The 121,896-nt window shown below is 42.2% G+C and overlaps 1 protein-coding gene across 4 annotated transcripts; it reads left to right on the forward strand.

Moving 5' to 3' along the window:
- Window positions 1-35,433: 35,433 nt before the first annotated feature.
- On the forward strand, window positions 35,434-119,952 carry LOC140914956 (uncharacterized). Of its 4 annotated transcripts, XM_073354086.1 has the most exons (6): window positions 35,434-35,625; window positions 82,491-82,678; window positions 116,148-116,206; window positions 118,151-118,249; window positions 118,346-118,751; window positions 119,321-119,952. In XM_073354086.1, exons 4-6 carry the CDS (start codon window positions 118,172-118,174, stop codon window positions 119,833-119,835), a joined length of 999 nt encoding a protein of 332 aa, XP_073210187.1. In that variant the 5' UTR covers window positions 35,434-35,625; window positions 82,491-82,678; window positions 116,148-116,206; window positions 118,151-118,171; the 3' UTR covers window positions 119,836-119,952. The 4 variants fall into 4 exon arrangements, 3 of the variants coding, with proteins under 3 accessions (XP_073210187.1, XP_073210186.1, XP_073210188.1); XM_073354085.1 differs by lacking the exon at window positions 82,491-82,678; XM_073354087.1 differs by lacking the exons at window positions 82,491-82,678; window positions 116,148-116,206.
- The last annotated feature ends 1,944 nt before the right edge of the window (window positions 119,953-121,896 follow it).

Consider the following 121,896-nt stretch of genomic DNA (forward strand, 5'->3'; position numbering starts at 1 on the left):
TTTGGCCCTGAGGAGGGAAAACAAGAGATTAAGTCCCTCACACAGAATTATTTCTGGTTTGGCGGTTCCTGTTCTGATGTTGGTTGCCAGGAATTAGTCATAGTTCTTTAGTGCCAGAGTATGCTTGCTTCCCAACATGCTGAGTTTACCAAGTCACTGGATTAATTAACAGAGACCAACTCCTCTATGGCTGCCTGCACCAGCACTGAAATATGAAGTTGCTTTTAGCATAGCTAGCATCAGCTGTCATACTAAATATCTACCTTAGCACAGATCTACAGTGGCTGCAATGGAATAGACCATAGGTCCATTCTGTTCATATCTTGCTTCTGGCAGAGGCTAATATCTGATGCTTCAGAGTAAGGGAAAACAAAACCCAAACAAACTATAATGTTCAGACTATTCAGCAGCTCTGTGCATGGCTGTGGGGAAAAATTCTTTTCTGAGACCTATAGGCAATCCTCTTACAGTCCAGAACATGAGATCTGATGCTTATTATTTGCTTGAATAACCACAAGTGTTATAAATGGTCAAAATTCCTCAAACCCCATTATTTGGGTCTCTGACCTGTGATGGGAGGGCCGTATGAAGGGGCAGCCTGCCTGTCTGGGAAACAAGATGCCAAGATATTATGCTATAAGAGGCATAGCACGGCCTGAGTTTATGGTCTCGTATTTAGGGATCCACTTCAGCAGGGTGTGCTACCTTAACTTTCTGTTCAGTGTATGTTGTGGTCCTGCTCTGTGTCTGATCCACTCCGGATATGAATTTGTTACAGAGCCTGGCTCTTTTACTCGAGCTGCAGAAACTGATGCTTCTGGCTCTGGAGGTCCCTGGTTCAATCCCTGCTGTTGGCCAAGATGGTGGAAAAACACACTATAACTTAAGGGAGTCACTTTATTCTCCAGTTTGCAGAAGTGACAACTGCAATTAATTGACAGCCTACTTAACTCATATGATGAACTAAAAAAAATTAATCATGATTAATTGTGGTTTTAATTGCACTGTTAAACAATAGAATACCAACTGAAATTGAATATTTTGAATGTTTTTCTACATTTTCATATATTGTATTCTGTGTGTTAATTGAAATCAAAGTGTATATTTTGGTAAATATTTGTGCTGTAAAAATGATAAAAGAAATAGTATTTTTCAATTCACCTCATACAAGTATTATAGTGCAATCTTTGTTATGAAAGGGGAACTTACAAATGTAGATTTTATTTTTTTGTTACATAACTGCACTCAAACAAAACTGTTTTTAAAAAAAAAAAAAACTTCAGAGCCTACAAGTCCACTCAGTCCTATTTCTTGTTCAGCCAATTGCTAAGACAAACAAGTTTGTTAACATTTACAGGAAATAATGCTGCCCTCTTCTTATTTATAATATCACCAGAAAGTGAGAACAGGCATTTGTATGACACTTTTGTAGATGGCATAGCAAGGTGCCAGATATGCTAAACATGTGTATGCCCCTTCATGCTTCGGCCACTATTCCAATGGACATGCTTTCATGTTGATGACGCTCATTAAAAAGTGTTAATTTAATTTGGGACTGAACTCCTTGGGGGAGAATTATATGTCCCCTGCTCTGTTTTACCTGCATTCTGCCATATATTTCATGTTATAGCAGTCTCAGATGATGACCCAGCACATGTTCTTCATTTTAAGAACACTTTCACTGCAGATCTGACATAACACAAAGAAGGTACCAATGTGAGATTTCTAAAGATAGCTACCGCACTCAAACTAAGATTTAAGAATCTGAAGTGCCTTCCAAAATCTGAGAGGGATGAGGTGTGGAGCATGCTTTCAGAAGTCTTAAAAGAGCAACACTCCGATGTGGAAACTACAGAACCCAAACCACCGAAAAAGAAAATCCACCTTCTGCTGGTGGCATCTGATGCAGATGATGAAAATGAACATGCGTCGGTCCATACTGCTTGCATTATCGAGCAGAACCTGTCATCAGCATGGACACATGCCCCCTGGAATGTTGGTTGAAGCATGAAGAGACACATGAATTTTAGCGCATCTGGCACATAAATATCTTCTGATGTTGGCTACAACAGTGCCATGAGAATCCTGTTCTCTCTTTCAGGTGACATTGTATACAAGAAGCAGGCAGCATTATCTCCTGCAAATGTAAGCAAACTTGTTTGTCTGAGCGATTGGCTGACCAAGAAGTAGGACTGAGTGGACTTGCAGGCTCTAAAATTTTACATAGTTTTGTTTTTGAGTGCAGTTTTTTGTACACCATTCTAAATTTGTAAATTCAACTTTCATGAGAAAGAGATTGCCCTACAGTACTTGAACTAAGTGAATTGAAAAATACTATTTTGGATTTTTACAATGCAAATAGTTGTAATAAAAATATAAAATGAGCACTGTACACTTTGTATACTGTATTGTAACTGAAATCAATATATTTGAAAATGTAGAAAATGCCCCAAAACTATTTAAATGGTATTCTATTGTTTACCAGAGCAACTTCTCGCAACTTTTTTTTTTTAATCGCTTGAAAGCCCTAGTGCTAAGTAGAACTAAATACTAGGCTTCATTTTAGAGATGTCAGGAACCCTGCCTTTACATGCCCTTGGTTATTTATAGCGGTTGCATTTTTTTTAAGTTAACATAACTCACTTGGATGATGCTATTCCTACTAGTATAACTTGACAGGTCTGTTTCCATTTGCACTGGCCCTCTAGAGGAAGCTTCACCAATACCACAGAGGGACAACACAAAATTCTCAGTACCACTTATGCCTCTGTAAATGTGTGGCCTCCTCCTGGTCACCACCACCCACCCTTGTGGCTTCAGGGAAACCCTCTAAGTGACCCCCTTCACTTCAGTTTCCCTCAATTCTTCAAAGTATAGAAATAAACTTACCCCAGAAAAAGGGCTATTACCCAAAGTCCTACTACCATAAACCAGAGTCCAGTCCAGTCCAAACCATACATTTGTCCCATCCCGTGCCTCTCCCCACACCTGACTCCACCCCATCTTCCTTAGCTAGGGTTGTTTCTCTGCCCTGTCGGCTCACCAGGTATGGCTCCAGCTTTTGTCTGGCGATATCAGTGAGCTTACCTTTCCATTGTTCTTCAGCCCTTTCCAGACATAGCTGTCTGACCTGGTGAAATTTGCAGTTATCCCCTGACTACCTATTTTCATCAGTCTGATCTGGCTCCGCTGCTCAGCTAGGGAACTCTCACTGCTCCCTCCTTCAGGGGTATTCCCTTTATGAAGCTCCCAGCCCAGCTCTTCCTTGCAGTGCTTCATCACTTTCAGGACTCTAGAATGTCTCCTGTTCTAAACTCTCACTCTAAGGGTTCTGAACTCTCTCTTCTTAAGAGATGCTGTCACTTGTAACTCCCTGGGGCAGCCACCCACTTCTCATTACACCAGACTAGGATGCAGATGGACTGGAAAAAGAGCACTGACCCCAATTTTATTTAAGGGGCCAGCTACCCTGTTACAGCCCCATAGCAATCACCCAAAACAAAGTTGTGATTTTCCCCTCCTCCCCCAAATAGCTAGAATGTTCATTAAATAGTTGCTTTTCTCTTACAACTTCATACAACCCAAGTTGTAATGTGCCTGAAAAGAGACTCCAGAAACCTACATAGCCATTGTTATGAAAAAATATTTTGAACTGTTGCTAAAGGAGGTGAGAAATGAAACAGTGAATCCTGGCCTAACCAAACAATGGCCAATCTGTGAGAGAGACTTCAAAAGCAATTTGTTTCCACTTCAAAAATGACAATAGCATAGCAGTTGGTAAGGTTGAACTGGGTCTATATCACTGATAGATGATGAGTCATACTAGGAAGTATGTAATTTGGAAAAAACTGGCTCTCAGCTTTGTGAGGAAGCAAAGTTCAAGGCCCAGATTCTGATCTTAATTATACTGGAATAAACTTTACTGAAGGTATCTATACCAGTCTGAGTTCAGAATCTGTCCTAATGTTTCCACCAGAAAAGCTGGAAGAGATTTCTCTGTTCTACTTTGTCTTATCTTCTTACGTTATTAGAACTTCAAGTTCTGAACTGTCACATACAATGCTGTATTCATTCTTTCACCTGAAACAATCAACACTTAATAATCAGTTGCCTTCTAAACTGGAGACTTAATTACTACCATTAAGCAACAATTTCCCACCACCTTATCCTTCTGTAACACAATACATATACTAAACTCCTTGTTAGATGTAGGAATGAAGTAAAAAATATATTCTTTGAAGACACAGGCAGGTATTTTAGATCAATTTATCTATCCAACATGCTGTAATACTGCATTTTGGTACCATCCCTCTCCTCTCCCTAAATAAATTCAAGGCAATATGTGCACAAAACCAAACCAAACACTATTTCACAAGACAAAACTGTATGCTTGAAGTTGCAGAGGATGGAAAATAAAATGTTATATCTAATAGAGAAGACTGGAGAACAACAATGGATTTTTGTATAGTCTTAAAGTAAAAATCTCACTTGACAGCCATTGGAAGCAGGGAGGGAGAGGGACCAGTCCTTAGGCAAAAGCCTCATTGAAGTCAATGGGAATTTTGTCTTACTGTACATTGTGTCTGCTTACTCCATATGTTGGATTTTGGTCTTCTGCCTAAATGGGGAAAGAAAATGAAACAACGAATTTGAAAATATTGGGAGGGAAAGCACCAAGGAAAGACATCACAGAGGACTAATGAACAGTGAAGGTTAATTCAGTGGTGGAAGAAATACCTATAACTTTTTCTTAATTTTAAAGCAATACCTTTCAAACCAAGAGAGCCAGATCTACAGACCCATGTTCAGTACGAATGTGTAAGTTAAATAATTCTAGGTAATTCTCTATTAAACTTCAGTATTGTCAGATGCTAACAATCAGCAACTACTGTGGTCAATTTTCCCCAGTGCAGCTTATTGCCTCTACTTTCACAATACATACATTTCCTAAATTGCAGCAATTAAAACCTATGCTTGTTCCAGCCCCTTTAATGTGAGCAGCTAAATGTTTATCTTGAATCCAGTTACATATAATGTATCCCACTTGCAAACAGAGGTGGTTTAGATGAAGATTAACATCATTTTCCTACTGGAAGGAGTTTGACCCTGGAAGCTGTCTTCAGTCTCGAACTATGTTACTCTTGGGGGTTTCTATGAGTGGATGTGACATTCCCTACTTGCCCTCCATAGAGAGGGTGAAATACTGACTCTGCTGAAGTCAGTGGGCATTTTACCATTGACTTCAATGTGGCCAGGAATTTGCACAGTCTTATGTTGCCATGGAAAATGTTTGTCTATAGTTTAGGCCTTTAACAACTGTCTGAGTCATCTTATATTAGTGAAGCTTCCAAAATGGCTAAGCTACGTTAGCTGGCAACATTTAGTTTCAATTTGAAGGGACAAATTTTGCACCCTCAGATATGTGTGCAACTTCCAGTCTGTAATGGATTTGCAGAAAGAATGTGGCCCATCGAACTGTGTTTCAGGACAGATCAGGAACACTGTGTCACAGGAGACTATTTCAAAAATGCAGATCACGTAGTCTGTTTCTCAAAAGTAACATGTCAGTACCATGTTATGCTGTCTGTACACACACTTAAACTTTTCAAATGGTTAAGGCTAGAAGTGACCATTAGATCATCCTGTATACAGGTCCTCCTGTACAACACAGGCCTTAGAATTTCACCCACTCACCCCTGTATCGAGCCCAGTAACTTGTCTTCTCTATTTAAAGGGAAGAGTATGAATTGCACTTTATACAAATCCTCTTTGTTCTTATGTAGGAGGAGAATATAATCAGTTATATTATTCTAGAACTGCTAGCCACTTTTCCTACAGCATCAAAAGCCTGGCTTGAGGGCTGGATATCAACCAACCAAGGGAATAGGCTCATTTTGGTGGTGGTTTATTTTTAATCTTTTTTCCTGCTACTTTTAAGCTTATTTAAAAAAAAACAAACCCACACACAATTGGAGGAGCTATTTTTCTGCTTTGTGCACTCTTGCTTTAAATCAGCTATAAATGTTCCGTTTACTAACAGTGCTTAAAAAAAAAAAAAAAAAAAAAAAAGCCTTGATTGTCAAAAGATATTCAGAAGGAATATGCATTAATATAATGGTAAAATCTGCAGAGCAGAAAGAATAAACATAAGAGCGAATACAGATGAAGTGCAACTGTTGATAGAGGAGTTCAGTCATCAGAGCTAGCAAATTAATCTGCACATAATGAGGACTATGTTCAACTTGCCTGTGGAAGAAAACTTCCATTAACAACAAGGAAACATTGTTCAAAAAATACAGAAAACCGTATCCACTTGATCATGTTACACTTGAAAATCCAAAGGAGAACCATGCATCCTGGAGAGCAATCTTGTATTCAGCCTAAAGAAGATCTGAGTTAGATACCGGCTAGGCATTTCTTCTGACCACCTTCTTAATGGGAAAAAAAATACAAAAATAAATTCCAAACGAAAAGTTCCTGGTTGCTCAGTTGTTGGAGTGACCTCTCCAGACACTCTTATACATTTTCAACCTCTGTGTCTATGGTTTGAAATATGAATTACAAAAAAAGAACTGGGGGGAGGGGGAGGCAGAAGAATGTGTGTCATTTCTTTTGGTATTTTGTTTCTGACTCTAGCCTTTGATCTCTGCAGCAGTGTAGTTCAGACAATCTGTAGGAATATTGCTAAATCAAATTACTTTGTTATATTTTACTACAGTCATTTGTCAGCATATACCAAAATTTTTTTAGTTTTTCTCTCTTGATCTTTATCAGAGATTGCTGCTTTCTCTTTGATGTCTTCTTTCTTATTTGACATTTGGGTCTGGTTTCCCATTTAATTATCTAACTCTCTATTGCTATTTTAGTTTAAAAGTTCACTGCAATATTTTACTCCTTCTATTTCTCAATTCATCACTCTGCTCCAGCTGATTCACAAGCAACTGACTGGGATAACTACTGGGCTAGAGAGTTTTGTACATAAATTCTCTGGGGAACTGATTGGTGCTTAGACTCTTTAATCAGTAAATATGAACTGGAAATATAGGCTCTAATTTTGTGGTTCTTAACAGATCGAAGTTCCGATTTACTACAATGGGAGCTTTGTTTGATCAAGGACTGCAGAATTTAGCTCATCTAGCATAAACTTGTCTTTAAAATAGCAACTATGTAGTAAAAGAACATCTATTAAAATATGAACATAAAATGTTCTGTCACTTAATGTAGATTCAGTTACATGCAGAAAACTACATTCTAAAAATGATATGGCTGATATTTAAACATGGAAATATAAAGTTGTTTCCTACAACATTTTTAACTTAGCCCCTTGTGCATGGGTAGTGTTGTTAGGTATTAAAGCCAACACTGTATACTATAAACAAAGTAACCTGTTTTGTTTGTTGCAAAAGCTTTAATTTTGGATGTCATGGTTTACATTTTTTCTGATTATCAATGCATATAAATATCCGTTAAGTTAATGTGTTAAGACAGAAGAAACATCATTATGTGTATAACTTAGGTATATAATGTCAAATAAGCTGATACATCATGTAGTAAGTAGTAGTAATTTTTGTTTCCTTTTTGAAACAAGTCAATCTGCCACTTCTTTTGGTCTCTACATGGTTCTTATCAGCTTAGTATGAGTGTCTCACAGATATGAACAGATTTATCCACGCTATATGCCTGTGAGCTAGAGAAATCTTCATCCTCATTTTAAAAGAGGGTTACAAAGTCACACAGAGAGAAAGAGATTTGCCCAAGGCCACACAAAAAGTCAGACAGAAGCAAGAATTGAACTTGGATCTACTGCATCCCACCCAGTCCAATACCTTAACTGCAACACATTTCCCCACCAATAAAGGTAGCCATTTGTCCAGAATAAAGGCCTTGTGTTGATTAGCATGACCAGATTTTTTTTCATCAGGATTTAATCAGTTCTTGCGTAGGGTGATCCATTTAACTTAGGTGGGAAGCTGTTCAGTATTTTCATGAATTAATATGTATATTTTAGCTAGTACATACAGAGATCTTATGCATCTCTTTTGGAATCTTCTTTACACTGTATTTTCCAGTGTTTTGCACATTAACTCCAACCAGAATTTTGTACTCAGATGATTCTCTTTATTGAATTTATCTTTCTGAGGAAATAAAAAAGGGAATTCAGATGTTCTAGTATGTGGTGTTTGAGTTAAGTGATCAATAATGTTGATAATATACAAAATCAGCATTTTGAGGGACTGTGCAAATGCCTCTAGATACCAGAATCAGTGTATGCACAAGGAATTGCCTCAAAGCATCTGCACACATCTCAGGATATCTGTCAGATCTGATATCTCAATATAATTCCTCTAAGCTGTGGAATGCCAGGTGCATCAAAGAGAGGTTACGTGTGATTGGACTTTTTTTTTAAGCTGTCCTTTACTTGAATGTGTAATTGCTGAAATAAATGCAAATCTCTGTTTCAATGTGTGATGTTCCAGATAAGATATGATTGTGTGTAAAACCAGAATAGTGCAACTCAGCACATTAAAAAAGCACACATGCGTGAAAAGTACCTTTCTTCTTCCTATAATTCAGAAATGGCTTAAGAGGAATTTTACCAATTTTCCAAAAAGTCCATTTCTTCCTTAGGACGCACCTTTTTAGCAGAAATTTCTCGTGAAAGTTTCAAGCAGCTGGAAAATAGAACGTTATCATCAAAGTGCATTTTCAAACATGAATAGCATAGCTAACAGCTTGTATGACACTAATTCTAAGAACGTGTATATAAAGCACTGAGATAACAGATTGTGCCATAATACTGCCCTGAGCTCAAATCTAACTAATAATCTCATTCCAGCGCTAATCATCTTTTATTCATAGCATCAGTGGATAGGGGAAGAAACTGGCAGTGGGGATACCTAGTTTCTAATTTTGGGTCTGCTAGTTACTTGCTGTGTGATGGTCAAGTTAGGCAAACTGAGGCACACAGAGGCTATCTACTTTTATAAAGTGTGTGGACATTTACAGATTAAGTGTTTATATAATTATTAAAAACACAATTTCAATGAGCCATGTACACTTCCAGGATTAGTCCTTGAAAATGAACTAAATTTGTCCTATAGTAATAGAAGGAATGTGTTGCAATGGGCTTCCTCATCCCACTGTAGCATTTGCAGGTGGGTGTGGATTGAGAGACAGCATGGAAATCAATACAAAGTGTGCTACTGGTGTGTTGTGCTGCCTGTTGCCAGCTCCAGAGGAGGCAGGTGCTACTGTGTAAGGGCTCTGTCTGCATTAATGTTTGTCTAAATATCCCTCGTTCCTGCAAAATACCCCAATGATACACTCTCAATGTGTGCTGCAAAGCGTTCTGGCTTTTTTTTTTTTTAAAGCACTAGTATAGGAAAACCACATATCTGTACATACTCAAGTATATACCCACATATACTGAGGTTCATAAACTGTTTGCAACATTTTACAGCTATGGTCTTAGCCTGAGAATAATTTTAATTACAAAGGGCTGGAAGGCTGCATGTTGATGCCCACATAGAAGAGGCCCTTTGTGTGGATCTGCTCTCTCCCTTCGCAGCAGAGTCCCCCTGTGATCTTTTACTCAGTCCATATCCTTGTAGGTACTTCTCTGTGAGGGTCCAAGTGGCTGGAGCTCTGTGGACTCTAGAATGAAGGAAGGTGATAGGGGTCAGAGAAGGAGTACTCATGTCTTCTGCATTGGCCCTCTGCTCTCAAGCATCTACGCAGAAAGCAGGATGGGAAGTAACAGAACTCAGTATTGGCTGCCTCTGGGTCCCCGCCATCACCACTCTGTCCAGTTGTGGGGGACCCAGCAAAAAGCAGAGCAGCTGCCAGAATGGCAGGAAGGCCACCAGAGCAGCAGATGAGCCTAAAAGATGGCTCCTGACTCAGTGCAGAATGTGGTTTTTTTTTTTGTTTTTTTTTTCCCCCCTATGGATCTTCGAAATGAGGTTGGGCCCAAGCCATAGTTCCATAACCTCTTTCCACAGTGCAAGAAGAATCTCGGCTGTTCTCCTCATTCTCGCCTCTCCAGTGATCTTTATTCACAGAGGGAGCCAAATCAGGCAAAATTCAGTTTGTGCATGAGTGTTAGAAACTCAGCTGGCTCCAAGTGCACCCACCTACCCACCCAGTGAGCTTGGCTGGGCTCAATAAACTCTCACTATGGGATTGTGCTCCCTGACTGGACCCAGCTGCTCCCCACTTAGGCTTGGTAGCAACAGCAGCACACCGGCTGCTCAGTGTATTCTGTGCCTGCTGCTACACAAGACCTGCTTCCTGTACTGGCCATTGTTCCAAGCTCCTGTATCAGCCCTAGTCTCAACCTTTCTCAGAACTCCTGGCTCTGACCAGTGGCTTGTCTCCTGACCATGACTTTTTGGTTCTGCTCCAACCACTAGCAAGACTCCTGTTCAGGCCACTAGGTCACATTGCCTACTGCCAGTGTCTTACAACAAGCTATGATGGTTGATGGCAGGGGTGTGGTAAGCAGGATGGGAAGTAACAGAACAGTAGAGTGCTGTTGGGAGTTGGTGATTCTTTAATATTAAAGAGAGATGGCTGAGTAGTGGGAGGAATTTCTCCAGTAGTAATGGCTAATAACCTGGGATATCTTCACATAAGGAAGGGAGGGAGCTTCATCAATACTGAATCATTGGACTGAGACTGGACAAACCTCTGTACAATGTACTGTAGGGAGGCTCTTATGCTGGCTAGAGGAGGATGAGATGGCCTATGGCAATCTTGTCCTTGATTTTTGTCCTCATCATCATCCCCCTGTAACTTTTTTGCATGCACAAAATGATATATTCCTAAGGAACAATGGCACATTGATGATGAAGGAAATGAAATAGCATCTTAGGACCTCATGGTGCAGGATACTTCTACCACAAGAACCTCAAGTGAAGGAGCTGATTTCTTTTTGTACTTTAGGCCAAATTATGTCCCTCTCCCTTTCCTTGTCTCACCTCCCAGCCCCAACTCCTTTGTTGACAAAGCCCTGGTGGGGCAGGGAGGAGGAGGAATACAGTGATTTGGCACTAAATGCCTCTACAACAGTTTCACGTCCCCTGGTACAGGCTATGGACTGCTATAGCATATGAGGCCTGGGAGTACACCTTACAAAGGGAGTTCAAACTCCTGGTTCTGTGTTGTGGCATATCTCCTGGCTCACCATGCCATCACCTGCTGTCCCTCCATTCTATTCTGCCATGGACAGAGATATTAGGTCTCACAGGCATCTCTGTGGCCAACACTCGGCTACAACAGAGCCAAAGTGGTTCCACTGTACTCCACACCTTGTATGCCAATAGGGACTATGCATTTGACCCTTAACCATGGAAGACGGTGTTTAATATCTTTCAGCATTTCCTTTGAATGTGACTAGAGGAAATAAAATTGCTAAGGCATTAGGAACTTTACAAAACCTGGCAGAGCAGCAGGGTGCATAATAATAGAAAGACAAAGGAACTTAATCAGTGATATACAGGGTGGGGATGGAGGAGGGGAGGAAGCATGATGTAGTTATAATGAGAAACCGCAAGACTGACATGAAAAAGATGAGACAGGCAGCAGAGTATAAATAGTAGCTGCAGCTTATTTGTAACTTTCATTTTTAGGTGGGGATGATTGACACATGGATGGGCAGGATGAAGGTAACCTCCCTGATCTTTAACTTGCAGGTCACATGCAGAAAACTTTGAGAAAATACTCCAACATGTAGATGTCAAATTGAGTGACAGCCTCGTGTGAGGTGAATTGCATTTACTGGCTTTTTTACATGCATCGCTTCACAGAAATGATGGCTGCCATTTGAACAAAAAGACATCCTTCCCGACCAGGGTCAAGAAACTGACAGTGCCCACTCATTAATAGAAAACACTGTCATTTAAAATAAAATGCTGGGTGGAAAACTTCAGAAATCTACTAGCCAACACAGAGGATAGTATCAGTTTCTGCACATGAATTACTGTATACCGTTCCAGTGATAATGTACAGCACAGCATGTGGTACAATTTTCATCTGTAACAATATATCTGGAATGCCATATGGCTGACGGCATGTACTGCACATGTCAGTCTGTTCTATTTTCTAGCTATCTACATCTTATTTGCTTCTGTCTAATTATCTTATTTTGCTGGAGGGAGGGGAGAGAGAGTCAGAAAAGCCAATAAGAATTTAAAGATCAAAGCCAACTAATGGTGTGAATGATTTAATTCAAGTTTCAAAATATTTTTGTAATTTTTTTTAAAAAGAGGCAAACTTCAATTCATTGCTAGAAATGCAGATCTATGAGTGCCTCTTCCTGAGATCTCAATAATACTGTGCCCTTTGTTGTCCATTTATGTTTCACTCCCAGCATTACTTTTCTAGCTATTAAAGTGCTCATACAGCATGTTCTTCAGTCATTTTTTTTAAAGTGGTATCTGTAATGATTTTTTCCCCAGCAGAAGAAAAATTGTCCCATAAGGAGCAATATAAAATGGGACCCCAAAATCTGAGTGTGTCTGAAACTCTTTGGGTTGGGGTTAGATTTTGAGCCCTGAATCCAAACTTAACTGAGGGATTAGACCAAAAGTCCTAGGATCCATTCTTGTTCAGATCTCTTCTAGTTCTGAATTGAGAAGTCACTCCTACTCTACTCTGAACTGGAGTGATTTGTCCAAATTCTCTCCTTCTCATGACAGCCTTCAGCAGAGCTAGGAGTACTATGAAGACATGTCTCTACTATTGTAGAAGATGGTAGATCCCACCTGTTCTCCAATGGGAATGGGACATAAAGACTGCCACTTCCCCATTGCCTGATGGAAGAAGCTAAAGAAACCCCAGTATGAGAGGGAGAGTGGGCCTACCATCCACTTCAGAAGATGCTGGGTGTGGGGAGGGGGAGATGGAGGGTTAGGGTTAGGGGGCCATCTGTTAAGAAGATGTAAGAAGAGTCTCTGTTTAAGAAGAGACGGTTGCATGGTCTGATAAGGCTACCACCATAACTTTTGGTACTCTACAGGTAAATGTCCAGGCCTTTGGAAACACTGAACTCTTGAGGTTCTCCTACTATTAGGTGTGGTTTTCCTTCCCCAATATCTCCCAGCAGAAATATTGCTGAGTTTGGTATGATTTTTTAAAAATTATTATTACTGTTGTTTATTCCTTGATATAGTCCTAGAAGGAGGACAGGTATTACTTAATGGACAACCAGGGGGGGAAGGAGGGAGAAGGAATGAGTTGTAAGTCACATGTGAGCAGTAACCTGTCAAGTAGTAAACACTTACAGGGTGTGCTGCATGAGTGTTGAGGATACCACAGATCTACTTAGAAGCTGGAATGTTGTCTGTCACAGAGAGCAGCTATAATCTTCAGATTTTGCACTTGTGTAGAACTATAAAACAAAACAGTTAATTACATAGTTTAAAAAGATTATTTGGGCCAATAAGCTTAAAATAGTGACATTTTTGGATCATTAATTCTTGCTAGCTGCTGTTTGTTAAATGAAACTTGACACCATAGTGAAAAGTCAATGTAGTTTTGAAACAAATTATCAAAGTGGTCAGGAAAAACAAATGAACACAAATAATTGGCTTTGTTTACTGTTTTTTGGGTGGCAGATGCTCAATAATACTAGTCTGTGAGTTTAATATAGTCATGATTTATGTGTAAAAAGTGAACTCCTTTTTTAATCCATGTGGTGTAGTCTGTCAAGCAGATAAATGTATATAATCCATTAATACGATATTTAATGCTACCTTTCTAAAATACCCCTGATCAGCATGATGATTGGAATATTCCACAAGGGGGCATTAGTAAGATAGTTGTCCTCACCGCTTACAAAGGCAAAATGGTATTTATAGTAGAAAGCTCATTGAAAATTCAAAAGGCAGACAAAATTAACACTACTCTGCTCTGTGGTATGAGACTCTGTTGCCATATTTTCTCCTAAACCCAATTAAATGTAACTGTCCATTTAGGATAAGAACTGCTGGCAACATTTTCTAAAAGTTGTCCTTATTCAGTAACATCACTTAATACCATACCAGTTAGTGCCATTTCTACTGACTCCTAGCATGACTGCTACCGTAATTTCATCCTCCCAGTAATGTTTGTTCTTACTTTCTGTTGTGTTGAGCTTTGTGTCAGCTCCAAATACACAACCGTTCATTAACACGAGTTTCTCTTGTGTGGAAGAAGTATATTCCACACACTTGTTTGGTGTGAAACCAGTTTCTGCAAATGGTATATAACTTCTCTCTTTCCCAGCCTTTCAGTGAAGAGATTAAATTTCACACCAGAGGTGTTTACAGCTGCAGAAAGGCAATCTAGTGCAGCAAGGCAGAACTAGAAAATGTCTAACATGGCAAATATGAATACTTCCTACAATGGACGGTCAAAGCTGCAACTCTATGAAAATGTTTTGGTTTTTGTTCTGAAAACAGCACAAACAATATATGATTTTTCCACCCCACTTATGCCGAGTGTGAATCAGGATTGCACTGTTGCTACCCCCTGGTGAACAGCCCGTGCTACAATGCCTGATGGAGGGGGCCAGAGCATAGCTTTGCATGATCCTTACAGAGTCCACTACAATGTAAGCATTCTGGGATGAGTTCAGAATGGGATAGACAGGGAATGAGGCCATGGTGGGTGCGAGGAGGCATAATCAGGACAGTTTTGTGTGCTAGCTATTCCCTGACTGTTGCCAAGCCCATAGAGGTCAGAGTACCGCTAAGGACAGCCCTGAGGGACCTACTCTGGGGGCCACTCTGGCCCCTCAGAATTGGGGAGGAGTGAGCTTTCTCCCCTCACTCCCTGTGCTTGTCCTAGCATGGGTACCTAGATGCACTCACCTCTCTATTTTCCCCCCAAAACAAAGGTCATTATGAAAGTTAAGATATTAAAAATTCCAGAGACCGAATGGCTTATTAAATAACTTATTAAAATTTGATAAGATATTAAATAATTTTACAAATGATCAGTTACACACAATGGGCTAAATCCCACTCTTCTTAATCATGTCAACTTCACTGAAGTCTGGCCCTGCATCAACAGACAATCTACAGCAATGCAATGTCAAGACTGAATAATATTTCACCCATACGTGCCAAAATACAGGGCAAATTCTGCTGTGTTCCATCAGTATAATCCATAGTAACTCCAGTGAGTTGATTGGCATTACTCAGGGTTTACACCAAAGTAACAGAGAGCAGGATAGAGCCCCAGTACTTAAAGCCTGTCAGGGTGTTGAGGATCCGTGGTATTCCGGAGGTGAATACGTTATGTTTACAGCAAAATCACACCATTTACCTCTAATAGTTAGCACACACAGACACTGACTTTTGTCTCAGTAATCTGACCTGCAAAATATATTATCTCATCTTCTGTTTATGTACATGTCTTTTGTGATTATAATTAAATGTTTGTTTCTTTTGCCCTTTCAGTTAGCTAAATTGTTCTTCTATTCCTAAACTCTGCTGGTGTTACCGGGTATTGTTAAAGAGTTGCTGTGTTTCACCATGTCCGCTTTGCGCAGTGGGGTTTTGGGCTCTGGCTCTTAGGCACTATTGCTATACAAATATTTCTTCACTTTCCCCCGTCCAGGAGGAAAGTTTCCTTCCTCCTCTCTTATTATGACCTGGGTAAGTAGGCTGTTCCCCTTGCTCATGCCTAAACTGAGTTTTCACATGTAAACTTGTTTAACTTGTTTCTTAAATGTAACCCAGATGCTTTTTATTATCCCACAAGAATTTATAGGGCCCCATGTTCCCTTCTGCTTCTGCCAGTTAACTCATATCTGGCAGCAGGAGGCATGGAAATCCAGCTTGACAACAGCCCACAGAAGCTACTTTGTGACAGCTCTTCAGTGGTCCAGATCTGCTGGTAGTCAAGGCAGGTGGCTTTCCACACCCAAATACATGGTAATGACAGGTGGCAATTACTGCAGGCTTGGGATGCTGCCCGTGCAGTTTCCCACTCTGTACCATGGTACCCACCATTTCAGTTAGGGAAACTCTTGTCTGCATAGCTTTTATGGGAGCAGTGCTGTCTAGGGTGTTACAAGAGAGAGCTCACCAACAAAGGGTTGCTATAGTATGCTGATGTATAGGGTAATATCTAGGAACATAGAGAATTTTTCATTCAATAAATGCTTGATGAGGCCAGTACCTGGAAGGAATAAAGCCTGAATGTTGCATTGGCTTTACTTTCTTGCTGCTTATGCCTGAACACAAAGGCCTTGATGAGCTGTGTGCAGTGGGCCTTTGTTGACACCTGGATGGGAGAATTCCAGGGAAATCTGCAGCTGCAGTAATGTTTGTTCCTAGTGGTTGGCTTGGGACGCTAACAGAGAGCAGGAGCTGAAGATCAATAAATATAGGGACACAAAGGACCAGACCGATGAATTCTCAGATGCTACATAGTGGGGTAGGGTGAATCTCAGCTGTGTAGTGACTGTCATGGAAAGTGAGTGCATAGGGGTCTGTTTTGGTTTTTAAATAACATGACATAAATCCCCTGGGAATGCTGTCACCCTCTCCTGGACACTTTGCAGATCCTCGACAATGAGCTGTGTTTGGAGGATATTTTGAATGATCAACAATGGCTGCAGCTGTCTAGTACTGTTCATGGGCTGACAGCTCAGAGGTGGCTGAGTAATCTTTATCAAGTTTTTATTTCTGCATTCAACAGTCAATGTTTTTTCTCAGGCTGATGTTCATATGTCAACAGACTTCTCTTTACTTTCACAAACATCAGAGTTCACCACTTCTTGTTAAGCCCCTTCCAGGAGATGTTCACTTTTTGGGACGTGCAGAACTTGTGCTCTTCCTCTTGCATGATTGCCACTGTATTTCAGTTTGCCCCCTTGAGCAACAAACTGCCATTGGACTGCCTACTGTACCAGTGGTATACCCCAGTTATATGTATTTGGCCAGTCAGCAGGAGGAGGGTACTCTCAGAAGGTTTGCAAGAAACCCTCTCCGATAAAAGCTTTCTGACATGCAGATGTGCCCATTAATTTTCCCCTTCCTTTCCTTTCCTGTATGTGTTCTCTATGTGCAAATGTCAACAGGTGTGATCAAGTATAAAGAGGCATGTGGTGGAAAAAGACACCTGCGGTGTTACAAAAGATGCCAATTTAAAGTCATCGTTACCTGGCACCTCTCCCCTTGGTACTGACCAGCTTGTGAATGGGCAGCATGTCACCCTAATAGACTGTTTGAGAGCAGCCAGCCAGGACACCATGTATGTGCATTAGTGTTTTGTTAAGCAAGTGATTCCCCGATGGGTACATTGGAATAGCTGTCAATCCTGATCTTGCAAGCCTGTGCTTAGATGAATGTCCCATCATAAATCCAGCACCACCTAAGGAGATTTTTAAGGCCGGACTTGACAAAGCCCTGGCTGGGATGATTTAGTTTGTGTTGGACCTGCTTTGAGCAGAGGTTTGGACTAGATGACCTCCTGAGATCTCTTCCAACCCTAATCTTCTATGATTCTCTGGGCTGGTTTGCTGTTCAAGGATAAATAGCATTGGGTTACACAAAGCTAATACAGAGGAAGCATCTGAGTCCTGATTACTTTATGCTTTATCACTAAAGCTCCAAAACATTTTATTCATTTTCTTCTAGAGGAATCAAGTTTAGAAACACTGGGACGTGCCTTCTATGGGACTTCTTACAACCTAAATAGCTGATTTCTCTTTCCCTTCACTTCTTTCTACTATTCTCTGCACTTGATGTGCTTAAAATTCATCATGCCTTACAAATTCAGGAGCTATAATGGGGAACAATTCCGCTCTTTGTATTATTTCATCATCCGGCTTGGATCTGTACTATATGCTAAATAATGCTGTTAAGTTTGGTTTTGATTTTATTGCCTTACAGTCTTGTAACATTCCTAATTTTGTCTAATCTTAATGATGTTTGTCTGAGAGTTTTACTCATTATTTAAGCCAACCTTTTCCAAATTGTCTTCTAATTCGGAGGCCTCACTTTTTTGGGGAGCCCAACTTGGGATACCTAAAGCCTGATTTTTTTTTTTCCGGAGATGCTGAGCACTTTCACCTTCCATTGACGTTAATGGAAGATGAGGGCACTCAGTACCTTGCTGGATTGTACCGCTAGTGCTGAGTGAAAATGCGAGTAAGCTGCACTGGCTACTGTGCAGCTGGATGTACTTTCTTTTGAATGAGATGTTAAAATGGCTATGTGTGGTTGTTATAGAAATGCCATGCAACTTTTCACAAACGAATGGGTGTTACCCTGGCCAAATTCCATCCTGAATAACTACATTTTGTCTACCTAAATCCCTGCACCTTCAATAAGAGAAAGGATTCATCTACACTCTCTTTCCTAACCTACTGTAACTACTCACTGTTAAACAGCTGCTACCTTTCATTCCCAAATGGCTACATTCCAGTGGTGGATACAGCACTTTCTATCTTACCTATCTTGCAGGGGGTTTGCAAAACTTAAATAATGCTAGTAAAGCTCTAGGATCTTTCACTGGAGGATCAACCGTATTCGGGCAACTGGCATGCTCAGGCTGCTACTTGTCAGGCTGACCAATATTTGTTTGTTTCCTGGTGCTATCCCCGTCTGTATTCACCTTTTGGGTTTATATATGGATTGTCAGCTCCTTGGGGCAGAGACTGTCTTTTTGTTGTCTTTGTACAGTACCTAGCACTGTTGGATCCTGGCCCTTGACTAGGTCTGTCACAATACATGTAAATAATAAAATAAAGTGCAAAGTCTTGTTCTTCAGTTTGGGATGGTAACCCAGCAATCTGTTTTGGAGCAGTGTAACTAGGAAGTATATAGTTTCTGTAGCTCGCTATACCTTGTTTTACCTTTATCCTTTCATGTTAAACATGGATATGGTGGGATGAGGAGATGCTGAAGCACAGAGCATTAGCAGTATAGACCAAGCTGACTAGCACCACAGTTACTTTAAATGTGTCTATTTGTGAAATCCCATATGTTTAAAAAATAGTTCAGTACTTCATCTGGCTATGGTACAATCCAGTTCTCTTGTGTCTGATTATGGAATGCTCATCTACCCAAGTGATCTGATTAGCTGAGCGGTGTGATTCATTCTGCTGCAAATGTTTCACTGTTCTAACTCTGGCTAGGAGGTGAAACCATAATGAAGGGGCAGTAATATCCGGGAGACTTTTTATTTTAGAAATGTATATGGAATAAATAAATAGGTTCTCCTGCGTATATAAAGCTATAGTTTTATGAAGCCTGGTTAACAGTAATCCTCTTTTCATTGAGATGACAAGACTAATCACACAGCCAGCTGTTAGAAGTAGGATATGTTTATTTCCCATCATAAGCGCAAGATGTGGCCTTAATTCAGGAAGACAAATATATAGACCCTCATTTTAAAAGGGCACATGCTGACAGCAGGAGGAGGTTTATTGTAAAATCTAGTATACTCAACTCTGTCTCCCCACTTTGGTGGTGAATAATTATTATTCCATGAATGTAGAGGGGAAGGTGGGGCATTCCTTGATGAATTAGTGGCTAGATGTTATGAGCACTCTATTTGGAGAGTATAAGGGGAGACCATTTTTACTGCCTGTTGCAAGTAGACAGAGTAGATCTTCCCAAAGATCAAAGTATGTCTCTAGGGCAGCCAGTAAATTAGTGGAGATTATAAGTTAGTGTGCAGTCACTGAGGTCTTGAAAGCTCAGCTCAAGAAATCAGAGTATTCTTTCCCCTTTCTGTTTGTAAGTCTTGTGCTCTCTCTAGAATAGATTACTTAAAAGTAGTATTCTTGGACTTCATAAGAACAAGTATTTCAGTAGGACATCATCTGATCACATCACTCCCTGTTGTCTTTGTTCTTATTATGGGCTGATGCTTCCCTTAATATGGAGTCATAGAGACTGATCCCAGTGATGTCTGTTTGGGGAATCTTATCACTTAACTAATTACAGCATGTTTTATAGCAAATCTAGGCACCACCGGAACTTTTAGGCAGACTGAGAGCTCTTCAAGGCTTTCTGATTGGGTATAATGAGTGTATGAGACAGAGAGAAAGCAAATAACTTGAAAGAGGAGATAATAGCTATGGTGGGGGGAAGGAAGTGTAAAACAAACTATCCTAAAAGTTGCAAAGAAAGAGACCAGATTAAACTTCTCCATTTCAGGAAGAGCTGTCAAGTTAACTTCTAACATCCAAGCAGGGAGATATGTTGGAATAGTGTCTTTATACAGAGGATGGGAACAGATGTCTCATTTTCCATAACACATCTAAATTCTGTATATTATAACAACTTCAAAATAAAATGAATGTTTAGTAACTTTTTAAAAGTTAGTGCATGTGCAACTCCACATGGGATAGAGAAATTGAACTGTGAACTTATTTAGACAACTCACCTGTTGGGGAAATATTTGGGACAGAAATTACCAGTGAGGAAAGAACTGAGGGCCACATTGTATCATCAAGCTTTAAGCTGAACTCTCTATTGGAATCAATGCAGCTAATCCATAATGTGTTTTTTAGAGGTACCATTGGTTCATTTGTGCTAGCATTTTGTTACAGGAAGCCATCTCCAGCCATGCCTGTGCATGTTCTGATTTGTGTTGCATCTGAGAACCTTAACCCAGTCCATACTCAGCTAAGAGATCTACAAGAAGCACTGAAACGGCAGCAGGGAGTACAGTTGGCAGTTCAGACAATTACCATCCTGCAAGATGCTTAGTGCCTCCTGCTAGTTTGGTATCAATCAGTTAATTTCTTTTAAAAGCAATAGACCCCTAAAACACTGATTTCAGAGTAACAGCCGTGTTAGTCTGTATTTGCAAAAAGAAAAGGAGGACTTGTGGCACCTTAGAGACTAACCAATTTATTTGAGCATAAGGTTTCATGAGCTACAGCTCACTTCATTGGATGAGTGACTGGGGCAATTCCACCAGGCCTATCTTGAAGTCTTTACTCAAGCAAAAAAGACCATGGCAGTTTGCTTAAGTAAAGACTGCAGGAACAGCTCCTTTTGTTTTTGTTTTCTTTCTTAAATGAGGACCAGTCCTCATGCGAGCACTACAGAGGTTCTGAGGCCTAAGCCAAGGAAATCAAATTTTGATGTGAAGGCAGTCTAAATAATAATAATCCTAATAACTAGGTCAGTTGATATATTAACTGATCCTCTATTCCTGCCTTTGGGGACAACTATATCTTTGTATTGTGGACAGATCTGGTGCTTGCTGTATTCAAAAGTTTTTTCCATTAAATCTTTAAGGGCCAGACTGGGATACTTGCACAAAGTACTACCTTACTCCGTGTGTTGCCCCGTTGAAGTCACTGGGACTAATTATGTAGTATGGTACTACCAGCCTTGATTAAGGGTTTCTCAATCTGGCCCTAAATATTGTTTCCCACTTGCAGGTTCTCTTTTCCTGGTTAATCCACACCCAGGTCTTTAAACTAGCCAGAAGACAACAAAACTTTGTTAAAAATAAAGAATTACTAAGTGTTGATGAAAGCTGCCATGTTGATAGTCATGCCAACAAATCCATAACAGGATTGCCACTATGAGCTTCCTCATGATGCATTGCTAATGTGCCTCAGCACTAACCTGGCGAGAAAACCCATAAGAATGAGAAGGTTTTTCTGTCTTATGCCAATTCCATCCTTCGTTCCTCTGCTGACTAATCATGTCTGTCAATTACTGTCAGCTGACAGGTGGGTTTTTATGTGGGCAACTGGCTACTTGGAACTGGACTAAGATCAAAGATTCATTTCACTGAAGTCACTAAATAGTCTTTGGATGTGTCTTGGTCCCTACCAAGCTGGATGGCTTAAAACGTTTACCTAAAAGATTACATAATTAAAATTAGTTATCAAAATGCCTTAATAAAGAAAAAACAAGCAAAAACGATATTCTTTAATGTTAAATATTACTATGTTAAATTGTGTAAAATAAATTTGTCAGTGGTAAATAAAAATGCTTAGAATTTTAGAATTGTCTGTCGTGTTTACAGTATGTCACAACTTAAGTGAGTGACATGACGCAAAGTGACACCTACAATGGTGTGTAACGTACATCACTTTGTGCAAAATAGCTCCTAAGGGCTCAGATGAAAACATCATCTTTCTGAATATCTTAAGCTGTAACATCTGCTCAAAACTGTGGCAAAAAAAGATGTCATTAGTTTTTACAGTCAGAAATTTTTACCACTCCAATGAATTTCCTAGGTGACATTCTCTATCTTGTTGGGGGAAGGGAGGAATTTAATGAGTGATAAAATGTCATGTCAGTCACAGGTTTGATACTTCCCCTTTTTTCATATGGGATGGTGCTTTCTTACTTGTAATGTAGACCCTATTTTCTAAGATTTTTTCTGGAGCAAATTAAGATATTTGCAATTATCATAATGTAGTGGTTTTCCCCTTTGCCAAAAAAAAAAAAAGCTTTTGTAACTATTTTTGAGGAGCAATTTGATATTTTCCTAAATGTCAATTTATATCAGCTTGCTATGAAATCCTGTGCTGCTCACTAGTCTACTTACACTCAAAACAAAACACTTTAATTTCCTCTGTTTTTCTCTCTTTTTGTTCAATGGTCTTGATTACCCGCTTTGGCTGTTACACAATGTAACTATTTGCTTTATTGTTAAGACCCATCTGAGTTCAAGCTAGGATGAATAGCTAATGTAATGTAAACATGTGTGACTAATCCTTGTTATACGTACCTTTTTTGTCCTGGATATTCTGGTTTTAAAGATAATGTCTGGACATGTCTATAAGGGAGGTGAGGGCAGAGGGGGAGAAGAAAGCGGTTTCCTCTTGTAGTTGAAGATTAATGTAATTGACAAATAGTTGGTAATTTGGGACTTGAACTTCCCATTGAAATCAGGTGCCAAACTTTCTGTTTCTTGGAAGAATGGTTGGCAAAGTCAACTTTGTTCCTCCAGGGTCTAGGTATTTTAGACATACTTAAGCGAGTAAATTATCCCTTCCAGCATCTTGTATGTGAAGAGAAACCCCATATAAGCTTAACCATAGGTAGGTCCTTTTAATAATTTTGGCCTCTAATATGTAGGGCCGAATTCTGCTCTTGGCTACAGTGGTATAAATCTATGGATGTAAAGCATTCCTGGATCATTTGGAATGACAGGAGAAATATAAGATATTTGCTTTATTTCACTTAGCGTAGTGCTACTCTGACTTTTTAAAAAGTAGCTCCTGTAAGGAAATGTACATCTAGTACTGATGCTTCTCTACGAAACATTTACTGATTGCACTGGAATATTTGCTCCATGAAAATGTGTGAATTGCATTTGACTTCAGAAATGTAAATGCAAATAGCATTTGACTTCAGAAATGTAAATGCAAAATGTTATGTACGCAAGTACAATTAAGTTGTGAAATTTGGCCACAAGCAATGATAAATTCAGAGATGTTTGCATTTGTTCCAGCTAACAAGGGATGATCTTTTTCCTTCATGGGCCTTGATTTTGAATAACTTTGAATAACCTGAGGGAGGAAATTGTGTTGGGAAGATGAGCATGTATCTGGAATAAAGGAAACCAGATTCACAAAATAATGAGGCTGTAAAATCAACAGAAGGAATAGTGCATTTATCTTGATGTAATAATTAAAGTTCAGAGCCTCCTTTTTATATACTGAAAAACTGAGTTGCAGTCCAATTTGTGTGAAGCAAAGTTGGGATTAAGTTGTGAAGCTATATAGTATGGTACAGGGTATATCTGTGGGCAAATAAGAGGACTGAATTAAGTATATCTTTGCAGTACCCTGGACAACACTTCCCCACAGATGATGGGCTATGAGCTGATTCATATTGATTGCAATGCTGCTGACACCTGCTCAAAGCTCCCTCTTCTGTTTCCATAGTAACCAAGAGAACTGAATACTTGTCCACATACTTTAGGAACCTCATTAAATCAGGCAGCAGGACAGCAGCTGTGTTCTCAATGTGTTACACTGACAGCCGTGGACTAATTTTATGATGCTCAGGTGATTTTTGGCCCTCTCCAGGCCTAAGACATGGAGATAGTGGGACAGATGGCAGAATGAATAAATATTGCCAATACGTTCAATGCACCCACATCTTCTGAAAGGTGCAACTGACCACGGTAAATTTTATCAACTCCGGCAATTTTTTAAAAAAGCATAAACAAAATACTTTTGACTGAAAGTACTTTTTTTTAAATTAATTTGAAATAGGTTTGCAAGTTAAATGAATTGAACATAAGGATCATAGCAAAAAAAAGTGACATGAAGTACAGAGTGGAGAAAACGATTTCTCTTGCCGCATCCTGGTTAAAATACCATGGCCCAAATTCAGCAAAGCTGGCACCAGCTGTAGTGGCTCCACCTTCATCTTCCATTAATTTCCAGCAGAGGGCAGCAACTTTTATTCCTAATGGGGGAGTGTCCACAGCAGCAGCACACCTTTTTGTTTTTTGGCCCAGCACCACTCTTTGGGTGTTGTGCTGGCTCCCAATGGACCCCTCCCTTCACAAGTCAAATTGCAGCTGCTTTGGGCAGCCGTGTTCTAGCTCTCTGCTGCAGTTTCCTGCACCAAGGCCACCCATCAACTGTGTGAACAAAGGTATAAAACAGGATACCATGTGCATAATCCAGAGGTAAATGTAGTCTAATTCCTCTTTAAAATACCTTGCAGTAATTAGGAAGTTTTTATAGTCTACATTATAATTTCATATTAGTCCTTTAGCATTCACTTATTATCTTTAACTTACTCATGAGGTGAGAAAGCAGTAAGATCAGAATTGTAATCAGAAATGTATGGAGCCTGGACTTACGCCCCCACATAATTCTGATTTTCTTTTGCATAAATTAAATGGAAAAGTGGTGGCATGTCGTTCTCCCTTTTTAATATAATCCAAATTTATATTAATCACCAATGTATTATTCACTCTGCATTGGGACAGAATAGTCACCCAATATGTGTGCGTGGTTATGTTGAATTAAAGGGCCAAAGAATGCAAGGAAAAAAACCAAAACCGTACAGAATAAATTCACAAACCACCTTTAATTTCTCAAATCAGAGGTACCAAAGTGAGAACTGAATAGCAACAATTCTAGGACATTAATTTTGCCAATGAAGCACTTATTAACCTTGCTAATACTTTCAGAACAATTCATCCATATAAAATAGTGATTTCTGCTACATAATACTAGTTACAGTACTTTTTTTGCCTTGTCCAGGTTTACTACTTTGCAGCCAGATTTCTAGAATGTATTTGGAATCCAAGGATTAATCTCTTTCTATGTAGCTTGTGATCAGTTGCAAAGATAGTGTGAACAGCTAGTTTTGTTCCATCCATTGGAAAGAAATGTGGTGCAAATATGCTTTGTGATTATACGAGCAAAGTGACTGAAGGGAAGCCAAATTTAGTGGCCAAATCAGGAGTAAGGCAACTTGGCACTTGAGTAAATGAATAAAGTGAACAGAATCTAGCCTTAAATCTAAAAATTCTATCTGAGGGAATTGAAAGAGTTGCTTAATGGCCCTTTCTGTGAATCCTGCACAGGGGAGAGAGAATATCACTACATATGCATATACTTTACTTTGTGATCAGAAACTGGAAGTAACTGTGCTGACCAGGTTTACTTGCCTGCACAACCCTCGAGCTCAAGAAAAGCTATTGGGACGTGTCACTAATATAGATGCTGTAGAGTACTGTTGATAAACAATCTCTCTCAGACCAAACTTTGCTTTTTTGAGTCGAGCAAAATGTATCTGACTCATGTGTGTCAGCTCCATTCTACAAGTAATTTGTAGTAATGTCAGTGCTGACTATGAGCAAACACTTGGGGAAACAACTTCAATATGGCAGGATCCAGCTCTGAATCACCAATGAAGTGTTCAATCGCTGGGCACCAGGAGACCCTGATAAACAATTAAAATAACTCAAGTCTATAACAACTTTACTTACAATAGCCTAACATTAGTAACTGACACTATTCACACTAGTAACACAATCTGTCCATTCTACAAGTGATCTGCAGTACTGTTTAGGAAATGAGAGCAATTTCAATTATTCATTTTCTGGAGTTCCTGGATGGTTGTTTGATTTACATATAAATATTTCTATTGTCTAATTAAAAATGGATTGATGGCTTTCCAAAAATACATGGATTAATTTCAAATAACTCTAAGGCCATGTCTACACGTGCAGCAGCGCAGCCGTGCCATTGCAGCACGTCTGGTGAAGACACTCTATGCTGACAGGAGAGAACTCTCCCGTCGACGTGAGAAAACCATCCCCGCGAGTGGCATAAGCTGTGTTGGCGGGAGAAGCTCTGTGCACACTAGCACGTGTCTGAGCGTAACTTCTGTTGCTCAGGAGGGTGGAATATTCACACCCCTGAGCGACACAAGTTTTGCTTGCTATAAGCAGTAGCGTAGACATAACCTTATTAAAATGAATTAAGCAAGTAACTGTTTTACTTTATAGGGGTAATTTTAAATCGGCTTTTAAAACTGAAGAGCGGAATATGGAGCAGCTGATACTCCTGTGTTTCATAGTGTACAGTACATGCTTTAAAAATAAAATAATAAAAAAGCTAACAATTCTCCTCCCTTACTCCACCCCCTTGCCCTGATTCAGCACACATGCAAGTACATAGAATCATAGAACTATAGGGTCAGAAGGGACCACAAGGGTCCTCTAGCCTAATCCTAACCAAGATGCAGGATTTGTTGTGTCTAACCCATCCAAGACAGACAGCTATCCAACCTCTTTTTGAAACAATTCCACAACTTCCCTATGTAGTCTCTCCTATCGCCCCATGCTTAACTTTATGCAAGTGCCTTGATCTCATTAACTTTCATCTCATTGATTTAAGCATGTACTTAAGAGCTTTGCTGAATTGAGCCCTAAATAAGGAGTAACTCTATTGAACTCCGTGGAGTTGCACTGGGGTAGGAAAAATAATCAGACCCAGGGTTCTTAATTTCTTTTTCGAACTCCAATTTTTTTTGTTTTAACTTTATTAAACATTTTACTTGATTGCATTGAGGGCTAAAAAATAACATGGGCCCATTTCTGCTCCCACTGAGGTCCCAAGTAGATCTGGATTCACACCAGTGTGACTGAGAGCAGAATTTGGCCTAAGTCTTTATTCAGGTTAAAGTTTTGTGGAAGTCGGTTGGAGTTTTGACTGAGTCGTGCAAACTAAATTTGGAGAAATGTTAAACTTTCACAGAGTTCTTGGTCTTCCAGTTCTCTGAAAGGGCCAGGATATGTTGTAGAAGAAACTTAAAGTATTAGACTTCTGGGACAAAGGGTCGTTCTCAGTTTAAACACATACAGTCAGTTGTCTTTCTGCTGATGCAACACACAGAAACCTGGTGCCTAGATAACCCACTCACATGGAATTACTAGTAGGTGGGAGTTGGGGCAGGGGAATCTCTGGAGTCTTCTACAAATTATGTATTGTTTTGGACAGCTGTCCCACCACACACATCTCTGTGAGATTAGGATTTGGCCAACACCCTCTGAGTGGAGGTTAGTGAGCCCAATGACTGGCATAGAGGATCTTAAGGGCTTGTCTATACCTACAGCTATCGGAGTTCCTTTCCCCACTCTGAACTCTAGGGAACAGATGTGGGGACCCGCATGAAAGACCCCCTAAACTTATTCTTACCAGTTTAGGTTAAAAACTTCCCCAAGGTATAAACTTTGCCTTGTCCTTGAACAGTATGCTGCCACCACCAAGCGTTTTAAACAAAGAACAGGCAAAGAGACCACTTGTAGACATCTTCTCCCCCCCCCCCCCCCAAAGCCCTACACACACACACCTTTTCTGGGGAGGCTTGAGAATAATATCCTAACAAATTGGTTACAAAAACATCAAAGACCCAAAGCACTGGATATTGGAACAATGGAAAAATCAGTCAGGTTCTTAAAAGAAGGATTTTATTTAAAAAAAGAAAAAAAGAAAAAAAAAGGAAAGGTAAAAATCAAAATCTGTAAAATCAGGATGGAAAATACAACCAGGTAAACAAAGAGCACTAACAAAAGCCCTCCCCCCTCCCCCCCAAGATTTGAAAGTATCTTGTCCCCTTATTTGGGTCAGGTGCCAGCCAGGTTAGCTGAGCTTCTTAACCCTTTCCAGGTAACAGGATGTTGCCTCTGACCAGGAGGGATTTTATAGCACTGTATACAGAAAGGTGGTTACCCTTCCCTTTATATTTATGACAACAGCGCTGCAGCAGCATCCCTGTAGTGCTTAGTGAATATGCTACCTTTGTCAATGGAAGAGCTTCTCTTATTGGCGTAGGTAATCCACTTCCCCAAGACATAGTACTGTTTACAGTGGGGTTTGAGCAACCTAGTTAGATTGACATAATTCAATAGTGTTCACCCAGCCTAACAATTTCCCTCGTTGTCTGCTAGTGTGGCCCCATTGGGGTGTGCTGTCAAACTTTCCCATGAGATACCCCCACTTTTAAGGGGGCTTTTTCTCAGCACCTAGCAGGGTGCTGTGGGTTAAAGGCACCATCAGGAATTTAGCTTTTTACAGGGCTTGTGTAACAAGGAAGATGATGGATGTTCATAGAATCATAGAATATCAGGGTTGGAAGGGACCTCAGGAGGTCATCTAGTCCAACCCCCTGCTCAAAGCAGGACCGATCCCCAATTAAATCATCCCAGCCAGGGGTTTGTCAAGCCTGACCTTAAAAACTTCTAAGGAAGGAGATTCCACCACCTCCCTAGGTGACGCATTCCAGTGTTTCACCACCCTCCTAGTGAAAAATTTTTTCCTAATATCCCACCTAAATCTCCCCCACTGCAACTTGAGACCATTACTCCTTGTCCTGTCATCTGCTACCACTGAGAATAGTCTAGATCCATCCCCTTTGGAATCACCTTTCAGGTTGTTGAAAGCAGCTATCAAATCTCCCCTCATTCTTCTCTTCTGTAGACTAAACAATCCCAGTTCCCTCAGCCTCTCCTCATAAGTCATGTGTTCCAGTCCCCTAATCATTTTTGTTGCCCTCCGCTGGACTCTCTCCAATTTTTCCACATCCTTCTTGTAGTGTGGGGCCCAAAACTGGACACAGTACTCCAGATGAGGCCTCACCAATGTCAAATAGAGGGGAACGATCACATCCCTTGATCTGCTGGCAATGCCCCTACTTATACATCCCAAAATGCCATTGGCCTTCTTGGCTACAAGGGCACACTGTTGACTCATATCCAGCATCTCATCCTCTGTAACCCGTAGGTTCTTTTTTGCAGAACTGCTGCCGAGCCATTCGGTCCCTAGTCTGTAGCGGTGCATGGGATTCTTCCGTCCTAAGTGCAGGACTCTGCACTTGTCCTTGTTGAACCTCATCAGATTTCTTTTGGCCCAATCCTCCAATTTGTCTAGGTCCCTCTGTATCCTATCCCTACCCTCCAGCATATCTATCACTCCTCCCAGTTTAGTGTCGTCTGCAAACTTGCTGAGGGTGCAATCCACACCATCCTCCAGATCATTAATGAAGATATTGAACAAAACCAGCCCCAGGACCGACCCTTGGGGCACTGCACTTGAGACCGGCTGCCAACTAGACATAGAGCCATTGATCACTAGCTGTTGAACCCGACAATCTAGCCAGCTGTCTATCCACCTTATAGTCCATTCATCCAATCCATACTACTTTAACTTGCTGGCAAGAATACTGTGGGAGACAGTGTCAAAAGCTTTGCTAAAGTCAAGGAACACCACGTCCACTGCTTTCCCTTCATCCACAGAGCCAGTTATCTCATCATAGAAGGCAATTAGATTAGTCAGGCATGACTTGCCCTTGATGAATTTATGCTGACTGTTCCTGATCACTTTCCTTTCCTCTAAATGCTTCAGAATTGATTCCTTGAGGACCTGCTCCATGATTTTTTCAGGGACTGAAGTGAGGCTGACTGGCCTGTAGTTCCTAGGATCCTCCTCCTTCCCTTTTTCAAAGATGGGCACTACATTAGCCTTTTTCCAGTCTTCCGGGACTTCCCCGGATCGCCATGAGTTTTCAAAGATAATGGACAATGTTCTCCTTCTGCCCCAAGGGGACACCCTACCCAGCTGCAGATTGTAAATTCCATGTGGTATGGGTGTCTTCCACATGGGAATAGGCTAATCCTGTGGCACCCTCTCTGAGTTTAGTATTGTACATCAGTCAGGTTAGTAACATTCGTTGGAGTTATACATATAAATACTCATGCATCAGGATGATGATTTATTATTTAGTAGGTGTAACTAAACAAACTAATTTTCAAGCACTAGCATAATTTAAAATAATAAAAATCACTTTAAAATATTCATTTTAAAAACAAAGTTCAAAACTCAAAGTTGTTGAGAACAAAGTAAGGGTTCTCAAACTGGGGGTCAGGACCCCCTGGGAGTTCCAAGGTTATTACCTGGGGGGTCGTGAGCTGTCAGCCTCCACGCCAAACCCCGCTTTGCCTCCAGCATTTATAATGGTGTTAAATATATTAAAATGTGTTTTTAATTTATAAGGGGGGGGTCACACTTAGAGTCTTCCTATGTGAAAGGGGTCCCCAGTACAAAAGTTTGAGAACCACTGGCCTAATGTATTATGAGTTGATGGTTTGGGAACTTTTGTTCATGCAGCTAATCCTGACAATGGTGGGGAGGGGAGGTAATTAACAAAGACAACTGAACTTTCATTTGTGTTAATAAAGGCTGCGAGTTAAAGTGTTTTGTGCAAACAACTGCTATTTATGTTTCCAAACAGCATTTTCTTCTATTGTCACATCTTCTAAAGATGCTTTATTGTTTGGGATTCTACTTGACATCATGTGTAATCGATTTCTCGGAAATAGAGTTTAACCATTAAAGATGAGGAAGTGTGTCATTACTTTCTGCAGTTAAATGCCTGAAGGTGAAGCTGAGTGAATTTAATGCATCAAGAAGGGTAATTATCAGATAATCTTGATTACCAAGATTTTTCTTGCTCCAGCAGAAAATGGTTAGCAGCATAATCTGTGTACATAAAAACTATTCTTTTCTAACGCCTTCATTTTTATCACGAGTATATGGTGATTTTGCTGTCTTTTTTTCCTTTCAGTGTTTTGGCTGCATTTCTCATCTGTTTTGCAGCCTGATTCATCCCCATAAATTGTACTTATTTCCTTAGTTTTTTTTCTCTCAGCAATAATTATATGGTCAAATGGATTGCTCTGCATTAGAGGCTAAAAGAAAAAAAATTGGCAAAAATTCTAGCAGCAGATTTTAATTTGTTTTTTTTTAAAGCTGAGCTGTAAGTTTGTCACAGCTTTTGCAAATCTTCTTTCTCAGCAGTCATGCGTCAGAGGTTTAGAACTGCTAATGAATTATTTTGATTACAGTTGCACAGGGAAGATCTCTGGGGACCTGAGGTGAGAAGCTTCGCTCCTGTCCATTCCCTGTAGACCAAATCCAGGCTCACTGAAGTTTGATGGGAATTTTGCCACTGAAGTCAACTGGGCTAGGATTTGATGTGAACAAAAGGGAATGTTTTGGTTAAAAATCAGAATCATGCTAATCTGAGCTTGCACCAGAGCTTGACTCCTCAGACTTTATAAATGTAAAAATTCTGGTTCCCTGCACAAAACCTAAATTAAAGGGCTTGTATGTGGGGAGCAGAAGGCAGGGTGTGGGGCACATGCACAGAAAATAAGGTTTAAAATAGAAAACAAGCCACCTTTTGTGGTGTATTTACATTTTCAACAGTGCAGACATCTTTTCCCTGCCCAAGATCTTTGCTTTTGACTGATAGATCCTGATTTGGTTTCCCCTGATATCACGTTTGTGGGAATGCTCTATAGAATTTAATTAGGATGACACCAATAAGGCTGTATACATATTAGTCTCTCATTCACCATTTAAGATCCTTTCTATATGACTTTTGGACTATCCTACAGAACTCTATAGTAGAGTGACATAATTATCTTTTAAATTCTACAGGATTTTTTCCACAAGGACTGACTACTCAGGGTATGTCTACACTTACATTTAAAGTGCAAAAATTCCCCTTTTTGCGCTAAAACCGCAGGAGCTTCTACACTCGTTAATGACTTTTTGCGATGAAACTCAGAAGTTTCACTGCAAAAAGAAAACCATCTTCACAAGAGGTGTACAGTTCTTACCGCTGTTCTTTTTGCTCTGCTGTGAAAGTGAAGACACGTTCTAGCAGTGTAAACACCCTTTGGCATCCAGAAGATATCCCACAGTTCCAAAAATGACCACTCTGGCCAGCATCTCTGCTGCTCAGATGCACGGACGTCCGCCCCTCCCTCTGTAAGCCCAGACTGGGATTTCCCTACACACTCCTATGGGGGTGTTTACCCCCCTGAATTTCCCCAATACACATTCCCCCCCCCCAGTTTTGTGAACTAGTTACATGCAGTGTTGCCAATTAAGTGATTTTTTTTTTTTTTTGGAAATTTGAATTGAAATTGAAACATTAATACACACTTTAAAAGCATATATAGTGTATGATAAAATACATGTATCTGAAAAAGTATAATAGATTTGAGAAGTATGAACATAGACTAGCTTCCTTATACAGCTGTTGTTTTTATGACCATGTCAGTGCATTCATTTCTTACTTGCCAACCTAATAATTTCAAATTATGATTTGTAAGCAAAGTCTAAATGAGCTCTCCCTGACAGCTAGTGATGGGCTGGGGGGAAAGGCTTCAGGACCAGATTGTATTTACATTCACACCTAATCTACCTAGGTATCCAGCAAACAGAGCTGTGTTACCCAAGTGATTGATAGATTTTGGCTAGGGTTGGGTTACAAATCACTTGAATGCAGGTGGAGGGCGGGAGGGGAGAGGTATAATGAAATGTTGTTGTTCTTATTGTATGAGTAAAGGGCAGTAGAACTGTACTTAGCCTGTGCTGATTGAGGGCATTGAGAGAGAGAAAGAGGGTGGGGACAGGTGTTTTGCTTGATGGTCTGCCTGAGTCACAAGTACTATTAGACCTGCTCCTCTCCACTGTTTAAACAGAGAGCTTATTAGGCTCCATAGATCATCTTTGTTTTGTAAAGTGATCACTACAGCTGAAATCACTGATGATCAGGTCTAAGTGCTTAGACCTACTGTGGGACAGTGTTTCTGTGGAAGAGACAGCCCAGTCTACACTAGTAGTGAGGTTCCCACACTGAGAGCTCAGCTAAAATCACTGAGAGCTGGGTGAAACCTCAAGAGACCAACTCGCAGAGGTCACAGTGGCAGGTGGCAGCAGAAGGTGACGGCGCAGGACCATTGTCAACAGAGCGATGGAGTGAACGGTGGCACAACGAACAACAGTGGCCAGAGCGAACAGTGAGCAGCTGGAGGAACGAGCAAGATGCCTTCTTGCCTCCCACCTGGGAGATGAACTCATGTGAAAGCACCTCTGAACTCTGAGTCTCCACTGACCAAGGACAACACCAGTGAGTGTTAATGAGGCTGTTAAGAATGTTGGAGACACAACACAGTTCATGTGAACAAACATGGCCGTGGCATCATACTTTCTATTTAAGCAAGAGATACCACACACTACAAACTGGGAGGCCAGTGTTAAGTGCACTGTCACTTGTTCATCCTGAAGTTGAACACTGGTTCCGAACAAGACCAGGAAATGCTCACTATCTTTCTGCAAGAAACTCAACTGACTGGCTAGACGCATGTGGTGCAACAGTGAAAGACTCAACAGTTGAAAAAGTGAAGAACTCTCTCACCACATTCAAAAAATTTGCATACAGGGCTGATGAATGCACCAATGCAAATGGTCATCAAGTATTAAGTCATTGTGTACGTTATCCTGATGTCAGTGATAGGCCAGTAGATGCATTTCTAGATGTTCAAGTTATAGAAGACAGATTGGCTGCATCTGTGACAACCCACATCTTAGAAGAGTTAAACACTTGTCAATGGGACCCCAAACAGATGGCTGCGTGTGCATTTGATGGAGCTGCAAACTTCTCTGGAAGACCTGGTGGAGCACAAGTTTGCTCAGGGAAAAGTGTAACCCTAGTCTCTCTTATACAAACTGCAGAGGCCATCTACTCCAACTAGTGCTTGTACGAGCTGCAGACTCTTCAAAAGACATTTTAAAAAGCTCTAAATTTAATGTCTTCATTATATTCTTTTTTCAGTAAGAGTCCAAAAAGACTGAATATCTTGGAAAATATAGAAGATACATCGGGCCTGAAATTCAAATTAGTTCAACCTGGGAAAACCCTCTGGCTTTTTCAGGAGCAATCCTTGGCTGTTGTCTTAAAATTACTCCAGCCATTATTACTGGCTTTGGAAAGTATCTGCCAAGATGGGATGGGTCTAAGTAGTGAGGCTGGTGGATTACTTTTGCTACTACATTCAGAGAAGACTATTGCCATTCTCTCTCTCGTAAATCTACTGTTGAAACCACTTGGGTCATTAAACAATGCCATCCAGGCATCTGCTACAACGGTAGTAGATCTTTGTCCAGCAAAAGAAGCTACATTTGGATCAATCGGAGAGCTATCCATTGAAAAAATACTGGAAGAAGCAAAGACTTCAGTCCAGAAGTTGACTAATGAAGGCATTTATATTGAATCCTTAAGTGAAGAGGACAAGAAGTGTTTAAGACAACTGAAAAAGTACACAGACTTGATTCTTAAAAATCTACAATAGTGATTTCTAGATTCTACTCAACCTCTACGTAGCTTTTACAGATTCCTGTAAAACACCAACAGTTGAGTGGAGTGAGGCATTACCAGCAATGGGGCTGCAATGTACTCAGGACAGAATAGAGAATTTGAACACAGAGTGGAATATCATACGACGAATGAATGAAGATTTGACTTCAACTTCTTTTTTTATCCTCACTGATGGCTCGACCTGATCTTTATGCTATGTTTCCTTGGCTAAAAGAAGTAGGAATTCATCTCTTGCTCCTCCCAGCACAAGAGCTACAGCTGAGCGTTCTTTTTCATCATTGAATAGAATTTTGTGTTTTGAAAGAAGTCACCTTCTGCCTGATCATGTGAATGAACTAATGAGCATATCAACTGAAGGAATGGACGTACCGGACATACAAGAAGCCACCAAAGATGAATGCATTGCATTTAAGAAGTTCATTAACAGAGTTGTGCAAAATTATAACAAGAAACCAAGAAGGATGTAGACTTAGTGCTTCATAGAAGGGTTGAGTAGCCAACTTTCAATTTGTGTGATGACTTTAAAATCTAATAAAATGGTCATGAAACATTTTTTCAGTTTTTACTATGGTGCCATACAGCCCACCTTCGCCCTGACCCAGCCCCAAATTTCAATTCCTGGGGAAAACACTGAGCCCTGGGAAGTTTTGAAGTTCCCTTTCCCTTTGTTCGTAGATGTGGTGGGGAAAACAGCCAGACAACAGGAGGTTTTAAAAAAAAAAATGCTGCAGAAGAAACCAGGAAGTAATGGGGCTCCTGAGATATGAAGCAGAGCAGCACGGGGCACTGAGCAGGGACCCAGAATGCCTTCCGCTCACCCCCTTACCCCCCCCCCCAAGATCTGTTGAGAGAGCTGCACTGTGAGATAGCTGCCCTACAGCACTGCTCTCATCTGCGTTGGAAGACCTGGGAGTGTGAACACTCTCTCTGATGCCTGAGGAATTGAGTGAGTACATAAACCAGCACTTTACTTTCACCGGTTCCTTATCACCGGTGAAACTTACAGTGCAAAAACTCTGTAAGTGTAGACATACCCTCAGTTGAAACAGGTGGGGGTATTCTCCATGAGGGACTTTGGCTTTTGGAATTCTCTTTGTCCTTTGTACTTTCTTCCCTCCTTTTTGGTCTGCCAGATCCCAGATTTGTTTTGCTTTGGGACATGCAGGAATGCTCTCCTGTCCTGTCCTCCCAGGTATTCTAGTAGGGGCATGAGTGTGTGATAAATGATTGGGTGAAGAGGGAGGTGATGAAAGGGGACTCGTCCTGGAGTGGGGAACTTTTTGTAGGAGTTTAGCATTTTTAATATCATGTTAGATACTGTGCCAGCTTCCCTGCTAGTATATATTGACCTAACTCCACTGACTTTAGTGGAGCGTTGCCAGTTTATCTGAAGATCTAGCCCACTGAGTTTTTAATGGATGTGCTTTGCCTAGAGAGTTTTGAAAGAAAATAAACAACCAGACAACAGTATCTGTCATGAATCAAGGCCAAAATAAGCTGATGATTGTTAGCTGTTTTCTAGTTTTAAGTGCTTTTATTATTTTATAAAATAGAAAATGGGGAGAAGTATACAGTGGGGGGGGGGGATATCGTGTGTGAGAGGCACAGAGAAACAGACTGATCTGTGCATATCTTTCATAAATGTATATATTTTAAGTTGCTAAATACAGATATAAAATACCAGTAGTCAGTTATGTTGTTGTACTTATTTATGTAATGCCAACGGTGGCTTTTGCAGATAGGAAGAAGACAAGGTGCTTCCTCTGAAGAGCTGATAAATACTTACTCACTGGAGTCCAACTGTGTGTGTGTTTTTAAAAGACTGTCTTATGATATATGGCAACATCAAGGGTCTCAATTTTATGTGTCACGAGGATGGAATGGATCCAGTTTTGTAAAATAATGTTTCTGAATATGAGACTAGGGAGGTGTAAAGAGTTCAAATGACTATATTGAAATGTGCTAGACAAGCATGGACTTTTGGGACAATACTTGTTAAATGGAACCCACAACTCAGTTTATGCAAAAGAAGCTACGCCCACAGGAGAAGGCCATTGACTGGTGATTACCTCTTCTCAGAAACTAGAGATCAAAGGCCCGAGCTGTATAAAGAAATAGCTGATCTGCCCAGCCTTGATTCTGGTTCCTGATCTAAAGACTGGTGTGAACCTGTAAGCAGGGGAAAACCCAGTTTTGGCATTTGAGAGACTGACACTTATCAGAATCCTATGCAGGAGTTGCGGATGACCTCTGGAAAGCATTTGTGTGTGTGTGTAGGGTCTCTTATATTGGTTTTTATATGCTTTTTCTATAATGGTTTTACCTTAACAATAAATGTACTTGCTTAGAAGGAGCTGTGTGGTAACTTGCAACGGCTGGCAGAACACTGGTCATAGCCTTTGAAGAGAATGCAAAGCACAGTTGCTGGCAATTTAGGCAAACGGGCTTGCTGGGGATATCCCAGTATAGCTCAGGGACCTATGCAGACTTAAACCCCTGGTCAGAAAGGGAGAGAGATGTGCATCCCCACCCAGGAGCAGTGAACTGGGAACCTTTAAGCGAGTGCCCTTGAGGGACCACAGAGGGGAAAATATAGGTGTAGTTACACTGAAACTTTGACAGTGTTCATAGTCGGCATGGTGGAAAATAATTTCATAGACAGTTATAATCTTTCTATGCCACTTTAAAAAAACAACAACATTCAAATAGAATTTAATAGAGAATATACCTGCTGTAGGTTGGTTGGAAAAAAACCTATGGAAAGGCCCTCATACACTCTACAATTCAATTTTTTAGAGTAATTTCCATAGAGCCATATTACATTTCTATAGATTTTATCTCTATTCAGTTCCCTGGGATTTTTCCATCATGGTACATCTGTTTGGTATAATATTCTGTCTGTTTCCTTTATAGTCACTAAAGATCATGAACTAAATGATCACTGAATATATGTAAATGTTCGAGAGTATATGGTCTGCTGATGATTTAGATTTCTAACTTCTTCTTATTAACAATGTATATTATTTATGAGAGACTATTTATTCACATCCAATTTCCAAGATGAAGACCAAACTGGAATTAGCTGCTGAAGTATGAAAATTTTAAAATATCACAGTAGCTTTGCAGGATTCAAAAAACAAAATAATTTCCACCCCAAGGAAACAGTTTCAAAATTTCCAGTGGAACTGCCTTTCTCTAAATTCAGGCTTATTCAATGATGGAAGGGCAAAACCCAGTGTTTGCCCAATGATTGAAGACAAAAATGTTAAAGAAAAAACATTTTCCAGACTCTCAAAAAGAAAAGGAGTACTTGTGGCACCTTAGAGACTAACCAATTTATTTGAGCATGAGCTTTCGTGAGCTACAGCTCACTTCATCAGTTTCCACGGTATGCATCCGATGAAGTGAGCTGTAGCTCACGAAAGCTCATGCTCAAATAAATTGGTTAGTCTCTAAGGTGCCACAAGTACTCCTTTTCTTTTTGCGAATACAGACTAACACGGCTGTTACTCTGAAACCTTTCCAGACTCTGAAAGTTTTCCAAACAATGGAAAAAATTTAAAAATTAATTACAAAAACTATATTTAACAAATTATGTTTGGCAGTCCTCTTAGCCTTTTAAGCAAAGTAATGCAAAGCAGCTTTCTAGAGGACCCTGGCAGAACATACTGTAGCTTTCAAGCTTTCCACTGAGTACTGAAGAATGAAATGTTTGACAGAGAAGCTGATGTGGTGTTTGGCAACATTGCTTAACTGATATTGTAAAAGGAAAGATGATGCTACTTTGAATAGCTGCAATAGTAACTAAAAATAGGTCCTTGTCTAAAAGTCTGCAGTCTCTATTCCACCTTTGCCTCCCAGAACAAGCTAATCACAAGTACACAGTCCGGCACCCATACATCTAAGGCTGAAAAAGTGAGAGCTTTCTTTCAGGTTTAACTGATAGTATGAAACTGTTCATTAGTTATTCCTCATTCCTGCTGCAGAAAGAAAATATATTTTAATAGAATCAGAAAAAAAACAACCAAAGATGTTCTGTCACTGGTCTTCTATGTATCTTGGATGGTCATATAATCTAACTGTGAGGTAAGTAAATAATATGATATTGATTTTACAAGTGGCATTTCACACAGCTGCCATCCCCACTACAACATGCACTTTTGGATACTAACACGAGGTCAGAATGTTCAGTAACATATGCCTGGCAATGCAGTAGATCAGAATATATATGTATATCAATTTTAAAAATTACATTATATCTCTAATTGGAGTCAATGGGAATTGCACATGCTTAGCACCTCTCAGATCAGGCCTCTAACTTTTAGCAAATAGCTGAATATGTGAGGCCCTGTTCTAATCTCTTGAACTGACACGCACACATCTTTTGACCCAATATTTATTCCTTCTACTTCCGGGGAGAGCCTCCTCTTCAGGGAACCATAAGAACTGCTAGACTGGATCAGAGCAGAGGTCCTCTAGTCCAGCATCCTGTTACTGACAGTGGCCAGTACTAGATAGGAAATGTATAAGAAACACCATAAGGGACAATAAACTCCATTTGTTAGTGGTTAGTGTTGTGCAGTGATGTATAGCTCTTAAAACAACATTAATTGGAAATCCTCCATGGAGGACGTCTCCTGGAATCTTCCTTGCTTTCCTTGGCTTCCTCTGTGGGTTCTGCCCTGGAAATGGCTGATATGGCCCTGATTTCAATCAATTTAAGGAAAAGCTTTCATCCCATTAACCACATGAACATCTGTGTTACCACCTGCTCAGCAATAGAGTCCCCAATTGTCAAAATTTGTGATATGAAAGAATTTTGTAGAAAATGTCTGGTCAGCATAAAAGTTGATCACCCCAGGATTTCAGCATCTACAATGCTTATGAGCATTGTGGTACGTTTCCCAGTTTTGTATAAATATAATTTGTGAAAAATAATTTCATTTGAGTGTGACTAAAAAGTAGTTATATTGCACATAGTCATTATCAGTATTAGCCTCCTCTGCGTCCAGTCATCTGAGTTTTATTCCCATTCTGCCTGTACTCATATTACACACAATTAATAAATCCTCTTTAGAGGCTCTATTTTTTTCCTAATATGTAATTTTGGCTGAATGACATTCAGGGATTTAAAAACAAGGATATCATTGCAGTAACTGAAATTATTTCTTCATTATAATTTGTATGCAAAGCCTTTATTTCAAACCTCTCCTTTTATTTAGTAACGTACATCATGTAACTGTGGCAGGGTTATGATCATAATAGAATACTTAGTAGTGAAAAGCTAAGCCAATCTTGTTCCTGTTGCACTCAGTGATCATTTGAATAAGGATAAACTCAAGATGGGTATGGACAACTGGACAATGGACTTGAACAGAAAAACAGATTACATTTATCTAATAAATTGTGAGTCACCAGCTCTGATTTGGATTATTGAGCACAGATGCCACCATCGTTACAGGAGCAGTCCCTCTGGCCTTGTCCGGAGTGAGGATTTTCAGAAGTTCTCCCAACTTTGCTGTAGCAGTGGTTCAAGTCCACCACCAATACTGGTAGTAGTTGGAAGCACTAATGTACACTGGCTGCTGGCATTTTTACCACTGTGTTGTCTAGACCCACTCAGGACAGGGTTAGATGAGATGGTGGTAAAAAAGCCTGAGCTCTGTCTACATTAGAGCTTTCAACGTTGCTAGTGGAGTTGCATCAGGGTTGGAACAATGATGGGAGAATCTCTTAAAATCCTTGGTGTAGACACTGTAAATGATTGACTATGGGATTACTCACATGCAAGGGGAGTGAGATTTGGCATGTACTCCCTCAGTATTTTCAACCCTAAGGATTTAAAAATCACACGTTAGCACTCCCCCCCCCCCAAAATAATGAAGTTAACTTAAAAGTAATAATTGTGGGATTGTTTTATTTGCTTTTCTGGTTTTTGAGCTGCTAAGAGTCTTGTCTTTCTCTACTGCAAAGAGGGCTAGAAACACAGCTTTTCTTGAAAGAAAAAAGGTTTCAACATTTCATAATTTTCACACCTTCACATGACTGTAGGAGTTTGGGCTTTAATAACACAAGACTTGTGATTAGATCATGAGTTGGCCAGACTGCTTCTCAACCTTTTTATAAGCCTGCCAAAAACAGTTCACTTACTGCTAGATATTAATTTGTATTTGGGGGGAGGGGAGCGGGGAAATAGCACAGAATTTTAATGTAGCACCTCATGTTGTTCTGTCCATTTCAGCCATGGACTTCACATGGCTACTATTCCAAATTACAATGGAGGAGAAAAACTTCTAGAGTTTAACTAGTGAGCATACATCAAACGCTGCAAATCTGTGTTTATTGTAGAGTCTTCACTCAACAGATTAATCCTGTTTGAATTCATGGGATTATTCACCTATGTAATTTTTGAAGATTGGGTCCTAAATTCTGAAAAATATCCAGAAAAGTGGTCCATTCAGTTGTACATTTATTTGTTAAACAAATGTTTTAGAATTCAAACTTCCTTAAACAAGTGTAGTAAACTGGGAGCATGAGATATAATACGCAAACCTTTATTTTTTTTAGCAACTTTGGATACATTGTTTTTTCTTTTTTTTATTTAATTTTTAAAAATCCCATATAGACAAATGCATGTTCCTGAACTGATGTCATAGCCCAGAGTGGGGCACCTGATGTACTGGCCACAGAGGAGATGACCTCTGTTCTTGTGAGTAGCAATTAAGGGCCTTCTGCTGAAATTGACAAGGATGCCTATAAATTCTGGCTGCCCCTGGTCTTCACTCCAACTGATTAAAAACAAACAAGCAGTGTTTCTCGAGATTTTTGCATTGGAAAAATAGCAGCTGCCTGTTGTGACTGATGTAGCTCTCCGAAATTAATTCCAATAAAGTTGCGACACACGGGAATGCTGGTAAGATCTTTATTTCCTGGCCTCTGGCATGGGGCAAAATTATACTAAGTTATATCCCATCACAACAGGGGTTAGTATTCACTAGCTCCAATGGCTACTGTTAAAATAATGTTGTGCCTTCATTTATACCTTGAACTCAATATTATACTCCATTACTAAGAGCCTGATCTTGCTCCCATTGTTGGCCAATGGCAAAATGCCCAATAACTCCAAAGGAAGCAGAAGTAGCTAACACAGTATGCATACCATAACTAGGGACTGCATTGTAAGATGCTTCCATGCTACATATTTTTCAGTATTTTGTCTTTTTTACTGACCGCCAGCAGCTTGAATGGCCTGTGTCCTGCTACCACTTTGTCTCCTCTCTAGTTGCAAGGTAATTACTAGTGTCAGACAATGCTCTGGATATTAAGTTTATAATTTTTTTTTTTTGAAAATTTGAGTTTGACCAAAGAAATTCCCCCTTCAATTAATCTTTTCAGTTATTTATCTGTAGAGCAGATAAAAATATTTCAATGATTCCAGTGTTTTACTGAAATCACAAAATATAGGTATATATATTTTTTTTAAATTTAAAAATCAAGTAAAAGTTTGAAAAATTCCTGCCAAATGTTACTGTTTTTATAATGAGCTCTACTATTTACACAAGTCTCCAACTCTGTCTACCCTTGAGAATTGCATTTGTGTTAACATCATGCTAAATTGTTGTGATATCTGAGGCTGCATGTCTTCTTCCTCACCCATATCTTTTTAGGATACTCTTTTTACTACTCTAGAAATAAGCGTAGGTGGTCATATTTTGTATTACGTTTTTGCTTCTTCTGACAGGAAATCATGCTGCTTCCTCTCCTATAATATTAATGTGTTCTGAACATGTGTATTAGTCAATTCTTAATTTGTAATGAAAGAGGTGCCAGGGCTCAAGCAATTTTTTTACATTCATGACTGATGCAGCAAGCCCAGAGGTGCTGGGGATATGAACTGCCAAGCCTCGAGGTGTCGGGGCTTAGCCCTGGGAAGAGCCCTGGCACAAATTAAGCTCTGATATTAGTATTGCCATTGGTTCATTATCACCAGATGCCAATATGTGTAACAGCAAAAAATGTAAAGCCAGAAGAATCTGAAGCCAGCAGCAGCATATACGTAACAGAATCATTTCATGCACTGTGAAACTGAATATTTCCTGCCTATAACTTTTTTTTTATACAAGCATAAAAACTTGCCACTTATCTTTAGCTAATTGCAATGTACCATCACCATTAGATGGCAGTAAAGCAGTATACCTTTCCTCTCAGTGGTCTTCCCCTTGCACCAGGTGTGTTTTTATAGGTTGTTAAATAAGGCACAATGTGACATCTTGCCTGGAATACCTAATTCCTTAAAAGGGGAAGAGTATAGGGTGGTTTTTCCTCTCTCGCCCTCATCCGGGATTCTTAGTAGATATGTCCTGCAGTTCACATTTGGCTAAATTTGAGTATGTAACTGTGCATTTTAGAAGTTCTCACTGTGGCATACCACAAGCTAGTACACACTTCCTGCTGTGTAGAGCATTAGTCCATTTAAAAAGAAAAAGGATTAGTATGGGTAAGCACAAAAAATCTGAATACAGTAGACCACTTAGTTGGCTAACTGCCATCAACCATTTCAGCACTTGCATCTTCCTAGCTACTTGTACTGTATTATTAGAGGAGAATAAATCATTTGACACAACTAAGTTTTAGAAAAATATGTGAAAACTGTTCAGGCACAAAATCAGTAGCAATGTATGAAATTTTCCATCTGAGTGCTTTCTACTAAGGGAAAATATTTCAGTGAGGTGCAATATTTTTAATCTTGTTTTAGATTAAACAGTTTTAATGTATAAATCACTGCAGGGCATGATTGTTAAGTACAATGCAGTTTTATTTATTCTGCTTTTCAGCCTATGGTATTTCTCTGTGCAAAGCTAAGGAACAAGTTTTAGACAAACATATATATTTTAAATAGCCTCCCTACTGTACATTACAAAGCAAGAGTACAAATATAAATAAAAGTGTGATGGGGCAATCTGCCCCTTCAAGGCAGGAGTACCTAGTGGTTAGTCCATCCCAGCATGTTTCAAGGCCCTTTAAAGGTTTCAGAGGTCCAATATAAGGACCTATGAGGGATATGGATAGAGAGGAAGTGGTCAGGGGAATGAATGGTGGTTGGGAGGAAACCCTGTTACTGTATTTTTAAGGGCCCAGCTCCAGGAGCCTTGCAGAGAGGGCTGGGCAGGGATCCCCTCTCACTAAGGTGATCATACATCCCCTTTTGTCCGGGACAGTCCCTTTTTTAAGCCCTGTCGCGGCCATCCTGACTTTTTTGGCAAAAGTGGGCATTTGTCCCACTTGCTCTTGCCAATAATGGTGTGCGGAGGAAAGTGCAGGAGGCGAGCAGTGATGTCAGCCCCACGCGGGGGGGAGGCAGGGCTTGGGTGAGCAGCGACGCCAGCCCGAGCCTCATGCAGGGAGGGGGGCTTGGGCGAGCAGCTTGGGCCAGGCCCATGGGGGGAAGCGGGGAGGCCTTGGGCTAGCCCCACGTAGTGTCCCATTTTCTCTTTGCGAAATATGGTCACCCTGCCTCTCACCCAACCACTTGGGAATGAGATGGGAAATAGCATATGTGCTGCCAATTGCCATATACCAGGGCACAAAGGCGCCAACTCTGTGGGTGGTGTGGGGCTGGAGCACTCACAGGGGAAAAAATAGTGTGTGCTGAGCACCTACCAGCAGTCCCCCATCAGCTCTTCCTTTCCCCTCCCCCCCCCCCGTGCCTCCCGCCTGCCGCGAACGGGTGTTTCGTGGCATGCAGGCAGGAGACTGGGAGGGAGGGGGAGGAGTGAGGACGCAGGACACTCGGTGGAGAAGGGTGGGAAGAGGCGGGGGGGGTGTTGGGGGAAGAGGTGGAGTGGGGGCGGGGCCTGGGTCAGAGCTGGGGGTCAAGCACCCCCCGGCACTTTGGAAAATCGGCACCTGTGACAGGGCAGACACCCATAGTAGAAGGTTGTCAAATCTGCTGAACCTGAGGAGTAAGTAGGGCCAGCTGAGGGAGAAGCTAGTTAAGGCCCCATAGCAGGCTAAAAGACACCATTTGGGAGGAGCTGGGGACACCTGGCTTGAGGAAGGAAGAACTAATTGCCTAAATTACTCAGCTCCAGCAGGAAGGCTGGTGATGCTGCTGACTATCTGAAGTACACCTAGCTCCAGGAGGAGAGCTGGAGGGTCCTGGCTTAAGGACAGAGGCAATAGCTGCCTGAGTTACCCACACTCCAGGGAAGCCATCTGAGGGCCCAGTGTTCCATAAGAGGAGCTCAGTTCAGGAGGGGTGAAAGACATTTTGTTTGTGTTAACGAGGGAGTGTGTATTTTGGACTTTGAATATCCTGGAGGGCGACTGAACTTTTAAGTGATCTGGCTAGAGGGCTAGGCCACAGAAGACCAGACAGAGAGAGCTAACAGGAGGCGGTGACCCAGGGGAAGGACAAGCAACACCACATCTATCCACAGGAGGGTGCCAGCTGGTGAGTTGCTTCTGGGCACAGGGGGCTTGCTATGGAGTGGGACCCTATGACAACATGCAATGGTCAAACTATTTGACGCTTTGCAAATGTTGCTCACAAAATGCACATCTGTGGCTTCCAAATACAAACTACAGCACTTGCACATGTCAGTCTGCAGTATACACCTTAGGCCAGATGTTCTCTTCACTTACATTGGTGAAAATCTGTTGACTTCAATGTTGGATTTATACCAGTATAACTGAAAGCAGAATCTGCCCCCTGGATGAAAGTAAAATGAATAAATGGAAAAACCCATTGTGGGAAAATTTGCTAACAACTTAAGTCCAATCAAGTGAGGTGCTTGGTGCCCTATAAAGCTGAAAGGAAAGTGAGGCTGTATGGTACCTGCCTTAGCTTTATCTCACTGCCAACATAGCCTATAAGAAAATAGGAAGGAATCTTCTCCCATAGATTATAATAATAACTAGTTCTGATAGCACTTTTCATCTATCAATCTCAAAGACCTTTACAAAGAAGGTCAGTGTTATTAGTCCCATTTTACAGATGGGGAAACTGAGGCACATGGGGATGAAGTGACTGGCCTGCTGGGTGACATTCGGCAAGTGGCAGAGCCAGAGCCTGGAATAGAACCCAGGTCTCCTAAGTCCCAGTGCAGTGCCTGCACAGCTGCTCTAGAGAATACTTCAACCCAATGGGTTAAGTAGAAAAACTAAGGAGGAACATTCCCTGGAGGCAGAGTATCCCAATGTGCACCTTCCTCTGAAGTATCTGATACAGCCACTCACACAGGCTATTGGCCAAGATGGACTATGAATCTGGACATTCCCATGTAACACGAAGGCAATGCACCATATAAGTTTAGATTGGACTTCTGACGGTGTCAGTTTAGAGAGACAAGGAGCGCGAGGTAATATCTTTTACTGGACCAACTTCTTTGGGGGAAAGAGATAAGTGATTGAGCTACACAGAGCTCTCCTTCAGGTCTGGGAAAGGTAGTCAGTGTCACATGATGGAATAGATTGTTTAGCATAAGTAGATCATGCCTATTGTGAGTGACCATTCAAAGTGAAGTGGACTATTAACACTTTTGCCGTTCATAGGACAAAAAACACGGGGTGAGTGGGTTACAGATTGTTGTAGTAAGCCATAAGTCCAGTGTCTTCATTAAGACCATGGTTTTTAGTGTTTAGCAAAGTTGTGAATTTAAGCTCCCAGGCTTGTCTTTTGAAGGTGTGTAGGTTTCCTTTGAGGACAAGGACTGAGAGGTCAGATATGGAGTGATGGTTTTGTGAAAAGTATTTGCCCATGGGTTACATGGTATTTTTCTATGTGGGTTCATTCAAGAGCTTAGTGATTGTCTGGTTTCACCCACATACTTGTTATTGGGGCATTTAGTGCACTGGATGAGATACACCACATGATGTGATAGGCTCATGTAGGACCCAGGAATCTTGAAAGGTGTGCTATGGGGAGTATTGATCACTGTAGCAGTGGAGATATGTCTGCAGGTTTCTGTCAGTTTGTCTGCTTGGTGGATATTGCCAGTATACATAAAGTTTATCAAAGAGCAAAATGAACAGATGTTCTAATAGAAAATCTGCTATTTAGACAAATTCTAACCTGGAACCTAAAACTGTCACCCCTCAGTAGTTTTTTACTACTTATTTCCAGTGAGAATTTTTCTCTTGATGTGTTAAAACTATAGTTTTTGTCTGAGGCAAATGCATCATATGATGTAGTTCATTTAAGGCCCAATCCTGGAGAGGATGAGAGATCTTTGAGGTGCTTCAAACGGAAGTTTAGGATGCTCAGCAGTTTGCAGGACTTTGCCCTACATTGCATGATCTAAAAAAATACAGTACCATACGTGATGTACATGACCAACACAACCAAACATTAAGCAGCACCACATGAATTCTCTTAATTATTAACTGTCATATTCAGATTAAATTGGGCATTAAATTAAGGTTAAAGAGAGATTAAATTGTGACCTGGGGTGCAGTAAAGGCACACTAAGCTTTCAAATATAAAGCCATTATTTAGAGAATAAAATTAAGGACCTGCACTGCCTATATTATAGTTTAGTGTTTGTTCTTTTTGTGGTCCATAAGGAAAAAGTAAAAGTCCATGCAGTCTGTATTTTCTCCCTTATTTTGGAGGATCCCAAGAACTGAATTTGATCAGTTGTTTCTCAGTGTACTGTCTTTTACGATGGTTTGTGTCCTAGACATCAAATACACCATTTCAGTTAGCTACCAGAGCTAGCTGTTGTTATAATCTATGGGGGAAAACTCCTTCCCATTTTCTTGATGTTAGGTCTCTTGTTCTGTTCTCTTTCTTTGCTCCCCATGTTCTTAGCTCTGTCTTCCACATTCCACCCTGTATTTTTTTTTTTTGTTTCTCCTCTCTCAGGCTGAGATTTTCAAAGGTGCTTAAGTCAAGTAGGTTCCCAACTCATATTGAAAGCACTGGAAGGAGTTGAGTGCCTAACTCCCTTAGCCCCTTTTGGAAACCCTCTATTGGTCCTATATTAACACTTCCGTGAAATGCTAGCCTCAGTATAGAATGCAGAATTTGGGCATGTTCTCCCATATGGCATGGCTGCCTCGAGCTGCATCACTGACCCAGTCTGGTTCTAAAGCTGGCATACTTTACTGGCATATTGGATCCCTGCGCAAGTGTGATCCTCGAGGGCTCTATAAGCTCTTATACAAATTCCCCTCAAATATTTAATATCAGTACAAGGGGACTGGCCCCACACGTAGCAGCAGGACTGGGAAATGCAAAGGGATGCTTGGTGCACTTCATCCATAGCTGCTTTGGCCCTCTTATATTCTCTGCTGCTCTTTGATGAGAATTGTACTTGTGTGAAATGCTTTAAAAATGTATTTTAATTTTCATAACTCCCCTGTGAAATATGGCTGGCAAGTGACTTTGAAAAACAAACTTTAGATTTGTGGATAATCTAAGCACTATACCCAGATGTACAGACACTCTTTCCCGACCTATGTATTAGCTAATGTTAAAAAAATTATATTTAATAAAATTTTAAAATCTGATACTGAACCATTGCAGAGGGGCTCAGTAACTTACCCAAGGCAAAGAGTGAGTCACTGTCTGAGCTAGAAGGTAGAACTTACAAATTCCTGGCTCTCAGTCCTCTAGACCATGCTACCTCTTTAATCAGTTCTACGTTTTACTCTATTAAGCACTTTCTTCCTTCTCCATTTCTTATTCATAGGGCTAATCTTTTACTGGATGTTTTAAAATTAATTCTTCAATTCTAAGGAAAGATGAACACATAATATAAGGCTGTGGTATTTTTCAGACTCTAAGCAAATATTAAATAAAAGCTTTATAGCTAAACAATTCAATCAAGGAGCAAATTCAGACTTCTTACAACAATTGAGTGGATTATCTCTGCAAACAAATCAAATTCATTTAATGTAGCAATAGAAATGCCAAAACTAGGCTAATTTAAATAGTCCCAGACACAGAGTCATTGGTTAAGAAGAAGTCTGTGAGGAGATCTGCATTCAGATCAGACGTCCATATAGAGGATGGTGGCAAACAAGAACTTCATATAAATGGGCATTAGCCATAGGTGGTATATTACTGTAAGTACAAGTAATTTAGGGAGACTAGATAACACATCAGTTGCAGATTTGGAAAATGTATGGGAGTTTGATAAGAAAAGTTAAGTATCCCTATATTTAGCAACACCTAAAAAGGTTCTATAAACCTGGAGACCAAAGCATTCCACTTTAAAATCATCCAGAGGATCTACTGGGTTCCAAAGCTTAACAGAATGCTGGCTTTATCACTATGATATGGGAACGTTTGTTCAACTGCTGTGGGTTATTCCAGATTTAGGTTATTTGAGGCAAGTACTGAGCCAGATTCTGGGCTGATCTACACTTTGGCAACATTGGTTTATGCAAGATGGGAGTTAGAGCAGGACTGGCCCACTTGCTCCAAAATGAAAGTGATAGTGAATGAGCTTTCCTTTTTTCTTTGGCTACATTAATTGTTTTTTCACTGACTCTAAACGTGCCTTCTCCATCCTTCATCCAACTATTGTGCAGTGTGCTGCGTACATTACCTTGCTCATGTCTTGTATCTGTAGACTGTGCCAGAGGTTACATTTTTACTTTTTCCCTTAAGATTGAATTGCAATCTGTTTTCATAGAGGTTTTCAAGGTTAAGTGCTCCCCTTTCCTCTTGCCATTTCTAGACTCATAAAGTTTCCCCCTGCTATGTCTTCACTGAGATGTTAAAAAAGGAGAAATGACTTAGGGCTCCCCATAATGTTTGGGAGAATCTGCTGCATTTCACCTTAGTGGAATGGCATGTTATGAGGATTTTCTCCTGTTAATTGTATATCTTGTTTTTCCCCTTTCTTTGTTGAAACAGGGTAATGTGCAATACCTTTTGCGGCTCCTCCCTCAACCCCCCTACAGACCAAAGCTAGGAGGTAGTGCTGTTTAGCATGTAAATAAAGCACCGCTTTTCCCCAGTAAATAGATCTGTCTGGCATTATATGCCAGGAACTCTCATCTACACAACAATGAATTCAAGTCCTGCATTGTTTGTTTTCTTTCACCGTAGTAAAGGTGATCACTCCATAATTAGGTTTTTCCCCTCCCTCCCTCCTTCTTTAACTTCATCTTTACTAGTTATACTTAGTGCTCAGCATTTCACATCAATCAGGTCAAAATCCAAAGGTAGCCTATTGACATCCATTTAGTATTACTGGTTCCTATCATCCAGCCCCACATAAAATACGCATGTTCTTGAGCTGACGAAGGACATTGTATTGCAGATATATTTGGAAAGAAATGCCTAGAATTCACTATTCTGGCCAGAGGAGTGGGGCACATGCTTTTTGCATTTTAATTTGAAATTCAGTGAATATTTTGAATGCCACAGCATGTCTATAATGTTATTTAAAGGATATTGTGCATTCAGGCATATAATGATTGACATTGGCTGTAACTTGATGCAATGTTGCCTGTTTTAATTCTTTTTGGTGCAGTGGTATCTTTGATCACTTCCTATTCACTGGAAAAACCCCACAATTGCAATCCCACATGATGTTTCAGTGAGAGGATGCCAAGTACTCTATGGTACGTAGCTATTCAAGGCACTTTGTCCACCCTCAGGCTGTTCATTAAAGTGATGGCAGTTTCTATTTTAATGAATAAAGAAGAGTGCAAATTCCCCACTCCATTCATGGACCTTGAATAGTAAAGAGGAATGTTTTGTTTTGTTTTTTTCCCCTATTCCCTACTTCTTTGTTTTCTTGGAAATTGTGTAAACTTCTTCATAACTATAGCCACCACTACGTATGCATGCAAAGAATGTCCCAGTTACATTTTTTTGAGTCTAGGGTAGGTGTTGTTTAGAAGTCCATTCAATCTCCCCAAATCTCATTGAAATACATAACACAATATATTACCTGGGGGGTGAGGGAGAGAGAATTCACTATTTTTCTTCTCTATTCCTCCCTCCCCAATGGACTGTATTGAGACAAAATGTCTTTCCCTACAAAAACAGCATTTTGCACTCAGTGACTTCCACTTAAAAGTCAGGATTTGCTCACTGTTTCCCAGCTGGGGTATTGGAGAAACTACAGAAAGAAACTGGAGTAGGAATGTATAGCACTTTAAAGTTAAGCACATGCTGAAGTGCTTTGGTGAATCTGGTCCTAAATGCCTACAGTCAATGTAAATGGAGGGTAGAATGCAGGATCTCTCCCTCTCAGACCACTTCTCTGATTAGACTGCTATCCAAGGGAGAATGCAATGAACTCTATCTGTTGTACACAAAAGCTACCCGTAGGCCAGTCAGAGGGCAATGACATGAGAATTTCTCTTCTCTAATGGGCTGAGTTAGTAGAGGGAGATTGATTTAAAGACTGGATTTATTCCCAATCTTTGCTGGCAGCATTGAGAGTTGCCAGGAGGCTTGTTTGTCCAGTGGGTTAAGATGTATATGTATTGCATGCTGTGCTCTTGTTCACATCTACTTCACTGTCTATGATGGCAGAAAAAATTTGTGGTAGGAAATGTTACCTAGATATCATGGTGATGGAGCTACTACTAGTCATTAATGAGTACAGCATGATGGGCCTTAGCTACTTTGGCTTGGGATTTGGATTAGGGGCTTTATGGCCCACCTCTAGATTGTGACTGAGTGAATAAAGTAGCAAGAGCAGAAACCCTGTTCCCTGTCCCAAAGACAGAGGCAGAGTAGTGTCACTGTGCAAGGAGCAGTGTAACCCTTCTGCAGGCCCTAGCATGAAGGCCGGGCAAAAAGTGGATTTTTGTAGACGTGCTCTGAAGGGGCTTTCTCCTCAGTTGGGGGAGATGAGTTCCTTTGCTTGGTCGTATGATTTGTATTCAAATGTATGAAATCAAGTAACTGCATACAGTTTTATCTTGCCAAGGAAAAATTGAGACAAATATTCAAACCTAAAACGTTGCCGTATTTCATAATTACATATTGGTTCCAAGAGAGTGGGGAATTATTTGAACATTAATTCTATGTGCATATATTCTTTCAAAGCCCCATCCCAAAGCATGCAAACATTAGGAGGTTGAAACATTTAATCACTTAGTAAACATCTCTCAATGGGATTGCCATTTAGTTATTGTCTTAATTGATTTTCTACATTGAAAATACAATGAGCATGGATACATACAGTGAGCATGGATCCAGACAGGAAAAAGTCTACATCTTTACAGCTAAACAAAAGCATGTCTTGCCTCCTTCTGAAACTTCCCTGCCTTCTTAGAAGCTGTCTGCTTGTGTACTTCCTCCTTTCTCTCCCTTGTTCATGCATATTTGAATGACTTTTTTTTACCACACCTATTGCTATGGCATTTGCACTCCTAAAAGGGATTACATGAAACTGCCCGCATTATATAGCACAAACAGTCCCCTCCCTTCTACTGTGCCACCCTAAATGAAAATTTTCCAGCAACAAGCATGTCAGATACTTGATCCAAAAGAAGTGCCTTGCCTTGAGCTCTGAAGGGCACTGGCAGACCACCTGAGGGAGTTAGTGTCACAGCTAAGGACCCCCGCACTGAAAACATGATGCCTTAGTCCTCAAGAGTCCGCAATGGGGGACTGTCAACAAATATACCTCATCTCATCTCTGTCATCACCATGAGACTTTCTGGGACACAGGAGAGGGGACACACCCCCAATCTGACAGCCTGTGTGCTGTCCAGGAGGATAAAAATCTCAGAGAAGGAGAACATCAAACTGGAGCAGAAAGAAATGATGTCATAGTTGGGACGTACCTTCTCCCTAAGGATACCTCTCCAGGGAGGGAATCTCAGTTATGAGGAAGAGACAGGTAATAGTAATGGGTGATTCAAATCACTAGCAATATAGATAGCTTGATTTGTGATGACCGAGAGAACCTCATCGTGAATTGCGTGCTGGGTGAGAAGGTTACAGATCTCTCAAGACATCTAGACAGGCTTATGTGCAGTGCTTGGGAGGAGCCAGTGGATGTGGTATATGTAGATACCAGTGACATAGGAAAAGATAGAAGAGTGGTGCTGAAGGCCAAATTTAGGCTGCTAAGTAAGAGATTAAAATCCAGGACCTCAATGGTAGCATTCTCTGAAGTGCTTCCAGCTCCAAGCGCCAGTTAGGCAGAACTGCAGGGTCTCAGTGCATGTATGAGATGATGATGTAGGGAGGAGGGTTTTAGATTTATTAGGAACTGGGGAACCTTTGGGGAAAGGAGAAGTCTATACAGGAAGACTAGGCTCCACCTAAACCAAAATGGAACCAGACTGCTGGCATATAAAATTAAAAAGGTCGTAGAGCAGTTTTTAGACTACGGGCTGGCTGCTTTTTTTTTTTAAATAGACTGCTGAGTTGACAAACAACTTTCCCCGAGTTGTTACCCCTGCAACCTCAACCTGGAATAGGAAGGTCATTTTGTGTTCTTTCACATCACCATGAACAAAGATTTTGCATTAGGAATGTAATTAACAATATTCTTGATACCCACATGTTGTAATATTCCCACTTGCTCTCCTATAGCTGTGTTGACTCTACAGAACTAAAAGGAGTAGAAGGTAGTAAAAAAAAAAAAACCCAACAAACCCACCATGTATTTAGGTACTGGTCCTATAAAGACTTAAGCAGGTGCTTAACTTTAGATACTGTGAGTAGTCTGAAAGCTTGAGGCTTTAATCAGTGAGGTGAGTAGATATGACCCAGGAACAGGGCTTTGGAATAAGACTGTGGCACTTGCCCAAATAGAACTCCACCTTAAGGGCAAAAATATCTTCATATTGCCTGGATGTGTGGATTTCCTTTCCATAACTGAAGCATCAGGAATAATTAGATGGAAAGATACTTAAGCCAGTAAGGAAAATACACTGTATTTTACGATGCTCTCTCTAGGATTCTTGTGTAACATGAGAGAAATTACATAAACATTGGTAAGTTAGGGGTAGAATTACAACCATGCATTTGTTTAAACTGTTCTGTGATGCTTTCCTCACTTTTTTATGGTTCTATTAATGATTTTGAAAATTGTGAGCTTAAGGAGTATTAAAATGTCTTGGCAAGTATTGTTTCTCAATCTTTTTACTGCTGGATTATATATACCTTGTTTCTATTTGATTTTGATTGCTTGCTTGGCCTAGATTCACTGCAAACATTTGGTATGATTGAATAATTTTTAGTTGTGCTTTCTTGCCATGCTTTATGTTTTGCAGCTACAGCATTGCCAGTCAGCGCCACAGACTACAGTCTTTTTATCCTTTGCTGGATTTTTAAAAGGGTATTTTATTGCCTGTCATTACCATTCATTGTGGCTTTATGGACTGTGCTCACTGCTTGCGCACTCTCCTGATGTTTCCTTCTAGCTTCTCTGCCACATATTGTGCCCTCTATTATGCTAGGAGGTTCAGGGCTTCTGTTGAAGGTTTTATATCTTTCCTTTTGCAGCCCCCACTTTTTCAGCATGCTTTTGATTTTTCCATTCTATGAGAGTTGCTGGAGTTTGAAGAGGAGAGAATGAATTCCTTAATGTCCAGATGATTTAAATTGTACTGAATGTTTTCAAATATTGTTGCCTGTTTCATAGCATGTAGGTTAACTAAATTCCAAGCAGGGCTGTTTAAGAAGTTCTTTGTTACTCTTCTATCTCCTCTTGCAGTGCTGCTGGGCTAGGAAAATTAAAGGTAACTGCAGTGATTAGTTCAAATACTTCAGTTTGGTGTGGATAAAATGGAACTTGACTCCAACTAAAAGATACCTGAGGAGTTTTCATAACTAGACTCTCCCCATCTTAGTCTATCTCTAATATCTCCTTAAATGTGACAAGTGCTGATGTCTGCCATCTTCCTGATGCAGTATTTCCCTGCTGAAAGCCAAGTCTGCCACCACTGTGGCCCCATCCTGAATTCCTCAGCTCAAGCAAAACTCCCATTGCTTTATATCACCCAGATTCATCCTTGCTATAATTCTATCAACTGTACCAAGACTTCAGCTATGGAATTATTATCATGGGGGTGAATTTGACCCATTTGGAAGATCAGGACTGGACCCATAGTTGGTGACAAAGGTAGTGTCATTTAGCAGATTAAGGACATGTCTACAGGAGAAAGTTGTGTAACACCGACAGACCCCGGTCCTCATCAGGCGGGATCAAACCTGAGGCCTCTGGAGCTTAGTGTGTGTGTGTATATATATAAAGAGAGAGATCTCTCTCCTCCCCTTCTCCCACCCCCCCCCCCCCCACTTCCCCACTAGATGGGACAGAATACCATACCCAGGAGGTGTGTGGGTTACAGTTACGTTGGCATAATCTAAGCGGTGAATTTACACCAATATCATTAAACCAGTGCAAACCCCTGTGTAGCACGCATTGGGGACATATTTAAACTAAACCAGTATAAGGGATTGTACTGATTTTAACTATTGATTTTAGAATAAATTTAAGTTAAATTAGTGTGTCTTAACTTGATTTTTAAAATTCAGATATTTGCTTCCACAGTATTGCCACTAGATGAAGTTATCTGTATTTTTAAAATACAGTTTTCCTTTAAAATAACATAACTGAAACTCACATTCCCAGTGAAGTACCAGGTTACTTTGTCAAAATGGGACCAATGTTATGAACTCAAGTCTCCTCTTCTCCCCTCCTCTCCTGATTATCTGTAATAGCTATTAACCTGTGATTTTAGTCCCCTTGTGTTGCAAAGATAGATCATTTTAAATAGCCCAACCATCCCATTGACTTCAGAGGGGGTTGAGGTTGCTCAGCACCTTCCAGAAGATGCTCAACACCTCTGAGGGCTGGGCCTCAAATACTTATTTGTATGAGCCCTTCATTATCTATTCTGAAAATGAAACTGGTTGTAATGTAAATTATAGAATGAATCTTTCTATCGCTTAAGATCTTGCAACTTAAACCTCCTAGGTTGCTTATCTGCCTTCTGCCACCTCCCTATGGTTTATCCCGTACACTTGGCATTCCTTGCATATAAATTTCAATCGTACCCAGAGGGTACCTCTATTCTGTAATAAGTTGCATCGTGAACAATTTAGCAAGAGAGCTGTTCTGTCCAAACGGTGAGTGAAACATTCTTTAGCAGGAAAAGAAAAACGCTTGGGGGCTCCATGCATATTTCTATTGTAACACTGTAATAAGTCAATTGTATTGAAATTAAAATGAAGCTCAGAGTTTTATATCTCCATTCAATCACGTGATAATATGGAACTTTCCAAAAAGCTCAAAGCAAAGCATCCCCAGCATGTCCCAAATCATAAGGTCCAGAAACTCAGGTTGATTGGCTAACCATTTCTACATTGATTCACAGCAGTCATTAAAATATGCCCTTATCTTAGCAGGATACATTTGCAATGTCATAATCTTATTATATTCCAGTTGTCCATTTCTCTGCTGGTCAGGTTATATATAATACTTGTCTCTTATGATTCCTTAGCGGCTTCTGACCCTATTTCATGCACAACTTGAAGGTTACCATTTCCTGTATTTTAGAAAGAATCCTGTTGTAAAATCTTTTTTGTATCACTCAGGGAGATGCTCCCTGAAGCCATTTTTGGCAGTGCAGTCTGGTATACATGGACTTACTCTACTCAGTATGTTTTGTGTGTTAGCCAGCAAGATCAGCAATGGAAGGCTTCTTGGAAGCACTGACTTTCAAGGGCTGATTAGAAGAAAAGAAATGGAACTTAATGTACAGAGAATGAGAGGCCAAGTGCCTTTCTTGGACATGGAAAAAGCTCTGTCTGCCCATGATGTTCATTTTATTATGGCCCTAGTTTGCACTTCCATAGCTTCATATCTACTGAATATGTGCAGGAACTTGTAGGGTGAAGAGGGTTTTAGCTGGGGGAGAACTGGAGCTTTCTGGAAGGCCTGGGTTGGGGAAGGGGGCTGCTGATTCACGACAATAGGGCATCAACCATTCCTGAAACACCAAGCCAGCAGCAGCATAGGGAGCCTGCAACAGGGTGATCTGCCCCTTTCAGGGCTGGCAAGCCTGGAGCCAGTCAACCCTGTTCAATTAGTCCTGCCTGCCCTGCTACATCTGCTGCACTGCACCTAGGAGGAGGAAAGCCCCATTGTCCAGCAGTTGGGAGGTGACTGGGAAGAAGAGCAGGCAGGCTGTGCCTACAGGGGGCAAGGAGCCTGGCTGGGAGTCAGGACCTGTCTGAGGACTCTGCTCAGCCTGAGCTCGTTGTAGGAGAGTGGGGCCTAGTCCAGATGGCTGGGGGCCTGCCTGTAAAGAAAGGAGCTGGAAGCTGAGCCTGGTTGGGCTGAAGATTAGTTTTGTGCTTTTGTTGGATTTGTCTAAAGAACTCATTACCCTGGGATAGGGGGAACTGTCTGTAGTGGCTTGGCCCATGGGCCACGTCAGATCTATAGCTGAAGTAAGGGAAGCTGAAGCAGAGATGCTGCAGTGCTACTCTGTGCCATGAGAGAGTGTATCGGGATGGGGAGTCTTGTACAGAGCCCTTGATACCTCATTTTAGACACCTCTCATTCAACTCAGGCCTCTCCTTCCCCCAACACGTGATCTTCTTCTCCCCGGCTCCTACCCTCACCCTACACTTTCCAGCTCAAATCAGCTGTTTCACTAAACCTTGCCCAACCTATCTGCCCTTCCCATTCTCCTCTCATACCTGTGCCCAGCCGTCTCCTCTCCCCATCCCTAATCCCTGCAATCATTAAAATGTGAAATGGAAGATTTAAAGTTGTGCAAATCTCAGTGCATCCTGAACTCTGGAGTCACTATCTGTGGATCCATAATATTCCATTAGTCTTAGAATAAGCCTTCTGGAAAAGGCTTACTTTTCTGGAAAAATTACTAAATAGCTTAATTTTGATGGGTGACGTCACTGTACAAAATTACAGGCCTCAGCTAGTGGGATCCAGTGCAGTAGATATAATCTGTTTCCCCTTTCAATTTTTTGCTATGCAGCTGCAAACAAAGCTAGAAGAGTCTTGAAACTGTGTTTACCAGCTCTGTGTAGGTTGTTTATAACTCCAGAACCACTTTCCTTGAGTCACTTCAGAGTTTGTAGAAAATTTCTCCATCCTGCATCTAACTGGACTAGAGACTATTCTTTTGGGGGATTTTAGAGAGGAGGCTTGAATAAGGCTTACAATGAAAACTAAGTTGGTGGTGGTTTATCTGTATTACCATAGTTCCCAAAGGGGCAGTGTGAATGAATGGCAGTCATCCCAGAGAATCCCCTTTGGCTAGGCATAGTGTGGCAGGTGGGCTGTGCCCCACTTGCCTTCAGCTGTTACAAACAAGGTCAGACACTGTTTCTTTAAGGACCTTGGACTAGGAGCCGGGCAGAGTGGGTGGGGCTAGGCTCTCCTCTTCCCCAGTCAGTCAGGGACTTGGATAAGGAGACCAGCATAGTCTGCCTCCTCTCTCAGAACAAGGCAGATACCAGCAGGGGAAGGTACCCTGCTGAAATCTCCAAAGTGGGAGAGTAATTAGGAAGGGTGCCCAGCTGAAGGAAGCTGGGAACAAGAGGAGATAGGTTATCAGACAGTTTCTTTAATGAAGAACCCCGTTCTTCCAAAGGTCTTATTTATTGATAGTTGTCATAAACATAGGTAAAGTGCTCTGTTAATCAAGTTCTCTAGAGCCCCTCAGCTCTCCTCTCCGGAGCTGAGTTGGAATTTCGCCAGCTGTAAGGCCTTTACCAGCTTCTCCCTCATTTGGGTCCTTTTCTTTAATTATTCTCCAGGCTTTCAGGCTCTCAAGCTAGCCTTTGCTAGCTTGCGTCTCCTGCTGTCTCCAACCTCTTGCCTTTGGGTAACCTATCTCCTCTTGTTCCCAGCTTCCTTCAGCTGGGCACCCTTCCTAATTACTCTCCCACTTTGGAGATTTCAGCAGGGTACCTTCCCCTGCTGGTATCTGCCTTGTTCTGAGAGAGGAGGCAGACTATGCTGGTCTCCTTATCCAAGTCCCTGACTGACTGGGGAAGAGGAGAGCCTAGCCCCACCCACTCTGCCCGGCTCCTAGTCCAAGGTCCTTAAAGAAACCGTGCCCGCCTTTCTGTCAACCACTACTACTTCTTGGGACTTCTTCCTCTCCATGTCTATCCCTCTTTAAATCCTCCAGTATTTCTGTTGGACCTTTCAAATCCTTAAATGGCCATGCCAGATGGTGGGGTCGGCTGACTGCTGAGCCCTACTGCCTTTAAGGGCACACAGTCCCATCACCGGTGGCTTAAATAAGATTGACAAACTCCCACCAATTGAATTTTCCACTGAATGCATCCGATGAAGTGAGCTGTAGCTCACGAAAGCTTATGCTCAAATAAATTTGTTAGTCTTTAAGGTGCCACAAGTCCTCCTTTTCTTTTTGCGAATACAGACTAACATGGCTGCTACTCTGAAACCTGTCATTATATTACAGTAATTCTTAGAGGCTGCAACTGAGATAGGAGCCCCATTGTGTTAGGGATTGTACAAAGGTATGTAAGAGACAGTTCTTGCCTGGAAGAAGCAACAAGCTAAGTAGATGAGATGAAAGAAATGTTATGCCCATTTTGCAGATGGAGAACTGAGGCTGTGTCTACACTATGGACTTTACAACGGCACAGCTGTACTGCTACAGCTGGGCCATTGTAAGGCGTGCAGCGTAGCCTCTTTTTGCCACTGGGAGACATGACAAAATAAAGCCACCCACAGTGAGGGGTGGTACCTTCGTCGCCGGAAGACTGTCTCCCACTGATGAAGCGCTATCTACACCGATGCTTTTCATTAAAACTTTTGTCATTCAGAGGTGTGTTTTTCTACATCCCTGAGCAACAAAAGTTTTTTAACAATGAAAGTGCAGTATAAACATAGCCTGAGGCACAGATAAATTAAGTGACTTGCCCAGGATCACACAGGAAGTCTGTGGTAAAATCAGGAACTGTTCAGAGTCCCAGTTTAGTGCTTTAAACAAATTCATCCATCCCCTTAGTTAATTTCATCGTTTGCTATAGTATGGCTGCTAATGCTCCATATATGCTAACTTCTTTTTCTGACAGGAAGAGTCATTGATCACATTTTTGTAGCATTCCTCCTAATGAGTCATATTCTGCTCCCACTGAAGTCATTCCTACTGACTTCACGTGCGGCCATGAAAGGCTTATATAAACAGTTTGTGTCATAGTAATTACATCTATTTATTTTACTTCACAATGAGTCTACTTACTGGACTTGCCTTTGTCTTTATCCCATAAGCTATTGTATGTCTTAAAAATCAACAAAATGATACCTTTAAAAAAGATTTGTTGATGTTTGGACTTGGACATAAAATTAGATCCATTCATCAATATTACTACAATGTGACAGCATCATTACCATATGTTGTTTGAAGACCTTCCTCATTTATCCACTTATAAAATAACTGCATCTTGTAGTAATAAAAACTAAAAATTAATGCAAGAAGAATAGTTATTGGCATCAAGAAGTAAACTATAAACTACTTTTATTGTGCCTTCTTTCTCCTGGCTTTCTTTGTGTTGTATTGTCATGTATTCACCACTTTCCTTACATGACATGTCAGAGGACTTAAAACAATGAACAATATAGATTTCACAATGGGATTTATGCAGCATTTATTACATTGTAAATAACATTCCACAAATACAAGCACCTTTTCTACAGGGATGGAACCTTAAGCACTTACCAGTGTATAACATTATCTTCATATAGTACCGGCTCCAGCATCAGTAATCCGCGTTTGCTCCAGAAATCTACTACGTGAATTTATATAATGTTTCAGAGGACTTGTTTGTCCTCATTGTCCTAAATTTTAATCTTGGCAATGTTCAACCATTACCTGTCTGAGTAATTGGCTAGATTATCTTCCCAGTTTGCTTTGCCACAAACCCTAATTCAGTAAAGGGATTGATTGTGATCTGAGTTACGCTGGTCTAAAACTGGAGTGACTCCCCTAAAGTCAAACTTATGTTAGGATAAAAACAGCTGTAAATGAGACCAGAATTAGACACAGACTAGAGGCCAAGGAACCAGATTTCCTGCTGTGCCCATTATCCAATGTGTGTAGTATGGGGTGACAGAGAAACCGGTTGTTGCTCACTTTTGCAGGAGCTAGTTCTATGCTAGTCCAGGTCCTGGCACATTTTTACAGCAGCCTAGAAGCTAATATAAAGTAAGCCTGCTTGCAACGTCTACCCAGTTGTAGTTCATCAGTAGAGAATAGCTGGGTTGTAGTTGACCAGTAGAATAGCTGGAATGCTGTATTGTTCTGACTATAGGCCTGGTGGACTACAGAGGCAGATGGCATAGGAGCTGACTGTGTGCCAATCTTCACCCACATTGAGGGAATCCACAGGTGTAGAGATGTCATAAATATAAAGGGAAGGGTAAACACCTTTAAATCCCTCCTGGCCAGAGAAAAAACCCTTTCACCTGTAAAGGGTTAAGAAGCTAAGATAACCTTGCTGGCACCTGACCAAAATGACCAATTAGGAGACAAGATACTTTCAAAGCTGGGGGGGAGGAAACAAAGGGTTCTCTCTGTCTGTGTGCTGCTTTTGCCTGGACCAGAGCAGGAATGCAGGTCAGAACTCCTGTAAAGAGTTAGTAAGCAATCTAGTTAGATATACATTAGATTCTGTTTTGTTTAAATGGCTGATAAAATACATTGTGCTGAATGGAATGTATATTCCTGTTTTTGTGTCTATTTTAACTTAAGGTGTTGCCTGCAGGGATTGTCTATGTTTTGAATCTGATTACCCTGTAAGGTATTTACCATCCTGATTTTACAGAGATGATTCTTTTACTTTTTCTTTAATTAAAATTCTCTTTTAAGAACCTGATTGCTTTTTCATTGTTCTTGAGATCCAAGGGTTTGGGTCTGTGCTCACCTATGCAAATTGGTGAGGATTTTTATCAAGTCTTCCCCAGGAAAGGGGGTGTAGTTCTTGGGGGGATATTTTGGGGGGGGAGACGTTTCCAAGTGGGCACTTCCCCTGTTCTTTGTGTAACACTTTGGTGGTGGCAGCGTTTAACCTACGCTGGTAAGAATAAGCTTAGGGGGTCTTTCATGCAGGTCCCCACATCTGTACCCTAGAGTTCAGAGTGGGGAAGGAACCTTGACAAGAGAGCAGCTTTCTGTCTCTTTTGCTCCTTAAACTTCTATCTGTTCTACAGAAGGGAGTTGGGTTGGATTTGTTCTGCATATTTGTTAAAAGAACTGCTGTCTAATAGAACGTGCCTAGAGGGGCTATGGGAAGGCAAACACTGAACATTTTTCTATTACAATTCCCACTGCAGAAAATAAGGTACAGGGAAGCTTTGAATGTGCTTGTAGCCCACAAAAATCACTGGGCTGAACTCTGCTCAGCTACAATAGTCTTTCTCTCTTTCGGCTTCAGTTCAATTTACTCCTGGTTTACATCAGCAGGACAAGGATTGGGTCCATCTCCTCAGCACTTCCCCTCTATTGGCAGTTTCCTTTGTTACAGATGAAACGCAACACCAAGAGTTCCTTTGCCTAAATTCCTGGACACCGAAGAGAGAGCTAACCAGATGAGTGTTTGACATCAAGCCCCAGTCATCTCTACTGTTTTGGTTAAATCTCTCATTAGTTTTATGGCCCTTCTTAAACTTTTGTCATGTCTGATTGCTTTTTCACAGATTTGCCCCACTAAACTGGTTTTATTTGCTGAGCTGTGTTTTTGAGCTTATTTACTATCAATGAGTCTTCTCTGTACTTCAACATTTGCTGCCAACCTGTAGATCCTTTAAACTTTGACATTTCTTTCTGGTGCTGAATGTGTTCTTGCATTCGTGCAATTAGCTGCCTAGGTCACACAGCAGATCAGTGGTGGAACAGGGAATAGAACCCACATCTCCTGGATACCAGGCCGGTGCCTATCCACTAGATTACACTGCTTCTTGAGAACTACAAATGAAACTTTCTGAAACGATTTGACTTGTTTAAACAAAATACAGTTACAAGAGACACGTTTGTGTCTGTAAATTGTTAAAGTAGCAATCCTTATAAGTACATGGGACCTGCAGTCAGAAGTTGGATCCAATAGCTAGGAAAAAAAAATTGGAGTGGGGAGTGGACTCTCTTCTGTTCATGGGAGAAAATTTAAACCTATGAAGAAAATGCCATGATTTTCTAGAGCTTGTTCATGCTGCAAAATCAGTTCTTTTGTAGTAAGAAGCTTGGTGGTTCTTGTGAATTAAAATGGAAGATTCTTATATCAGTTCTTTTACAGTTTGAATGTTAAAATGTGTGGATGTGAAAACCACTTGTTAAGATGTCTCTGAGGATGTTTGTACCTAATTAAACACCTTAAGCTAAAACAATCCTTTGTTTTGAAGGAACCAAGTGTTTTTGTTAAAATCCTGGCATATTTAATTTCATTTCATCATACTGACACCCCATTGACCAAAAAAAAAAAAAAAAAAAGGCAATTTCATTATTTCATTTGCTTTTGCTCTGTATGAAAATGAAGCCCAGTTGAGATTTTGTAATTAAGTTCTCTCACATAACACAACATCGGAAGAAAGGAATATGTCTGTGAAATGTGCACTGAATCTGAATGGAGAAGCTAATTCGGAATTTAAAAAGACTAACTTCTGCATGTTCATAAATGAAAATCGCCCTTCACAACGTGTCTCACCAGTGGGGGCTCTGTACAGGGCCAGATGGTGGAGACCATACTCATGCCAGTGAGCAATTACTCAGGCAAGTCATCCCATTGATATCAATGGGACCATTCATGGAGGAAGGTGCTATTCAGCACGAGTATCTGAATCTGGAGCACAATGAGGGTCACTTGCAAGACTCTAAGCAACTAAAAAGAAGTGTAGACTCCTGGTGCAAATAATTTCTCTCACTGCTGCAATCATACTGGGTTGCACGGGGTAACTGAGAACAGTGTATTGAATACCTTAGTTATCGATCTGGGGCCCAATCCTGCAACCTTTCTGTGGGAGGCTTGCAGGGTCATGTTCTTTATAAAATTATTTTGAGCTCACACCTCAAACCAACAGGAGAGTGGGTTTGTGTGTGTGGGTGGGGAGAAAACCTGGATTTGTGCTGGAAATGGCCCACCTTGATTATCATACACATTGTAAGGAGAGTGATCACTTTAGATAAGCTATTACCAGCAGGAGAGTGGGGTGGGGGGAGAGAAAACCTTTTGTAGTGGTAAACACACACAAACCATGAAAAAATGGGTATAAAGAGATCTTCTGTACTTTCCACAGTATGCATCTGATGAAGTGAGCTGTAGCTCACAAAAGCTTATGCTCAAATAAATTGGTTAGTCTCTAAGGTGCCACAAGTACTCCTTTTCTTTTTGCGAATACAGACTAACACGGCTGTTACTCTGAAACTTCAAACAGTGTTTTCTATTGGAGTTTAACAATGAATGATGGAAACCGTTAGCCAAATCATACTCTATTTGCTTATATTAAGAGTCTGACTTCACTCGGAGTACCTGAATGAGGAAGTTGAATAGAGGTTAGCCCAACATCTTACCCTCAATCTGTGGAACTACTTAGTTTAAATAGGATCTTTTTTTAAAACCCTTTAAAATGTAAGGGGATTAAATAGAAAATAATAGAGTTCAGTGACTGATTAACCTGTGTAGGCAACATTTAAAGTGACCAGCTCTGGTTCTCTCTTCTTGTAATGATTCTTACTGAGATTCCCAGCTGCACTTGGCCCCCCATAGGAGGGTTGGCAAACCAATTCAGATACAAGGAAGAATCAACCCCAGCCTTCAGCTGATTATTTCTTTTGTCCTTGGCTTCCATGTACTTGGTGGTGATCAAACAGGAAGAGAGACCTACAATACTGAGACCTCGGTAGCACCTGTAATGTTGGGAATTTCCTTGGTAGGCAGATGGCAGTGATAATACTTGTGCGTAGCTATATTTTTTAAGTGAAACTCCTTGATGTTGGTTAGAAGTTCCCCGAAGAGGGTAAACTAGACGGTAGTGTTTTTTATTTCAGTATCCAATACTTTCATCAGTGAGGATGGGAATAATTACAGTATATATCAGTACCCTGAATATTTGGTAAGATAAACATTTCTGTCTCTAACTACTCTTCTTCCCCTCTCAACCCCCAAAATATCTAAAGCACAGAAGGACTTTAAGGGTTAAATTTTCTCATGGCTCATGTAATAATCAGTCACCTCCACTTATTCCATTATAGCTTAATTAGTATTTTCATGTGCATTTCCTAACACCTTTCAAAAAGACCTAGGTAAACATAAGCTGTTCTGGTGATTACTTAATCATGTGATACCTGCATCTCCCTTTGGCTGCCCTACTAAAACTTGCCAGCCTGCTCTGCAGTATTGTCATTAGTGAGCTGTCATCTGTCCTTGCACTAGGTTATACTTTAAGGAATCAGTCATACTAACTATTGTTATGACTGTTCTCAAAAGTATTATTGAGAAGCACTTTGACAGTGCATGCACAATATTTTTATTTAAATGCAAGGCATTGATTCATGATGTGAAGGCACTAATGTTAATGAGGCAGAAAAAATGAATCATCGTTCTTCACTAGCATCTTCCAATGTTTCTGGAAATGATGAAGGGGAAGGTGGTGAATAGCTGTGTGTGAGCAAGAAGCAGCAGAGATACCAAATTGACTGCCCTATCTCAAGGGTTAGCAGGGATCCATGTGTTCACACAGACAGTCACATCCTTGTGGGATTTCCCTCCAATATCATATCTACTCATACTCTTGGAAAAAACAGAGTGATTGATTGGGCTCCATGCTTGCACTGGACTCAGTGGGAGTTTTGCCATTGAGCCCAACAGGAGGAGGAGTGGGGTGCTTGTCGTATTGGATGTCCAAGGAGGAATAGACTTTTTAGAGATTGAGCCATTGCCTGTTAAAGTCAACTCAGCTTTAGGCTGTTAGAGATGGGGTTGCCAGTGGATGAGAGGCAGCAGAAGCAAATTATTTAGTTATCCTTGCATAATTCTTGACAGCATAGTCTGCTATCATTCTTTGTTGACTGACAGCCTGCATACATTTTTAGCACATTTCACATTTCACTGCAAACATCAGAATTATATGTTTTAGCTGAAAGGCAGCCAAAACATCTGAAAGGCTCATTGTTTACCCAACTAACATTTTCAATACAAATTAAGTTGAACAATTCTAGAAAACAACTGTATATTATTACGCCCCTGCAAGCACACTGGCCATTCAGGCCCACAAATGTTAATGTAAACTGTAGTGTGACTTGATAAAAGCACTGTGAAAGGTTCTGTTTTTGTTAATGTCAGTGACCTTGTATAGCTGTCTGAGAACTGTTCAATCTCCTATTCAGGATGTATAAAATTAATATACCTAAGGGGAGGATGTTATTAGGAGCAAGATCGGAAATGCTACAGGAAATGCTGCTGACGGAAGGCTGAAATTATCCTCTAGACATTATTCAAACAGATCCATGCTTAAAATTAAACCTACAAGAAATCCTTTTAGTAGTTAGTCACCAAACAAAATAAGTCTATTGATTGTATCTTCATTTGTTGCATCTTAATAAAAGAGAGGGTTTTAAAACTAGAGAAAAGAACGGAGAAAATGCTATTAGAAGTGTTAACATATTAAAAGGTAACCACAATGGATATAATAAAATACAGTATTCACAAGGCATGATAGCAGACCTCAGTGAAAATATCTGTGCCCCTATAAGTTCCTAACAAAACTGAAAAGAACTCTTAATCTATTTTCTATTGGGAGGCTTTCCCTCAAAAGCCATGCATTATTCTCCGAATCAATCTCACTGTACAAGATAATTATCTATGCATGGATGCTTAGTAGGAAAGACATCTCCAGAGAAGCTCAACTTTTTTTTTTTTTTTAACAAAAGGGGCAAAAAAAGGGGATGTGGGGGGGAATGAGGATCAGTGTTGAAAACCCAGTTAATGACATGCTAATGCGCACAAATGAATATTGAAAGAACTCCAAACGTTGCTTTGAAATTAATTATACCTCTCCCATTGTCCTTTAAAAATGGAAGATTAAAACCTGTACGGCAGTGTTTACTATGTTTAATTTTCAATTGTTTCTTTGATGTAACAGATAGAAAGGCTTGCACCTGCAAAGTAAAAAGGCTGTGAACAGACTGCAAACATTCTGCAAACACTTCATCAGGAATGTTAGTGGTCTGCCTCCCCTAGCATAAGGGAGCCTTGATGATATCTTTGTGCCTTTGACTCCTTTTGATTAATAAATGCAAACAAATTTCTCTCAGTAACCTCTGTTGCAATTTCTGCATGACAATTAGGGACAACCTCTAGTGAAGGGATACACTGAAGTCTGTTCCCTTTTCCTCTGCTACAGAATAAATAGTTGATGTTTAATGCTTTTTGACAAATAGAGAATGAAATCTTTTGTAGCCATGCAATCTTGGCTACTGTTCATTATTCTGCTCTCAGCAATGAAGGATCAATGTTTACCGCAGTATTATGATAGTCTGGGTGGACAATCTGATTTTTGTTCAGGGGTGGGGGAGGCTACTGTGCCCTGTTATTGAAATGTGGAGTACAAAAATTATTACTTTTCTGAAAAACAGATTTGCAACTTCATCAAAATGACAGATTTCAGTGGGAACCACTAGAAAGTCATGTACTACTTCAGTGGCGTAGAGTATTGGTTGACCCGGCTAGTCAACTTATGGTATGTCTACACTGGAATCATCTAGCTTTGATCCCCCTAGATCAGTGGTCCCAAACTTTTCAAGGTCTTGCCCACCCTTACCCCTGTCCGTGTGCCCCCTCCCCCACCAAAAAGCCAGGGCCAGGAGCGGGGCTGCAGCTCCCAAGTAGGGAGGGGGAGAAAACAGACAGGGGTAAGGGGTTTGAGGCTGGGAATGTTACTGTTGTGTTACATTGTTGTTTGCATTACAATAGGGCCTAAGGGCCCCAACCACTGTCAGGACCTCATTGAGCAAAACACTGAATCTAACTTTAGTAAGAGACGATCCCTGCCCTGAAGCGCTCAGACTGTAACATAATAAAAAAGGTGGGAGAAATTAATTATCCTAATTTTACAGTTATGAACTGAGGTAGAGACGGACAAAGAGCTAGATTTTTAAAGGTATTTAGGTACCTAAAGGTGCAGATAAATGTCACCTTAGACACCTGCAGCTGGCCCGTGCCAGCTGACTTGGCCCTGGGGCTTGTGCTAAGGGGTGTTTAATTGCAAGGAAGAGGTTTGGGCTCTCCCCTTGCAGAGTCCTAGAGTCCGGGCTCCAGCCGAGCCTGAACATCTACACTGCAATTAAACCGCTCCTTAGCGCTAGCCCTGCAAGCCCGAGTCAGCTGACATGGAGCAGATGCAAGTTTTTAATTGCAGTATAGACATGCCTTCTGTGTCTTAAGTTCAGAGAGGATGTCTGTGGCAAGGTGAAAAATGGAACCCAGGACTTCTGAGTCCCAGTCCAATGCATTTAACCACAAGAGAAGCTATATGTGGTACTCCAACTGAAGTCAGTGTAAGTTCTGCGTATGCACAGATGGCAGGCTACGTTTAGGGAGATTTTAAAAAAACCTAACCCTGCAATATTCTGTAAAGCTTTTCTTTCAGATGGTTGTTTAGTGGGCGTCACATCTCTGCTCTAAAGAAGTTGGTTTAACAAGGGTGCTTGGACTGACATTTTGGGAGAACCTACAGGTTTATTCCCTAGATGGCATTTCTGCCATTAACATTCATAATCTCCCCTTCAACTATTCAGATGATAACCCTACAGCCAACTATCTACTAGAAATCCACAGATCACCGGACTTACCTCCACAAATCCAATAACTCCCCCAGACACCAAGAAATCTGTTATCTATAGCCAGGCACCTCAGATACTGTAAAGTATGCTCTGAAGAAAGAGTCTGGGAATCACACCTTAACACATTCAGAACAGCCTTCACCAAACAAGGACACTCCTCCAGAGCAGTAGATCACATCCTGGAACGGGCCACCCAAATATCGCGGGAGAACCTCCTTCAGTACAGAAAAAAATACCACACCAACCACACGCTCCTAGCTGTCACCTACCACCCCACATTAGAACCTATCTGGGGTATCATCAAACAATTACAATCCATACTCAATGGGGACCAGATTTCCAAAGAATCTTTCCCAAACCCCCTCTTCTGGCCTTCAAACAACCCCCACCTCCCCCCCCCGCCATCCCAACCTTGCCAAGTTCACCTTCAGAAACAAACTCCCCACAGACCAGGATACACCAGCTCAAAGTGGCACCAGCCCCTGCCAAACTTGCAGACATATCTCCACTGTTGTGATGATCAATACCTCGCACACTATATCTTTCCATGGGTCCTACACCTGCCTATCATAACATCGGCTGAACCTCATCAAATGCCCCAATAACAACTATATGGGTGAAAAGACAATCACCATGCTCTCAAATGAACTTTCACAGAACAATAAGACAAAACCACCCTATCGCCCATGGACAAATGCTTTTCCCAGAATGACCACTCCATATCTGATCTCTCAGTTCTCATCCTCAACGGAAACCTGCACAACACTTCAAAAGAGGAGCTTGGGGACTTAAGTTCATAACTCTGCTGGATATTAAAACCATGGACTTAACAGGCACTGTTTTATGGGCCATTACCACAACTTGTACCATACCCTGTTACTGACTAACCTTCCTTTGTCCGATGACTGCACGAATATTAATTGCCCACTTCATTTTAAGTGGTCTCCTACTACATGTGTGAACCTTTTAAGCTTAACATAAGTTCACACCCACATTCACACCTTGAAAACAGGTTCTCCCACCCCACTTTCCATCCGGGGTCTTGGGATTGTGCGTGGCTTCCCTTTGTCCCCCAAGGGATCGGCTGTCCCAGCGATGGGTTGAAGTTCCCTACTCTCTCAGAAGTGTTACAAGCAGAAATTCTTTGGACCAAAGGGAGAAATAAGGTAAGACTGCCTCCCGGACTTATGAAGCAGCTCTGAACCTTGCACTGCTTTTAAGAGCAGAGGAATCTGGCAAAGGAGACTCTTCAAACCTCCCCGATAGCCAAATTCCTTCAGTGGCCTAACCTCTGCTTCTCTAGGGAGAGGAGTACTGATCCCCACATACTGAGTCAAGGTGAGCAGAACTTTCTCTCCCACCCAGCACAGGGTGCTTTACATTTTGACAGACCACGAGGCAGAATGTGGAAAGAAGTTCCCTCTCCTTCTTCCCTGTAGTTACCTTTATCATCTCCCAAGCAGCTGTAATACACTTAGTTGAGCATTTTCAGCACTTGGGTGGGGATCATGGAGATTTGGCAGTACACTGCACCTGCCTCAGTGTGCCTAGTTCTGGCTGGAGACACTGACATCACCATGGACCAGACTGCCTAGGAAGGTTGTGGAAGCTCCTTCACTGGAGGCTTTCAAAAGGGGGCTGAATAACCATCTGTCTTGGATGGTTAGATACAACATATTCTGCATTTTAGAAGGGGGTTAGACTAGATGACTCTTGCGGTCCCTTCTCACCCTATAGTGATACGATTCTATGCTTTGTATTGCCTCTGGTACCCTGGTAAGGGTAGGCAGAGAGCTTATTTCTCTGTCTCGGGCTTCAGGACTCAGATAATTTCCCTTCAAGTCAGTAGGTCTCTTCATTCCCCTGGAGAAAGACTGTCCCATCCTCCCTGTCCACAGGTATTTGTCTGCATAAATTGGGAAGGTACCTTGATTCCTTTTGGATACTGGCAGGAAGGATACACACCCTGTCAGCCAACCCATTTACATTTTGGCCTTCACAGTCCCTAGCAAGTCAGGAGCTACCTGAGGGAGTCTGATTCACTCCTCCTGTTTTCAAAGTCATAATATCATTCCCCAAAAGCAAAGACTATGGAATATCTGACAACACACCTACAACCAGCACTCTGACTCTTCCTGGGCCTGCATAGAAATCTGTGCCATAGGCAGAGAGAAGGCTCTTACACCAGGAACTTTCTCCCAGATTCACACTCTGGGAGCATCAGATGGGGTTTCACGACCTGAGGCTTAACTGTAGTTTTAGCAGTCCCAGTATCTCTCCATCCAATGAGTGTCTCTCTATTGACTACCACCTTCAGCTCCCACTACTGAGCCCATGGACCTGCACCCAGGAGTGTGCTGCATGCCATGTGGGTAGTGGTGTGGGGTGTAAATGGCTTGGCATGAACATTATATGTCATCGGCAGACTGGATGTGAGACTCCTTCTGGAGATTCAGTCACACAGTTAACTCTGTGAGGCTAGAATGCAACTGGCCTTTCGAGTACTGCACTGGGTCTCGGTACTGCACTAGGGCTGTCGATTAATCACAGTTAACTCAAGCGATTAACTCAAAAAAATTAATCACGATTTAAAACATTAATTGTGATTACTCACACTGTGAAACAATAGAATACCAATTGAAATTTATAAATATTTTTGGATGTTTTTCTACATTTTCAAATATGTCTATTTCAATTAAAACACAGAATACAAAGTGTACAGTGCTCATGTTATATTATTTTTTATTACAAATATTTGCACTATAAAAATGATAAAAGAAATAGTATTTTTCAATTCACCTCATGCAAGTACTGTAGTGCAATCTCTTTATCATGAAAGTGCAACTTACGAATGTGGTTTTTTGTTACATAACTGCGCTCAAAAACAAACTAATGTAAAACTTTAGAGCCTACAAGTCCACTCAGTTCTACTTCTTGTTCAGCCAATCACTAAGAGAAACAAATTTGTTTACATTTATGGGAGATAATGCTGCCCATTTCTTAATTACAATGTCACCTGAAAGTGAGAACAGGTGTTCTCATGGCACTGTTGTAGCTGGCATCGCAAGATATTTATGTGCCAGATGCGCTAAAGATTCATGTGTCCCTTCATGCTTTGGCCGTCAGTCCAGAGGACATGCTTCTGTGCTGATGATGCTTACTAAAAAAATAATGCATTAATTACATTTGTGACTGAACTCTTTGGAGGGGGCAAAATTGTATGTCCCCTGATGTTTTACCTGTATTCTGCCATATATTTTATGTTACAGCAGTCTCAGATGATAACCCAGCACATGTTGTTCATTTTAAGAACACTTTCACTGCAAATTTGACAAAATGCAAAGAAGATACCAATGTACATTTTTAAAGATAGCTACAGGACTCGACCCAAGATTTAAGAAACTGAAGTGTCTTCCAAAATCTGAGAGGGATGAGGTGTAGAGCATGCTTTCAGAAGTCTTAAAAGAGCAACACACTGATATAGAAACTACAGAACCCAAGCCAACTAAAAAGAAAATCAACCTTCTGTTGGTGACACTGACTCAGATGATGAAAGTGAACATGTGTTGGTCTGCACTGCTTTGGATCATTATTGAGGAGAACCAGTCATCAGCATGGATGCCTGTCCTCTGGAATGACAGTTGAAGCATCAAGGGACATATGAATCTTTAGCTTATCTGGCGTGTAAATATCTTGTGATGCCGGCTACAAAAGTGCCATGCAAACGCCTGTTCTCACTTCTGGTGACATTGTAAACAAGAAGCAGGCAGCATTATCTTCTGCAAATGTAAACAAACTTGTTTGTCTGAGCAATTGGCTGAACAAGAACTAAGACTGAGTGGACTTGCAGGCTCTAAAGTTTGACATTGTTTTGTTTTTGAATGCAGGATTTTTTTATACATAATTCTACATTTGTAAGTTCAACTTTCATGATAAAGAGATTGTACTACAGTACGTGAATTAGGTGAATTGAAAAATACTATTTTGTTTTTTACAGTGCAAATATTTGTAATAAAAAATAAATATAAAGTGAGCACTGTACACTTTGTATTCTGTGTTGTAATTGAAATCAATATATTTGAAAATGTAGAAAGCATCCAAAAATATTGAAATAAATTGTATTCTACTATTGTTGAACAGCACGATTAATCATGATTAATTTTTTTAATCACTTGACAGCCCTATTCTAAACTCATTAATTCTTAGGCCTTATCAGCTGTGGTAACCCCCCAACCAGCTCTCCGCTTTCTTCTATAACCTCTAAGTTGAGTTGGAATTTCAGCATAGCTCACGTCCTCTCTCTTCTGAACTCCCTGAAGCCTTCTCCTATGTGCTGCAAAGGTCAGTTTACACTTTTGCAACAAAGCTTGTTTACATTGTTCATAATCTGTATAGTCCTCCCTGTCCATAACATTGAAAATGCCAGGGACAAAGGCTTTTGGACAATAGTGGAGCCAGATACTGTACTGTGTTGTCAGGGGTTAAAGTAACTTAAAGGACTTACTGGTATGCCGGTGTCCTGGGCGGGGGCGTGGCCTCAACCGGAAGAGGCGTGGCCTCAACCGGAAGAGGTGGGGCCTTTTAAAGATTTAAAGGCCCTGGAGCTCCCAGCTGCAGAGGCTGCTGGGAGCCCTGGGGCTCAGGGGCGCTTTAAAGGGCCCGGGGTTCCCCGCAGCGGCTGGAGCCTTGGGCCCTTTAAATCACCACTGGAGCCCTGCCACCGCTACCCCAGGGCTCCGGCAGTGAGGCTTGGGAGGCAATTTAAAGGGCCCTGGGCTCTGGCCACTGCAGGGAGCCCCGGGCCCTTTAAATCACCAGCCTGGGGAAGCCAGTCCGGTCCAGCACGGTGTACCAGCTCTTGCCGTACGCCATACCAGACTGTACCGGCTTACTTTCACCTCTGTGTGTCATCCTATCCCACCTTGTTCAATCACACTCCATTTCAGAAGCATTTAGAAACAAATCCCTGTCAACCCCCTCCCTAAATTGAGGAAATAACTTGGAATCCATGCCACCCGCTGGAACAGGTACATGGGAATTTGGCTTTACAAACTAGATTTGGGTCCTGCTGGCGCAGTCTCTCCATCTCAAGATGGTATTGATGCTTCCTGTCCTCCTTGCTCTCATGAGCTAGCAGTGGGTGGTGCTTCTTTTTTTCCTTGTGCTGGTGCTGTGGTGCTGGTTCTCCTTCTCTTCTCTCTCAGGCTGGCACTGCTTCTCCTTTCCAGACACAGTTAGTCCCTCTCCAGCTGTGTCCTTTCTTGTTCTACCTGTAGATGAGTACAGCATCCCAATGGAACATAGTTGCTGCCTCTGTCAGCCTTTTCTCTGCTTCCCTCGAAGGAGTTGGCTCCAAGATTTCCCCTATCGGCTGATCCTCTGCCAGTGGGCTGGATGTTCTCTGTGGATCTGGACTATTCTTTTTCTTCTGGTCATCAGAATACAGCAAGTCAACTAGCTGCACCTTTGTCAGCTCCCCTGCATTGAGCTGCCTTTCTTCGCATAGCTCAACAAGCTGATTTCTCTTCACCTGTTCATAATTCATTTTCCCCTGTCTCTCTCTTCACTGTTCCTTTACCCAAAAGACACAGACTTTTCTCTGCCTTGCATGGTGACAGGTTTCAGTGGTAGCCATGTTAGTCTGTATCAGCAAAAAAAAAAAAAAAAAACCAAGGAGTCCTTGTGCTTTCCCTTCTACAGTACTTCCTTTCACTGCTGTTGGCATTTATGGCAATTCACACTGTCGTAGACATCCCACTGCTATCACCATATGTCACAGTTCAGGGCACCTTAGTACTTCCTGCCACCTTCCCCCCCATGGTCCACCAAGGACACCCACTCTAGGCTCCCAGCTCCTCAGCCATCAACTCTCTTGGGTGGAGACCCATGTCTCTCTCCCTCCTGACCAGCAATATTTCCATGCTGCCTGGTTCCCTGCCTGTATTTGATATTTCCAGCAAGCCAGACTGCCTCAACAGGGCAGCATCTGCACTTTGCTTTTTCTCTCCAGAGGCTATGAACTGAATAATTGCCTGCAGTTACAAGGTACCAAACTGCTCTTTCTAGGCAAGCACACTTATACTTAAAATGAAAACATTACAGAGAAAACACATTAAACTCTAAAAGAACCTACATGGATACTAAAAAGCTTACTGAAAGTCATCCCAATTCCAGCCTTGGGCTCTGGCAGGTGTCAGTGCTTCTAACATTTCCCTAAGAGTTGGGGGGGCCTCCTCGTCTGAAGGTTGGTCCATTTGGAGGATCACAGTTTAAACTCAGGCAGTTTATCCTTTGTCCATTTGGTCTCTGGAGAATCCAGTCTGAATTAGTACAGTATAGGCAAGCCTCTCCAGGTGATGGTAGCTCTATGGAGGTGTTACAACATGAGTGACTTTGCCTCATCACCCTTCACTGTTCTTACCTTCTGGAGGAGATGTGGTTACCCTCCCCCATACAATCCTGGCCCACAATGATACATGAACTTAACATAGTTAGATCTCGCCCAGATATTGCAGGAAGTTGCCATATCTGTCCCAGTGGGTCTACACATTCTTAATGCCAACTTAGCAAAGTTTTTTTTTTTTTGAAAACTTTGTTTTTAATGTATTTATTTATTTTTTTAATTTACCATTTATCTAGTGTGGGAGTTCCCTCCCCGCACATGCCCCGATTCTCTTATCTTAAAGCAGGGTAAAACAGAAGTAACAATTTAGGTCCACTGAGTTATACCAGGTTAAGTGTGTGAGAACCAAGTTCCCTCACTTTCATAGCTGATCAGCTGGAAGCCCCTTGTTAATGGAGCAACATTTTTTTTTAAATAAAAGCTGAGGGGGCCTAATTCTCCACTGTTACCAGTTTTACTCTGGTCTAACTCCTTTTGAGTCCCCTCCACACTACACATAAATAGCAGTGACTCACCCCACCAAATACTAACCAGAGCGCCAACCCTTCTCCGTACTATTGAAAATTCCATGATTTTTCCCCATCTTTTCCTTTAAGCTCCATGACTTTTTGTGTCAAAGTAGCAGCCATGTTAGGAGGACTTGCAGCACCTTAGAGACTAACCAATTTATTAGAGCATAAGCTTTCGTGAGCTACAGCTCACTTCATTGGATGCATGCAGTGGAAAATACAGTGGGGAGATTTATATACACAGAGAACATGAAACAATGGGTGTTACCATACACACTGTAACAAGAGTGATCAGGTAAGATAAGCTATTACCAGCAGGAGTGTGGGGGGAAACATTTTGTAGTGATAATCAAGGTGGGCCATTTCTAGCAGTTGACAAGAATGTGTGAGGAACAGTGCAGCGGGGGTGGAGGGGAATAAACATGGGGAAATAGTGTTACTTTGTGTAATGACCCATCCACTCCCAGTCTTTATTCAAGCCTAAGTTAATTGTATCCAGTTTGCAAATTAATTCCAATTCAGCAGTTTCTCGTTGGAGTCTGTTTTTGAAGCTTTTTGTTGAAGAATTGCCACTTTTAGGTCTGTAATCGAGTTACCAAAGAGATTGAAGTGTTCTCCAACTGGTTTTTGAATGTTATAATTCTTGATGTCTGATTTGTGTCCATTTATTCTTTTACGTAGAGACGGTCCAGTTTGGCCAATGTCCATGGCAGAAGGGCATTGCTGACACATGATGGCATATATCACATTGGTGGATGTGCAGGTGAACGAGCCTCTGATAATGTGGCTGATGTGATTAGGCCCTATGAAGGTGTCCCCTGAATAGATATGTGGACACAGTTGGCAACGGGCTTTGTTGCAAGGATAGGTTCCTGGGTTAGTGGTTTTGTTGTGTGGTGTGTGGTTGCTGGTGAGTATTTGCTTCAGGTTTGAGGGCTGTCTGTAAGCAAGGACTGGCCTTTTGGGCTCATGACTTTTTGTGGTGGTTTTTCTTCCTTAGTTTTCTCAGATCTCATTGCTGCCTGTATTGTAGAGATGGGTGTGGGAGAACAACACCATCTACTCCTCAATGTCAGAGACATCAACTGAGATCACCTCACTATGGGGATGAGATGGATTACAGGCTTGGTGCCTCACACCCAGGGCATGGAGATGGGGCCAAAGCAACTTACCAAATATGATGGCATAGGGGGACATCTCCCTGCAGACTTTCCCCAGTGCCTAGAGACATTCTCCATACAAATGTTATTCATATGGACTCCATTTTGTTATGTATTACATTTGCTGTAGCACCTAGAGGCCACAATCAGGTCTGAGGAACTATCAGGCTTGGAGCTGTACATAAATATAGCATGAGACTGTTCCTGCCCTGAAGAGCTGAGGCTCTCAAAAGACCAAGGGAAAGAGAGTAGCATGCAGTGAGCAGTCCAGGTAATGATCAAGGAGATGATCTAAACTGGGCTAGAGTTAGGGGCAGTGGTGATTGCTCAAGTGAATTATTAGTATGTTCCAATGGTGCTGTAGCTAAGAGCAAATGCAGTAGTGTGGGGTATGTGTGAAGATTACAGCATCCCCTGTCTCCCATGCGGTAGATGGGGAGGGAATATGTGAAAATGCCAGGCCCTAAGAGCAAGAAATCAAGGTAGGAGATCTGGCAGCTGAGGTCAGTTGGCAAGAGTACAGATGGGGTTGGACTGATGTTTTTCCCCCTCCTGCCTTAGAAGAAAAAATCACTATGAATTATTCCTGCCATTTAGTAGAAATTGCCATGATAAACATAGAGCTTTAGATTTTTGAGGGATCTGTTAGCATGACAGAAGGCTAGAGGTGAATGTGTCTCTTTAAATAGAAGCTTAGACTAGGCAGAGTGGTGATTGTAACACATGCCAGGCATCTCATGGAAGCTATAACATGTGCAGAGAGCCTCTTATAGCTCCCAGATGTTAAAAATTCCGCCTCTAACTCAAAATGTTTCCATTGCTCCCCAGTGAAAAATAGTTGTATTCCCTAGAGCTCTGTGAGGATTAGTGACTAAACCAAGATTGATGCTTTTACATCTAGGCATTTTTAAGTTACAAGTGGACTGAGAAAATAAGTTAAAACAATTTTCAGAAAGTGAAACGTTACCACTTTTCCCAATTCCCACAAATTTATAATGGCAAGTTCCATGAACCTCAAACATTTAAAACCAATAATTCTTCATAGTCAGAGGAGAAAATCAGAGGGTTTTTTCACCTCTTCCTGGGATGTTAGAGGCAATGAAGGTGAGGATTGGTCTCAGACTGGGAATGTTTTCAACTTTAATCTATATGGGCCAGATCCTTGGACTCTCCTGTGTCCACTCTGCATCAGTCCAGAGCATCAAAGGGAATGTGAAGGTTCCTTAAGGCAAGGACTAGGGAAGCCTCAGCTGCATTGTGCTATGCCAGCCACTCCTGCCCCTCGTCAGATAGTTTCTTGGTATAGGAGGGATAAGAAGAGGTGATTGTGGCCCCTGGAGAGGCTCCTTGAGGGGCATTATCTGTTTAGTGCATATTAGAACGTCCCTGAAGTTGCATTTGTGCATTCAGGTGAGTGTTTGGTCCATAACAGTTTGTTTTTCGCAGGAGTGGCTGGGAGAGATTCTGTGGCCTGCGTTGTGCAGGAGGTCGGACTAGATGATCATAATGGTCCCTTCTGACCTTAGTATCTATGAATCTATGAATGGGTTTGATATTGATACTGTGAAAATGCATCTGCATATTTGTCCCTCCTATTTCTCTTCTAAATTCTGAGGTGACAAACTAGAATGTGTCTGCAAGCTATCCAATGTATAAAGAAAGAAAGAAAGAAAGAAAGAAAGAAAGAAAGAAAGAAAGAAAGAAAGAAAGAAAGAAAGAAAGAAAGAAAGAAAGAAACTACGAGATGGGTATGGTGGGCAGGTCCTCTCATTGTCAGGCAGTTCCCACACTGCACTGTTGTCAGCTGAGGTACTGACAGTGGAGAAAGAGATGTTGGACAACTGTTTTCGTGCTAGACATTCTGTTGCTGAAAGCTGCTTGTTTTCTCCCCAAATCAGAGTGTTTTTAATCTCCATTATTCATAAGCCAATGATCACCGTTCAAAATGAAAAAGGAAGTGTTTATTGTGATGGGCTGGAACCCCCATCACTGGTGAGGAAGGGTTAAAGACAGTTACACTTACTTCACGTGGAAAGTAATGTGATACTTACTTGTCAGCCAGAGATGGAGGTGGGGAACTAAAAGGATCAGGTGACAACTCAGCTGGAAGCTGGGCCTTATAAACAGGCTGAGAGAGTTCAGTTAGGGGGGATGGAGCCATGGGCAGTAGATGAGAAGGTGGGTTCCTGTGCGAGGTTAAGTGCTAGAGGATGTGGGAGGCTCAGGAAGACTTTGGTTGAACAGGACAGTGTTTGATACCAGAGCTGGGGATGAAAGGCAATGAAGTCCCAGGAAAGGGTTGAGCATAAAGCCAGGAGGATAGGTTGATTCTTTCGGACTTTGGACTACACTGGACACTTGTTATCCTGGAAGGGTTTTGGACTAGCTGCTTCTCAGCTGGAGGGCTGAGTGGTGCACAAAGACAGAATGCTTGGAGGGGGTTCAGGAGATGGAAAACCCCGCTAACATCGCACTCAGACACAAGGGGACATGCTGGGGTTGAGTTTACTTCATTAGTTGTTCTTTGCCTTTGTCTGACTCTCAGTTAGTTTTAATCCTAAATGGTACATTATACTCTTTCTCTACTTCCCTGATTTCCATTTGTTTCTTCTAAATTATTCAGTAATCTGAGGCATTGTTATGTAAGATCTGTTACAGAAGTGCTCTATGAAAACAGGTTTCAGCGTGGTAGCCGTGTTAGTCTGTATAAGCAAAAAGAATGAGGACTACTTGTGGCATCTTAGAGACTAACAAATTTATTTGAGTATAAGCATGCATGCATCCGATGAAGTGGGTTTTAGCCCACGAAAGCTTATGCCCAAATAAATTTGTTAGTCTCTAAGGCACCACAAGTACTCCTCGTTCTTTTTTCTATTAAAAGAGATGTCTGTATATATGCTAATGATCAGTTAATAGACAAAGTGATAATAGATGACACTCAGGAATATGCCCCGGTGTTCCTGGGTTTTGTGGGACCAATAAACTTTTTGTTGTGGTGCACTCCAAATGGCTTTTTGTGCGCAGCTCTTTACATGCAGCTTTTAACACCCAGTTAAGTACTGCTGAGGCATTTATATTCTGTGTTGTTTCTTACTCAGATAAGTATTACTAGAGCATTCAATGATTTTTTAAAAATAAAAAATCCAGAGTCACACATACCTCCAGCCTTATTTCATCCTCTTAATGTACTCCAGCATCTGCTCTGGTAATTTAAAAAAACTCCCATTACTATCACTCTTCCTTTTTATTGCTTTTTTTATTTGCTCAATCATTTCACAGTCCGGTTGTTTGTTTTTGGTCAGGTGGGCTATAAAATATCCCTGTGTCCAGTTCAATCTCTGCCATCACCAGCCTCCCTCCATAATGACTTTTCACCATTGCTAGTTTCTCCCAAATCAGCACTCTCAAGAACTAACAAATCCTCTCTCTCTCACTCACACACACAGACACACACACACAGTCTCCTTTATCATTTGCATCCCTTCACACACACACACACAGAGTCTCCTTTATCATCTGCATCCCCTGCCTACTCTTCTGAAGCAGATAACACACTTGGGATTATAGCCCTGTTAAAAAGATTTCATTTAAAAGGGCACAGTTGATCTTAAAACCAAAAGGACTGAGTAGTTTCCAATGCTACTCCTGCTCCTGAGTTCTCTGCCAATATTTGCATTCTACAGCTATATTTTCCTTACTTTTTAAGAAATGCTTTTCTTTCTTGTTGCCTTGCTGTAGATCCACAAAAACACTGGGAAATAATTGAACAAGGCCCTAATCCTCAACAAGATCTGCTTGCTCCCATTGACTGTGTGGGTGCAATTTCTGCCCATGTGAGAGTTCCTTTTCCACAGCTAGGACCTAATTGTCTGTATTCAGGGAAAACTGAAGCTTAACTATACATAGGGCCTTTTGGTTTTTTATTTAATTTAATTTTTCCTGGGAATTTATCTGTTTATTTGTACAACCAAAACAGGTGAAAATTGGTGGTAAAAAACTATTAATAATTCTTCTGGGTAAATATGGGGGTTTATTTTGGTAGCCAGAAGGACCGGGGAAAACGTATTCAGTAGATTAATGCTTTGATGAATGGAATTCAGTGTGGTTTGCTACAGAACTAAAACAACTCAAAACACAATGCCACCTCTGAGTTTAGGAAAACAATATATCTCTAAGCCCCAAGTAAAACTTTTCATTTGAATAAACAGTTAGAACTATTAGCCTATAAATATTACATTTAATAATTGGGCCACACCATTTGCAGCGCATACACTCAACTTTATTCTTTTATCCTGTTTTTGTTTTTTTAAAACTTCCTTGTGTTCTGAAATGTATTCCGCTACAGATTTTCATTTTCTTCCCATTTTAGTGTGTCAGATCTTTAAACCTTTATCTGCTAACAGCTTGAAATGTGTACCTGGTGAGCATGAGATTCATCAGTATGTTCAGATGTGCATGCACTTCAGAGCTTGTGTGCGTTCTTGTTTGTTTATTGTGTGTATCTTCTAGACTAATACAGGTAGCCTCAATTCAACAGGCAGCTTTGCATATGCACACAGACTAATACATTATCATAATACATATATCTCATGCAATGTATTGTATTTTTGTAATAAAACGAGTTATTTTTATATATTTGAATGATACAAAAGTAGGGTGAAAATCGGGAAAAAAAATGAATAATACTTTTTGTAAAACCCAGGATTTTTCCTGTAAAAATTGGCTTAAACTGAAAATGAAGGGGCTTAACTATACCGTAAGGGCTGGATTGTGCCAGACCCTCACGCCAGTGTGCACAGGAAAGGGAATGTGAAGAGCCATCCCCTACTCAATGGTCTATATAAGGGCTAATCACAGTTGTAGTCCCTGTGCTCAGGTGTGGAGAAGATTGACCTGGTGAGGACCAATAGTTCTTGGAGCAGGCAGGCTGATCCAAGGGAAGCATTGATAGTGCAGGCTAAGACTCTGAGTCACTTGCCTGCTTTGTAGCTACCACTAAAGCTGTTGAATTGAGTTTCCTGTGCTGTCATATAATGGGACTTGAGGGCACGCAGCAGCTCTCAGAGTCTGGGACTTGATCTTCTGAGGCATTAAGTGCCCTCAAGTCCCAGTGATGTCAATAAGAGATGAGGCACTCAATACCTCATGAGTATTTATTATGTGTATTATGAAAATGCCTAGGAACCTAGTTGAGGATCAGAGCCCCATTGGGCTAGGTCTTGTATAGATAGGTAATGACATTCTGTGCCCTGAGAGTTCAAAATCTATACAACAGACAGGACTCAGATTCGGTCCATGGAAAGTAAAATAAACATTCAAGACACACTTTAGAAATATCACACTACTACCAACTCCAACTGTGCAAAAATCATTAATAAGGCTGCCCCCGCCCCCCCCCCAATCATGAGATTGGCTTTCAAATCATGAATTTTTTATTAAAACAATACATCTTGGGGGGCAAAGGGGCAGGTCCTCTTTATTTGCCTGCTGCTTTTTTGAACCTTGAGGCATGCTCCACTCATCCTTTCAAGCCTTTCTCCACCTCCAAGGGGGAGGGCTTTTTAAAAAAATAAACACTGAGCTTCTCATGTATTCACACAACTTCAAGAACTGGAGCTTTAATAAAACCAAATATCAAGAGATTTGTGATTAAAATCATGAGGGCTGGCAATACTCAGAGAAGTCTGTTTTTTAACTCCATAACTGTGAAAGGTAGAATAGATTCTTGGTGGGAGCTGCCATGTTACTGTTGGCATAGAAGAGGACTCCTGGAATGCAGCATCTTTTCTGTGTCTGACAAAAGGAGGCTTTTGGTGACATTGCATGTGCTCAAATTTTCTTTTGGGTGGGTGGTGAAAATCTGGTGAGTGAGGGCACTTTCAGTTATTAGCACTGAGATATTTTCAAGTAATGAAACTTATTTTGCAACAACTCTGAAAATCTCCATTTTTGTCTTGTGTTCCGGCAGTTCTTCCTTCCCTTGAGTCCTACCCTACAATGTGAGTCTGTCAGGATGGAAACTTCTGCTTTAATTGGATTAGGATTTACTCCATGTTGTAACTAGATGTAATATCTGCAATATCTTTGTAGATTATACTGCATTTTTCCTCTAACTGTCTGGCTGTGATCTCCTTCTCCGCATATCCTGTCTTGCAGGTAACCATCATCTCCTATACACCATGCATTTTATCTCTCCTGGAAGTAATACCTATGTAAGTCAGCACTTTAATGATTTATGTAATTAAAATATGATGGATCAAGTCATTAAAATTCATAGGCACACGTAACCAACTTATTCCCAAGTACATAAGCCCCTTCACTTCAAATAAGACTTTTTTTTGTTACTCAGACTTTTATTCTATATCAGAAAATTATTACCATTATAGCAGACTGAAGAGTGAAATTAAGAACAACAGTGCCTGGTATATATTTCTGCTTGTATTTACTTTGTCACTTCAGAATGACAGCCTTGAAATTCTTGCATGATCTTCAGCATGTTCTAAAAATGACAGCTACAATAATTCAAATTTACTACTTTTTTTTTTTACTAGTAATGAAGTTGTAAATGCAGTATTTCTTTCATTACTATTCATTAAAGATATGCTATGAAAACAGAGTTACCATGGAAATGGCTCTGTGGATTCTGAGTACATAATAAGAATTTCATTGTTTACACTACCGCAAAGATAACTGATGGGTGTTATTGCAGCTGGTAAAGTCTTATTTAGCCTCAGGAATGCTTGTAAGGGGAAAAGGTTATGCAGTTGGTCTTCCACTAAGTGCTTGCATACAAGCTGAGGCCTGTAAAATCATCAGTGCAAAAGAGTTTTATGATGAAAAGGACTGAATGTGTTGTGAGCTTTAAATCTTTGAGCATCATTTGGAGTTGAAAATTTAAACACTGAAAATAGAGTCTAGTTCATGTGTTACTAATACTCCCATTGCAGAGATAATGTGCACACATCTAGTGTAAATAAATTAGCATATATAACTTTATATTTTTTACACTTAAAATGAAAACAGGGTTTAGTAATGTGAACATGTCCAATTTACTGAATAACATTGATAGCTTTGCAAAATCAGGTAAAGGTATTAGAAGCTTTATTTTTTACTACTAACTTATAAAAATTGAATACGGTATGGAATAACAAACTAGACGCAGAGTCCTTCAACTATACAAAGGGCTACACTTATGAATTTATACATAAGTATAAATTTGTACACTATTTCTTTATACATAAGTCTCTTCACATTTTTAAATACCCAAAATTCCCTGTAATACTTTTAGATTGACACTTCTGATTGCAGTCAGTGAGTACATATAAAGCCTTATTTATATATATTTTAAAAGTTTTAATCCAGTTCTGTGTGTAGTGCACAGTTTACACAAAACATGTTCAACAGGCTTTTATCCTATGAATTATTCCTAATAATCAGTTACACTGCAAAATCCTGACTACCTGTCTATCACTCAAAGTTGACACACACTAGGAAAAAGAGGATATAGTTGGGCATGATGAAGGGAAACTTGACAGACCATCTGGTAAAGTACAGGTTTCAGAGTAGCAGCCATGTTAGTCTGTGTCCGCAAAAAAAAGTACTCCTGTTCCTTTTTTTGGTAAAATACAGTTACTGCCATGCAACCCTTCTGCCTTAAATAGGGATGTAAGCGTGGCTCCATTGAAAACAAAGAAATCCGCACAGAAAAATTATGCTAAAGGAAAACATGGGTTATTGGGCCTGATCCAAAAGCCTTTGAAGTCAATGAAAACACTCCCCTTTACATCAAGGGGCTTTGGGTCAGGCCCATTGTGGCTGTATCAACACCCTACAATTCCAGAATCACAGATCCATGATGGAGCACAATGAATACTGTAATCAAGGTTGATTGACAGAGTGACATAAATGGTGGCCCTAGAACAAGCAGCATGTTCCATTTTCCTAGACACTGTCTGAGTTATGAAAACAGCAGCAGCGTCTGATAAGAAGTGGTGCCTGTGAAAATAGTTTGTGGCAATGAAAAATCAGAGGGGTTCGGCTTTCTCATGACTCAATGCTCAGGAATAAGGGGAGGGAGTGTGTGTATGTATTTGTGTGTTTTCATCTCCCTAGCAGATGAGCCTAGATGATGGTCCCATAAGAAATCCCCTATGCACAGTTCTGCAATCTAGCCAACACCCATTAATTTAAACTCCCACCTTAACAACCCTAATTAACCTTGGTAGACTGGGTGCTAAGTCTGCCTCTTTTTGTTTGCTTGTGTCTGCTCTGATTTGTTCTCTGGTAGAGTTGTTTGATTTGTTTCCATAAATGTGGCACACCATCGTATTAACCATTCCGGAACAAGAGAAGAGCCTAACGCTCTTGGGCAGGGGGGAACTACAATGGAAAAGGCCAAAAAAAATCCCCATTTTCTTATTTGTGTTACAATAGAACTAGGGGCCCCAGTGTGCAAACATTTAGGTCTAATCTACACTGTCACTTTACAGCGCTGAAACTTTCTCGCTCAGGGGTGTGAAAAAACACACCCCTGAGTGATGCAAGTTTCAGCACTGTAAAGTGGCAGTGTAGACAGTGCACCAGCACTGGGAACCGCTCCCCTCGTGGGGGTGGATTTTTTATAGTTGTCATAAATATAAAGGGAAGGGTAAACATGTTTTCAATCCCTCCTGGCCAGAGGAAAAACCCTTTCACCTGTAAAGGGTTAAGAAGCTAAGATAACCTTGCTGGCACCTGACCAAAATGACCAATAAGGAGACAAGATACTTTCAAAGCTGGAGGGCGGAGGGAAACAAAGCGTTCTCTCTGTCTATGTGACGCTTTTGCCGGGACCAGAGCAGGAATGCAGGTCAGAACTCCTGTAAAGAGTTAGTAAGCAATCTAGTTAGATATGCGTTAGATTCTGTTTTGTTTAAATGGCTGATAAAATAGGTTGTGCTGAATGGGATGTATATTTCTGTTTTTGTGTCTTTTTGTAACTTAAGGTTTTGCCTAGAGGGATTCTCTATGTACTGAATCTGATTACCCTGTAAGGTATTTACCATCCTGATTTTACAGGGGTGATTCTTTTATTTTTTCTTTAATTAAAATTCTTCTTTTAAGAACCTGATTACATTTCATTGTTCTTAAGATCCAAGGGTTTGGGTCTGTGTTCACCTATGCAAATTGGTGAGGATTTTTATCAAGCCTTCCCCAGGAAAGGGGGTGTAGTGCTTGGGGGGATATTTTGGGGGGGAGACGTTTCCAAGTGGGCACTTCCCCTGTTCTTTGGTGGTGGCAGCGTAACACTTTGGTGGTGGCAGCGTTTAACCTAAGCTGGTAAGAATAAGCTTAGGGGGTCTTTCAAGCAGGTCCCCACATCTGTACCCTAGAGGTCAGAGTGGGGAAGGAACCTAGACAACAGTGCTGGGTGAGCTCTCTCCCAGCACTGGTGCTGCAACTACAGATAGTGAAGAGAGGTTCTGTCTACACTAGAGAGCTCACAGCAGCAAAGCTGTACCGATGCAGCTGTGCTGCTGTAAGATCTCTCGTGTAGCCAGTGTGTGCCAACGGGCGATCTCCCCTTGACATAATTAAACCACCCCCAACGAGCGACTCTCATGCCAACATAACACTGTGCACACTGCCACTTATTCTGGCATAACTTAGGTCACTCAGGAGTGTGAAAAAAACACACCCCTGAGAGACATACATTTTGCTGACTTAAGTGGTAGTGTCGACATGGCCTCTGTAAAAGACACTCTCTCCCCTGAAAGCTTCTGCTCTAAATAGACAAGACAGACCAGGCAGAGGAAACAACAGTACAGAGAGGTGAAGTGACTTGTCCAAAGTTACACAGGCAGTTAGTTGCACAGTCAGGAATAGAACCAAGGTCTCCTGACTTCCGAGACAGAGCCTCGTTCTAGGCTACGCTGCCTTCCATAACCAAGTAGCATTTGATAAGTGTTTTGGGACAGCAGGAGTGGCAGGTGGCAGACCTATACATTTAGAATGAAAAGAATGTAAGAGCTTCAGGTTGCCACCTATTAGTACTAATATGACAACCATTTTAAATCTGTCTTCACGAATAATTAGCTATTTCCAGTGTTCTGAGGGCTAGCCATGAACTGCAGTTATTACATACTATGCCATAATTTTGTAACCAAGACTTAGAAAGGTATTTCTCAAGGTATTTCAAAGTTCTTTAAGGGGAAGTGAATTCCACAGTTGTGATGTAGTGGCAGCTATTATGTATCCAGCAATAACTTGCAAAGTTGTCTTGGACCTTCGAGTTCATTTCTCATCCTTACAAGTCTAACACCTATCTTGAACGATGCTAACATACCGGTGAGCTGTCTGGTTTCCAGCTATGAATTTATCAGTGCTCAGCTGACACCTAAAGCCTTGGCAAGAGCTGGCACCTGGTCTACCTGTCACAGGGGGAAATACAGCTTTTGTTGATGTTCTCGGAACACTGAACGGATGGATGGATGGATACTTTAGGTTAGCAGATTGGCCACGGAACCTCTGCATGGACTCTGGCTCCCATTCCAGTCAGAGATGACATCCTGTTGGGCCCATTCTCCCCACACAGTGCCTGGCTGGAAGTGGGAGTGCCTGCAATGCAGTTGGGTTTGGGATCCATTGAATAAAGTGAGAGAGGTTAGGAGGAAAAAGTAGCGGAAGCAGAAAATAACACAAAAGGGAAGGGAGACAAAAACAGGCACTCCCATGGCTCTGCAGTATTAACAACTGGGTGTCCACTGATGGGCTGAGGACTGGCAGTCATGATGATATGATGACTTTCAGGACTTAAAGGTCAAAACCAAAGTCCCTTAAACAAGAACAAGGCATGATGGCCTTCCTCTTGAGAAGAAAATGTTTCAGTCTGGTTTGCTCCCTCTGTCTTGGGGTCAGGGAAGTGAGATGAGAGCTGCTAAGATTTTTTCAAAGACTCTTTTTAAGAACCGCACAAAGTGGAAAGTGGATGACACAGTTCATTCCCTCATTTTGTCCACCAATTAGGCCCCTCATCCAACATACCAATTTTTGGGTAATTAATTTCTGGTTTCAAATCTTCTGTTTTTACCAATCATTTTAACATGGAACCATATCAGTAGGCCCGTTTTGTACGAACTAACTTAGGGACGTCTACACTTAAAATGCTGCACTGGTGCAGCTGTGCCACTGTAGTGCTTTAATGAAGACACTCTCAGCTGACGGGAGAGAGCTCCAGTTCACAAAACACGCTGTCCTCTTTCCTCTTCAGTGGAAAGATGTAGTTTCTCAGTTGCTGCAGTTATAGTCCAAAAATCTATTCTCTACACTTGTAAACAGGATAACCCCAGAATTTGTTTTCCTATATGTGGTCTCTGCTAGAGATTTTGCAGTCACTTGATTAGCATTTTGCTCAGACTGCAAATGGGTGCCTATTGTGAACCATACAATACACATTTAACAGGTACGTTTCTTTCAGGCAAAAAATGTTTATCTTTCTGTCACCTTTTCAGATGACCAGCCCCAAGTCATAGACTTTAAGAACATAATTTTCAGGGTGTATATATACATATTTGTATGTACACTTCACAATGATCGAGGACCGGTATGACAAACTTTTATTAGACCTTACATGACACTCTTTGAACTAGTATGTAGTTACCAGACCCAGGGGATCCCTGTAACCATTATGCACCCCGTGCCCTCTGCCAGGTGGCACCAAGTGGTCCCTGGGTCACAGCCTCCCCAGACCATGGCCATACAGAAACATTTCTGCAGGGCCTGGGGAAGGGGTTGGGGGTATGTGCTGCAGAACTGCCTCTAGTCTGACCATGTCTCCCAGGTTTAGTTCACCAGGTTTCTCTCCTCCACAGAGGGAACAATTTGTACATAATATCTGTGCTTCTGAGAGCTTTTATGCTGCATCCAGTTTAACAGTGGTTATAAACCCTTCAGAAATAGGGGTATATAAAAGAGAAGTGCTGATAGACCTGTAAATGGGCTGCTTGATGCCACATGAATCCTATATCTATAAGCCTAGGTAGGCTAACTTTGTAGCCAGTAATATCCAAGTATCCTCGGATAGTTGACTTTATTTTTAATGCAAATTACAACTTGTTTACAACTGTTGAATTGCTGTGACTGGGAGCCTTGCTTGCTTTTATAACTGTTATTAGTAATTCAGAGAAATTGATTACCTAAAGAGCAGGCACATCTTTACAGCTGAAGTGATAAATACAATTGTTTGTTTGCTTTCAGGGTGGATTTTGTTGGTTATTTTTAAACATTTATTAAAACTGGTAGAAACCGTGATGGCTAAAACTGGAGTTTGCAATTTTCTGAGTGCTTTACGTCTCTTTCAGAGGAATTCATTATAACAACAAAGTACTCAGGCTATGACTCTCTTTGTGTAAAACAGGCTCTCTAGAGATATTAGAAGTGTAACAAAACAAATGTACAGTGTCCTGATAGAGATAAAAGTAGTGATTTGATGAGCACTGCAGCCTAAAGACGATAGGGCATTGGGATGTAATGAAATCTCGTTGTTTGGCTAAGAATGGTAACACTGCTGCTGATCACCATGCTACTTAATTATTCAGAGATCGTATCTTCGGTAATATGCCTATTTTTTTTAAAAGGACACTTTCGGTTTCACACTCTGTGCTTCTTGATCTGTAAAATCCTCTTAAAAGATGGAAAATAAAATGTTTCCTTGCTGATGCTGCCCTGTTTGACAAACAGAGTTACATTCTGTTCTGTTTCACCATCAGGAATGAAGCAAATAGAATTATTCCAGATTTGCAGTGGTGTAGCTAAGGGCACAGTTTGGCCCACTATGTTGTTGATCCTCTCGCGCTGACGTTGGTGAGAGCTTGCAAGGTTCTGAATATCGTGGGATTTAGAAGCTGTGGCTTTGAAGTTTTGAGACTTAGGGCTTGTCTACACTGACAGCGTTAACGCGCTGCCATGGTAGTTGCGGCACAGCACTGGGAGAGAGCTCCCCCAGCCCTCTAAAAAACCCACCTCCACAAGGGGCGTAGCTACCAGCGCTGGGAGCACAGCTTCCAGCACTGGTGCACTGTTTCTACTGGTATGTTACAGCGCTGAAACTTGCAGCGCTCAGCGGGGTGTTTTTTCACACCCCTGAGCGAAAAAGTTGCAGCGCTGTAAAGTGCCAGTGTAGACAAGCCCTTAGACAGAGAGGCACTAACTGGGTAAAGCTGGTCCAAAATCCGAATTTCATAATACAGGAACTTCAGACATTTCAAAATTTTTCATCCCAAATCAGGACAAAAGTCAAAATATGACAGAATGGAAGATGACCCACTTCAACATTTTTGATCAGAACAAATTCTTCCAACATTCCTGAATCTAGGTTTCATTTTGGTATGTTGAACTGAAACTTATTTCAGCTTGGTTCAGGATTAATATATGTCCACCTGAGCTGCTATGCTATGCCTTGGGGGTGGTAGTTTGTGTGCCTTATGCCCCCATTTGTCTTTTGGGGCAGGGCTCCCTAGCCAGATGATTTCCATGATGCCCCATGGTAGTTAAACCAGAGGGGAAAGTTTTTGTTTTGAAAAGACTGTCATGGCTGAATCCCCACTCTGTCACTTTGAGTACAGAAGGTGGGGGCCAGCAAGGATTTTAAAAATTAATATTTGCCACTCCAGGCTTGAATTAAACTCCCAAGCTTTTCTCTGACCTTGGCTTGGTAAACGCTGCCACCACCCAAATGCAAAAAACCCCCTTGGACACAGGAAGGAGCACTTGGGAATTCCTCCCTGTGGGGTACCCTCAAGCCCTTTCACGCCCCCTCTGGGGATGAGCTGAGAAAGAAAACAAAGGAAATTAGCTATTGCTACCAGCTAATCAAACAACGTGGAGAAACCCTTTAGGACACCAAAAATCCAATTCTGTTCTTAAAAAAGGTAAACTTTATTAAAAACAAAAAGAAAGAAAGTGCATCTGGAACTTAGACTTTTGCTAGATTTTAAAAGAGCAACTCCAAAATTAAGCACCTAAAATAGCTTTCTTGGGGGTTCAGCTTAAAGGTTACAAGCAAACAAAAGCATCTGGGGTTAGCACAGAGGAGTCCACCAGCCTTAAAAAATAAACAGAAATAAACCTAATCGCGTCATCCTAAACATTCCTAATTTACTTACATATTTGGGTTGTTAAAAGTAGTTCTAGATATGATCTGATGGTTTTCATATCTGGTTCAAACTTTACACAGCATTCCTGCTGCCCGTCTCTTCAGCCGAGGGAGAACAACAGACAAAGGGAAAATTTCTTTCTCAATTTTAAAAAGTTCTAGCCTTCCCATTGGCTCTTCTGGTCAGATGCCCTTTTTTTCCTTTCTTTACCTAGGGGACTTTTTAACCATTTACAGGTAAAGTAAGTAGAGAACAGCTACCAAGAGGGATTTTACAGCTAACCGGCTGTCTGGGTGTCCATCAAAGGGAGCTCTCCCCCCCCCCCATTTATCACAAAGACGCTTCAATGGAAAACTTGCAGCCAGCCCTACTGTTGAATCCATCCAATTTCAGTAGGAGACATAAAACTCCTATACTGCCCCGCCATTCTGTTTTAGCATCCTCTCTCTTGCAGTGCAAACAGAATAGGCTATGTGTTAAACAATTCAGTTGGATGGTCATTCTCTCCTTAATATTTTTTTCATAGTCCCATATTTGTTTCTCATTCAACAGAATTACTTCCAATCCTGCACTGCCCTAATGCTTACGGGTGCCTAAACCAATGTCTTGCTCTCATGACAGTAAATTTGAATTGTCTGGAGCCATTGCCTGCCAAAGGAGTTGTAGTCTAGCCTGTCTTTTTCACGTCGAGGTTTAGGAGCTGATGCTGAATTATTTCTCTGTCTTGCAATCACAGGTGCTGGCTTCCTGGGGTCCTGGGGGTAATCAACCCCCCTCCCCCGCTCTGCCCCCACCCGACCTCTTCCCCAACCCCCCCACCCAACCCCACCTCTTCCCACCCAGTTCCACCCCACCCTCGAGCACACCACGCCCTCGCTTTTCCCCCTTTCCCCCAGAGCTGGGGGGGGGGGAAGCTGGCTGCCAGTGGGTGCTAAGCACCCACTCATTTTTTTTGGTAGGTGCTCCAGGACTGGAGCACCCATGAAGTCAGTGCCTATGCTTGCAATCTAATTGCTGAAATAGCAGATGGCCAGTATCAGTTTGTCTTTGCACCTCTGAGGATATACGGATTACCTCAGTACATGTCTCACTGATTGTCCATTCACCATCAGGGGTGCTGGAACAGTGTGTATGGGGGGGTGCTGAGAGCCATTGAACCAAACTGTAAACTTCAAGTCAGGGGGTGCTGCAGCATCCCCAGGACCCCTAGTTCACCATGGAGGACACACCACTGTAACCAGTACCACTTTTCTGAATGCTTTCCACATGCTTTCATCACTTTTTTCCAACAAAAGATTGTGGTTTATGTGTAGAACTATGTATAGAGCTATGTCCAGTTTTATATCTTGGGCATGGATGACAGAGTTTCACCATGAAACAGACAGTACTCTGCTGCACGTAATGTTTCCTACTGGTTTAAGCATGTTTTATTAACATACAGTTCAGGAGAGTCCTTTGCTATTTCCACTGAAATCCCTCTCTCAACACTTGTTGGTTTGTCAGGTTCACTCTGTAAGTAAGCATTTCTGAACAGTTCATTGTATTGCCTTCAGGCTAATGGTCACCCAAAGAGTGCTCCAGGTTGATCTCAAAGTCGCCTACTCTGATAGCTTTCTTAAAAGTGCTCCATACTATGTAAGGGTATGTCTATACTACCCGCCAGATCAGCGGGCAGCGATCGATCCAGCAGGGGTCGATTTATCGCATCTAGTCTAGCTCTCCCATCGACTCCTGTACTCCACCGCCGTGAGAGGCACAGGCAGAGCTGACAGGGGAGTGGCAGCAGTCGACTCACCGCAGTGAAGACACTGTGGTGAGTAGGTCTAAGCATGTCGACTTCAGCTACATTATTCACGTAGCTGAAGTTGCATAACTTAGATCGATCCCCCCCCATTCCTCCCAGAGACCAGGCCTAAGACTTGCTTTCAGCCTGATCTCACTTGGGGAGTCTGAACAGCTCAGCTTTATCAATAGTCTTGATGGTCATTATCAAACAACTTGTCTGTAGGCTGCCTTGGGCACTGATACTTCTGAACAAGCATGTTCTGGCATTAGTGAGACTTAAGACTGCTAGCACTTGTCTCTCAGGATCATTCCTTCAAAAAAAGCTGTAAATATTCAACATATGGTAAGTAGGCGAATCTTCCACCAGTCATCACTTGTTCATCTTGCCCCTGCAGGCTGCCATTCCTATGAATCAGTTGTCTCACTTTTATTTCTCTTGTTAGTGTGGTTTCACTTGCAAACCTTCAATCATCATTGCTAATTATATTGAGTGTTTAGTCATGCTGATTTGTGTCAGGAAGAAATAATACATTCAACATAGTTTTGTGGGCAGAGGGCAGTGCTTTGTATGCTACACTATACTCAGACAGCAAAGCATGCAAGGGTGAATTCGGAAGTTCTGACACAGTCCAAGTTCATGCCAAACTCAATTCCAGTGGGGTTGTACAGGGATAACTGAGGGCAGAAATTGGCTCATCAGCACTGCCAAATCCAAATGTTCTGAAACCATGAGTCAGGTGCCCTTAAATTGTGGGGTTTGGGGTTTTTTTCAGGTTTTTTTTGGCTCTTGTTTCTGAACTTTTAGATCTCACTTCATGTTTGCAAGCTTTTCTCAATAACAATAAAGGCTAGAAACTTTTTTTTTTAATTGAAACTTAAGATTCTTATGCAACTGCTTGATTCCAGCAACTGAGGGTTTAAGAAAAACACCAGATATCAAAGGACTCATGGTTAAATCGTAAGTTGGCAACACTGTGGAATTGCTACCTTTGCACTCTTGAGTGATGTGACTTCCCTGGAAGCATGGCCTCACTGAGTAAGGCATCCCGGAGTTGGCCCACAGGTAATAAAAAATAATGAAAGGATTTTTGCCATCCGATGGTGTAACAGTAATCCTGCATTTTTAACATTGATTTGCTGCAGGCAGAGTGTGTGCTGGGCAAATAGGATTCTGCCAACTGACCTACATTAGCTGATGCTATCATACTCCAATGGTCCCCATCACAGTAGTCTGAGTGCCTTGTATTCTTAAAGAATTATGCTCACAACACCCCGTGATGTAGGGAAACGCTGTTATCCCCATTATGCAGATGGGGAACTGGCACCCAAAGGCCTGGTCTACACTACAGAATTAGGTTGACATAAGCGGTCTTATGTCGGCATCTACACTACAGGCTTGCTCTCGCCGATATAAGTTCCATACTACGCCAACATAATAACTCCACCTCCATGAGAGGTGGTGTAGTTAGGGTGATGCAGTGTCCATGTAGGCATTGCATTACTTATATTGGCTCTTGGCTGTCACTCTTACCAATTGCACAGCTGTGCTCTAAAAAGGGGGCTCATAGCTGGAGCTGTGAAATTGACAAGAAAGGTTGGTAAGCTCCCTACTATGAAATTGAGCAGAGCCTGGGGCTCACAGCTGGCTCCAGCCAGCTGTCAGCCAGGCGCTGGGCTCATAGCTGGAGCCTTTGTCCCCCACTCCAGAGTGACTCCCCCAGCTGTGAGCCTGGTGCGGGCTCAATTTCACAGCAGGAGCCTACCAGCCTTTCTTGTCAATTTCACAGCTTCAGCTGTAAGCCTCTCCATTAGAGCCTGAGCCATATGTGAAATTGACAAGAAAGGCTGGTTGGCTCAGTGCTGTGAACCCTAGGCCAGCCTCACCGCTCAGGCTGTCACCCCAGGGTGGGTGGGGGCATAGGTGGCACGTGAGTCTTCCATTGGAGAGGCTTACACACGAGAACCAGTAGCTCCCTAGAAGTGGGGAGGGGGACCACCAGTGCCCGAACTGTGGCCCTGCCTCCCCAAGGCCCTGCCCTCGCTCCCTCCCCAAGGCCCTCCACTTGCTCCTCTTTACCTCCTCCCCCAAGGCCTGCCTGCTCACTTGTTCCTCTCCACCTTTTCCCTTGAGGCCCGCCCGCCATTCTCTGCAGTGGAGAGGAGCGAGCGGCAGGTGGGGGTTGCCTAGGGGAAAGAGGCACAGCAAGGGTGGGCCTCAGGGGAAGAGGCTCAGCAGGGGCGGGGCCTCGGGTGGAGCGCAGGTGGGGCCACGGACCAGGCGCCGGTGTCTCCCCCACTTCTAGGAAGCTTTGCTTCCAGCACTCCAAAGGTGGCAGGCTGATGTACCTCCAAAGGGTGGTGACCCATGCTGCATCCATTGCATTTGCCCTCCTGCATAGCCAGCCTTTCTGGAGGAGGCTTAGTCTCCCCAAGCCTCTTATATGCACCGCCCATGTGTGTGGGGTGGGTTCCAGCTGTGATCCCGGCTACCGCTAGGGCTCTCAGCTCCCCACAGAGCTAACCAGCTGGAGTCTGGCAGCTGGGGAGCTGAGAGCCTGGGCTGCAGTAGGGCTCCATGCTCTTAGCTTCTCATAGTGCCCCTCTTAAGTCAGTGCAAGCGCTCTTGGTGAGGATGCAGACTACTGACAGCAGGCAGGTAGTACAGACATGAAAAATCACAGTAATAACTGCAGTGGCTGTATGTCAACTTAACAGCGCAGACATGCCTACACACAAGTGACTTATCCAAGGTCTCACAAGAAGTCTGTAGTGCAGTAAGGGAATTGAATTTGGGTCTCCCAAGTGCCATGCTAATGCCCTAATCACTGGACCGTCCTCTACCACATAGAAGGGAAAGCTCAAAGCAGTTATTTCCTCCATGCTATGAAATCTTTGTTACATGCTGTTAATGGTCTTCTTAAGAAGGATTGGATAAACTTTGAGACAAATCCTGGTCCTGGCAACAAAGCTGAAGTTAAAGTTCCTCTGTGCAAAGCCTTATGCTGCATTTGAAAGGACAGAATCCTCCTGCTCCTTGTCCTTAAGATAGGGATTGGGTCACCCTGCCAGCCAAGCTGCAGATACTATTACAGCCTCTGGGCTCCTGCACCCTCTTCAATATAGAATTTTGGATCTAGACAATCTATATGCTATCAGCAGATGACCTGGCCATCCCTTCCTACTTCACCAGTCCATCTAAAGGCTGACCCCTGCATCCTACAGGGAAACAATTCTGCTCTTATCTCTTTTACCTTAACTTACTAAGCTATTTGGAGAATTCATCTGCTTGAGAATTTATCCTCCCAGGTAGAACAGCTAGCTTTTCCAAAAAATGAAAGTGAACCCTTTCAGCCCCAGTGTAGTTTAAAAAAAAAAAAGTCAGCTGCATGTCATAGGAATGAATTAAAAGCAGTGGAATTGGATTTTTGTGACCCTTTGTATTGTACATACAGTGTCACAGATATAATCAGCCCTATCCCAAGAAGCAGATTTCAGTCATCCAGAGGGAGAGACTCAATTGTTGTCACTCCATTCAAGCACTTGTATGACAAGTAAAGTCACTAACGTATCCCCTAAGTGTGATCTTCCGCCCCCTCCTTCTCTTCTAATTTGATGTAACTTGCTTCCCTTTGCCTTAGATGCCTTTGTAGTATGGTCCCACATGTGCTTATCTCAATACACAGACTAGGCTGTCAATCTGTTTTATCATAAATCTTTGTTATTACTCTTTTGTGTTTAACTATCAGATAAAGGAAAATAGGTAGCATTTATCTATGGAGTCCTTTTTAAGATACTATTTTATTATATGCACAGTCTTGATGTTCGGAATTTTTTAAGATAGTGTACTTCACTTTTATGTTCTGCATGTTACACACTTCTGAGTTTGACCCTTTGACAGTAGTAAACAAGTTTTAAGAACACATCTACTTCTGCTGTCTATTGACCTGAGCCAGAGTTACCCTCTTCCCACGTATATGATTTTCAAAGCAACCAGTTTTCATACAACAATGCACATGAATGTTAGACAGTATCATCCACACAGTCTCACAATGAAAGCAGTTACTACAGGGGCACTGGTGCTATAAGAGGGTGTGAGGTGGGGACAATAGACAAGGAGACGCAGGTAGGTTGTTAGGGTTGGCATGATATTGCATCCTGGAGTGGCCAAGTGACTGATGCTACATTAGCTGTGGGCAACATAGAAAACATGGGTTATGAACTGCACTTTAAGAGAAGATGGGGGAATTGCTAAAACAGAGGCTGGTGGATTAAACTACTCAGTACACAGACTAGTTGATATGGTAGCAAGAAATTGACCTGAAAGAAGGGAACAGGGAACTAATGCTTGCCCATTTTGCATACCTGTATCCCAGCTACTCTCTTGTGGCCTGATCCAGAGCCCACTGCAGACAACAAAAAGACTCCTATTGACATCAATGGTCTCTGGATCAAGCCCTCAGAGTTGCTGCCATGTAATAAGTAGTTTGGAGCACAATCCAGCCCAAGATCTCAGAGTGTTACAAGCATAAAAAACAAAACCAGGCCAGGTCAGCAGACACTACTGTTGTCATTACATCCAAAAAAAGCTATATTAAAAGAATGTTAAGGTTGCAAAATCAAGCGCTCAGAAATTAGGAAATGCCAGAATTAAGGTTACTCAGGCGACCATAATTTGGCTCCCTTGCACACCTACATTATGATATAGTCTTTAATTACATGATCATATACCACTTTTTCCACAGGACCCTTACCTCATTCAGTGTACAGGATAGATGGCTATTCAGCTTTCATTCTTAACTTCATCATTCAACATGTGGCCCTCGGTCCTACTTACTGCACACCAGCTAGACCAGTGGTGGGCAACCTGCGGCCTGCAGGTCAGTCAGAGTAAGCTGCTGGCAGGCCGCAAGTTTATTTACATTGACCGTCCACAGGCACGGCCACCCGCAGCTCCTAGTGGCCGTGGTTCACCATTCCCAGCCAATGGGAGCTGCAGGAAGTAGCAGCCAGCATGTCCCTGTGGCCTGCTGACGGTCAACGTAAAGAAACTGTCTCGGCGCCCACCAGCGGATTACCCTGACAGGCCATGTGCAGGCTGCAGATTACCCACCATTGATCTAGACCCTGCCCTGAGTACAGAATTACTAGCTTCCTTACAGGCTATTCTGTGGCACTCATCACTGTTAGTATGCGTCCTTCGGAAACAGGTCCAAAAGGACGTGAGAGGCAGACCAGTTGAAAGTCTCTAGGTGAAGATAAAAAGGGAAAAAACAGGGATTATGTCATGGTAAGGGTCTATCATAGACCACCAAATTAGGAGGAAGTGTATAGCACAGCGCTCTCCACTTGTGTCTCCTCACACCACAAAAACTTGCTCAGACTCCACTGGTTGGGAATCTACACCATGTCATTTATTTACATTCCCTCCAACAAGACCTTTTTAGTCTCTTGCAGCAACGCTGTTTCTGGTGTCCTTTGTGCTTTCAGCCCTTTTCCCAGGGCCTGAGAGGGGGAGAAATCTCACTTCCCTGAGATCTCTGTGAGACTGGACCTAGCTAGCCCTCTTCCCCTCCCTGCACTTCTGCTTGTGCTTTTTTATCAACCCTCAGTTAATTAATGTGCTAATTAAACCAGGCCTGCCAGTCTGATTAGATAACTGCAGTTTATTCCTCAGTCAGACCTCCCTGACAGAACCAATTAGTGCTGGAGTGATCAGAGTGCTGGCTCACATGCTAGCTCCCAGCCTTGGTGTCCCCCTCCAGATCCTTGATTTTGTACCTACTACACTCACTCCAGTCCCTGTTAAATAATTTATTGTCCCCCGGAATTAGTTGAAACCTGGGTTTAGTGGCTCCTCCCTTAGGCTGGAGGAGGGGCCTTCTGATACGTGCAGGCTTGCGCCCACACCTTCCCAGAATTCAATAGGTGCTAGCTCCCAGCCTCACTATCCCCCCTATGGATACCTGATTTTGTACCTATGACCCTCACTCCTGACCCTGTTTAATCATTTGTTGACCCCTGGAATTAGTTGAAACCTGGGTTTAGTGGATCCCTCCCTTAGGCTGGGGGAGCACTTCTGATACAGGCGGGGCACCCCAGAATTTCAATAGGTGCTAGCTCTCAGCCTCGATGTCCCCTTCCAGACCTCTGATTTTGAACCTATGATCCTTACACCCATTCCTGTTTTATCATTTGTTGTTACCCACTTTCATTTGAACCCTGGGTCTAGTAGCTCCTCCTCTTAGGCTGGGGGAGGGCTTTCAGTCGCAGGTGGGCTTCCACCTGCCTGTCCCCGGGATTCAATAGGTGCTAGCTCCCAGCATTCTGTCACAAGGTGGATGATTTCTACGAATAAATATCCAAAACATAAGATCTGTTAAGTAATGGGAGAGCTTTAACTACCCAGAAATCTGTTGGAAAAACAGGGGACAACAACCTTCCTTTGAGGTTTTTAAGGTCAGGCTTGATAAAGCCCTGGCTGGGATGAGTTAGTTGGGGATTGGTCCTGCTTTGAGCAGGGGGTGGACTAGATGACCTCCTGAGGTCTCTTCCAACCCTGATATTCTATGATTCTATGATTCTTTCAGAAGGTGAAAGTAGTAACCGGGGGACAGACATTTTAAACTTGATTCTGACCAATAGGGAGAAATTGGTTCTTAATCTGAAGGTAGAGGGAATCTGAGTGAAAATCATCATGAAATGATAGACTTCATGATTCTAAGGGAAGGAAAGAGTGAGAGCAGCAGAATAAGGATAATGGACTTAAAGCCTGTTTTTTTTTCCTTCTTTTTTTAAACAAACTCCAAACTGGTAGGTGTGGTCTCATGGAAAGAAAATCTATGGGGAAAAAGAGTTCAGGAGAGCTGGCAGTTTCTCAGAGACAACATTAAAGGTGCAACCACGAACTATCCTTATGCAAAGGAAAGACAGGAATAATAGTAAGAGGACAATATGCTCCATTAGGTGCTCGTTAATTATCAGAAAATCAAAAAGGAATCCCAGAGAAAGATGGACAAATTGCTAAGAAGAATACAAAAGAACAGCACAAGCATGTAGGGACAAAATCATAAAGGCTAAGGCACAAAATGAGTTACACCTAGCAAGGGACATGAAAGGCAGTAAGAACAGGTTCTATAAATTAGGAGCAAGAGAGAGACTAAGGAAAGTGCAGATTCTCTATTTAATGGGGAAGGAGAGGTAATAACAAGCAATATCAAGAAGACTGAGGTGTTGAATGCCTATTTTGCTTCAGTCTTCATTTAAAAGGTTAATGGTGACCAGATACTTAGTGCAAATCATATTAACAACAAAGGGGAAGGAACACAAGCCAAAACAGGGACAGAACATTTGAAAGACTATTTAGATAAGTTAGGCCTTGTCTACACTGGCAGTGGCATGTAGGGTATGTTTAGCCACATGTGGTAGGAAAGGACTCCGGCAGGGGAGAGGCAGCAGGGAAAGGCTCTGGCAGTGGAATGCCAGTGGGACATTACACTGCTAAAAATGGGAGAGTAGACATGGGAGGTACTGCTTGAGTGTGTGGAGAGCCATGTAAGGTATATAACCTAAGGTGCTAGCATGTCTTTACTCACCTAAGCAGTGCCATCTACACTGCTATTTATACCAACGCTAGGGCTGTGTGCAGTGTATGTACGCTACACACTGCCATTACGTGTAGACAGCCTGCTTGACAGTGCCTGATGAAATCCACCCTAAGGTACTAAAGAACTAGCTGAAGCAACTTAGAACTGTTAGCAATTATCTTTGGGAACTCATGGGGGACTAGTGCCATGCCTGGGCCTGATCCGGCTGTGGCAGGTCTGGGCCACAGGCTGATTTGAGACCAGGGGAGGGGCGCCCCTTGCCCAGCAAGTCCCCGGGTGGGTTCTTTGAGCACCTGCATGGCGCTAAATAGGCTGCTGCATGGCCGCGCAGCTTACAGGGAACTTAGACTATAACTTAGGGATTTTTGGCTTGTGGGGGAGTTTTTTTGGTAAGGCTTATGACAGTGTCACATGACATTCTCATAAGCAAACTAGGAAGATATGGTCTAGATGAAATTACCATAAGGTGGGTGCAAAACTGGCTGACAGACCATACTCAAAGAGTAGTTATGGTTTGCTATCAAAATGGGAGGATGTATCTAGTGGGGTCCCACAGGGTTCTGTCTTGAGTCCAGTATTAGTATTTTTACTAATGACTTGGGTAATGGAATGGCAAGTATTCTTATAGAACTTGTGGAAGACAACAAGCTGGGAGGGGTTGAAAGCACTTCGGAGGTCAGGATAAGAATGCAAAATTACCTTGACAAATTGGAGAATTGGTCTGAAATTAACAAAATGAAATTCAATAAAGACAAGTGCAAAGCACTACACTGAAGGAGGAAAAAAGTCAAATGCACAGTTACAAACTGGGGAATAACTGGCTAGGCAGTAGTACAGCTGAAAAGGATCTGGGGGTTATAGTGGATCACAAACTGAATGAGTCAGCAATGTGATACAGTTGCAAAAGTCTAATATCATTCTGTGGTGTATTAACAGGAGTGTTATATCTAAGTCACAGGAGGTAGATGTTCCTGTAGCTGCGCCTTTCACCTGTAGAGTGTCTTCTAGTGTCTGGGTGTGATACAGGGATTTTCTCAGTGTAGCTCGTCACTTTGGTGCCACGATGGTCTGCTGTTGTACATGGCCTAGCCCTTTGGCCAGGGTATGTCTTAGTTCATTCCCCTTTTGGAGTTAACACTGAGTCTAAAAAATGAGACTGTAAAGACAAATGTCCTTTTAAACCTGTTCTTCAATCCCATCTGGGGCTCACAGTTCTCTGCCTCTTCCATATCTAGTGCTCATACCTTTCCTTTTGGTCTGGGAAAAGGTAGGAGAACCTGGGTCCACTTTCTCCTCTGCGTTCCAGCAAACGGACCCTGTTTTAGATAGATAAAGTCTGTTTCTTTGATCCCTTCACCACTTGCTTGAGCTGCTCCTGTCTTCCTCAGGTCTCTGGGCTCTGTTGTCCCTGTCTGGATCTGTAATTCCGCACAGCTTCTCCTTAACCAGCTATGAAGGTGTCTTCTCAAAGACCATTCCCAGCCTTCCTCTGCAGCAGCTGGGCTGTATTGTGAGTGGTCCCTTTGTCTTTCACCTTTTGAACAGTCAACATCCTCCTGACAGGAGTTCCCCCTCAGCCCTCCTTCTGGGGCTGGGAATTGTCTCAGGGTTCTTTCTTTAGGATAATCAGATTTTTCCCTCCTTCAAGCAGGAATTCCTCCTCCAGCCCTCTTCCTGGAGCTGGGGTTGTGATTTAAATCAGCTGCAAAGCTTTTGTCAATTCCATTCAGGTGAACATCCTTTCCAGTTAGCCTTCTACTCCAGAGAGTTCAGCAGGTCAGCCTTCTGCAAACAGTGTCTATCTGCTGTGAGGGAGGAGATAGCCTTTATGCTGGTTCCCTTCTTCCAACTCCTTCCCAGTTGGCTGGGTGAGAGAGGAGCCTTGCCCTGCCTTCTCTGCAAGGCTTCAGGACCTTAAAACTACAGTGTCAAGATTCCTTTCCCAAATGCCATTCATTCCCAGGACCCTTAGGTCTCTATCTACTGGACCCTCCCAAACCCTTAACGGGCCATGCCAGATGGTGGAGTGGGCTGGCCACAGGTCACTATTGCCTTCAGCGGCAGACTACCCCATCGCAGTCCCAGTGAACTCAGGACTGGTTAGGCCTCAGCTGGAGTATTGTGTCCAGTTCTGGGTGCCATCCTTTAAGACAGATGTGGAGAAATTGAAGAGAGTCCAGAGGACAGCAACAAAAATCCTAAAAGGCCTAGAAAACCTGATCTGAGAGGCAAGTTTTAAAAAAACAACCTAGGCACATTTAGTCTTGAGAAAAGAAGACCGAGAGGGGACCTGATAACTGCCCTTAATGTATCTGAAGACTGTTAGAAAGGGGATGGTGATCAATTGTTCTCCTTTTCCACTGAAGGTAGAAAAAGAAATAATTGGCTTAATCTGCAGCAAGGGAGACTTCGGTTAGATATTCTATCTGTAAGGGTAATTAAATACTGGAATAGGCTTCCAAGGGCTGTTGTGGAATCCCCATCAGTAGAGGTTTTTAGGAACAGGTTAGACAAACACCTGTCAGGGATGGTCTAGATATACTTGGCCCTGCCTCAGTGCAGGGAGCTGGACTAGGTGACCTCTAAGGTCCCTTCAAGCCCTACATTTCTATGATGAACGAACTTCCCTCACAGGAATGTTGAAGATAAGGGGATGGTCCTGCTCCATTCAAGGTGACATGCAGACAAACACCTGTTCACAATTACCACGTTGCCCTCTTGCAGAGATTGTAGTTTAGAGAGAACATACGGGCATTTTTATAACTGACCATGGACAGCCTCCTTTAGCTTGTCTCTTTGGAGCTGTAGGACTAGGATACAAGTCCTGCCTCTTCAGGGGTGTGTGGCTTGTTTAGTTAGATGTATGTGTGTTTGTAGCAATGGATTCACTGCAGAATAGCAAGAAAATTGGTCAAACTGGATTTGAGTTATAAGTCATTTAAAATATTTCTCTGATTATGGAGCCACTTAATATCAAGTCCATAGTTATTGTTGCAACCAAGATGCCATTCCACACCTTAGACCTTTGGCATGGAGCAAGCATTTTCAGCTTTTAAGAATGTGGATACTTTTCCGGGTGTTCTAGAATTTTGCTTTTCATGTTGGAATAAAATTACTCTTATATTTGAGTTGTAGGTGCCTAAAAATGACTCTAGTAATTTAACTCAGCATCTATCTATTTTGGGATCCTCTAAATTAAAAGAGCGGCTTAATTGTAACACCTGAGACATTTTACATACCATGAAATAATATTGAAATTTAATGCCCATACTAAGCAAAATATATAAAAGAACTATACCCAATGAAAAGGCAAATTATTTTATTAATGTTTTTAAAGTTTGGATGGCCCCCATCTGGTTTGGGAAGTCTGTTGGTCTTACAGCAATCACGCTTTAATCAATGTGTGCGTGGCAAAGAGTTGTGGGGCAAGGGACAAGAACTGTGCAAACCTTTTAAGCTCTGTAATAGAGTGCAAGACAAGGGGAGCTGGTTACTCTGCAGCATTGCAGTGTCCTGGAAGGCAGATGAAGCAAACAGGAACAAATGGAATGCATAGTCACTACAGAACTGATGAATCCTTAATGAGCTGTGGGACATGCTCTACAGATCTCCAAAGCTCTGTAGAGGAATGTGATCTGGTTGCTCAGCATTCAAGCATAAGAAAAGAGAGCCAAGATAGTGCAACATTCAGGGTTTATTCCTTCCTCCACAATCTTCTCCTATCAAACACTTTCTTGAAATAGAGTTCTCTAAATTATTAGATGTTTCCCTACACATTAGTGTACTATCGAACTATAATGCCTATCTCTTAACATCCTTCATTCACATTTGAGATAGCAATATTAAACATGAATGCTATAATCTGATTACATATTTACCCTTCTATTGTACTCCCTTGAGTAGTTATATATAAAATAAAACTACCTAATGCCAGCTTTTTATTTTTATTGCCAACTCTACTTGCTTGGGAACTAAGTTCTTTTTTCCTCTGAGTAGATGGTTTGATGTTGGAGCAAGTATGAGGTTTTCTTGGGATGACAGCAGATTTCCTTCCACTTGGTTCCTCTAGAGCAGGGGTGGGCAAACTTTTTGGCCCAAGGGCCAAGTTGGGTTCCGAAACTGTATGGAGGGCCAGGTAGGGAAGGCTGTGCTTCCCCAAACAGCCTGGCCCATGCCCCCATCCAAGCCCCCCATTTCGCCCCCGACCCCTCCCAGAACCTCCGCCCCATCCAACCTCCCTTTGCTCCTGACTGCCCCGACCCCTATCCACATCCCTGCCCCAACCACCTCCCAGGACCCCACCCCCATCCAACCCCCCTGCTCCCTGTCCCCTGACTGCCCCGACCCCAATCCACACCCCCACCCCCTGACAGCTCCCCTGGGACTCCCACGCCTATCCAACCCCCCCTACTTCCTGTCCTCTGACTGCCCCCAGGACCCCTGCCCCTTACCCAACCACCCCCTTACCATGCTGCTCAGAGCAGCAGGAGCTCACAGCCGTGCTGCCCGGCCGGAGCCAGCCACACCGCCCGCGCTGCCCAGGAGGAGCAGCGGGCCAGAGCACTGGCGGCATGGCGCGTTGAGGCTGAGGGGGAAGGGGGACAAAAGGGGAGGGGCCGGGGGCTAGCCTCCCCAGCTGGGAGCTCAGGGGCCAGGCAGGATGGTCCCACGGGCCGTAGTTTGCCCACCTCTGCTCTGGAGTGATGTTTTGAGAGCATTTTCCAATATCTGTTGGTTGTTCATTGGCCTGTGTTCCTTTCATGTCCTGCTGATCAAGTCTCAGAAGTGCATATTTCACCATCCTCCATGTCCCTATTTGTCCTGTTCTTAGGGGATGAATGAATTCTGTGGTTTTGGTGAAATATGTGCCCACCCAGTTCTATGTTATATGAACAAAATTTTAACTGTTCAACACATGCACTTAGAAGCAAGTTACATGATTTTGTCCTGAGAAAATAATTTGATCTTGACAGTGTCTCCAGGGTGTAATTCTGGGGGATCTTTAGCTTGTTGGTCATAGTAGGCTTTGGCCTTGGCATGAGTATTACTTTTTTTAAATTCCACTCCTTCCATCATGGCAGGTTGTAGTAATGCTAAGGCAAAGGTATGCATGTGTCTTGATATCGAGCACACTGAGCTGCTGATGTAGCTTTGCCATTTGACTGTCTGGTAAGGTGTTGATGCAATATGACTGTCTTCTCATTCCTAGGTAAATTTCATAGACTCACTGCAAGTAAACTGAGGTCCATTGTCTGAAATTAGAGTTTTGGGATACTGCACCGGCTGAAGTGCTTCATTGTTTTGTCTGTCGGTCACTGTGGTAGTGTCTGACAGGTCATGTAGTTCCCAGAACTCTGTATAATTGACAGTAATGAGTGGTTTGCAGTGAAGAAGTCCATTCCCACTTTGCTCCAAGGTCTGTTAGTTCATGGTCTCTTCTTGCTGTTTGGCTTGTATTTCACCACATATATCACATCTGATCACCAGGTCTCAGATATCTTTGGTCTTGTTTGGCCAGTAAACTGGGTCTCTGCCTTTCCAGATAAAGGGTTCTATTCCAGAATGGCTCTGATTTGCTCTTGAAGTGTTTCTATTTTCAGTGAATGAGGTATTATCGTTTTGCTGCATCTTGCCCATTCAGCTCATCTCGATAGTTCCAGTCATCTAGAGAGGCAGGTAAGGCTTCTCCTTTGGTGTCTGGTCACCCTGACAGAATGACGAATGTGAGCACTTCTAAATCTCTGTTTTGTAAGGTCTGTTCTTGGATTCTTTCCAGCACCTGCCTTGAAACTGGCACATTATTGTCCTTTTCGTAAAACATTTTGAGATCTACTGATGGAAAGCACTACATAATACCTAGCTCTTCTAAGTCAATAGAAACATTAAAATGATTAGCCATATTATTCTAAAAGCAATGAGGATTAGGGTCTGTTTTATTAGTCTTTGCCAGCCTTCCTCAATGAATGTTAGCACAGAAGTATGAAAACTGAAAGGTGACCCACATTTGACTCAACAAGCTGCCTAGTTTACTTTAACTGGAGGTTCCCATGCTGAGAAGCACTTTTGCCCCCCAGATTAAGTTTGAGAGACACTTTGTTTACAGGAGCAGAGTGGGGGAAGTGGGCCAGATTATCTTGGCAAAACATTGTGTGAAAAGAACAAGTTTTCCCAGTTCAGATAAAGGAGGACAAGTAAAAATGAGTTAAGAACATACCCATCCATGTATATTTTAACTTTCATTGATGTGAATAGCTGGGGGTTCATGACTAAAGTCCCACGCATCGAGATGAGATAATTACAGTTATACAGTAGTGGAGGCATTGCCAATTTCTCATAATTAATTTACACAGAATATTTCCTCCTTCTTCCTCCCCACCCCCACCCCCACCCCCATCCCCAGCCCATTAAGTGTGGAGAAAAATGTTCTTTGAAGTTGGCAATTTCTCTTTAGTTTGCATAGTCCTCCTAAACATGAACATTATGTTGTTTACTAATCTGTTAATGACAGCTGATTATCAAACCATAAATATACATGTTGTATCTAATCGTTTGTGAACATTAAACATCAGAATGTAATATGTGGGTGTGTGTAGAAACCTAGTACATAAGTCACTATTTAGCATGTCAGTTTCTATAGTGGTGTCTGACTGTGTGCAACTGTCAGCTTTCCTTGTGTAAGAGAGAGAACTTATTTTCCCAGCTTCTGTTAAGATGTTTGTTCGCTGCAGTCAGTAAACAGAGTATTTTTTACTTTGCTTGAGCTGTCTGGTATGCACAGCCTGGATGTCTTGCTGCTTTTTGCTAGCTTCTGTGTCTTGCTTTCAGTGTTGTAGCTGTGTTGGTCCCAGGATACTAGAGACAAGGTAAGTGAGGTAATATCTTTTATTAGACCAACTTGTGTGTGTGTGTGTGTGAGAGAGAGAGAAGTTTTCAAGATACACAGAGCTCTTCAGGTCTCAAAACAGCTAAGCCTTCATCTCTTCTTTCTGGCTATCCTTTCGGATGTCACTATAGCCTCAAAACAATTACTCCTGGGTGAATTTTGCATCACTGCATGCGCAGAATTCATGTCCCCCTGCAGATTTCTTTGCTTCCCCGCAGAAAAATTACTTATGAAGGGGAAGCAAAGGGAAGCCATAAGAGCGGTTACATGCCCCTTCCTGGCAGTACAGGCAGGTCGGTTTGGGCACCTGGAGCAGCTGGTAGAGATGTAAATCACCGCCAGGAGGAGATGGGGGCTGGATAGTCGTACATGTGAGAGAGACACACACTCTGTTCCTCTCGCTCGCTATTGTGACACACTTAGCATGGAGGGGCAGGGCTTTGGGATGTTTCTGAGGAGGTAGGCATGGGGCGGGCTCTGTCCCCTCAGGCAGAGAGGAATGTAGCAGCCTGCCTGCTTAGTAAATTGTTCCCATTATCTTTGTGAATTTCACCAAGAATATAAAAGAGGTGTAAAAGTTTTAAGGTTCCTTTACATTGCCAGAACAGTGTAAAGGACAATATGGCCTTATAAATGCTTATGGTGCTTTAGTGATTAGAACTGGTCTAAAATTTTGGACTGAAAAAATGTGCTCCATGAACTATCTGCTACTGACCTTTCTAGTGATGGTCAGTAGCCAGTATAAATTATGAGATTGATTCCCCAGCCCTCACTTGCTCTTCAGTTGCCTATAATGTAATACTGAGCATATGGCTGCATATATTTGTTGACTAATAACTAGAAATAAATGGTCAAACCTAGCTACTTTACTATTAGGCAAGGGGGATTGGAGACTTCCTCCTATGCTCCTCACTCCAATTCTCCATCCATTGCATTGTAGTTTAAAAAACACCTCAATTTTAATGTATGGGAGACTGGACAGCTTAGGTGATTTATGTCCGTTCCCACGGTTTCTGTTACTGCTTCATTGCCAACAAGTTGAGAAGCTTTCCTTGCAGCCCCCAACTTGTCCCTCTCTCCTTCTGTCACTCCAGAGCACACACTCATGCTCTCTCTCTCAATCTGACATCTTCTCCTAGATATCTTATCTCAGACTAAATTCTCTCCAGAACAGAGCTGGTCCCCTTTTTTTCAAACTCACTACTTCCTTTGTCTTTCACTGATAAAATCACCATCCTCCTGATGGTATCCCCAGGGTGTAACCTGGGACTGTGGGACCGTTGTGTGATGGGTTGGACCCCCATTCTGGGATGCCACCTGATATACTGGGATTTCACTGAGCCTCTCCTGCTCCACCAGCCTCAGTTCCCACTCCCTGTTTTGCTGAACTTCCTGTTTCTCCGGCCTCTTGCAACACACACACACTCACAGCTGCAGCCACAGACTGAAGTCAGCTCTATGTGAGAGGGCTCCGCCAGCACTCACATGCACACCCCTTTTGGGAGATAAAACCCAAAATAATATTGTCTTGCACTGTATAGAAATATCTGTACAGGACACGCTCATAAAATTCTGCCTTCTTCCTCAATGTGAAGAGAGAGAGGCACGACTTCTTGTCCCCCCTCAGTTAGAAATTACATAAACTGGGTTTAATAATAAACAAAACAAATTTTATTAACTATAGAAGGCAGACTTTAAGTGGTTCAAGGGATAGCAAACAGAACAAAGCAGACTACTAAGTGAAAAAAAACCACACAAACTGAGGTTGACACACTAGATAGGTAGGATACAAATTAGCAAATTCTCACCCTGAGTGATAAACAGGCTAACAGATTCTTAAGGCAAAAGTTGCCTTGGCTTTCCCAGGTTTTCATAGACAGGCTAAAGATCTTAGCCTGGGACCATCACTTCTCACAGTTGTCTTTGTTCTCAGGTGTTTTCAGGTGTGTTGTTGTAGGGAGAGCGAGGACCCCCATGTTGTCATTGTCCCTCTTTTATATCTTCCCCCCTACACTTGCTGGAAAGCTTTTTTGCTGTGACCTGGGTCAAACAGTTCCCATTGTACAGAGCCATCTGACCTGGGTCAACAGTTCCCATTGTGTAGCGCTATCTCTGAGAGGTTTGTATTACACTCAGTTCCTGCAGTAAGCCTTATGCTTGTGTGCATTTCTTCAATAAGCCACTAACATTGTTTGGCCTCATCCAACGTAGCACATTTGAAATACAGAGACATGGTCAATATTCCCAGCTTCAGATACAAAAATTATACATGCATACAAATTGGATAAACACATTCCATAAATCATAACCTTTCCAATGATCCCTTACATGAGTCATCTTGCATAAAGGACATCAGTTATGTCATGTCCATATCATAAGCATATTTCCATAAAGAATATGAGTGTAATGTCACATGCTGTGCCCCCTTAACTCTCCAGCCTAGGCTGTCTCACTCAATGCTTTGCTAGTGACAAGCAGCAAGCCCATCTGGGCACTGTTGTCACTCAGCACAACCGCACATGGAGCCCCACACCCAGCTAGATTGCATGAATGCTCCCAGAGCCACTCATGAATCACTCAGAGAGAGGTACCAGCCAAATCCCCCTGGCTCCCAGCCTTGTACCTCTGGGATATACTGTCTTGCACTGTTCAAGATGAGCACTGCAAATTTATTAACTGGCCTACCACTTCATCAATGGAAAATGGATATATACCAGCATTTGTAAACCTGAGCAAACACCCTTCCCAAACACTTTAGGCAAACTAACTGATAATGATAAACAGTTAAGCAAATTTATGGACTACAAAAGATAGATTTTAAGTGATAGGCAAAAAGTCTGAGTGGTTACCAAAATAAATATAAACACACAGTCTAAACTCTCAACCCTATTAGACTGGGAAACCTCTAGATTAAACAGTTTTTCTCACCCCACTGGATATTGCAGTCCTTAATATACAGGTTTGTTGCTTAAACCTGGGCCAGTTTGCTCCGTTGAAGTCTTCTGAGTGTCCTTGATGCTTGCAGCATAGGTGGGGGCAGGAGAAAGGCCCAGCATGTGGCCCCTGTGTTCTATTTTATACCCTTAGTCCATGTGCTTGGAGAACACAAGTCTAGGCATGTCTGGTGGGCATTGCAGCATCCCAAGGTGAAGCAATACCCCAGTGTGTCTCCTGTGAGTGAGTCATTGAATTTTAACTCCTCTGGTGGACAATAGCTGGTGATGTCTGTTCAGCACCCACCTAGGTGTTGGTTACTTCCCTTGTTATTGTCTCTGGAGAGCTATTATCTGGGTGCCTCACATATCTACAGCATATTTTAGTGACCACCATAAGACACATTCTCATAACTTCATATGCGTTAATGATATACATATTTAGATAGAAAAATGATTTTCAGCAGATCATAACCTTTCACCTGATACCTCACAGGGCCTGCTTTATATGAAATATCATAATTATATATAAATGAGGAATATGGGGGTCACAGCGTGGTCCCCTGGGATGTAGAGTGTCCCACCTCCCCATCTCACATTTTTTGCAACCTCAGTTTCGCCTTATCTAAGGGCAGGTCTACACTAGAAGCACTACATTGGTGCAACTGCAGCACGTCTGGTGAAGACACTCTATGCTGACGGGAGAGCATCTCCCACCAACATAGAGCTAGTGTGGACAATGTTTAGGTCACTGTAACTTGCGTCGCTCGGGGTGTGTGTGTCTTTTTTCACACCCCTGAGTAACGTAAGTTAGATTGACTTAAGTGGTGGTGTAGACCTGCCCTAACTCCTCATTCATCCGCCCTTTCCTCTTACCTCTGAAGCCACAACCCTTGTTCTGTCCTTGAATGCTCTCTCTCCTCAAGTCTATCCAAAAGGTTGATGGTAAAGTCAACTTCTCCTACCACTTTGGCCATGTTGGCTTCCGACTCCTTGAAATCCTTCCCTGACTTCCTGTCTTCTGCCGCAAATTCAGTCTCCTTGTTTTCACCTCCACTTCATTTCCTGCTTCTCGCACTCATTTCACACTTCCCTTTACACCAATTCCCTGCACTCCCTTAAAGATTCCTCCTTGGCACCGGTGTTTAAATGCTGAGCAAGTGATCTCTGGGAAAGTATCTCCCCCAATGATCCCAACCACCACTGTACGCTCCTAAATGGCACTATGACACCCAATGCCGAAGACAAAGGCCCTCTGCCAAATATGGACAGCTCGCTCCTCAAGGGGCTACCTCTCATGCACCCCCAGCCAAGCAACAATTCTGAAGGTATGGTCAAAGTCCCAAGAAGTCTCCTCCTCTTCCAGTCATTTGAACCATCTTCAATATCCCACCAGTTTGGCAACCGATTAGCTCAATTTCTTCCACCTTGGAGACTAATCTCCTCAGAAAAATGGGTTCTAGAGATAGAAAGGGAATGGAGCACCCTTCCCTGACTATCTATTCTGCACTGCCACCCCTGCTCCCTGTCTGTCTTTAGGGACCCCTCTCACAAATCCGTTCTAAGGGGAGAAATAAATCATCTTCTGCAATTGGGCACCATCAATCCATTCCCTTTCCAACACAGGGGATGGAATTTCTACTCCCATTATTTTCTGATCCAGAAGAAATCCAGTGGCTGGCAACCCCTCCTGAACCTTCAAAATGTAAACAAGTTAATCAAACTGCAACTCTTCAAGACGGTTACCCTCTCCACCATTATCCCAGCACTGAAACAGGGGGACTGGTTCACAGCTCTCAATCTCCAAAACATGTATTTCCATATCAAAATACACCCTGCCCACAGATGGTTTCTCTGGTTCACCATGGGTGCTGATCACTATCAGTACAAGGTACTGCCTTTCAGACTGTTGACAGCCCCACATGTACTCTCCAAAGTCCTTGTGGTAGTCGCTGCCTACCTCAAGAAACAAGGCATCGTCATCTTTCCATACTTAGATGACTGTCTCCTCAAGGCCTCATCTGAAGCTGACTCTCTTCACACTGGCCGATTGACAGTGGACCTTTTCATGAACCTAGACCTCCACATGAATATGGACACGTCTTCTTTAGCACCAATACAACACCTAGAGTTCATCGACCCACAACTAGATGCCATACAAGCCAGGGCCTGCCTTCCACCTCACAGATTCTTGACTATAGAGGATCTTGTATCCATGGTATAAGCCTGCCCCCAGATCTCTGCCAGAATGTGTCTCCAGCTACTAGACCACATGGCAGCAGACATGATTGTGTAAAGCATGCATAGTTACACATGTGATGTTTTCAGGCATGGTTCCTTACAGTATATGTCCCACACAAATACAGCCTCCACAAAATTGTATCCAAGCCAATGAGGGTCAAGGACTCACTACTATGGTGGACACAGCCCAAGAATGTCTGTGTGTCAGGGTTCCTTTCCTTCAGCTGGAACTGACAATCATTCTCACAACCGATGCCTCTCCTAAATCAGTTGGGGAACACACCTTCACAATCATACAGTGCAGGGCAGATGGTCCTTAACAAATCCACCCTACACCTCAATCTCCTAGTGGTCCACAATCTCCAAGTGGTCCGCAATGCCTGCCATAATTTCCTCCCACTACTGGAACATCACATCATCAGAGGCATGACAGACAATATTGCCTGCATATTTTACATCAACAGACAAGGCGGGGCAAGGTCCCATTCCTTCATGCTCAGAGGCACTGAAATTATGGAACTGATGTATCCAACACATCACCATCTCAGCCGTATAACTCCCTGGACACCAAAACACCACTGTGGGCTCATTAAGCAGTAGATTCTCCCACAACTGTGAGTGGGAACTGGATATGTGAATCCTTCGGCTCATCTTCAATCACTGGGGATTCCCCACTGTAGATCTTTTTGCTACTCCACAAAATGCCTGCTGCTTTCAGTTCTGCTCGACAGTGAGACTGGGACATGAATTCCTGGGAGATGCATTCCTCACCACATGGGATGCCCCACTACCGTATGCCTTCCCTCCCTTCACCCTTCTGTTCTGAGTACTCCGCAAGATACAGGAGGACTGAGTTCATGTCATCCTTATAGCTTCAACATGGCAACGTCAGTTCTGTTATACTTACCTCCTTTGCATGATGGTATGTCGACCGATCTCTCTCCATCCAATGCCATGGCGCCTTTCACAGGATGCAAAGCGTGTCCTCCACCCCAATCCACAAATGCTCCAACTCAAAGCCTGGGTCCTCCATGGCTCCAGGATTTGGAAATAACCTGTTCAGATGCAGTTAAACAGATACTTCTGAATAGCAGGTGCAACACGACTAGACTCACTTACCTTCAGAAATGGTCCAGATTCCAATACTGGTATGCCTCCCATCCAATCGCAATCCATGCTCCCACTACCACTTATCCTGGACTACATATTACACCTTAAACGATCAAGACTACCCACCAGCTCCATTCCGGTGCATTTTCCCCACGTAGACGGCCATTCCATCTTCACGCACCCACTCACAAAATGTTTTCTGAAGGGTCTCCAAAATCTTTATCCCCACATACGAGACCCGACCCTGGCCTTGTCCTACATTCTCTGACTAGACCTCCATCTGAACCAATGGCAACATGATCTTTTATTCATTTATCAATTAAAACTGCCTTTCTTGTCGGCATCACCTCAGCCTGACAGTCGGCGAAATTGCAGCCTTTATGGCATATCTCCCATACATAATTTCACAAAGCCAAAGTTACACTGCACCCACATCCAAGATTTTTACCCAAGGTTCCATCATCTTTCTATCTCAATCAACCAATTCACCTTCCTTTCTTTTTTCCAAAACCTTGCCGCAACCAACAGGAGGGAGCTCTGCACACCCTAGACGAGCATTAGCTTTTTACTTGGACAGAACTAAACCTTTCCAAAATCACCACATTTATTCCTTTCAATGACTGAAAGATCCCGGAGTGCAGCCATCTCTAAACTGCACCTTTTGGATCTCACAATGTATACATTTCTCCTATGAACTACACAATAGACAACCTCCTACTGCAATCAGAGCACATTCCACCTGTTCGCTTTCCACCTCCATTGCTTTTCTCAATATTGTTCCCATTGCTGACATTTGCAAAGCTGCCACATGAACACCAACAGACACTTTTGCCTGTCACTATGCTATTACTCACAATGCCATAGCAGACATTCTCCTAGGACATACTGTCCTATCATATGCAGTAAATACTGCCCCGAAGCCCCAGCCTTCTAGTCACCAACAATGAAGCACCCACAGGGACACACATCTCAAAGAACCTCAGTTTCTGCACAAGGTGAGTAACCTCTTCCAGGTTTTTCCTCACCACACTGTTCATTAATTAAAGGGTTGTCCCAGCCATTGTCCTGTGTCTTTCAGATTGCATTGTCTTCAGGAACACTGCCTACTCTGTTTTGTAAAGCACGCTTTGTGGTGGTTGGCAGTGACATGGTGAAAGGAAGTCTTTTGCTGCTACATTGTCTCATTGAATGCAGGCCAGCTCGATAGCAGTGAGTTATAGTCACTATCTGTTGGTCCAGTTTGATGGTCCAGTTCCTGGCAGACAAGTGTCCACATCATAAGATCACCAGAGCTTGCATTAAGTGACATTCATTTCTGACAATCTCAGCAGTGAGGTCCAGGGCTGGGTAAAGTTGGGTCAACAGTTAAGTGAAAACACAGGTTAACTAGTTAGTGAAGACAAAGCCAATGTTACCCTAAGAGATGGTCTCTGGTAAGGAGGAAGGTGCATTGGCAGGTCAGTGTGGGAAAGCTTATGGTGACATTGCCTGTGCTATCCTTTTACAGTGGTTGAATAGCAGCTGTCAGTCTTCTAAACTGTGGAGCCAGCATCTTTAATGAGAACTAATTATTTATTAGAAAAGATGCTTCTGCAAAATTGTACCCAGTACCTCCACAAGAACTGCTCCATCCTATTGCCTGGGAGGAGCAAGCCAGGAGGAGGCAGGCCTATGGATCCATACCCTCTCCATGGTACCAGCAGAGCATGCTCCCATTACATGCTTGGGAACTCTGAGGATTCCCCTGGAATTTCACCTGCACCGGTGCATCTCTGCACCGTTCCCAATGCAGGACTGTTGCTATCAGGCACAATTGATCTCACAACTTATAACCTATGTTCTGAGCTTTGCATATTCCCTAGTCTTAGTGCTGAAGGTGGCAGTAAAAAAAGAGTGAGTCTTAACACACAAATGGGAAACACTATTATAGCAGCACCAGGCCATGCCAGCGCCACAAGCGACAGGCAATGAAAGACTTTCTGTATTCAGAAGCAGCCTTTGATGAATGGAAAGGATGAGCTCTAGGAAAACTAGGTAAGTTCATTGCTGAGATTCTATGCTCATGAGTGATGTAGAAAAACTTAGCAAGCTAGACAAGAGGGAAGAAAAACACAGCTCTGCAATTCCATCGAAGCATGAAGGTGAGCTTAGTGTTGTAGACTGGTATTCCATTCAAACGAGTACCTTGTGCTTCAGAAGAAAATGAAAAGCCACCGTAGTGAATGAGGCCACTTGTGCCAGGCTATGTGTGAGGAAGAAATGTCCTCCTTGATACTGGCATCAATCAACCTGAATCATGAGATGTGACTGTTTTTAACATCCACCTATATTATAAACTGCTCATAAAATTATACAGCCCTTTAAAAAAATTCAGCCAAAGTTATTTAGCTCTGACCTCCTGCAATCAAACAGTTGATTGTGGGAGATGGTCCTTTTATCCTGCAGTCAGTCCCCCAAACATACACTTCACAAGGTGCCTGATCTTTCCAGGTGCTCAGCACCTCAAATGATCAAACCCATATTGCCTGAATAAATCTCTTATTCAGTCCTCTGCATTCAGCTAGAGAAGAAAGACATCACATTGTAATTAATAGAACAGGTCACGAATCAGTGACAGCTTATTTTCATTTTCAGGAATTCACTTCCCAAATACCTATCAGTCAGCATTCTGTTGGTCTAGTTCCAGGCACAATGACTTGCTTACTATACAATCTGGCATGCTGGCAGGGCAGAAATACGAACAGCCAGTCCTTTGTGTTCACCTGCAGCTTTGTTCCATTCATCAATAATTGCTAAGGAGACAAGTAAAATATTTCATATGCTGACTCTGGAATTATATCACCAGTGAAATGATGTTTGTTTGATATGTATGTTCTTTAACCTGAATCCTATAAAAATTACAACCCTGAGCGTTACATGTGTGTTATCCTTACTTAGGCAAGAAATCCCACTGAAGTTACTGGGACTAGTCGTGGGACAAATCCTGCTCACCTCACGTAAGTAGTCCCAACACAGTCAATTATTCACCTGCTTCTGCTTCCACTGAGGGCAATAACATTCTCAGTGCCTCAAAGCAGTAACAGGCACAATGGGACTGCGTGAATAGAATGAGCAGGGTTTCATTCTAGGGGCTCAGTCCTGCAAGATGCTGTGCAGTCTTTTGACATTGTGAGAGCCTTCAACTTCCATTCTCTTCTGAAAGAGTCAGGACCTCAGCATGTCCTAGGACTGAGCCCCATGTGAATTGGGATTACTTATTTGAATAAGAGTTTGCAGGTCCAGTCTAGGTTCTATATTGTGAACATACCACCAATCAGTCTGCCTCTTTACTTTGTGTGGAAGTGCTTAAGTTTGGAAATCTCAATATGAAAGATCAAGAAAGATTAAAAAACGCAATGAATTTTTGCTGGCCCCTAGCAATTGCATGAATGGATGTAGATGGCATCAGGTGTCTATAGATAGGGGACACAATGGATCCTGGATGGAATTCCTTGTGATCTGTCTTTGCAGCAAGGACCAGTCATTCCATTTGTCTGTAAAGCACGCATGTAGTAGTATAAAAAACAGAAAACAATGTTGGGCCAGCTCTTGAGATCCAGTTTTTACTCTGTGCTTATTCAGGCAAATTTCCGTTGTGATCAATGAGAGAATCATAGAATCATAGAATATCAGGGTTGGAAGGGACCCCAGAAGGTCATCTAGTCCAACCCCCTGCTCAAAGCAGGACCAATTCCCAGTTAAATAATCCCAGCCAGGGCTTTGTCAAGCCTGACCTTAAAAACCTCTAAGGAAGGAGATTCTACCACCTCCCTAGGTACCTCACATTTTGTCCCTGTAATAAATAATATCCTGTATACATTTTTCTGAAGTTTCATATGTAGATTTAATGCAAAATAAAAAGTAAACATATTGTAATAGGTGCTTTGTCAAAGCTCCCATGTATAATTGATAGTCTGTCTCTCACACGCACACCCTCATTAACAACGTTAGAGTAGAAACTCCCTGATATGAAGTACAATTACCAATAAATTGTCTCAGTAAAGATGGTCAGAAAAACGGATGGAACCATTTTCCACTGGAGAAAGTATCTTCACCAAAATGCTTTGAAAAATTGTTTTTTGCCAAAATTTTGTTAGAGAAACACCAAGGATGTCCAACAATGTAAAAGCACCCTGTTTTGACACTTCTGGAGCAAACGTTTCAAATTTTTCAAGTTGACATGATTGTTCTAAAATAAAGGCAAAATTGAAACAAACTATCCATTTTTATCAAAATGGAACATTGTGATTGATGCAGACTCTTTTTTTTTTTTAATTTTCTTTCTAGGAGAATTTCTAAATGTTTGGGTTTCATTCCTGATCAGAATGAAGATAAATGCTGAAATGTCAAAATCCTTCACAAAGCAGAATTTCTATCCTTTTCATAGCTCTAATAGAGAGTAAGTTGAATTTTGCTTCAAGTGGAGGCCAATCAATTAATTAGATGGCAGACTTGCTTTACTTGAGATAAAAGTGAAGCACTGGTGGGAAAAGGGAATGGTGGGAGCAAATGAAACAAAAGGAAATGGGCAAAGTCAATAACATAGAGAGACTGGGATTTATCTTAACCTTGGTCTACACTAGGAGTTGAGGTCGAATTTAGCAGTGTTAAATCGATTTAATCCTGCACCCATCCACACGACGAAGCCCTTTTTTTCGACTTAAAGGGCTCTTAAAATCAATTTCCTTACTCCACCCCCGACCTGGGGATTAGCACTGAAATTGGCCTTGCCGGGTTGAATTTGGGGTCCTGTGGACACAATTAGACGATATTGGCCTCCGGGAGCTATCCCAGAGTGCTCCATTGTGACCGCTCTGGACAGCACTCTCAACTCAGATGCACTGGCCAGGTAGACAGGAAAAGAACTGCGAACTTTTGAATCTCATTTCCTCTTTGGCCAGCGTGGCAAGCTGCAGGTGATAATGCAGAGCTCATCAGCAGAAGTGACCACGATGGAGTCCCAGAATCGCAAAAGAGCTCCAGCATGGACCGAACGGAAGGTACGGGATCTGATTGCTATATGGGGAGAGGAATCTGTGCTATCAGAACTACGTTCCAGTTTTTGAAATGCCAAAACATTTGTCAAAATCTCCCAGGGCATGAAGAACAGCGGCCATAACAGGGACCCGAAGCAGTGCCACATGAAACTTAAGGAGCAGAGGCAAGCCTACCAGAAAACCAGAGAGGCAAACGGCCACTCTGGGTCAGAGCCCCAAACATGCTGCTTCTATGATGAGCTGCATGCCATTTTAGGGGGTTCATCCACCACTACCCCAGCCATGTTGTTTGGCTTCTTCAAGGGAGATGGAGGCAACAAGGAAGCAGGTTTTGGGGATGAGGAAGATGATGATGATGAGGTTGCAGATAGCTCACAGCAAGCAAGCAGAGAAACCAGTTTTCCCGACAGCCAGGAACTGTTTCTCACCCTGGACCTGGAGCCAGTACCCCCCGAACCCACCCAAGGCTGCCTCCTGGACCTGGCAGGCGGAGAAGGGACCTCTAGTGAGTGTACCTTTTAAAATACTATACATGGTTTAAAAGCAAGCATGTGAAAGGATTAATTTGCCCTGGCATTCGCGGCTCTCCTGGATGTACTCCCAAAGCCTTTGCAAAAGGTTTCTGGGGAGGGCAGCCTTATTCCGTCCACCAAGGTAGGACAGTTTACCACTCCAGGCCAGTAGCATGTACTTGGGAATCATTGTAGATCAAAGCATTGCAGTGTATGTTTGTTGGTGTTCAAACAACATCCGTTCTTTATCTCTCTGTGTTATCCTCAGGAGAGTGATATCATTCATGGTCACCTGGTTGAAATAGGGTGCTTTTCTTAAGGGGACATTCAGAGGTGCCCATTCCTGCTGGGCTGTTTGCCTGTAGCTGAACAGAAATGTTCCCTGCTGTTAGCCATGGGGAGGGGCTAGGCACGTGGTGGGGAGGCAAAATGCGACCTTGTAACGAAAGCACGTGTGCTATGTATGTAATGTTAACAGCAAGGTTTACCGTGAAAGAGTGTACCCATTGTTCTATAAAATGTGTCTTTTTAAATACCACTGTCCCTTTTTTTTCTCCACCAGCTGCATGTGTTTCAAGGATCACAGGATCTTCTCCTTCCCAGAGGCTAGCGAAGATTAGAAGGCGAAAAAAACGCACTCGTGATGAAATGTTCTCTGAACTCATGCTGTCCTCCCACACTGACGGAGCACAGATGAATGTGTGGAGGCAGACAATGTCAGAGTGCAGGAAAGCACAAAATGACCGGGAGGAGAGGTGGCAGGCTGAAGAAAGTAAGTGGCGGGTTAAAGAGAGGGCTGAAGCTGAAAGGTGGCAGCAGCGTGATGAGAGGAGGCAGGATTCAATGCTGAGGCTGCTGGAGGATCAAACTAATATGCTCAAGCATATGGTTGAGCTGCAGGAAAGGCAGCTGGAGCACAGACCGCCGCTACAGCCCCTGTGTAACCAACCGCTCTCCTCCCCCAAGTTCCATAGCCTCCTCACCCAGACGCCCAAGAATGTGGTGGGGGGACCTCCGGCCACCCAGCCACTCCACCCGAGAGGATTGCCCAAGCAGCAGAAGGCTGGCATTCAATAAGTTTTAAAGTTTTAAACTTTTGAAGTGCTGTGTGGCATTTTCCTTCCCTCCTCCACCACCCCTCCTGGGCTACCTTGGTAGTTATCCCCCTATTTGTGTGATGAATTAATAAAGAATGCATGAATGTGAAGCAACAATGACTATTGCCTCTGCAAGCAGTGATCAAAGGGAGGAGGAGAGGGTGGTTAGCTTACAGGGAGGTAGAGTGAACCAAGGGGCGGGGGGTTTCATCAAGGAGAAACAAACAGAACTTTCACACCATAGCCTGGCCAGTCATGAAACTGGTTTTCAAAGCTTCTCTGATGTGCACCACGCCCTCCTGTGCTCTTCTAACCACCCTGGTGTCTGGCTGTGCGTAACCAGTGGCCAGGCGATTTGCCTCAACCTCCCACCCCACCATAAACGTCTCCCCCTTACTCTCACAGATATTGTGAAGCGCACAGCAAGCAGTAATAACAGTTGGAATATTGGTTTCGCTGAGGTCTAACTGAGTCAGTAAACTGCACCAGTGCGCTTTTAAACATCCAAATGCACATTCTACCACCATTCTGTGCTTGCTCAGCCTGTAGTTGAACAGCTCCTGACTACTGTCCAGGCTGCCTGTATATGGCTTCATGAGCCATGGCATTAAGGGGTAGGCTGGGTCCCCAAGGGTACCTATAGGCATTTCAACATCCCCAACAGTTATTTTCTGGTCTGGGAATAAAGTCCCTTCCTGCAGCTTTTGAAACAGACCAGAGATCCTGAAGATGCGAGCATCGTGTAACTTTCCCGGCCATCCCACGTTGATATTGGTGAAACGTCCCTTGTGATCCACCAGAGCTTGCAGCACTACTGAAAAGTACCCCTTGCGGTTTATGTACTCGCCGGCTTGCTGCTCCGGTGCCAAGATAGGGATATGGGTTCCGTCTATAGCCCCACCACAGTTAGGGAATCCCATCGCAGCAAAGCCATCCACTATGACCTGTACATTTCCCAGGGTCACTACCCTTGATATCAGCAGATCTTTGATTGCTTTGGCTACTTGCATCACAGCAGCCCCCACAGTAGATTTGCCTACTCCAAATTGATTCCCAACTGGGGCTGCTCTCATCTTGGTATTCTTGCACGTCAGGGCAGGGGAAAGCAAGTCACAAAGTTCCATGAAAGTGCCCTTACGCATGTGAAAGTTTCGCAGCCACTGGGAATTGTCCCAGTCCTGCAAAACTATGCAGTCCTACCAGTCTGTGCTTGTTTCCCGAGCCCAGAATCGGCGTTCCACCGCATGAACCTGCCCCATTAGCACTATGATGCCCACATTGCCAGGGCCCGTGCTTTGAGAGAAGTCTGTGTCCATGTCCTCATCACTCTCGTCACCGCGCTGATGTCGCCTATGTGCCCGATTTCGCTTTGCCAGGTTCTGGTGCTGCATATACTACTGGATAATGCGTGTGGTGTTTAATGTGCTCCTAATTCCCAAAGTGATCTGAGCGGCTTCCATGCTTGCCGTGGTATGGTGTCTGCACAGAAAAAAAGCGCGGAACAATTGTCTGCCATTGCTCTGACGGAGGGAGGGGCGACTGACGACATGGCTTACAGGGTTGGCTTACAGGGAATTAAAATCAACAAAAGGGGTGGCTTTGCGAGAAACAGAATGACCCCCTCAAGGATAGAACTCAAAACTGGGTTTAGCAGGACGTTGATTTCACGGAGGGAGGGAGGAGAAAATGAATACAAAACAATTCTGATCTATTTCTTGTTTTGAGCCACTTCATCTATCTTTATACATCTTGCTGGCAGCAGACTGTGCAGTACGACCGCTAGCCATCATCATCTCCTGGGTGCTCGGCAGAAGATGGTGCAGTATGACTGCTGGCCATCGTCTTCTGCTGGCTGCCGGTTAAAAGACAGTGCACTGCCGGTAGGACTGAATCACCATGAAACGAAACTTAAAAGGGAAATGACTTGGCTGAATCACTCCCATGTTTGCCCAGGCACCCTGACCTCATCGAGATCGGTTAAAAGAGCACCCTGGATTACATCGACAATGGCTACCAGTCATACTGCAGTGTCTACTGCCAA

Source organism: Lepidochelys kempii, chromosome 7, assembly GCF_965140265.1.
Source record: "Lepidochelys kempii isolate rLepKem1 chromosome 7, rLepKem1.hap2, whole genome shotgun sequence".
Classification (NCBI taxonomy): domain Eukaryota; kingdom Metazoa; phylum Chordata; order Testudines; family Cheloniidae; genus Lepidochelys; species Lepidochelys kempii.

Bases quoted from the DNA above. Each gene is read 5' to 3' on its own strand.
- LOC140914956 (XM_073354086.1), top strand. From the start codon at position 118,172: ATGCAGAGCTCATCAGCAGAAGTGACCACGATGGAGTCCCAGAATCGC. The intron at 118,250-118,345 runs GTACGGGATCTG...AAAATCTCCCAG, and splicing joins CAGCATGGACCGAACGGAAG to GGCATGAAGAACAGCGGCCA. The intron at 118,752-119,320 runs GTGAGTGTACCT...TTTCTCCACCAG, and splicing joins AGGCGGAGAAGGGACCTCTA to CTGCATGTGTTTCAAGGATC.